Raw genomic sequence first — 144,179 nt, 5'->3', positions numbered from 1 at the left:
CTCAACTTACATAAGCTTCAACCAATCAGCCGAATGGTTCCGCTCCCAATTGTCGTTATCCGAAAGGGCCAAAGGTGCAATTAATGTGCACGGGCTGTGGATGGAAAAGAATGTGGGACTTGTAGGTATGTGCAATGATTCAATCGAGTGATAGTCATAACAGGGGCCACCATTGTGGCATATAAATCACCTCGTCACTTACATTAAACAATCTGAAATAAGAGGACGCTGATTGTCTTTAACCATGGAACGCTGTTCCTGGTCTAACTTTGTAACGTTGTGGGTCGCTGTAAGAATACAACAGAGACTACGTTGGTAGAGAGCTACATGGGAGTGCCTCCCTAGTCTAGGGCATCCAAGACTCTGTAACATACCTCCGGGATAAGAGCTAATTGGGGAGCCGATCTTCCTTTCGGCAACAGGTGTACTGTGTGATTGAAGTCGTCTCGTATGACACCAGCCCGAGGATCAAAGGAGGCAAAGGACGGACAGCCGTTCCGTCAGCCTCAGTTGCAAATGAATCCTACGGAAAACAACACGAAAAACCCACTGGTCAAAAAAAGAGATGAGATATCTCTTTTGAAATTCAACGAGATAAGGGGTTGCTCGGGGAAAGCGCGCTGCTACTTACAGACACCCTGGAGGGCCGCTGCAGTCAACGATAATCGGTGCGAACTCCGCAAGGCTGCTATGCGGAGTTGGGGGCGGGGTCAGTACTTGACTGATTCAAAGGAAATGGAAGAGTTACTCGGTAGCTGCAGTGATACGCACTAATGCAGCACTGAAAAGGGACATCTGTTACTAGAAAGAAGACGTCTACTTTGAGTGTTCAAAAATTGGATTCTGGAAGGTATAGAATTAATATTGAGACAGCAGTTTGCCGATTGAGCCTATTGCGAGACGAGCATTTCTAGGCTCAAGCAACTCTCTCACAGGAGGTTGTACACGAGTCGTTGTATTGAAAAAGTGTCAGTCAATCAAAACATTCAGAATAGCATTTCTTAGCTTGAGCAACTCTCTTGCAGGAGGTTATGCGCGAGTCGTTGTATTGAAAAAATGTCAGTCAATCAAAACATTCAGAACATCATCAATTAGGGACAGCCAGTTATTGCTGAAATTGTAATAACCCATCTTATATATTACATTACTAACAAAGGTGCAATAAAGTCCATGTAAAACAGCTCGTGCACTTCTCCAACATGAGAGTGTAAACGAGTATAATCAGATACATTTAGTGTGATAAAGTACACATATAAATGGTGAACAACCTGATCTAATCTTAGATGGTGTCATTCTTAAGCAACATGAGAGTGTGAATGAGTATAATCAGAAGCATATAGTGTGATAAGAAATACCCATGAATGACACATGAATGGTGAACAGCCTAATCAATCTTAGCTAGTGTCATACTTAGTCAACTAGGTTAACCAAGTGCTGCCAATTGTGCCAAACTACTGTCCTGCTCATTAAGACCATTTTTTATCGAGTCTAAAAGAGACATCCATTTGGATTCACGTGTATTTAAAGCTGTCAACAGATTACCCCCTCTTCTCCCTAGGGATACCTTTTCAATGACAAACCATCTTAAGTCAGACACCGTATGTCCTGCTTTTTGTCAATGTTCTACCAAAGGCACACCCAAAACTTTACATCGCAGTCTACTGCAGTGGGAAGAGATGCTGGATTTGATTTTCTGTTGGGTTTGTCCGACATATACATGATTGCATGGGCATTGAACAATGTAGATCACACTAGTCGAATTGCAGTTCGTGTAGTGTTTTAAAGTGTAAGCCCGTCCACCATGGGCAAATGTCTTTGTCTGAATGGGGGTGCCACACGCAGTACATGTACCTCATCTGTAATGTCCTACCAAGGGGGGCAGATTCCATAAGGTAGTAAGAGTTGGTTGACTCCCTGGTTCCAAGTAGGAATGGACCACCATGTCTCGTATATTTTTGGCCCTTTTGAAAGAGTGAAGGGGGAGATGCGGTTGCTTGATCTCATCTGCCACCAGAGACCAGTTCTTGTTGATGATTTGTTTGATTTCATTACTCCGTGTCGAAAAGGAAGTGACACAGATAATGCGGTCTAGCCCTGTTTGATTGGTGATTTCTGGGTTCAGCAAATTGTCACGTGGATTATACCAAGCCCGTTTCCTGGCACGTCTGACCATTCGGACTGGGTATCCACGTGAAATGATGCGCTCACTTAGGACCTCAGATTCCTGGATGTAATTAGCTCGAGTGGAGCAATTTCTCCTAATTCTGAGAAATTGCCCAACAGGCAAGTTGTCTTTAAGACCTCTAGGGTGGTGGCTCCCATATTGCAACAAGGAATTCCGCTCAGTAGGTTTCCTAAAAAGGGTAGTTTGTAAACGATCCTTATCCACATAAATTGAGATATCCAAGAACGGTATAACCTCATTGCTGGATTCCATCGTAAATTAAATATATCGGGGTTTCTTGAATTGAGCCAGTCATGAAATTCTTTCAATTGTTGTGTGTTGCCCTCCCAGATACACAGGACGTCGTCAATATATCTGACCCATTAGGTAAACCTGGTCTGGAAAGGGTTGTTAGGTGGGAAGACTTGTTGTTGTTCGAAATGGTCCATAAATATGATGGCCAGATTTGGGGCGAAGGTAGCCCCCATGGCTACCCCCTTTGTCTGCACATATCATTATGCTTGCACTTGTAAAGCGCGCTGCTTCCTGGAGGTATCCTGGCACTGTGCAACGCTGGGAAACCCGTCCTGGCTTTCCCTGTGGGATGGTGCCTGCTGGGAGTCCCCAAGGTGGAGCCAGGCATCCCCGGCATTGGGGGGGCCGTTGTGGAGATTAGGCAAGCTAATGCCCAGAGTTGTTGAGTGGGACCCCTGATTAGAGTAGGCACCGAAGCGAGAATTATTGAGTCTGCTGACCCAAGTCCACGACCCTGCCGCGTCGGGAATTGAACCCTGGTCCCGGCCGACTTCTGCTCCCGGGTCTGCCGCCTCTAACCAGTGAGCCACACCACTCCACAGTGAGCCACACCACTCCACATAGAAATCCTCTTGAAAGATAAAGAAGTTCTGCTTCATAGAGATACATAGCAACTCAATTATGAAGTCCGTTGGGACTTGTACAGGAGCCGGTCTCTTGTCTAAAACCTCTTGCATCACGTCCAAAGCATCCTGTTGAGGAATGCTAGTGTAAAGTGATACGATATCGCACATCACCAAAAGCACACTTTCTGGGTCGAAAGGTCTCTCATCTATCAGATTGATCGTTTGTGTAGTATCACGAAGATAAGCCCTGGTGTTAAGGGCGATAGGCTTTAGGAAAAAGTCAATATATTTACACAAGGGCTCTAACATAGATCCACAACCTGACATGATGGGGCGCCCAGGAGGGCTGTCCAGGTTCTTATGTACCTTCGGTAGGGTGTAAATTGTTGCCAATCTTGGAAATTTTTGATTTAGGAATTTAAATTCCTGCTCACTTAGGAACCCATCATCCAGACCTTTCTGTGTGGCTGCCAGAATTGTAAGTGCCAAATCGCGTGAAGGGTCACTTGGCAGTTGCCGATAGCTGACACCATCCGACAGTTGTCTATAGATTTCTTCCTTGTATTTAGAAAGATCTTGCACGACAATTGCCCCGCCTTTATCGGCGGGTTTGATGACGACCTCTTTGTTGGTACCCGGGTCTGTTAGTGCCTTTTTCTCTCTTTTACTTAGGTTTAATCTGACAAATTTGCTTTGGTCCAGTGCTCGGTCTACTGAGGTGGTCACAATTTCTTCAAATGCCAAAATCTTGTGGCTCATGGCGTAGGTAGGTGGGAAGAAGGTAGAAGGTTAGCGGTAAGGAGATTGTGATGCTTTATTTCTTTACCCTATTTCAGCTCTGGGGTCCCCTGACGAAGTCCTAAATTTGACGAACTATGGTAAGACTCAAAAAAGCTTTGAATTTGTAATTTCTTATTTCAACGTTAACCCGTCAACGATACGATTGGCTTAACTCTGCGCAAAGCTAGTTTCAGCTACATATGAGTCCCGGCACTTTCTACCGCGAACCCTTGGGCATTCAGTAACCATTATGTTTAAACTTAGGGGACGCTTTTTGGGTAGCAATGTTTACACGTCCCTAAGCCTTGACTAATTCATGATTGTACAGACCATCGTACACAGCCGCTGCCTAGATTCCCTTCGCCATAGCCGCTTTTTCCTCTGCCTTTCCAGGTTCCCGTCCACCATGTTAATATACATGATAATATGATGTGAATATACAGTAAACCCAGAATATTAGACTACAGCTAACTCTGGAGCCAAATCCCCCCCCCTTTCCCAAGATACATTGATATTATTCCTTGTGCAGAATGTTTATGCCTATTTCTTTTACAGGTTTAAAGAAATTGAGTGGTCAATGAATACCATTTCTTAATCAACCCATACACTACTACACAAATTGTGTGAGTAACCCATTTATGTTTTTGTCTGTTTTGTGAGTCCTGACGAAAGCCCCATAGACTCCTTCGAGCCAAAAGGGGCTGAAACATGTCAACACTTTTTTGAAAAACCACACTTATAGATCCAGTAACTCGATCTAGTATAAGTACCGATTTATTTTTAACTTTAGATATTCACCAATTTATTAAAGTTTTCTGGTTTCGATCCTATTTTATCCTTTTTTCTTTTGCACTTACCCTGTTTTCAAAGGGGGTATACTGATCTCTGGACACTGCAATCTAGACTAGAGGAGCCTCTGGATGAGACAGGCACCCAGCACATTCTATGGTTTCCTATGATAACTGCCGAAACTACAATGTAGGGGCGGATGAAAGAGATATACCGCATTACCAACACATTGAGTTTTTGAGGATACCATAGTATTTCTATCCAATGGCTTAGAATTGTTACAAGTGTCCATTTCCTCCCACTTGATTACCATTATAACAATTTACACCGAATGTCTGACATAATATCGACAGACAGAATATCGATATGCAAAAATATCGGAGCAAAAATATCGACAGCAAAAATATCGGAATCCTATCTTCATTAAGGTAAGTACAAAAATATCGAAAAAATAATATCGAAGTACAAAAATATCGGAATCAAAAATATCGTTTTTTTAAATGTATTAATAATAATGTAAAAATAAATTTAAAATACATATAATTTTACAACTATTAAATAAAAATATTTAAAATACATATACATTTAAAATAAATAAAACACTTAATAATTTAAAGTAATTTTAATTTTTTTCATGTCATTTATTTGATTTAATGAAATTTTTTTTTGTTTTTACCCTGTACGCCTGTACCCCAAAAACCCAAAACTGACCCTGAACCCTAAAAACCCTAAAAATATCCCTGTACCCCAAAAACCCAAAACTGACCCTGAAACCTAAAAATACCCCTTTACCCGTGAACTGAAAACTGACCGAGAACCCTAAAAATACCCCTTTACCCAAAAACTGAAAACTGACCCTGAACCCTAAAAATACCCCTTTACCCAAAAACTGAAAACTGGCCCTGAACCCTAAAAATACCCCTTTACCCATGAACTGAAAACTGACCCTGAACCCTAAAAATACCCCTTTACCCAAAAACTGAAAACTGACCCTGAACCCTAAAAATACTCCTTTACCCAAAATTAATTAATATTATTTAATTACCAATTAAATATTAATTAACAATAACAATAAAGTAAATATATTAGCACATTTGCTGTAATTAATTTAATTTAATAATTAATATTATTTTTCCCAATTAATTAATTAAGAATAACAATAAATTATATATAAAAAACATTACTATAATTAATGTAATTAAATAATTAATATTAATTAATTACCAACTAATTAATAATTATAAATATGTCAAAAAATATATTAATTAATTAACTAATTAATAGAAATTAATTACCACTTAATTATTAATTAAAATATGTACAAACATATATCAATTAATTAATTATTATTAAATTACTTCCCACCCTATTCCCCTATAAACCCATAACCCGCTACAGAACATGTTTATCAATTAATCAATTAATTAAAAATAATTAAAAATTATTTCTCAATTAATTGATTAATAATTCCTACTAATTAATAATTAATTTAACATAATTAAATTACTTCCCACCCTATTCCCCTATAAACCCACAACCCGCTACAGTAGTAAAAGACAATATTTAATTAAATTACATTAAAAATAAATAATAAAACATAATAAATACAATATAATATACACTAAATTTATTTAAAAATTGATATTAGTAACATCAAAGTTATTAATTTCGATATTATTGACATCGATATTTACAACTTCGATATTACTGATATCAAACCAATATCGATATTTAGACTGTCGATATTACTTACCTTCGATATTTTTTCCCATCGATATTTAAACTTCGATATTTTTGTATGTCGATATTTAAAAATCAATATTTTGTCTGTGTACCATTTACACCCTACTGAAGGTACATAAGAACCTGGACAGCCCTCCTGGGTGCCCCATCGTGTCAGGTTGTGGATCTATGTTAGAGCCCTTGTGTAAATTTATTGACTTTTTCCTAAAGCCTATCGCCCTTAACACCAGGGCTTATCTTCGTGATACTACACAAATGATCAATCTGATAGATGAGAGACCTTTCGACCCAGAAAGTGCGCTTTTGGTGACGTGCGATATCGTATCGCTTTACACTAGCATTCCTCAACAGGATGCTTTGGACGTGATGCGAGAGGTTTTAGACAAGAGACCGGCTCCTGTACAATTCCCAACGGACTTCATAATTGAGTTGCTATGTATCGCTATGAAGCAGAACTTCTTTATCTTTCAAGAGGATTTCTATGTGCAGACAAAGGGGGTAGCCATGGGGGCTACCTTCGCCCCAAATCTGGCCGTCACATTTATGTACCATTTCGAAGAACAACATGTGTTCTCACCTAACAACCCTTTCCAGACAAGGTTGACCTTATGGAGTGAAAAAAAACGATGGATTTAGGCCCAGATCCTTGTACTGTGGTGAATGTATGACATTGTTCTACATTTTGTCCATCAACTGTGTTTTTTGCAATTTTCACCCCGAGTGTGCTGGGTATACTCAGACATGAGTCCCAGGCTCTCCACACCACTGGAGTCAATCTATCCAGGCTGATGAAGACTGATAGCCAGAAACCGGTCCTTGGATGCTTGATTCCGGTCTGGGAAAGACATGGCTTGGTAGTTCGGACTGGGCTGTTCCCATGAGGTCAACAGCAATTGGACAAAGTTCCCCACAGCGGGACAACTATTGTAACTCAATAGAACCTCTCTCTTAAGGAGTGTAAAATAGCAGGGAATGTGATAATCCCTTTGCGGAATTAAGGATGCCTCACACAAGTCAAAGGTTGGATGACTGTTGTCATCCCACCCGATGATTGTCCAGTGTCATCATTGGCTTCCTGCTCCTGCGGCAGGCTGTCGATGCAATGCCCGTCGGGCAGCACAAGGTGCTGCACTTTAGCGGAGGTCTTTTATTCCTGTGCCAATGGGTGCATGTGTGTGAGGGACCTAGGAAGAAAGTGCAATGGTGAGCGTGAGTGAGAGTCCATTAGGGAAAACTTTAATGACATGGCTCACTGCCTTATTAAAATGCGTGAAACATGAGGGGTATTGTGGCGTGACGATTAGGGTAATCAAGCCTCATTCAACCCTTTACCTTTACCATACCTGGACTGAGGGTTGAATGAGGCTTGATTACCCTAATCGTCACGCCTCAATACCCCTCATTTTTCACGCATTTTAATAAGGCAGTGAGCCATGTCATTAAAGTTTTCTCTAATGGACTCTACTGACCTCTTTTAAACCTCACTCACGCTCACCATTGCTCTTTCTTCCTAGGTCCCTCACACACATGCACCCATTGGCAAAGGAATAAAAGACCTCCGCTAAAGTGCAGCACCTTGTGCTGCCCGACGGGCATTGCATCGCCAGCCTGCCGCAGGAGCAGGAAGCCAATGATGACACTGGACAATCATCGGGTGGGATGACAACAGTCATCCGACCTTTGACTTGTGTGAGGCATCCTTAATTCCGCAAAGGGATTATCACATTCCCCGCTATTTTACACTCCTTAAGAGAGAGGTTCTATTGAGTTACTTTAGTTGTCCCGCTGTGGGGAACTTTGTACAATTGTTGTTGATTTCTACGTCACAGGACATGTACATTGGACCCCCTTAAAAATTGGCCACTTCTTGTTCCCCCCTCTTGATATAACTGTTCCCATGAGGCACAGGCTCAGAGCTGATTTGCATATAGCCAGTGTCTAACCCAGGGTGGTGTGGAGTGCAAAAAAACAATGGATTTAGGCCCAGATCCTTGTACTGGGGTGAATGTATGACATTGTTCTACGTTCTGTCCATCAACTGTGTTTTTTGCAATTTTCACCCCGAGTGTGCTGGGTATACTCAAACTTGAGTCATAGGCTCTCTACACCACTGGAGTCAATCTATCCAGGCTGATGAAGGCTGATAACTAGAAACCGGTCCTTGGATGCTTGATTCCGGTCTGGGAAAGACATGGCTTGGTAGTTCAGACTGGACTGTTCCCATGAGGCACAGGGTCAGAGCTGATTTGCATATAGCCAGTGTCTAACCCAGGGTGGTATGGAGTGCAAATACACGATGGATTTAGGCCCAGATCCTTGTACTGGGGTGAATGTGTGACATTGTTCTACATTCTGTCCATCAACTGTGTTTTTTGTTTTTTTTTTATTATTTTTACACAGCATGTCTCTTAAATTGTCCGTGGTGTGTGTACTTGCTAAGACATATTCTGCAACATCCCATATTTTTCCTATTTTTGTCGATTTTCCACAGATGGGAAAGTTAAAAAAAACGAGAAAAAACAAGCAAAAATAAAGGTATATTCATGACTGTGTCAGCGTTTCCTATGGTCACTCAGGGGCTCTAGAATGCTGTTCATCAGTCATCAGTTGCCATAGCTCAAAGTCACCCTGTGTGTGACCCGACTGAAGAGCCACATACCTCCAAATTGCATCTATTGGAGGACGTCTATCTTCAAATGGTGAGGTTAGGATGTTTGCGGCTGGGTACACGCTTGTGGCAGTGGAAGGTGTGTGTTCTTGTTGTTGCTTAGGGAGCTAAGGACAAGGTGAAAAGTTCCCTGCAGCCCAATGTCCCTTTGCGGTGACACTTATCATCAGACACTGACATCAAATACTAACCCACACACGAGTGAGATTGCACAGCTGCTTTGTGTGCTATATTTGTGCATGTGTTTGTGTGTGTCTTTGTGAAAGTGAGCTGAAGCATACACAGATTCTGAGCAACAGAACCTTGCACTGCTGCTGTCATCAGCGTCCTTGAGCCTCTTATTTGAAGCTTGTATCGCCCCTGCTGTATCTGGGCTGGGCGTTTGTGAAGTTTGGCAAAACGCTTTCGACTATACAAGTGAAAATGACCGTCATTGCCAGTGCTTGTTATTTCTGAGACTGTCTAAACCTCACTTTAGATCATTGTTGTTTAGATTGCCCGTGCATTTATTTGCAGGGGACATCCCTTGGCTGCCAGCCCTGTCTTTGTACTATCAATTATCACATTTCACAGGGCTTCCAGGACACTGTTTTATACTCCATCCCTCACTCTTACATCTGTTATTTTCCCAGTACACGATGTACATAGATTGCATGGTGTTTGCTATAGCTGGTCCACCTTGATGCTGTTATTCTTCAACAACTTTAATCTTCTGATAATGTTAACTGCTTCCCATATACATATTCCTTATTTCATTGCATTGTACTTTCCCAACTGTGTTCTGTGGTTGCAACCAAAATGGTTGCTTGAAGATTTCCTAGGACCAATATCTAATTGCCTGCTTTTTTATGTCCAGTAGTTCTGTTTTCCTCGCCTTTTCTGCCTTCTCTGTTAACTGTTTGCGATTTTATTTTGGGTTTATTATTTTTGTCCCCTTACGTTCCATTTTTCTGTCTTTATATCTCTTCGACGCCACCCTCAGCCCTTGGAGACATTCCATCAATATACTTCCTGATTCCTCAGCCAATCACGTTTGTATCAATTGTTCTGCTTCCTGGTGGGAACACCTCATCACTTCTGCCTTGTCACGCATGGAATGTCCTGCAGGTAAATATACCTTTATCTATTGTTCCTGTCCCGTAGTGCTGTAGAGGGCAAGAGAGGGGTTCCTAACACATCACATATTCTCAAAACGTTGTGTGCAGAACAAAAACGATAAAGTAAAATACATAATCTTATAAGCCTGCACTGCTTGAGCAAGCTATTGACAATGCTACAGATTTCCATATTGAGTTACAGATGTTAATTGTGATACATGCACAAATACCAAGCAATGGGTCTAATTCACAAAGAGCCTTCACAGTTGCAGCGGGGGTCCAGCACTCATGACGGGACCTCTGTGCAGCAGGTTTCCATTGCATGTAGGTCCTGCCAAGGGTGTGGGTCCCCCGTCACAACTGCGAGGCCTCTGATGTGACCGTGGAGGCCGTTTGTGAGTTAGGCCCAGTATTTATATACAATATTTAATAAAAGATGGAAAAAAGGAGAAAGGGGTGAGAGGGAATAAGTTATAGAAAGAAGAAAGTAAGGAGAAGAAATGAAGGAGAGAGGATGGAGGAAAAAACAGATTAACAAACAGGGAAAATAACCTGTTTAGCAAAGTCCAGGTATAATAATACAGATGGGTGGAGAACGGTGGCACAATAATAGTGATTACGAAGACTTAAGAATCCGTGCAAATTATTGCAAATTATGGGGGCGGGGTATCTTGTAAAAATCTGGACCAAATAACAAGAAAAAATCTGCTTTGTCCATTAGGTTGCAACCAACCCTTTCTTAGGACACCATCTTACACATCTTCATGAGCCATTCCTCATGTAACCATAATTGTGGAGAATGCCAAAGCTGTAAAATACAGATTTTAGCAACTGTAAGGGCAGTGACAAGCAAGCAACGAGCACGGTGAGCCAGCTCAGGAATGTCTGGTAAGTCATGAAGAAAATTTTTTTAATGTGCTTCTGCTTAAAAATGGATTGAGTCCAACAAAAGGTGTCATTTGTGAATTGGAGTCATGGACAATATTGTAGCATCCTCCCCAGCCCGGGTACTCACCAATTACTACGCCACACAAAGTTTAGTAGAACACATCTTTATTCTTCTGTGTTTATCCTCAAACTTAACATTCTAAACCTGCATTCAATTCACTATGCTCCAATGCTCATGCCACAGTTCTATGGAGTCCATCAGGAACGACAAAGGCTGCGTCATTACAAACTCACACAACACTACAAATATGTAAAGAATAGCAGAAACTAAGAAGCTCTCACTCCCTCATTTTTTGCTGAATTGCTTTCTTATACCAGGTTCCAGGTGAGTGATGCATTAAGAAAAATACCTTTAAAATTAAATTGAAATCCTCCTTGTCAGGAGACCCGGGTTGCAGTAATATCATACCTTTAGGAGGCTTAGTTATTAGTAGGGTGATCTTAACAGGCCTTATTGTCGATAGTGCAATTTCTCGGATTAACCACAAAATTACTCATAATGATGTGTAATTGTGTGAGATGAGTAATCCAGCATCTAGCACAATTTTCCTGCGACTAAATGCAATCTTAAGGCCAAAATAGGCACAAGAATGCATGTTGTGCTAAGAAAATAGCACTATGCTACAGGACATGAACAGCAGCGGCCAGCAGCTTCTTGCTCTTTGTGGTCCTGTGGTATCATTTTTGCCCCAAATTACTCTTAATTACTCAAGATCGGTTTAATTCCACAAGAGTAATGTGTAGCTCCTGAAATTACTCCTATTACTCCGGCGTAATTAAAATTGTGCGCAGGTCAGGGGCGCTAGAGGGCGCACAGCGGCATGGCTGACTTTTGAGGCAGCTCCGCCGGGCAGATCTAAGACCTGATTCCAAACAGCGGTAAAATGGCATCTCGAATGTAACCGAACACAAAATCGGATGTCGGAAAGTATTGAGCGGCAGAAGAGCGATACTAGCAGTGCATTTGGCCGGTGTATGATGTATTAAAATGCCCCGAGGTAGCTGTGAGCTGCGATCGGTGAAAAAGAAGATGGCGGACACGGACTGAAGAACTACCGGAGCCGTGGAAACAAATACTCCAGTGAATGAGATTACGAACTGAGGCAAAACGGTCTGCAATCAACGCACAATGGCTAGCGGTGAGTGCGACTTACAGCTGTGCAGTATGGTTTTGGCAATGTAAGGCCAGAATCGTAATTACGAAGTGCAAATGCATGCAATGGCACAAGATGGCGGCGCCCATGGATCTGTCGCACTAACGAGCTAAAGATGGGACTGATAGTCTGTGACTGCGTGCTGTCTCTGCACGCTCCCATGTGACACGGCAGCTAGATGCGAATACTACTCTTCAGGCGCAAGGACAACGTTGCATGCACAGTCAGGCACAGTTTGCCTGCTTTATGAACTTAATTACGGTTCCAGTACATGCCACACGAATAAAAATGTGCGCAGGATGTTTTCAACGTGTACAGGTAAAGTGGTTCTATTTCATGTGCGCCTTATGATTCGCCTCGCCGCTAGTTATCCACAGGTGGGGTTATCAATGGTGTGGACTGGAAGTGGCCACTTTATGGAGAAGACTACATTGACGCGTGCTGACAACAGGTGACAGCGATGACCAGAGCCTTCACCGCAGTGGAAGACTTAGGGAGGGTACGCAAGCACAGAATCCTGCTACTCCTGAGCTAGGTCCCACAAATCTAATTGGAAAAACTGTTCAGGAGCACTCTCTTGCGAGAAAATGAAAGCACTTATACATGCTTCCCAGCTGCAATACTCGACCACGTCAGCGTGCCAAGTCTGCAACTACGCCGACACTTGCAAACAGGGCTTGAACGGCTCACATCGGCCTTTGATCCACCAGTGCTCTATCGGTATTGCGAGCGACCAAGCACATACAAAGACACACTTTGCGATCTACCACTGCTCCAGTCATCGCCCGTCGCAGGCCACCTTTTGAACACAATGGTGAAACCAGATAAGCAGCAACCAAAACTAACGTTTGAGGCACGAAGATCAGTTCGGGGAACAACGACACAATCTGACGCTGAGGCGGAAACAGGCGGAGCGGCGGAGCCTAACATGGAGTCCATTCTGAAAGCTATTCAAACAGGTCTCCAAGATATTATTGGTAAACTGAATCATCTCACAACCCGTGTGGACAACATGGCAGCGAAACTGGACAGACAGGGTGAAAGACTAGATGTAGCTGAAAATCGACTGTCGGCGGTAGAAGATGAGGCGCAGGCAACTACTACTAAGTGTGATGTTATGTTATGTTATGTTATATTGACAATGGTTTGTATAGCGCTCTGACACCGGTTGGTTTCCTGGCGCTGTAGAGACAGAGGGCAGTCAGAGTTGGAGGCCTACGGATTTATTAGTAGGCTTGTTGGTAAAGCCAGGTCTTTAGGGATTTCCTGAATGACATGAGATTGGGGCATAGCCGGATCTCAAGGGGAAGGGCATTCCACAGACGAGGTGCAAAAGTGCCAAATCTGCAGCCGCCCGAGCGTTTACGTTTAAAAGATGGTGTTTGTAGAAGACATTGGTGGGCCGAGCGTAGGCTTCGGGACGGGGCATACTTTATGATGAGTTTTGTGATGAAATTGGGGCTTTTGCAGTAGAGCGCTTTAAAGATCATGCAGCTGACTTTAAAGGTGCAGCGCTGGGCCACCGGGATCCAGTGAAGATTTTTCAGAAGGGGGGTGGCAGAATGCCATCTATGCTGGCTTAAAATCAGTCTTGCTGCTTGATTCTGCACCATCTGGAGTCGTTTCAAAAGGAACTGGGGAAGGCCCAGATATATCGAGTTAGCATAATCTATATGAGAGATCACAGTAGAGATCACCACCTGTGTCAGGGCTTCGCGGGTCAGAAGGCGACGAACCTTCTGGATTTTTCTCAGTTGGAAGAGACACTTGGAGACCACCTGACCTACTTGCGTTTTAAGTGAGAGGTCGCTGTTTAAGGCATGGAGAAGGTGCTGGAGGTGATAAAAAGCAAAGCAGAGGATTTGGAAGTTTATTCCCGCTAATATAACGTCTGCATCGCGGGCGTTCCGGAGTCAACAAACACGAGCTGCATGGAGACCTATGTAGAAGATCTATGCCGAGAAATCTTCCGTGCGGAACAACTATCCCCGCTTTTCAAAGTGGAGCGGGCCCACAGGTCGTTGGCCCCTCGTCCGCCTCCGTGAGCGGCACCAAGACCTATTGTGGCTCGAGTATTAAACTACCGGGACCGTGACTGTATATTACGGATGGCGAGAGAGAAGCAGCAAGTGAACCATCAAGGAAACAAGCTGGAATTCTATCCTGACTACACCAGGGCGGTACAACAGGCACGCAAAGAATTCACAAATGTGAAGGCTAAATTGCCCACCATGCAGATAGACTATTCAATGTTGTATCCTGCTGATTGAAGGTAAACTGGGATGGCAAGACAATGATTCTCTCCACACCGAAGGCTGCACAGGACTTTCTTAAGAAAATCACGAAGCAACGCAAGGAATGTAACCAAGTTGGTCAGTCACATGAGTCGGAATGAATGATTTTGAACACAGGCATGGTTGCGATGCAACTAATAGTGCATATCTGAGACTTGTTGCGCACCTGGTTGATCTACAACTCTACTGGTCGGGATGGATCGGTTCCAAATGGTCTGATAGCGGTATGCAGAGTAAAGGTAATGCAGAGCAAAGGTAACACACGATAAGCTGGGCTGTGGAATGTACTGAGGTGGGTTGTAAGATGTATTGTGCGGAGCTCAAAATCTAAATGACGATCGTGATCTTCCACTCCATGCTCATAGCTCCACGTAGGTGAACTACCTACATATTAAACTACTTCACATAGCAGTGTGCTATAAACAGCATTCAACAGGTATTGGATACGACCAGTCTGTGGGTGGTAAGATATACAGTGGTGCCATAAAAGGAGTTGTGCATTGGAATATAACGAGGTAAGCTATGATATGACCAATAATGAACATATGGTCCAAACGTAGGCTTCAGACTGCTATTCCATGCTCGTGGCTCCTCCTGGACCTACGGTTCTCATGATCGAACACCTTTCGCGGACATGAGATGTAATAAGCCTCTGAAATAAATATAGTAAAGAACCCGCTGGAGTATTTGTGTCTACAGAATGCTTCATGCACACGTCCTCTTGCTCACAAAAGACTAGCCCAGTATTGAGAACTGTATGGACCTATACATTCTCGGACATACACAGGCCTAACTAGCTATACATGCAGATTTGAGGAAGACTGAATCCTGTCATGCTATTTAGGCCAGTAACATATATGACGACATGGTCTGCACGATGTTGGTAACCCACCTTACTGCTGTATCAGGGTCTCGTACCTCGAGCAAGCTAGAGACCAATATTTTTGTCAGGACCCTTTTACACCTCCAATAAATAATAACCTGGGACTATTGAACGCATCTCAAATATGGGGAACTGTAATTTGCTGTAGAAATGTGTTGTATTCAAAGGTTGATATAAATGCAGTTGGCCGCACGATGAGATGACACTCATACCCTAACATGTGTGATATACTGGGTTTTGATTAAGACATGGAACATTTGCCTATAGTATAATGATGATCTGCCCACATCCATACACTGGATGGTGAAGTACATCCCAGGCGGACCCCTACATTGGTGCTCCCCACACGGTTTATGAAGTTTCTGAAGTTTGAGTGGGGATCATGGCTTCGGCAGAATTGGGCTGCTGATGTGGGTGGAGCGAGGGGGGATAGGGGGAATGTTGTTGTTTTTAGGCCATGGCGCTTAAGAGGCATTGCTGAGACTCAGAGAGCACTGTTTCTGTTTGATCTTTGTTTAATGTGTACACACGCATGGATCTGTAACCGACGAGAGCTGCAGTTACACCATATTCACGCTCTTACGCTTACTTATCTAGCCACATCATGACCCACGAGATAACTGGTAGATACACGTTAAATATGCTCACGTGGAACATACGAGGTTTAGCCAATCCGAAAAAGATACGACAGTTATTTGCCTGCAAGAGTAGGTGGCATTTAGATGTAGCACTGTTGCAGGAAACCCACATAGCGCCGTTCACACATACCCGAATAGGCCTGAAGTGGGCAGAGACAGCTCATCACTCTACATATTCATCATATGCATGAGGTGTCTCGATCCTGGTAAAGAAAGGTACGAACTTTAAGATTGAAACTGTCATAAATGATAGACAAGGAAGATATGTGATAGTGACTGGGGTGCTGAGGGGACACAGTGTCACCCTTATTAATACATTTGGTCCGAATGTTGATGCTCCCAAATTTTATCACAAACAATGGCAACACCTACATGATAGACTAGACAGTGTCTTGATATGGGGTGGAGATTTAAACCTAGCACTCGATGACCAAGTAGACAGATCGGGGACGACGACTGAAACACACAGAAAAGTGCAAACCAAAGTGCTAGACATGATGGCGGACTTACATCTATACGATATATGGAGGACAAGACACCCAGACGCTAGCGAAGCAACACACACCTCCATTGCCCACAATAGCTGGTCACAATTTGACTACTGGCTGGGTTCCAAAAACACGTTGGTATGGACAATGGACATTAAGCACATGCCCAAATCCCTATCTGATCACAACCCAATAGTGATAACCCTCAAAATACCACATTACACACCACCTCCATATAGCTGGAAGTTCAATGCCACTGCACTTACTGACTCATTGTACGACAACACTATAGCCACAGCATTCAAAGACTACTTTCAATTAAACGTTAGGTCGACAGAGGACCCTAGCCTACTGTGGGAGGCATTTGAAGCCACGATACGAGGAGTGTGCATCAGCACCACAGTAGAGATTCTACGTGACATTAGGGCGCAGTTAGAGCGTTGTGAGACAAAGCTGAAGTCACTTGAACACCAATATGAATTAACCCAAGACGCAGCGCTCTAGGGGGACATAAGGGCAGCACTCACTGAGTATCAAACGTTTGCAGATGATGAGGTCAAATACATACACAAACGTCCCAGAACCCGTGCGTTTGGGGAAGGGGGCAGACCAGGCAGAGTACTGGCGGCCAAAATATGTGAAGGAAGAGGGCACCAAGTGATCTTACAAATACGTGGGGAGGGGAGAGCCATAAGCACAGACCCCCAGGGTATTCTGAAAGAATTTGTTAATATATACAGCGAACTTTATAAAAATCAGATTACTGCATCACCTGATGACATATTCAAGTACCTTGAGGACGTTGCTATTGCCTGGCTCTCGGACACACAGAGGGCATATCTATCACTCCCGATTACTGTGGAGGAAGTTACTGACGTAATTAAGACCCTGCAGAATGGCAAAGCTCCCGGACCCGACGGGTTTACGTGTGAGTTTTACAAGCACTATGCCGACCTATTAGCTCCGCATCTAGTTGCAATGTTTGGGGACACATCTGATAAAAATATCCTCCCACCGACCCTTAGGGAAGCGATGATGATTGTATTGTTAAAATCATCCAAAGACCCAGAGTTATGCGACTCATATCGGCCCTTATCCCTTATAAATGTGGACTCAAAAATATTGGCTAAAATACTTGCAACACGTCTACAACCTCTTATGATCAACCAGGTCCTCCCAGACCAATCTGGTTTTATTCACAACACAAGGAGGGAGGTACCCTTAAGACCGTTAGGGGACAGGGTAAATAGTACACAACAACAAAAAAGTCCCTGGTTGGTGGAAATGTATCCTAAGGCGTAAGGTAACCTAGGCCAAATGGCTTGAGGGTTATCTACGCTAACATATTATAAATTTAAAGTTTTTATTATTTAAAAAACCAAAAGACTTTTGGTTTTTTAAATAATATGTATTTTATTGTACAATGTGTTTTCTGATGCAAATTGATTCTGTAACCGTTTTAATAAATTGTTGTTTTTACACTAGTAGAAATTATAGTCCCTTAATTGTTGTGTGACTTACAGATAGGGTACCTACACTGACTGATTATTTGCAATAGGGTGTTTCGACATATTTGTAGTCTCTGTTAGCGTAGATAACCCTCAAGCCATTTGGCCTAGGTTACCTTACGCCTTAGGATACATTTCCACCAATCTGGTTTTATACCATCAAGGGCAACCACCCATAACACTCGCACCCTGTTCGCAATGTCCCACTATCTGATACCATGTACTAAAGCGGTGGCAGTAATGTTAGATGAGGCCAAAGCATTTGACTCCATTGAATGGACTTACCTTATAACAGCACTAAACAGGATGGGCTTCCCTCCGATGTTTGTCCAGTGGGTCCAACTATTGTACAAACAACCAGTGGCTCGGATACTTAATAATGGCTACACCTCTGACTCCATAGCGATAGAACGTGGCACGAGACAGGGCTGTCCGGTGTCTCCCCTATTATTTGCCCTGACCCTTGAGCCACTAGCATGCAAAGTACGACAGAATCATCACCTGTCTGCGCTACAATTCCCCGGTAGACCCTTGCACATATCGTTATACGCAGATGACATGCTGCTGTATATTCGAGACCCTGAGATCCATCTAGCACTCTTCTTACAGGAATATATTAAATTTGGAGAGCAGTCTGGACTCCAGATAAATTGGAACAAATCATCCATTATTCCACTTACGAACACTACACTGCCACACGCCACTGATTTCCCGTTGGAATGGCAAGACGACCCCATCAAATACTTAGGTATATGGTTTCATAGGGATCCAGATAGTGTCATTCGAACTAACTATGGTAGAGCACTGCTTTCCATAGAAGATAAGGTGAATCGCTGGATAGAGCTGCCACTGTCAATGGCCGACCGTATAGCAATTGTCAAAATGGTGATTCTCCCCAAACTCCTTTACTTCTTCAATAATATCCCAATCCCCCCACCAAGGGAGGTTTTCCGGCGTATTACCTCAGCAGTGACCAGGCTGATCTGGGCAGGAAAACAAGCTTATGCTGGAATTCGCACACTAACGCTACCATATTCTAAAGAAGGACTATGTGTTCCAGACTTTCTGCTATATCACCGTTGTGCACAGGCGCAGTATGCCACATACTGGTATCCCCCAATACCATACCTCACACACATGGCTGTAGAGAAAGGGGACGCACTACCCATACCACTGACAGCAATCATCACGCACAAATGCCAGCCACTACACGATAAGGACATTAACACAATTGACGCTACAAATAACGCATGGTACAGACTTGGAAAGATGGCAAACAAACTACCGCTATACGCACCGGCCCAATCACTCCACGTTCATCCTGACATATCAGTAACCAACGAAAAGATAGGCATGGGACTATTGCAATAGATAGGACTGGACACACTAGGAGACCTATATTAAAACGGGAAGTTCATAACCATGCAAGATCTGTCATGTGTGCAGAATCAAACTCTACTGTTTCGCTTCACTCATTTTAGATTGCAGTAAGCGGTCAAGAAATGATATCCCACATACCCTGATGAGCCACCACAACTAGACGCATTGCAATTGATACTTACGTCTAAAAATACCACACATTTAGTTTCCCGGCTGTATACTGTAGCACAAAATGAGATGAACAGGAACACACACAAAGCCAGGGAGCGATGGAGCTCAGTACAAGAGGCACCTCTAACAGAAGACGATTGGCACATATCTTGTGATTTAATTAGAATGTTAACAGCGAATGGGAATTTGAGACTGATACATTTCAAGTATCTACATCAGACGTATCATACCCCTGTAAAACTGAGGTAATAGAAATTTTCAGGTAGCTAATGTGTCCCCCACTCGCACCCTATCCATGCACCCATGTACCATGTATGTCGTGTAACTTCTGTTCTGTACATGCTAGACAGACGCAAATACATTTGCGTCCATCCTTAACATGTTAGCTATCCAGTCATGCAAAGAAATCCCGTTAATTAGGCTTCTAGGCATACGGTGCCAACGTCTTTACATGGTGCACTTCTGAAATTCGCACACGTTTTCTCCATGTTTCCTGGCCCAGTCGAGCTAGGCCCTTAAACGAGGCCTCTCTGCCTCATCTCCCCTGTCTCCGAAAGCTGTGCGCATCCCTGACCCCTGCCTTACTCCCTGCCAGCGCAGCGGTGCCAGGCTCGGCCTGGACTACCTGCCAAATTCATGTTTTGCCTACAGTTATCTGCTCAGCCTCCTCGAAAACAGATTCCAGTCTAGTGAAATAGGTAAACATATTCCCGGCTGCAGAGCAAAGGGCCCGGCCTTTTCTGTCCTCCTTGCAAGTGATTTACTGAATCTGTTACCATGGTAGACCCATGGCTCCGCACGTTGCACCCAGACACGTATGCACGCACCAGCTTTCAGTATTGGATGGCCCCTGCCCGAGAGACCTTTTACTTCAGACACTACATCCTCCAAACATAAGATACTAGATATGCTATAGGTACAGGTTGCCCTGACACTCCAGACACCAGTCTCCTCCACTAGTGCTAAAGTCAAAGCCCCCAGTTACACGTCATGCTAGTTGCGCGCGCATCCAGGTTAAGGGTTTCTGCTGATTCTGCAACTTTTCCCTATGCATCCACCCACATGTGACGATTCTTGTGACGTTTCTCTGACATGTACAGTGCACGCCCATGTGTACTCCTTTTTCACGCCTCCTATTACGCACATGTGTTCTTATCTCTCTCTTTTCACCTGTTACGCCTACTGTATTGGATTCAATTTGTGTCGTTTTACTATATATAATGTGTAATGCTAATAAAACGTTGAATGTCCCTTCCTGAACCTTAGAGGTGATGGAACATGGTGCTCCATCCTTGAGGATTTGTCCATTAAAGCCCGTATGACTCAGATACCACGGACTCTGCCTCACATTTGAATGAGCTGTCTTGTATTGATAATTATACGGAAAAATGCATAGGTAAATTTATTTACCACATAATTTGGCGCCCGAACAGGAACCCCCCCTTCCCCACTCGCCGGTGAAGTCACGCGGCTTTCGACCCCTTCTACAACCCCGACGGAAACCGTGCACGTTTGCAGGTCTTCCTGCTATCTTCCCTCGGGTCCACGAGGGAGACGGAGACTGCGGTCCGGCGTCCAGACGAGGCGGTGAGGAATGTGGAGGATCCCGACCAGAGCCCTAGTTGAGAGAGCAAGGTCCGAGGTGTCCGGAGGCCCACCTGTTCCGAAGTGCATGCGTGGTAGCGTGATGCGTGCCAGTCCGATGTCGTAGCAGTCCAGTCCAGTTCCCGAGGCCTTCAGTTACTTGCTTCCCGGTGAGTACCGTTGTTGGGAACGCATCTAGACGGGTTCATTAATTTGTGCCCGGTAAAGACAGATTTGGGTACACAATTCTGGTCCTGACGTGTTCACTTAGGTGGATACGGTCCGACGTGTCTCTTTATGAGACCGGTCTGTACTGTTTTAGCAGTGCATCTAGTTATTCAGTTTTATCCCAAGAGTTTTTCTGTGTTTTCTGTGTTCCAGGTAATTTCAGTCCGACATGTTTTAATGTGTTTCAATGTTGTGGTATGAATGATTGTTTACCGTTTATTACTGTGTTTATTGTGTTCGTGTCCGAATCACTCTAGTCATGCCGCTGTTTTCAAAATTACGTCAGATAGGTACTAGGAAAGGGATACTTGAAGAAGCAGTTCCTGTCCCACCTAGGGACACTCCGGGATATTTTATGTACCACAAACATGGCTTAGATGCTGTGTTGTATTTAGACTTATGGGTGGACTACACCAAAAATCTGGAAGAGAAGTTTAGATGGCCTGTCTCAGGGACATGGGATGCCGAATGCATCATGAGAGTAGAAGAAGCGTTATGGAAAAAGAAAGCCAGACAATCTCAGAAAGATGCCATAGAATTGTGGCGCAAAGAATCGCATAGAAGAACAGAAAAAGCAATCAGAAAAACAGAGAAAAGTAGAGAAGAATCCGAAAAAGCCAGAGAAAAAGAGTTACTAGAAGAAGGAGAACAGGTCAGATTAGAACAATTAGACCGCCAAAGAAATGCACTCATTACAGGCATGTATCCAGTTCTTGCCGAGGGCCTGCCCAAGGCGGCCTCGGAAATACCCCGTAACTTGCCACCACCATTGGTTCCGACTAAACTCCGTCACAAACAGACCGCAGCAGACATTTTCCTTTCTTCCTATTTAGATGACGTAGCTCCAGCATATACCAATGTACCCGTACAACCCGCTAATAATGTACCGCAGCATGTTCCGGCTGATCAAGCCTCGACCCCTCCACGCCAAGACTCGCTTCCTACACCTGCTGTCACTTCCCCTTCTACTGCTGCTGCTACTGGTCCCCCTACTATTGGTCCCCTCAATCCTTTTGCGACAGATGCAACCCAGAGTCAGTCCCCGTTACATGTACCTTTCCCTCCCGCCATGACGTCAGGTCATGCCCACGGTTCTGCCTCAGGAGGTGCCACAGGAGGTCACTTTCACACCCCGCCACAGTTACAACGAGTGACAAAGAGAGAATTAGCAACACAGCGTACTCCGAAAGCAATGACATATGAAAAGCTTAGACAGTATCTTACGGATTGTAGATATGATCCAGTACCTGGCAAGAGAGGAGACATGATGTTAGCCTCATTACGTCTACGACGTGTTACAGATTATTTGGTGTTGTTACCAGAAATGCAAGACTATCTAGACAAGATATATCATTTTATTAGAACTGGAGAGAAACCAGAATGTATTCGTGAAGCCATGGCATATCAGAAAGTGGAGACACAAGGTTTACTATTACGATTCTTGATTAATTGTTTGATAAGGGAACAAGATCAGCCAGATGTTGTTCAAGAAGAGATGGATGTCCTGATAAAATGGGGTCAAAATATTGCAGATTGTAAACATGACAAACAGAATTGTATAGATGCCATGTCTAGAAAGATCCGTAAAGAAATAGTAGCAATACATAACAGACGGAAGGCTGAAAAAGAAGCCGAGTCAGACAAGGATGACTCCTCGGAGGAGGAGGAGGAAGAAGCAGAGACTCCAGCAGAGATTGAGGATAAAATAGCGTACGTAGGTAGAGTGAAACTCCCTAAACAGTATTCTGTTGATAGACCTTTCGACAGACCCATTCGTCTACATAACAAGAAACGTTTCCTTTCTCTGATACCAGAGCAATGTTCTCTTGAACATATATTCCAAGTTACTGTTAAAATACTGAAAGAGAGAATAGGTTATCATGAACTTAATACCTTACATGATTAGGAACTAGCCCGGTCAGCAGTCCAATGGGCCGGGGATGACAGTATATATAAAGATGATTTAGTAGTGCAAACGTTTTTGAGCCTGACTCCAGAAGAACAGCGACTAGCTGGTATATACATGACTCAACATCTCATTACACTATATGAAAATCAGCAATCTGATCCAGGTCCATCGTATAATTTATTGCAAGACTTACTCCTGAGAAGATGGAGAGGTCTAGGTACCGATTTAATCGATATCATTCTAGAACAACGTCACAAATACAGAACTTTCCTAACTCCACATCTTGTTTCCGTTCCACCCCCAGTAAGACAGCCACATCCCCTAGATAGACAGAACCCCTTACGAGAAGTACATCCAATACGGAAGCCAGATGATACGCTTAAACGCGTATTCGTATACACTCCTTTGACTAAAATGGAATTATTGGAAATGAAGAAAATTGTACCTTGTCACGATAAAGATCCTGCAGGTTTCCACCGTGAATTAAAAGACATGTTACTTATGGGAGATTACACGTATTCCGACATTCTGAAAATGCTAAAAGTATTATTGCCAGCAGGGATTTACGAAAAACTGAAAGAAAAGGAATGGGAGGTGGGAGATAAAAAGATTGTTTGGACTGAATTAGAAGACGAGGAAAATAGACGTACCCCAGGTTTAGGTCTTGGGGAGAAAACTAAAGCATTACCAGGATTATTAGTACAGGTTTTGCCTAGATTATTGACAGTTAAAAAGGAAGACTGGGATGCAATCTCAGCCTGCAAACAGAAACAAGACGAAGACACTAGTGATTTTTATTCCCGATTCGAGAAATGTTTCATTATTAATAGTGGCCTGAAAACAAGTAGCGAGTCATTTCCACATCTTTTTGTGACCAAATTAGTAGAGAATTCCTTACCACAGGTTAAGAACAGAGTATTGAAAGTCGAAAGTACATGGCAAGCTAATATGCCTTCCCAAATGTTGCAAATGTTACAGTACCACCAGAACAGAATTAGAGAGGAACACGATCATGAGCAGAGGCGTATGAAAGACACGAAAATTAAAGTACTAGTTGCCCAGTCTGTTCCAGCAGATGGTCAGAAGAGGGGTAACACGCAGAACTCACAGACTAGTCATTCTGCAGCTCCTGTTAAAGGGAATTGCAATTACTGCAAGCAGCCAGGTCACTTTATAAATGAATGTGCCGTTCTCAGACACAATATTGCTACAGGCAAAACGAAAGAAAGACCACGTCCGCCTAGAACAGAACATGTTCAACAGAATATTCCACAGAACACGCAACCTCCACAGAATGCACAGCAACAGACAGTAACTGTGCCCCAACCCCAACCCATTGCCGCAACACAACACGTCACACAGCAAATGTACCAGTATGCACAATCCGATTACCCAGATTATCAGCAGTACACATGAAACAGCCTAGAGAGGGAGGTTGGCTTGCCCCTTATAGAGGTTCCTGTAGATCAAGATGGGCCCTATGTACATAGTCAGGTATTAGGGAAAGACAGAAAATTTTTGATTGACACGGGGGCGAGCAGAACTACCATCAGTCATGACAAGGTCCCAGGGGCACCCCTCTCAGGCTCACAGAATGTTTCCCTTGGATTTTCAGGAAAGCCTATTGTTAACGAAGTATCACAGCCAGTTCCCCTTGCAGTTGGTCCATTGTCCCGTACTACAGATTTATTGCTTACGAAATCATGTCCTGAAAACCTGCTTGGTATTAAAACACTGAAAGCTCTAGGAGCTTTTATATGTTGTTGCCCGGAAGGAGTGAGATTATTCCTTTGTGATTTTAAGGGCCATTATGTGTTGAGAGATTTTGATGTCAGATTGAAAAATGTTCCACAGCATTTATGGGCGCAAGGTCCAACTGATGTAGGTTGTATGCACATTACTCCTTATCGTGTCACACTCAAGCAAGGTGTTGTACTGCCCCGAATCCGACAATACAAATTGCCCCCCGAGGCTGTAGCAGCCTTACTGAAAATTATTGACAAACTCATTGCCCAAGGAGTAGTTGTAGAAACTGACTCCAATGTATGTAATTCTCCTATCATTCCGATTCTTAAACGAACTGACCCAAATGCACCTCCGGTCTATCAACTGGTGATCGATCTTCGAGAACTCAATAAATGTATAGTACCACAGTATCCAGTGGTCCCAGATATTTCATCACTATTGACTGCCATTGATTCCGAAGCTGCGTTCTTTACTGTAATTGATCTGAAGAACGCCTTCTTTAGCGTCCCCATTCATCCTGATAGCCAATACCTTTTCGGATTCTGTTTAAATGGCCGAAGCTTTAAATTTGCACGTGCACCTCAAGGGTTCATGGAAAGTCCTAGTATTTACAGCCAAGCATTGAAAAGACAACTAGACAGTATTCACATGCCTACTGACACTGCTCTACTACAGTATGTTGATGATCTGCTGATCACAGCACGGACCGAACGTGACTGTGAGCGCGCGTCACTGACAGTCTTGTATTTTCTGGCCGAAAAGGGGCACAAAGTATCCCCTTCGAAGCTCCAATTCTGTGCCCAGCAAGTGGTATACCTTGGGCACTTGCTGTCCAAGAGGGGTAGACAGTTGACACCAGATCATATCCAGTTAATTGCACGTCTGCCACAACCCAACACACAAAAGGAAGTACGGGCCTTTATTGGCCTCACTTCGTACTGCAGACAATGGATTCCCCAGTATGCATTTCTAGCCAAGCCACTCATACAGTTGACAACACAGGAGGCAGCGACTTCGACTGTCCTCCCTTGGACTCAGGAACATACACAAGCTTTTAATGACTTGAAGAAAGCTTTATGTCAAGCACCAGTTTTAGCGACACCATGTTACAGCAAACCTTTTACACTTTTCGTCACAGAACGTGATGGCACAGCATTATCTGTTCTCACACAAGATCAAGCAGGACACCATAAGCCTTGTGCTTATTTTTCTAGTACATTGGATCCAGTTGCCCAGGCTCTGCCTGCGTGCTTGAAATCAGTTGCAGCAACAGCACTAGCTATCAGACAAAGCGATTCAATAGTGTTAGGACATCCCTTGACAGTACAGGTTCCACATTCCGTGGAAGTTCTTCTGAACCGTACCCAGACTCAGCACTTGACCATAGCACGACTGACAGGTTATGAATTGACACTGTTGCAGCCACACATAGATATCAGACGCTGCAACATACTAAATCCTGCCACACTGTTACCCTCGAGTACAACCGATCCAGCACCACATGACTGTGTAGAAGTCATTAATACAGTAACGAAGCCCCGACAAGACTTGACAGATATTGCCTTGACCGATCCAGACCTGACACTTTACGTGGATGGTTCATGTATGAGAACAAGTACAGGAGAATTAGTGGCCGCCTATGCAGTGACCACTGACACTGAAGTCATAGAAACACACCGTATTGACACCCTATCTGCTCAAGCTGCAGAGCTCATTGCTCTGACTCAAGCCTGTTACTAGCCAAAAACAAGAAAGTTAACATATACACAGACTCACAGTATGCATTCGGAGTCGTTCACGACTTCGGAGTCCTTTGGGAAGAGAGAGGTTTTTTAACTTCTCACGGTACCAAGATACAGCATTGTCCCCTTATTCAAGCCCTGTTAGAAGCAATACACTTGCCTACAGCCATAGCCATTATGAAATGCAAAGCACATACCAAAGTCACCGACACTATATCCCAGGGTAACGACCTGGCAGATCGTACAGCCAAATTCACAGCTCAGACAGACATTCCGACTGACATGACAAAGACTGATATAACTACACTGACACATTGCCTGACAGTTAAAGTTCCCACTTTAGATGTACTTGACATACAGACACATGCCACACCAGAGGAAATCAAGAAATGGACTGAACAAGGAGGGATCCAAACAGATCAGGGATGGATGACGAAACAAAGGGCCACATGGTTTCTCCCCGACTCTATGGTTCAAGTTATAATTAACACAGCACATAGTCCAGCACACTTGGGAGAGAAAGCCATGTTAGACAGTTTACAGAATCTCTGGTACAACAAACATTTACGAGCAGCAGCAAAACAGAAAGTGCGTACTTGCATGATCTGTTGTCAGTTTAATCCAGGAAAAGGTGTCCCCGTGGAACAGGGTGGATTTCATCCTCCTGACCATCCTTTTGAAGTCCTCCAGATGGATTATATCAAGATGGACCGATGTCGAGGATTCAAGTACGTCCTCGTAGTTGTATGTGCTCTTTCCCGATGGACAGAAGCATATCCAGTCCCCGATTACACTGCTGTAACCACTGCCAAACAGCTGGTACGTGAGTTTTTCCCGCGGTACGGTTTGCCCCGTGTCGTGTACTCTGATAATGGACAGCCATTCTCGTCCGAGCTTATGAAGCAGGTATCACTCCTGTTAGGTTACCAGTGGAAGTTCCATTGTGTCCGACATCCTGAAGCCGCAGGTCTCGTAGAGAGACATAATCAGGCCCTGAAAACACGCCTAGCCAAAATATGTGCCGAGAAAGGTGTAGATTGGATAGTTGCCTTACCAGTTGCACTCTTTTACATGCGAATGGTAGCTCATTCTAGGACAGGGCTATCCCCGTATGAGGTGGTCTTCGGTAGGCCTCCGAATATGTGGGGGACGCCTATGCCCCGTAGGATTACTGATGTTGACAGTTGTATGCTGACAGATTACCTGGCCTCCTTGATGTCTGCACTACAATCTTGTCGTTCACAGGTTGCGGCTGCCTTTCCGGACAACACCCAAGTAAAACCGCATGAAGTCCGCCCTGGTGATTTGGTCCTCGTGAGGAACTTCGACCGGAAGAGTCCGCTGGAACCCAGATGGAAGCAGCCGAAATTGGTTTTATTATCTACAAGGACTGCAGTTAAAGTAGAGGGGAGGAAGGGATGGCTGCATTCGAGCCATGTAAAAAAAGTTCACGGACTGTGTCCAGACTCTCCCATTAAAGACTGCCCACTTTCAGAGACTGATTCTAAACTCCCCCTGCTAGAGAAAACTCCCCAAGAGGAGTACCGTACAAAGCTAAGGTCTAGTAAGTCAGACAGCGTTTAATTGTTTAAGTCCCCCTTGGGTGAAGCGGTTAGACAGGTTTCTGATATGTATAGAATAGACCCAAGTAGTCAGAGAGATAGGCGTATCGAGAAGAGAAAATTGTACTGTAAAGTTTTGCACAGCAGATGCATAATTGCCTTGATCTCGATGTTTTTTCTGAGTCTGACGATTATATGCATTAGTCTAATGTTACACGTTTTCTTCCCTCTTGATTCACATGTACATGCTTCCTCTAATGACACTGTGGAGCACACTTTTAGTGATTTGTCCCCAACTTGAACTGTCCTATCGTTTAGCCATGCGCAACAATACATTCATCCGTATGTTACATCATTCACACCAGACCAGCAATGCCACTAATTGCTGGGTATGTGGCCGACTCCCTCCCTATCAGAAATACAAGGGAGCTCTGCCCCTCTTTCCTTATCCGTTCACACATAATGGTTCGTGTGGTGCATGGTTTACTTTAATGTCTTCCCTAGATAGTAAGTCCAAGGTTTCCCAAGGCAATTGGATATGGGGGAACCTGAATACAGTCACGAATAAAATATGTTTCCCAGACCAAGAAGGTCTTCCCCAGAGGACAGGGACCGATCTAGAAAATGAAGTGTATGGATTGGGTAATTTTACACTTAACCTCATGATTCTGAATGTGCAGTCTGAGACTAATTTGGACTTGCCGTTTATTACAGTTTTACCAGTGAAAGGTGAATTATGCGTCAGAAAGAATGGTTCAGTACATCTAGGACACAGTGATTGTAATACTGTTGTCGAATTCAGTGATAAAGGAAAGTCTACTTTCAGAGCCTCTCGCCATTCTTATTTCATATGTGGTCAGACAGCTTATGTACGTCTGCCATTGGATTGGGATGGGACGTGCTATATTGCGTTCCTATTGCCACCTGTTTTTCTAGCCCCGCCTGATTATCACAGAAATCCACATCTCGTTCATGTCAGACATAGAAGGGAGATCAAGATCCCACTTGTCGATCAGACTGAAACTACATTAGAACAATATATAGATTTCAATAAAGGAATCTTTCCATTCATAGGCACAGTCTCAAATAGTAAACTAATACGCAAGTTAACTAGAACCTTGGAAGCGGTAGTGAACGAAACTACTTCTGCTTTAGGCAACCTGACCGAGAAGCAGTCTGCTATGAGACTTGTTGTTCTTCAAAATCGCCTTGTCCTTGACGTCATCCTGGCAGATAGGGGCGGGGCTTGTAGAGTCATCGGATCCAGTTGTTGCGTGTTTATTCCAAATAACGCGCCATCCGTGTATAAGGCCATTACTCGGCTTCATGAAATAGCTCACCTGATACACCAGAATCCAGGCTCCTGGACTTGGTCCGGTTGGTTCTGGAGTGTAATATCCGCCTGGGGATGGAAGTTGTTGTCATTCCTAGGAATATTATTGGTCATAGTATTCAGTTGTTGTCTCTGTCTGCAATGTGGGCCAGCGATTTGCGGCTTGTGCGCCACAGCTTGTATTCCCCGTCCAAGTACACGTTCCCGTTCCCGAATAAAAAAAGATGAACAAATGATGCTTTATGACCAGATAGATGGTCTCATGAATATAGATATATCCTGAAGGGTGTAGTAGGGTCCAAGGAGGGAATGAGGTAATAGAAATTTTCAGGTAGCTAATGTGTCCCCCACTCGCACCCTATCCATGCACCCATGTTCCATGTATGTCGTGTAACTTCTGTTCTGTACATGCTAGACAGACGCAAATACATTTGCGTCCATCCTTAACATGTTAGCTATCCAGTCATCCAAAGAAATCCTGTTAATTAGGCTTCTAGGCATACGGTGCCAACATCTTTACATGGTGCACTTCTGAAATTCGCACACGTTTTCTCCATGTTTCCTGGCCCAGTCGAGCTAGGCCCTTAAACAAGGCCTCATCTCCCCTGTCTCCGAAAGCTGTGCGCATCCCTGACCCCTGCCTTACTCCCTGCCAGCGCAGCGGTGCCCGGCTCGGCCTGGACTACCTGCCAAATTCATGTTTTGCCTACAGTTATCTGCTCAGCCTCCTCGAAAACACATTCCAGTCTAGTGAAATAGGTAAACATATTCCCGGCTGCAGAGCAAAGGGCCCGGCCTTCTCTGTCCTCCTTGCAAGTGATTTACTGAATCCGTTACCATGGTAGACCCATGGCTCCGCACGTTGCACCCAGACACGTATGCACGCACCAGCTTGCAGTATTGGATGGCCCCTGCCCGAGAGACCTTTTACTTCAGACACTACATCCTCCAATCATAAGATACTAGATATGCTATAGGTACAGGTTGCCCTGACACTCCAGACACCAGTCTCCTCCACTAGTGCTAAAGTCAAAGCCCCCAGTTACACGTCATGCTAGTTGCGCGCGCATCCAGGTTAAGGATTTCTGCTGATTCTGCAACTTTTCCCTATGCATCCACCCACATGTGACGATTCTTGTGACGTTTCTCTGACATGTACAGTGCACGCCCATGTGTACGCCTTTTTCACGCCTCCTATTACGCACATGTGTTCTTATCTCTCTCTTTTCACCTGTTACGCCTACTGTATTGGATTCAATTTGTGTCGTTTTACTATATATAATGTGTAATGCTAATAAAACGTTGAATGTCCCTTCCTGAACCTTAGAGGTGATGGAACATGATGCTCCATCCTTGAGGATTTGTCCATTAAAGCCCGTATGACTCAGATACCACGGACTCTGCCTCTCATTTGAATGAGCTGTCTTGTATTGATAATTATACGGAAAAATGCATAGGTAAATTTATTTAACCAATGAAAAGATAGGCATGGGACTATTGCAACAGATAGGACTGGACACACTAGGAGACCTATATTAAAACGGGAAGTTCATAACCATGCAAGATCTGTCATGTGTGCAGAATCAAACTCTACTGTTTCGCTTCACTCATTTTAGATTGCAGTAAGCGGTCAAGAAATTATATCCCACATACCCTGATGAGCCACCACAACTAGACGCATTGCAATTGATACTTACGTCTAAAAATACCACACATTTAGTTTCCCGGCTGTATACTGTAGCACAAAATGAGATGAACAGGAACACACACAAAGCCAGGGAGCGATGGAGCTCAGTACAAGAGGCACCTCTAACAGAAGACGATTGGCACATATCTTGTGATTTAATTAGAATGTTAACAGCGAATGGGAATTTGAGACTGATACATTTCAAGTATCTACATCAGACGTATCATACCCCTGTAAAACTGTACAAATATGGACTTCGTACGGAAGCGTGTTGTAAGAGATGTGGTCATGACAAAGCTGACTTCATACATTTGGCATAAGATTGCTTAAAGATACACGACTACTGGGAACAAGTCACGAAGACATTGACAGAGATGGTAGGTATGCCCATTGAATGTAATGTTAAGATATGCCTCTTGGGATTGCTGAGTGGAGTCAAAGCTTTGAAACGGAAATATTGTGCTGTGGCGTTACTCCTCGCCAAACGACATGTATATATGTGTTGGGATAGTAAAGTTATTCCAACTATTAGACAATGGCTGGGTGATCTGTCTCATTGTAAGGACACTTGAAGGACTTATGAGGAAGAGCTTCCGGCCCGTTCTCGACCGAAAGACTATTGGCAATTCCTCAAGCAGTACCTAATTGCTCACCAGACCGCAGAATGATTGCAAGATTTGTGCAACTCTTGAAACTCTCTGTAACTGTTACATATATGAAATGTGTGTGTACCCGCATGTAGATACAGGACCTCCTGGGTTGAAGAATGCTGTAGTGCAATGGCCTGAGTTGTTCATTGTTTGTCTTGTTACTATGAGGTGTACCATGATTGAAAACAATGAACGGATTTAAAAAAAAAAAATTGTGCCCAGGTCTAGTTAGTAGTAAACAGCTTTCTCTCTGTGAATAGTTAGCGTATGCAGTCAATAGGAAGCCTCCCTTTGCAAAAGTCTTGGCGGATACAATGAGTGTTTGACCTTGATATCATTCTTTTGCCATATCAGAAAACATGTTTTATTCAGTATATTTGAGCTGTGGCCCCTTGTGCTCCACTGTTTTGACTGTTGACAAAGCACACAAAGTATATAAATGGCAGAGAAGTGCACAGCCAACATAGTAGCATTAATAAAAACAAGAAAGATAGTTTTTTCGAGACAAGGCCCATGAAAGGATATAAATAAAATACAGTAGCACGTGCTCAATGTAAACAAACATAAAGACTATAAAAGCAGACTTCAAATCCATAATATTCTGAAATTTAAATTAGTAAATTTACATAATAGCTTATGAAAAAGGGAAAAGATAAAAACATTACAGTCAGGTCACCTGTGTTTTATAATAATCACTCATATTTACTGCTCGTTAATTTCAGAAACCAAATAAGACCTCCGTCGCCAGGCATCATGGAGAAATCATGTTAACACAGACACCACTGTCTCCAGCTCTGCAGTTCTTCTCTAACCAGTCGGGCACATCTCAAATACAGCGTTTTACTGCTGCGCTCACGCCTGCCCGCTAACAACTTGTCTGAGAGCAGCAGGACCAAGAGTTACTTGCAGCTCCATCAACACTGACACAGGAGCACCACAATACCATCATCACACTTGCCCTCTGCACCATTGGATCCCTGCCCCCGGACCACTGAAGGTGCCCTAGAGTGGCAAGACCCCATATAAGGCCCATAGCAAAGCCCATTTTTAAACATCGGGGGGGGGCTTGAACTGTCTTTATCTACCTGTTGGGAATTAGCAGAAGAAGAGGTGGCCAGGAGGCCAAGGAACAGGAACTGCATCTGGGACAGCAAGAACTGAACACTATAAGCAAAACCCTCTCTGCCCACCCCTCGGCTGGTAGGGAGTAGAGACTCTGTGCTGGAACAGGAAGCCTGGCATCCCAGACGGTTGGCAGCAATGATTGTAATGGCCTAAGACTAGTGGCAATGATTGCAATTGCCTTGGATTAAAGTAAAGGCAGCGCTAGTGATAAAAAAGGATTGTCATCTCTGGATGGGGAGGAAAGTGGTATATCTTACCTAATTTTAATTGATTAAAGTGATTTTATCTGTATCGCTTTGTAGTAAAGAGCTTACTACTTGTCACTCATGGCTGTACCAGCCCTGCATCTATTTGTAGAGGCAAACAGTTATAGCTTGATCCTAGGTATTGAGACCGCTCCATAAGTACTCATTGTAACTGCAAACATCAGGCAATTAGATTGGTCTCCATCCCCATTTCCCAATTCTTTCACTTCATTTCAAGCCTCGGCTGCCTTGTTATTCTGAACCCTCAATTTTAACCCTTCGTTTTAGGCTCTTTTTGCTATTGCTGTCTCTGACAATGCACAGATAAGCACCACTCTCCCGCCTCCCCTTAGGAAGAAAAGGGTAGAGAGCATGTGGTAAGATTCCTACTCTGCCCTTATTCTTGATTGGATCCAGACTCTCTGGATGTATAGTGAATTGAGATTCTGAAATTGAAGATGCAAAAACTTAGCAGTCCTGCTAGGCTGGTTCTCTTTGGTCCGATCCGAACAACTGCGGAACCAAGTAACATTAAAACGCCTCAAGTGCAACTTCTGTCTTCTGACTTTTGGAAAAAAACTGAAAACAGGAGTAAAGTCTTGGTTGTCACTGTTCCTGGCAGCCTTGATGGCCTTGATTTGCCCACCAAGAAGCAATAAGTGAACCTTTGCTGCTCCTTCACACCTATGCACTCATTTGGCATCCTTCTGTCGCTCACAATATTAAAAATCGTGAACCTGGAACCTTCTCTGAAACCGTACCTAGACTCTACCATACCTCATTTAATCAACCCAAGCATAAAGGTACTACAGCATAATAGTGCATCTGTTTTTGTTCTCTCAATAGGCAACTCCAACCAAGTCCATCTAGCTGGAAGCAAGGGAAGCAATCATTCCATGCATACTGCCACCAACAATAGGTCCATCATAGTAAGAACATCCCTGTGAGCTTAGCCTAGCAGCCAAACCAAAGTCTAAACTAAGTTGGCTAGTGCAAAAAAAGCAAATGCCTTAATTACAAAAGGTGCTAAAACTAGTCTGTAGCAAGCGCAATCTCTGCCATCACCCTAACATTATGGCAATGTGTAATTGCCCTCTAAAACTACAGTCATTCAATCCTCCTGCCATAATGCACTGCAATTTCTCTAGCCCAGAGCTAAACTGCTAAAAATATTGGATCTTTGGCCATGACAATGCCTTAGGATTTCCCCACCAATCCCATCAGACCCTGGAAACCCTGATAGAACTGTATGTATGGGGTGGAGCATGCAGGTACACCTTCCAGCCCCTGACTTTCCTATCCCTAACAAAGTGAGTGCTTCATTGGGTGAAGTATATCCAAAAATCTGAAACCTAACACAGCCTGCCTTCCCTGTATTAAAAGCCATGAATGCAATAATTAAGATGCCAATTAGCATCTCACAAGTGCTCCATGTCAGAAAAGAGAAGGGATATAAAACACTTAAAGCACTTAACCTGATCATACAACACATTGATTCAGGTAATTTGAGAACTGCACTTGTTGGTAGACAAGCAGGTTTGGTGTTTGCGTCTTTAAAGCATCCTTCTTCCTTTCCCAGTTGAGACAACATAATTGAGTAAACCAGACCACTGCCCACAAAGCACATCAACTGTGTTAGCCAATCTCTAAATACAGGCTAACACATGGAATCACTGACAAAATATCAAAACTACAAAAATCGACCTACAAAATTATTGTGTTCTAAATATCGATAACAAATAAATCGACACTCTATATTTAACTATAAAACAACATAAATATTGATTAAACAATGTCGTAAAGCAAAAACATTGACCACACAAAAATCGTACACATACATATCAAATTTAAAAATATCGACAATCTTAAATAAATATAGCACATAACAAAAATATCAAAATCAAAATACAGATATCAAAATTATCGACTACACAGAAATATCGACAACTCAAAAATACAAATAAATACTTATTTTACACACTATAATTTAAAACTTTAAAATATACACTCATTTAACAATTAATACACATAACAAACACAACTAAAATTATATATTCCCAAAATAATTATTTAAAACTACTAAATAAAGGAAAACATTTTAAACAAACACACCTAAAAATTACAAAACTTCAAATAAATATTATACATTTTTTAATGACATATGCCTTCTAAATACACTTCATAAAATGAGGAAAACACTGGAAGTCTCGACATTAGAATTTCACATACAACTAACATAATTAACTAACTTTAAAAAATTCAAACTAACCAATAGAAACACATTTAAATATATCTGACCAATGAGATAGAACAACTAATTAAATACTCACTATATACAGAACTAAACTAAACACTCTAACACCATCAAAGAAAATTCAGCAAGGAGAAACTCTGCCAAATTCTTTACAACCTTAAAGACTAATCTGAAAAAAACTACTACAGATAACAAAAAGTAAGTAAATAAAACTTTTTAAATAAAATGTCAAATTAAATGTGACCTACATTTATCAAAACATAAACACTAAATTATATTTCTATCTCTTTATATTTCCACAACAGATCCAACTATAAAAAAGAAGAACATTTTCTACCTGCAAAAACAACAAACCAAAAAAGTAAGGATACTAATTTAATTTTTTAAACTCTAAGGGGCCAATTCCGATCCGGTAACATCCCCCACGAATCACAGTACGGTCCGTTTTTTCCATTCGATTCGTACACCTACACACTCCCCATATGTACAATGAAGTACAATCATAACCCAAAGCATTTTAACATACGATTCGTAGAAAACAACATACGAACCAAAAATACATACGATACATATCCGGGTCACGCTGTATGCGCCGTCCGTACGTAAATAGGCATCAGTTTCCGGCCCAGCAAGTACGATTCGTCTCAGCCACACTCCGTATGTCCCTATTGCTACGGGAGCTGAAAACTACCGTAAAAGCAGAGTCCGGTCCAAACCGCACCCGGTACGCAACAGACACGCCATGAACCCCATCGACCATGTCATCCCAGTCCTGTACGCCTATGACCTGATGCACAGAAACCGACGACGGCGCAGACGGTGAGTACAATATACCGCAATAATGGAAGTGTACATGTACGGTGTGTCACACACACGCGTATATCACCATTGCAATAGTGATACGAGCCGCACACTGTTGTGTTCTTATCTAGGACCCTAATTCGATATTCCCGATTGATGCCCTTGTGAGGTTATAATGAATAACGTCCTGACAACGGCATAAGAATCAGATTTATATTCAGTAATAGCCGATGCAATCCAAAAGCACAGCACGGCTACTCCCATCGACTCCTAGAAAGCACAACGCGTTCTTTAAACAAACCAAGCCTTCAGCAGCCCGAGAAACCCCCCCCCTGCTTTTGTTTTGATTTGAACAAGAACTCCTGAAGTCCTGCAAGAACTGTTAGTTCTTGGTGATGTCTTATGTCCAACCTTACGTCAAACCCGGCACCTTTCAGGTGTAAAATACCAACAGTTGCCTTAAGCAAAGACACAGTGGTTTGGAGCAGAGCGGCCATCTACTTGCCCGAGAGCCCAGCTGATGCGAGTGCCCGCGGAAGCCGCCCCTCCTGTTTGACGCACTGAGAGAGACTCTGTCTTTTTCTCCAGCCGAGAAAATCCAGCTCCGGTGTTTCCAGCCTACCCTTGCGGGTTGCTGGGATATCGAGTCCTGAGGAAAGAGATACCAGACCTCCCACATTCTGTTAACAAGGTACGGAGCTGACTAAACCCTTAAAAGAATTCTTGATGGAGATTCTTGGCAAAACTATCTTAACCAACTTAACTTAACATCGCTACTTTCTTGTCCCTTCCCAAGTATTAGGCTTAGGTCAGGTACACCGGAGTAGGCTTAGTTAGGAGCACCAGTTGAGCATTTTAGTCAATGTATTTGTGTATGTATATATTTTATCCATTTTAAAGTATCATATGGCTAAGAAACCGTATCAATGCTTTTACAGTATTATTTCATAATACTACTTTTACTGTATGCACTTTACTTTACTCTAAGAATTGCAATTGTGGCAATTCACTTCTCTTGTATGAGAAAGAAGACTGCTCAATAAATAACACCTTTTTATTGAAAATGCCCGTCTCTATTTCTCTGCACTCTGGTGAAACTAAGTATGCACTACTGACTGAGTGAAATATCTGTCTATTGTTTTCACACGACCCTAGAGATATACTCTTATTCTGAGGGAGCAAATTTGTCATGTTTATGCGGTTGTCGGAAACTGAATCCCTTCTTGTCTGAGCCAGGGAAGGTTATCCATCCCTCTTCATTCAAGAAAGCTTCCAGTGACCTCTGAGCTAGCTGGCGCAAACCTAAATTAAGTTTAGCATAGTCAGTAGAGACCTAGATGACCTCAGTCCTACATCTACATTGCTGTTTATGTTATTCCAATGCACAGAGCCTATTGGGAAAATAGGAACTACACTACATGGCGCCCAACGTGGGGCAAGGCGATAATCTAACGCAAGACAATAGAGTAACTCATTTGTGCTTTTTCACACAGAACCCTTTCCCCGTAAAAACTCCAATAGACGTATGGAGTGGGTGAAAGGTTAATATCCGCCGGAACTTAGTAGGATGAGAATCCTATGTATTCTTTTCTGGATTTGATCAACGTTGAAGGATACAGTGTTCCAAAATATTGTGCACCTAATGTTTGTTTCCTTGAAACTCGATCTGCAACAGAAAACTTTCAGTCAGTTAAATGGCAGAAAGTGACGAAGAAAGGGAGCGAGCAAGACTAGCAGCTCGACTCCTAGAGGAAGACACAAGTCTTCATGAAACAGAACCGAATGCAATACTCATTCCGGTCAATCTAAGAAGAACTATAACTCTAAAACTTATAGAAAATGGCCTGACACCGTGAGGTGGTACAGTCATATTCGTGATAGAGGCACACGAATATCGTCAGACAGAGGTATTCTATTCATGTATACCCTTTCCAGCAGCACACGCTACGACAAAAGACTTCCACTATTACAAAATAGAGGAACCTCCGGATGAATACACTCCTTTTGAGGAGTTTATCAAAATTCCTTAATCTTTATTCCGTTGATTCCAAACAGTTTGTCCATGTTTTTTTCTATTTTTTCACTTTCAACTCCTGCCACATTGTTGTAATGTTTTACAAAAAAGTCAAAAAATGTCAAAAAAGCTGATCAGGTAATGGATCCAGGTGCCAGTGGAGGCTGCCAAGCCTGAGTCTATATCATACCCAGAATTAACGCAAGACTTAGATCGTTTCAAGAAGCGGGCACCATCACATGGTGACTGTACATAGCTTCACGATTAGCAAAAATCAAAAAAGGACTACACACTCTCAAAGTGCGGGCGCCATATTTGACAAGTCAAAAAAGTACCTAATCGGATAGTAGATCCAAACGCCAATTGAGCCTAAAAACCATTATTTTATAACTCCCGACCTGAATTTTTTGATGCACAGTTTACATCTTTGCCAACTGGTTGTAAACTATGGCTGTCAACTACTATTTTATAGCACCTGACTTGAAACCGATTTAGTTTTCAGCCGTACATACCCTTAGGTGCGGATATTAGCCACTAAGCCTTTTTCATAAATCATATCCAAGACACGTGGAGGATGTATTGACGTTGTCATGTCCACATAGCAGCTTGTTTTTTGAGAGATCATAATGGCTTCCCAGTTGAATAAAGCGATATAGACAGACACAGCTAACTCTCTCCCCCTTCCTCTTCAAAGTTTACTGCCGGGTGATATTGACAACTGAAGATTGAATCTTCATTCCCTGGTTGCATTTCTTGCATGAACAAGAAGTTTTGAAGCAGATACCTTACTTCGTGGTATTGATTACCGTTTTTAAGTAAGTGGTCATCGCAATGACTTTTGTAGATGTCCCTATGAATTTAGATTGGCAGTTTATCTAAGTTTTTTGTTTACAGCAGACTGTGGATATGAACTTTCCTTGAGAGTCCTTCCTAAATAATGTAATATTTCACACCGTAATTTTAATACAGGTGAATTTTTTCAAATAAATAAACTCTTGGTTTTGGCAGCCATGTTCACTAGAGAGGTGGATGACGACTTTTTTCTTTCTCCCTTTCTTCTCTGGTGAGTTTGGCTTAAATCCCTTAACTAAAAAAGAGGATCCTCTTTTCTTTTCTTTTCTTCTCTTTTTCCTTTTTTCCAAGGAAGTCCAAAATAGTAATTCTGATAAATGCATTTGTAATTACAGAAATTGCTTGATGCTCAGTGAACCCTTTTGTCCTGATGATGACCGCACAACTAAACAGCCGTTGAAACATCGTCGACGCATATGTGGCAAATCAATTTCAAAGGACACATAATCCTTGTATATGTTGTATCTTTATTGTAACATAATTGTTGTTTGCCACCCTGTCTGGTCTTTCTGTGATGTATTGTTTTGTATACCAGCAAATATTTATCTGAGCGTGCTTATCTGATTCTATATATTTATAAAAAATTTGTGATATTTTTCTAAAGATTTTTTTTGCTTCATCTGATTTATGGTTCTCCTTGTTTCTTTTTCTCTTTCTTCTTTCTTTTATAAACGCAAATTTGTTTATGTGTGAATTGATTATTAGTGTTGTTTAATAATTGTCTCCTGAACTGTTGTTAGGAATACATATTGACTGCCCCTGGTTCAGGTGGTGGGTTGCCCCTGTAGTTGTTCAATTTTAAAAAAACCGTTCTTCTGCACAGAATGCCGAGTGCAGAGTGAAATAAAACAAGTTAAAATAAACGTATACTTGCAACATAAACTATTGCAGCCGTAACACAACGGGTCAGGGGGACACTGCCACCGTCCTCCTTGGCCGTTGAATACTGTATACCTGTAATAGTGATTTTATAACACACTAATTATAAGTTATTATCTATATGAATAAATAAAGTAGTTTTTTTAGTAAGTGTGTAGCTTACTAAATGTAAGTATGATCAATTGTTTACATAAGTATGTAGGATGACTGCATAAGTGAATAGGATGTGTGCTGGTGTGTAATGTATATGTAGGTGTATATGTATATTTGATAATGTTCTATTGATCTTTGTTAGCATGTATGAGTGAATCGAAAGGTAAGTGTTTAGTTGTGTGTGAAGATGTAGGAACCACTTAGTGGGTTTTTATAAACTTGTATTTGTGTGTCAATGGTTTCAAACATGGTATTCCATATTTTATAATTAATGTTTAAAGGTTTTGCTACTTTATGATGAGGTGTATCATATTGTCACATGGATGATGTCATTAGTGATGTCATCATTGATGTAATTTGATATGTCGTCAGTGATGTCATCAGTGATATCACTGACCATGTCATGAATGATGTAATATGTGGCATCATCAGCAGTGGATTGTGGGCGAGCGAGTTATAGTTCGTACAACTGACTTTAATGGGGGAATTTCAATGGTTTTGTACGAGTGAAATGTCTAGCTAAGTGTAACACCCCTAAAACCTATGATTTTTTCAGTGAATTTCTAAGGTTATTTAAATGCTAATTCTTAACTATAACATGTCTGAAACCTATAGTTTATTCAGTGAATTACAAAGGTTTTTTAAATGCTAATTCCAAACTATAACATATTTAAAACCTATGGGTTTTTTTTGTGAATTTTAAAGGTTTTTTTAAAATGATAATTTTTAAATATATTTATTGTTGTTTTTTAAATATTTTTGAACTACATATTTTTAATCTTTTTATTTTTAATTGTTATTTTTGAAAATTATATTACACATTTTTTTCTAACATTTTTAAAAAATAAAAATATATATTTTTTATTATTTTATATTGTTTGTTATATACTTGAATAATTTTTAATATTTGTTTTCCTTTTTTTGGAGTCGTGCACCTTAAGCGCACCTTGCTCTTTCACTGCGCGGAACGTGTCCGCCATTTTAGGGTTGCTGTATAGGCTCTGCACAAAAACAATCAGTAAAGGCATTTTTCTCCTTCAATATATGCTGTGCATTGTAGCATATATTGAACGTGGAAAAATGAGAAGTGAAAACAATTCTCCTTGTTGTGCTTTATTGCACCAATTGGAGGATGGTCCAGCATTACAAACATGACCAGATTTATGATTTCTGATGCATCTGGAAATGTGTCTTGTTGTATGAGTGTTCTAGGCAAACACGCACAGTTAAACCTTTTGAATCCCTTTTCAACGCAAAGTGGTGTGTATGATGAGATTATCATTACATGGAAAACAAAAAGCTAATTCTTATTATAGGAATACATTTCTTTACTGCTAACAGAAAACAAGACACATTTATAAGTACTTATGTTTTAGGAATCTTATAGCAAATATTTATATATGACTTAAAAGAAGGGATGGGGCCAACTGTCACATGTGGAAAAACACTTAGTGATGTGCTTTACGTTAAATAGTTTTATTTTTCATAATCCTAAAATTACCAAGACCTACACGACTACCTTATGTGTCTATTGTGTACTATACCATATATCTTGCAAACAGGTGTCCTGAAGCTGTCCCCTTCTTCATACCTGACTGCAGTGGAATTCTCTAGCACAAATCTAATCCATCCATCTTCCTTTTTTCAACTGTGTGTAAACACAGTCCATTGTGCATTTTAGGACCTACTTAAACTTACTGCAACAGTAATACATCTAAAAAATACTACAAATTTTATTCAGTTGTTTTTTATATTCTAAATTGTGGTAAATTCAGTATTTTAAAATTAGGATCTGTAAAAGAAAAGAAAAAACTGTTATAACATATAATAATATATTTTTAACAGCAAAGCATAATTTTAACATTTTTCAAATTATTATTTTTTTCCTTTTTTGCTGTTCTCAGAATATATTGAATTTCACTAGAAATAGTGATCTTGATCGTACTCATCAAACAGCTGGAAAAAAAAATCAATCAATTAGATTGTTAAAAAAAACAACAACAATCTAACTATAGTAAAATACAAAATAATACAAATCACACATATATAAAATGATTACTGCTAAGAAAATTTTATAAATTAAATTTATAAACACTCTAAATTATGTCAGTTAAAATTATACACTGAGACAATGTGCAACAAAAGTCCATAATTCAAAGAAATACCTTTCCTTGAGGCCAAATTGTACTTTTGCAGTCACTTTTATGTACATTTTCCAATGGTAATGCTGTTAAATCAAATAATAAATTCCTCAGAAGCTGAATTATCTTGCTAAAACGTTGGCTTTAAAAATATTAGGTAGGAATTTGGTAGTTCGAAAGGAAAACGTTGTTTGAAAAACAACTCAGCATCATTACAAAGAGTCCAGCCTTTCTCACTTTTTAACCCCTTAAGTGCTGCCTCGGTGCATTGGCCGACGGCAGCACTACCTCCCCAGTGCTGCGCACGACCATTGGACCTCCATTCAGCACTAGTTCCAATGGACAGCGCAGCACTGGGGAGGGATGTTTAATAGCATCTATGAGGTTAGATAGGCAGTGTAATGTCCAGATGTTGTTGAAGGACCATCATGGAAAATTATTGCTACTGCTACAAAAGTCCTTCCTGATACTGATAGTTGTGTCCAATTTTCTTCCGTCAGCTGTACAACGTTGCATCATTAAAAATATATATTGTCCATATCTTTGTATAAATAATGTTGATAACATTTCTAATTTGCATTGGCTACACTCCATGTTTTGATTTGCACCTTTAACTAATTTATTGAAAGACACTGATTTACAGTCCGGTAATGTCAAATATAGAAATCTTTCAGTGTCTACATTAGTGCTACATGTATACATACAATATTTACAATAATGATCCATTTTATACCAAAGGCCAATGTCTATGTCTACACCTTCATTTTCCAATACAGTAAGCATATACATTAGAAATTCCTGAGCCTCTTGTTGGATATTTTGTGTAAATTGTGTCGAACAGGTGGCCCGACATCCATGCTTGCCCGCCACCAATTTCCCCCTGCCATATTACTATCATCAAAATCAATAAAAAACAAACCAGAATATGTTCTGACTCACGACAAAGCAACATATGCCATACCCTCTTTAAACACAGTATTTCCAATGTTCACTAAAGCACTGTCAACACTTAAACCTTGAGATTTATGAATAGTCACTGCATATGCCAGAGAAACTGTAAACTTTTTTCTACTGACATATAAATCTTTAACAAGCAAAAAACGAACTGAACAACGACTAATTTGTTTAACTTCTTCAATCTGATCAAATATCATTTTTAAGAATTCAATACCATCTTTATTCTGACAATTAACAAAATCCACAACTTTGCCCATTGCTCCATTAACTAAACCTTTTTTCTACGTCCGAATTATGTCATAAAATGACTTAACAGTTTCTATATGCATATAGATTCTTTTCTAAACCAGCAGTTTTAGATAATGATTTTTCTAAAGAATCCAATTTTGCCTTCAATTTTTATGTCAAAATAATAGTGATTCCTTCATGCTCTATTTTATCGATGGCTTCGATTTTTATTATTTCTTCATTTTCCAGTTTCAAAAGTTGTTCGTTGAATGTAGAACACTAACACAGTGTTGGCATTAAGCAGATTACAGATTTGTTTTCTGCAATTTTTATGTATATTTTCTCAGGAACTACATTTTCATTTGGAAACAATTTGGAAAGTAATCGAGTCTGCAAAGCTTGTTTGCCATGTTCAGTCAGTAGTCCAATTCTTATATCTTGGAGAATAGTTCCATAATCAACATTGTTTGCTTGTCGCATATTTATAATGAGTTCTTTGTATTCAAAATATGACCAAATGTTCAAGTTTCCAACACTACCCAGAGACTTGTGGTGTCTTCATGCGCAAGTGTTTTAAATACTGGTTGTCGTTTTACAGGAGTCAGTTGCAGTAGATCTCCAAAAACTAGGACATGTTTTCCTCCAAATAACACTTCGTACTCCGTTTTCAGAATTTTCTGCATTCTTAAATGCACAAAAGCAAGCATTTGTTGTATAGACTAGCAGATGATAACCGATCTGAGCATTCACCTGCTCCAATTTCTCGAAGGGATAACATCTTCAAACTGAAACTGTATAATTTCTTACTTAAAGTCTTCTCGTGAGAAATCTCTTCCCACATTTTTTTCAATTCTGTCTTTTCTGATTTTGTAATATAGGACGTTATATATCGAGCAACAGCAATGTAATTGTCCGCAACATATTGAATATCCATATTAGCATTCCACATGGACAAAATAACTGGGTTATAGTCATTTATGTATTTTAACTCTTCATTTCTTCTTAAGTTGTAGGTATCTTTTGGCGACTTTCTTGTAATAGTATGTCGCAAAGATGACATAAAACTGTTCACTCTTCCTTTGGATATTACAGGACGTGGAAATGCAAAACAACATTTGGTGTAGAACTTGTCCTTAGATTTGTACTTTCGTCGACAGTATTTTCCACATCGGTGGCTTTGGAATCGTAAGACTTGTGCTCTTAAGTTGTTTTCTTCTGTGCTTTTTGGTACAGCACTTGTTGCATATTGTTCAAGAAAACTCAAAACAGTATCATCCGCATCCGTTCCAAATTTGGGAGCGTGCTTAATCCATAACAGCATATGTTCAATTCAATTCATCTTTATTTCGGCACTTTAGAGCCACAAAAGATACATGAATATAACAATACAATTTTTTTTTTTTAAAAAGGGTAATTCCTGTTAATTCATTACAATTTACACAATGACCACAGAATAAATTCATTTATGGAGGGGTATAAAATTCATAAGATTAATAAAAGACATAATTACTATTTACATAATGTATTCCTAAAATACAGTTACAATTTGCAGTCATTCTTTTTGCAGGATAAAATATATGGAAAGAAGGAATCTACTGACACTAAGCACAATAGTTCTACTAGTATCGGACTTAATTGTTCTCATGGCCTCTCAACAAGTTCTTACACCCAGGAGGTTACATAGGGATCAGTATGGTATCATCTGCAAAAAGTAACGCAGGAACTTTTTCACCATGCAATTTAGGGGAATCATTAATACAATTTAACAAATGTGAAGGAATATCATTCACGTATAAAGAAAATAGCGTTGGGGCCAGCACGCAGCCTTGCAGGACCCAGCATATATATATGAGGAGCACTTTCTCCAAAAGAAATCCACAACTTCTCCAAGAGGAGGATTTTTTTATTGCAGATAAAAGACATCATAGCCTCAAATCTATGATTGAAATACCTGCATACATTAACGGGATCCATGGAGCACAATTCTCCAGGTGTCTTGTATTCAATAGAAATTCTAGCAAATCATCCCAAGCGTACTCAGCACAGCTTAGGGTAAGGAACCATGTTGGAGTACCTAAGTTCCGTAACATACATTTCAGTTCTCCATGACGACGGTACCAATATTCATGGTACCACGCTGACATGCCATCAGATTAATGAGCTGAAATTCTAGATGATCATCTTTCTGGTGCACTTTATCCATAAAATCTTTTGCAGATATATTTTACAGATGAATTCCAGTTTTTAAAATGTGATTGAATGCATATGAAGGTCCAGGCAAGTCACTTTCAAACAAAAGATGAAATATATAAGAGATACATTGTCAAATTCTTGGATCTTCTGCATATAATCTTGTTGTCCGATATTCAGATGCAGGAATCTGCACAGGACGTTCATCATATCATCCTCCTTTTCCAGTTGGGAACAACTGTGGAAAACAAAGAGCTTCCAAGCTCTCTTCTGAATGAAGTGGATGCACACTGTAATGTTCATAGATTTCTTCACATCTTAACATATCCACTTTTTCAATTTGTCCACTTGACGTTTCAGTATCTTCTGCTAAAACTATTTCTTCTTCTCCTTTATAAACATTCTTATAGGTTGTATTATTTTTTATCAAATACAATGTTGCCTTTTGCACTTTCCTAACATCCACTAACTACTGCCAGATTGTATTATTCTTAGTCGGCACACCATTAACAAGAATAACTAGAGGTTAACTTTCTACACTCTCTACACCAATAGTTTCAATATTTTTCTTTAGATCTAACGGTAAATACACAACTTTTAATTTTAATCCCCTTTGTAAATCTGAAGGAAGCAATTTACCTGTTTTAGGCTCCATACAAACAATAGCCTGAAACGAGTGCACACATTGAATGAGAATAGACTCATAGGTGTTTAAATCTATCAGTTCCGGAGGAATAGCAACTAACTCTAGATTATTATGAACAGTTCTAGCGAGCATTTTATTCTCATCTAAATTGTTACAACAATATTTACAAATACTCTTATCAGAACCCAAATCAAAATAATTCTCTACCAACAAATAAGTTACACATTCTTTCCACTGATCATTATTTTCTTTTTTACTTTTTAAATACAGATCAACACTCCTGGTCTGATTTTTGTTGTGAATTCGGTGACAACAAATACAAGTAAAATGTGGCCTTTCACCTGAAATTACCTTAATTTTTTTAATTAATTTTCAAAATTTTGTGTACAACTATATTCAACATTCTCTACAACATTTTCTTTTATTAATGTCTGAGTTTCTTCATTCTCTTCTTCACCACCAAAGTAACAAAACTCAATATAATCACAAACCTTTTTCACATCTGATACTGACCTACGCAAAAGAGCACTGTTCAACTCATTTAACTTTAGTGCTGGACTTTTTGCATAATACAATCTTCCCACTAACTTCCGCCTTTGAGAATGATGTACTGCTAACATTCTGAAATGGTGAAAAACACTTTGACATACCAGTATGTTTTCTCACTCTGCGAGGGTCTAGTCCTTGCAACACCTTAATCTTTTGCTTAACACTTTTTTTACAATATGCTTGTAAGAAATTGCGTAATTTATCAATAGATTATTTTCGTACACTACAAATACTACCACAATCCCAAGTGTACACTGGGACTTTAGAACCTCTGCCTAGAACTTCATCAGCTATCACTTCTTCTGCATTTCTAGGAACCATTTGCTCTTTCTCAATTGGACAATCATTTCTAACCTCATAAGCTCGACCACTGGTGTCAACTGCATGCAACAAATCATTGCTCTGTAAATAACTCTCTTCATTAAAAAAAGGCTCAGAACTTTAACTGTGTTTCATTGCCCTAAGAAAATATCACAAAAATTACGTTTGTTAATTACTCTTTTCCTCTTACTTTTGGCCTTCATTAAATGGATAAGTTTATCTAGTGATCGAATTCTCCTGAATACTAAAATAAATAGTTTCCTCTTTACTTCAAATGCCTTTTCAACAATGGGTTAGATATGTTTCTTCTTTTTATAAAATAGTGTTCTCTTTCTCCATTTCTTTATATGTTTCAGTACATTATGGACTACTCTGTTGTAAAATATTTTTTGCGGATTTCTTTATTTTGATTTTCTCTTCTTTTACAATAATTTGTATCCATTGTATGTACATTGCCTTTTTTCTTTCTTATTCTTTACACTTTTTTGTGCTTGGAACATTTTCAGTGCTTTCTACATTTCAAGTTTTTTCTTCAATCTAGTAATCTTTTTAATAAAGTCCTTTGTGGTCTTACCAGAACTTTGTCTCTTTTTAGCCACATTATGTTAGTCTTCCAATACTTGGGGTTGAGTTTTTTTCAAGTAAGTATCCTTCTTCTGACCTTTTCTTCTTCGTTCTTTCACCAACATGATAACTTTACTTGAATGGTGATAAACAGTATCTGTAAAAAATCATCATAAATAAATATTTTTTAATAACTTTATAAATTATACTTTTTTTATTACTATACAAACACATTCCATGTAAATTCTGACTACAAAATTGTAGGCCTGAAGCACAACTACAAAGGTGGTAAGAGCACTACATACATAGTGCATAGCAATGTTGTGATCTTATCTAGGACCCTAATTAAATATTCCCGATTTATGCCCTTGTGTAGTTATAACAAATCATACCCTTATAAAGGCATAAGAATCAAATCCATATTTAGTAATAGCCAATGCAAACCAAATACGGCAAGGCTACTTCCTTAGACTCCTAGAGAGCACAATGAGTTCTTTCAACAAACCAAACCTCCAGCAACCTGGGAATTCCCCATGCTTTTGTTTTGATTTGTCCTAGAACTCCTGCGAACACTGATAGAACGGCCAGTTCTTAGTGACATCTTTTATTGACGTCTTATGTCCAACCTTACGTCAAACACGGCACCTTCCAGGTATAAATATACCAGCATTTGCCTTAAGCAACACACAGTGGTGTGGAGCAGAGCGGCTATCTACTTATCCAAAGCCCAGCTGATGCAAGTGCCGAAGGAAGCCGTCCCTCCCATTTGACGCACTGAGAAAGACGCTGTCTTTTTCTCCTGCAGAGAAAATCCAGCTCCAGTGTTTCCAGTCACCCTTGCGGGTTACTGGGAGATGGAGTCCTGAGAGCGAGATACAAGACCTCCTACATTCTAAAACCAAGGTACGGAGCTGATTAGACCCTTAGAGAATTCTTGAGTCAGATTCTTGGCTAAAACTAACTTAACTTAAACTGCAGCTCATTTACTCCCTCCCACATACTAGGCTTAGGTTAGGTACACGGGGGTAGGCGTTTTTAGAAGCACCAGTTGAGTACGTTTAGTCAAAGTATTATCATTGTATGTAACTGTATATATTTTATTTCTTTTAAGTATCATATGGCTCATAAACCATATCAATAAGTATTATTTCATAATACTCCTTTTACTGTACGCACTTTACTTTATAACAAGTATTGCAATTATGGCAATTCATTTCACTTGCATGAGACAGAAGACTGCTCAGGTCAATAAATAACACCTTTTATTGAAAATGCTGGTCTCTCTATTTCTCTGCACTCTGGTGAAACTAAATATGCACAATTGACTGAGTGATATACTCCTTATTCTGGGTGAGCAAAGTTGGCATGTTTATGCCGTTGTCAGAAGCTGAATTCCTTCTTGTCTAAACAGGGAAGTTCACTCCTCCCTGTTCATTCAAGAAAGTTTCTAGCGACCTCTGAGCTAGCTGGCAAACCTAAATTAAGTCTAACATATTCAATAGAAACCTAGTCGACCCCAGTCCTACGTCTAAACTATTGTTTATGGTATTCTAACGCGCAGAGCCTATTGGGAAAATAGGAACTACACTACAGCAATTTGAAGCTCTCCATAACACTAAAACCTGAAGCACTGTATGAGTACATGCATATTTACTAAATGATCACAATAGTATAAGGAAAGCGACAGTGGATTCATAATTGGTTCACTTTTACTTTAGTAAATAGATTACTATATGCTACATAAACAGTCACAATGGTTTTGCAACAGTACAGATTTAGAATTTAGAGTAGGGCAGTGTTGTTTGTCTAGCGTAGGGGGTCGTACTGGAGTAGTGTTCTAGGGTAGTGCAGTGGTGTTTGGGTAGTGTAGGAGGTCCTGCTGGGGTCGATTTAAAGTTTAGGGTAGTGTAATGGTGTTTGAGTAGTGTAGAGGGTCATGCTGGGGTAGTATATTAGAGTTTAGGGTGGTGCACTGGTGAATGGGTAGTGTAGGTGGTTGTACTGGAGGTAGATTTAGGGTTTAGGGTTGTGTGTTGGTCTTTGTGTAGTGTAGGGTGTTGTGCAGGGGTAGTGTTTTAGGGTTTAGGGTAGGGCAGTGGTGTTTGGGTAGTGTAGGTGATCATGCTGGAGGTAGTCTAAGGGATTAGGGTAGTGCAGTGGTGTTTGGGTAATGTAGGGGTCGTGCTGAATTACTCTTTTAGTGTAGTACAGTGCTGTTTAGATAGTGTAAGGGGTCATGCTAGGGTAAGTTTAAGGTTTAGGGTAGTAAAATGGTTTTTGGGTAATGTAGGGGGTTGTGCTGGAGTGGATTTAAGGTTTAGGGTACTGCAATGGTGTTTGGGTAGTGTAGGGGGTCGTGCAGGATAGTGTTTTAATGTTTAGGGTAGTACAGTGGTGTTTATGTAGTATAAGGGGTCGTACTAGGGGTAGATTTAGATTTTAGGGTAGTATAGTGGTGTTTGTGTAGTGTAGGAGGTCGTGCTAGAGTAGATTTAAGGTTTAGAGTACTGCAATGGTGCTTGGGTAGTGTAGGATGTTGTTCAGGGATAGTGTTTTAGTGTTTAGGGCAGCACAGTGGTGTTTGGGTAGTGTAGGAGGCCGTGCTGAGGGTAGTGTTTTAGGGTTTACGGTACAGAAGTGGTGTTTGGGTACTATAGGGGATCATGCTGGGGGTAGTGTTTTAGAGTGTAGGGTAGTGTAGTAGTGAATGGGTAGTGTAGGTGGTCGTGCTGGAGGTAGATTAAGGGTTTAGGGTAGTGCAGTTGTGTTTGTGTAGTGTAGGGGATCATGCTGAATTACTCTTTATGGGTAGTACAGTGCTGTTTAGGTAGTGTAAGGGGTCGTACTTGGATATAGTTAAGGTTTAGGGTAGTGCAATGATATTTGGGTAGTGTAGGGGGTTGTGCTAGAGTGGATTTAAGGTTTAGGGTACTGCAATGGTGTTTGGGTAGTGTAGGGGAGAGTGCAGGATAGTGTTTTAGGGTTTAGGGTAGTACAGTGATGTTTATGTAGCATAAGGGGTCGTCTTAGGGGTAGATTTAGATTTTAGGGTAGTATAGTGGTGCTTGTGTAGTGTAGGAGGTCGTGCTAGAGTAGATTTAAGGTTTAGAGTAAGTACTGCAATGGTGCTTGGGTAGTGTAGGGTGTTGTGCAGGGGTAGTGTTTTAGTGTTTTGGGCAGCACAGTGGTGTTCGGGTAGTGTAGGAGGCCGTGCTGGGGGTATTGTTTTAGGGTTTATGGTACAGAAGTGGTGTTTGGGTAATGTAGGGGATCATGCTGGGGCCGGGGTAGTGTGTTGGAGTTTAGGGTAGTGTAGTAGCAAATGGGTAGTGTAGGTAGTCGTGCTGGAGGTAGATTAAGGATTTAGGGTAGTGCAGTGGTGTTTGTGTAGTGTAGGGGATCATGCTGAATTACTCTTTTAGGGTAGTACAGTGCTCTTTAGGTAGTGTAAGGGGTCGTGCTGGGGTAAGTTACGGTTTAGGGTAGTGCGATGATATTTGGGTAGTGTAGAGGGCTGGGCTGTGGGTAGTGTTTTAGGGTTTAGAGTAGTGTAGAGGTTTTTGGGTAGTGTAGGGGGTTGTGCTGGGGTAGTGCTTTAGGGTTTGGTGTAGTGCAGTGGTATTTAGGGAGTGTAAAGGGTCATGCTAAAGGTAATCTCACTGCAAGAGCACATGTACTTTTATGTCTGCAAACACATCAACCAACCAAGTTATTCTCTCTCAGTTTCCCCAAATGGACACTGACTCACAGTATGATTCTAGATAAATAACAGTATTTCTTATAAATGGAGTATATAGATACTGACTTGGGAAATGTTGGCCTCAAACACAAGTGTGAAGGTGATTACACTACTACTTCCATAGTGCATAGGAGTTTCAAGCACTGCATGCCCTAAAGCCAGGCTCACTACAAGAGTACATGTACTTATATGACTGCAAACACATCAACTAACCAAACCATTCTCTTTCAATTTTACCAAATGAACACTAACTCACAATATGATTTTAGACAAATACCAGAATTTCTTATAAATTGAGTGTATGAATACTGACTGGGAAAATGTAGGCCTGAACACACAAGTGCGAAGATTATTAGACTACTACTTGCATAGTGCATAGGAGTTTCAAGTACTCCATACCCTAAAGCCTGGCTCACTGCAACAGTATATGCATTTATATATCTGCAAACAGATGAACCAACCAAATAATTCTCTCTCAATTTTCCCAAATAAACACTGTTAAGGTTTAGGATAGTGCAATGATATTTGGGTAGTGTAGGGGGTCATGCTGCGGGTAGTGTTTTAGGGTTTAGAGTAGTGCAGAGGTTTTTGGGTAGTATAGGGGGTTGTGCTGGGGTAGTGTTTTAGGGTTTGGTGTAGTGCAGTGGTATTTGGGTATTGTAAAGGGTCATGCTGAAGGTAATCTCACTGCAAGAGTACATGTACTTATATGTCTGCTAATACATCAACCAACCAAATTATTCTCTCTCAATTTTCACAAATAGACACTGACTCACAGTGTGATTCTAGACAAATAATAGTATTTCTTATAAATAGAGTATATAGATTATGACTGGGGAAATGTAGGCCTGAAACACAAGTGTGATATTGATTACACTACTACTTGCATAGTGCATAACAGTTTCAAGAACTGCCTGCCCTAAAGCCTAGCTCCCTGCAACAGTAGATGTACTTATGTGTCTGTAAACACATCAAACAACCAAATCATTCTCTCTCAGTTTTCTCAAATGGACATTGACTCACATTGTGACTCTAGACAAATAACAATATTTCTTATAAATGGAGTAGTAGGGAAGTACAGTGGTGTTTGTGTAGTTTGAGAGGTCGTGTTGGGGTTGGTTTAAAGCTTAGGGTAGTGCAATGGTGTTTGGGTAGTGTAGGAGGTGGTACTGGGATAGTGTTCTAAGGTAGTATAGTAGTATATGGGTAGTGTAAGAGGTTGTGCAGTGTTAGATTGAAGGTTTACGGCAGCACAATGGTGTTTGGGTAGTGTAGAGGGTTGTGCTGCAGTAGTGTTCTAGGGTAGTGCAGTGGTGTTTATGTAGTGTACGGGGTCATGCTAGGGATAGTGTTTTAGGGTTTAGGGTAGTGCGGTGGTGTTTGTGTAGTGTAGGGGGTCGTGCTGGGGTAGTTTTATAGGAAAATACAGTGGTGTTTGGGTAGTGTAGGAGGTTGTGCTGGAGTAGATTTAAGGTTTAGGGTAGTGCAATGGTGTTTGAGTAGTGTATGATGTCATGCTGGGGTAGTGTTTTAGAGTTTAAGGTAGTGCAATGGTGAATAGGTAGTGTAGGTGGTCGTGCTGGAGGTAGATGAGGGGTTTAGGGTAGTGCAGAGGTGTTTGTGTAGTGTAGGGAATCATGCTGGGGTAGTGTCACTGCAAGAGTACATGTACTTATATGTCTGCAAACACATCAACTAACCAAGTCATTCTCTCTCAATTTTCCCAAATGGACACTTACTCACAGTGTGATTCTAGACAAATAACAATATTTCATGTAAATGGAGTATAAGGGTAGTACAGTGGTGTTTGGGCAGTGTAAGGGGTCATGCTGGGGTAGGTTTAAGGTAGTGAAATGGTGTTTGGGTAGTGTAGGAGCTTGTGTTGGGCTAGTGTTCTAAGGTAGTAAAGTGCTGTTTGGGTAGTGTAAGAGGTCGTGCTGTGGTAGATTTAAGGTTTAGTGTAGTGCAATGGTGTTTGGGTAGTGTAGGGGGTCGTGCTAGGGTCCTGTTCAAGCATAGTGCAATGGTGTGTATGTAGTGTACGGGGTCATGGTAGGGATACAGTTTTAGGGTTTCAGTTAGTGTAGTGGTGTTTGTGTAGTGTAGGGGGTCGTGCTGCGGTAGGGTTCTAGGAAAGTACAGTGGTGTTTGGGTAGTGTAGGAGGTCGTGCTGGGGTATATTTAAGGTTTAGGGTAGTGCAATGGTGTTTGAGTAGTATAGGGGGTCGTGCTGGGGTAGTGTTTTAGGGTTTAGGGTAATGCAGTTGTGAATGGGTACTGTGGGTGGTCGTGCTGTAGTAGATTTAGGGGTTTGGGTAGTGCAGTGGTATTTGTGTAGTGTAGGGAATCGTGCTGGGGTAGTGTCACTGCAAGAGTACATGTACTTATATGTCTGCAAACACATCAACCAACCAAATCAATCTCTCTCAATTTTCCCAAATGGGCACTGGCTCTTAGTGTGATTCTAGACAAATAAGATCATTTCTTATAAAGGAGGTTGTGCTGGAGTAGATTTAAGGTTTAGGGTAGTGCAATGGTGTTTGAGTAGTGTATGATGTCATGCTGGGGTAGTGTTTTAGAGTTTAAGGTAGTGCAATGGTGAATAGGTAGTGTAGGTTGTCGTGCTGGAGGTAGATTAGGGGTTTAGGGTAGTGCAGAGGTGTTTGTGTAGTGTAGGGAATCATGCTGGGGTAGTGTCACTGCAAGAGTACATGTACTTATATGTCTGCAAACACATCAACTAACCAAGTCATTCTCTCTCAATTTTCCCAAATGGACACTTACTCACAGTGTGATTCTAGACAAATAACAATATTTCATGTAAATGGAGTATAAGGGTAGTACAGTGGTGTTTGGGCAGTGTAAGGGGTCATGCTGGGGTAGGTTTAAGGTAGTGAAATGGTGTTTGGGTAGTGTAGGAGCTTGTGTTGGGCTAGTGTTCTAAGGTAGTAAAGTGCTGTTTGGGTAGTGTAAGAGGTCGTGCTGTGGTAGATTTAAGGTTTAGTGTAGTGCAATGGTGTTTGGGTAGTGTAGGGGGTCGTGCTAGGGTCCTGTTCAAGCATAGTGCAATGGTGTGTATGTAGTGTACGGGGTCATGGTAGGGATACAGTTTTAGGGTTTCAGTTAGTGTAGTGGTGTTTGTGTAGTGTAGGGGGTCGTGCTGCGGTAGGGTTCTAGGAAAGTACAGTGGTGTTTGGGTAGTGTAGGAGGTCGTGCTGGGGTATATTTAAGGTTTAGGGTAGTGCAATGGTGTTTGAGTAGTATAGGGGGTCGTGCTGGGGTAGTGTTTTAGGGTTTAGGGTAATGCAGTTGTGAATGGGTACTGTGGGTGGTCGTGCTGTAGTAGATTTAGGGTTTGGGGTAGTGCAGTGGTATTTGTGTAGTGTAGGGAATCGTGCTGGGGTAGTGTCACTGCAAGAGTACATGTACTTATATGTCTGCAAACACATCAACCAACCAAATCAATCTCTCTCAATTTTCCCAAATGGGCACTGGCTCTTAGTGTGATTCTAGACAAATAAGATCATTTCTTATAAAGGAGTGTATAGATACTGACTGGGAAAATATAGGCCTGAAACACAAGTATGAAGGTGGTTAGACTACTACATGCATAGTGCATAGGAGTTTCAAGTACTGTGTACCCTGAAGCCCTGGCTCACTGCAAGAGTACATGTTATATGTCTGCAAACACATCAACCAACCAAATCATTCTCTCTCAATTTTCCCAAATGGATACTGACTCACAGTATGATTCTACACAAATAACAGTGTCACGGCAACAGTTCATGTACTTATTTGTCTGCAAACTCATGAAGCATCCATTCCATATATTTCATAACTGCATTTTACTATTAAAGCTAAACTCATTTTAGAAACACATTACCAATGACTATTTTCTAATTCTACCAAAATGTGAGAACACAAAACGTTTTTAATCAATTACATGTCAGGAAACACATGAAGTACCAAAATGCTTCTCTCAGAGGGATTCCTTAAATGCACACAGATTCACTGTGATATTCTACACAAACAACTCTATCCCTTGCATTTTACCAAAGCACATTTACTAGTCTACAAGACTTTAGGTGACTCTACACATTGCACAACATTTTGTACTACACATTCGTATAGAGTGCTTCTATCAGACTGATTCCTAAATGCACACAAGACTCACTGTGGGATTCTAGACAAACAACACTATCCATTGCATTTGACCAAAACACATTTCATAGTCTAGAAGGAGTACTGCATTTTAATGTAGAAACTTGATTCATTTTGCAAATACATAAAAAAATGACTGGTTTCTAATTCTACCAAAACATGAGAACAGCATAGTTATCTGTCTGCAAACACATAAAATACACAAATGCTTATCTCAGAATGGTTTCTAAATGCACACACACTCACAATAAAATTCTAGGGAAAAAATATTCCCTGTACTTTAGAAAGAAAAACACATCAGTCTCATTAAAATCAAAATGCACCACATACATCCCCTTACAAATTAATAACTCACCTTTCAAATTGTTTTGTACAATAAGAAGTATGTCAGTCAGGCACCAGATTTTCTTATACAGAATCTCTGTTATGTACACCTCTCACCAGAACCAAAGAATGGCACAGTTTCCCTCTCATTTTGAACATATATACACCTAAACATCAAATCACATTGCTTCCCACATTAATTCAAAAGCAAACACACATTTCTAATGGTTACACATTGCAACCCTTTCCAAATGACATAAATTTCAACTCTACCCCCAATCTGCCTTCTGCGTGTTACCATGGAAACAGTTCATGGAACACTTAACTGAGCACACAGGTCAAAAGTTCATCACACAATGTTGTAACGGTTCAACTTATCAGCTTATATTATGTAATGTTCCTTTCATTCAGTGTTTATTAACCAATAAGAATAATGCTTTTAAAAAACAGAAACATGCACCCTAGTTTTCAGTGTCGAATGTTGTCAAACAACCAATCATTTCTATTCTTTTTTAAAAACTTCATCTTATCCACCATTTTAGAAAAGTCTTACTTTTCAAACTGCCATTTCTTTCACAGAGACCATCTGACTGCATCCAGACCTCCCTTCAAGATGCTTAGAGAGGGGATTGTGGGACACAGCTACATTTTCTGGAGCCAAAGGTATTCAGAAAACAAAGGAATTCACAAAGACCTAGGTTTACCAAATGTAGACATTAAATGGATTGGACAGAGAGGGTTAAAGTGGCACTAATTGATGCCATTGGTGAAATTCTTTTTGCATCTCCAACACCATGACCTCATAATTGTGCACTGTTGTGGCAATGACCTAGGCACTTTGACTGGGGTAGGTTTGGAAATGCTTATGAAGGACACCTTTGCAGAATTTATGTCACTTTTACCCCACACTGCCTTTGTTTATTCTAACATATGCTAAAGGCAGAAATGGAACTGGTCCAATCAATTTTGTCCACAGATTGAGAAAGTTAGGAAACATATGAATAAATCTGTTTCTGCTTTTCTCTGAGACTATAGAATCTGGTCCATTTACCACAACAATCTGCGTTACAATATGATTGGGAACTATAGGAGAGATGGTGTACATTTAACAGATGAGGGGAACAGCGTCTTCCTCTTGAACGTTAGACTCTGCATCAGCACTTACTTGTAAGTACTAAAATCTCTCGATAATATAAGGGCTCTTTTTCTAGCCACCTAAGAACTAAACACATAAGCCTGATTTATATCTGGAATATATTATTTGTTTTTGGGCTTGAAGTCGTGCACCCAACGCACCAAAGTTGTGCAAGTCGTGCACCACACGTGCTGGAGTCTCGCACCCTATGGGTGAGAAGCCGTGCATCTAACGCGTTCACATCAGGGGCTGCACTGAGTGCCGCATTGAGTGAGCGACTCCTGATTTTACAGTAAAAAAATAGCCCCTATCACTAATTTTTATTATCCCCAGGGACCCTATCATCCGGGTCTTATATACAACGTTGGGGACCGTGGGGGGAGCCCCAATGCCCCGACAGTCCCAGCCGGCTCCCCACTTCCTTCGGGAGCTGGCATAGCTTTTCCACATGGAGAGCTGCTAACATGTAGCTCCCCATGTGGAAAAGCAATATGGTTTGCATTTTGAAAGAGAGAGCAGGATTCCCTGCTCTCTCTTTCAAAATCCAAACTACGTTTGCTAAGGGAGGGCGGAAGCTGCAAGACTCACGCCCTCTCATAGCAAACAGCAGTGTCCCGGGGGCGGGCACCCCAAGACACTGTAGGAGCCGGCCCTGGGGGTGGTGGCCCCAGGGCCCTCGATAGATCCAGGATGGGGGCCACCCAGCCGACCTCCCACAATTCATAAAGCCCCGGGGTTGGTGGTCTCTGGGGCTTGGGGGGGCCGTTGAGCACCCCCACAAATTATACTGGAAGGGGCTTTTGAGCCCCTCCCAGCAATTTATTTTGTAGCCCCGGGAGGTGGTGGTCCCAGAGGGCTGGGGGGCCCCACTGGGACCCCTTTAAATTGATTAATTTTGCCCTCATGATTTGGCCCCCCTGGGACTAATTATAAAAGAAGCTTTGTTCTACTTTTTTTTTACGGCAGGATCAGCGCACCCTGCTTGAACTTAGTGATTTAAAAACAAAATTGGAGGGGGCCTGGGAGTCCTTGTGGGACCCCCTAAGCAGGTCTACAGGGTCAGGGTGTTTCTACCCCTTTATACGTTTTGCACACATATTTCACAGACTTCTTCAGCCTCGCTTCTACCGAGGCATAAAATGGCTGCCAACAGTTCCTAGTTTGATATATTGACAACCACTTGACAGCAAATTAGCATTTAGTGCATGATCGGAATGGCACGCTCAGGCTGCGCTCACAGTGCAAGCAGGGTCCACGGATCCACCGCGCCCATAGATATATAAATGGTTTTAACTGTAATTTTCCCAGTAACTACTGAAAAGATTGACATCATTTAAGCAAAGGGCACGAGTCTGAAGTAAAGGCTTCCTCTTTGCCAAATTTGGCGTAATTCTGTTCAGCAGTTCGAGTTGTAGATGCGGCTAAAGGTCCTATGGGAAATTGCATGGAGAAAACAAGTTTTGGGACCCCCTTTTTTCTCGGCCCCCACTTGACAAATCATCTCAATACTTTCAGGATAGGAGCGGACCAGAGCTGGCCAAAAATTTTGGAAAATTTCACAAAGATTTATCAAACGGCGCCAAAGGTATATGGAATAGAATGTTGTGGATTTCCAATGGATAATAGGTCCTAACTATAACTACCTACTGGTGACCGCCAGTAGGTGGGAGGAAGTGGGAGGAGCTGGTTCTCCGGGTAGAACATCAGGAGGCCATGACTAACAATGTGGTAACCTAGTTCAGGTTTATTGATGACTTTTTTGTTATCTGAAATGGTGATATGCAGACTGCAAATGAATTTGTGCACTGTATTAACACAAATGAATTAAATCTACATTTCACAGCAAACATTAGTCCAACATCAATACCATTTCTAGACACAGAGGTTTATATAGAACGGAATAAAATAGAAACCAAATTACATTGTAAAACCGCAGCAGGAAACTCGACACTTCATGCCACAAGTTCACATGTACACCACCTAATTACCAGCATCCCCTAAGGGGAGATGCTCAGGTTAAGGCGGATACATAGCAAAGATGAGGACTTACTTAAAGCACAACTAGAGAGTAAAACTAGATTTCTAGAACAAGGCTATAGTGACAAACTCATTGATATTGCCATCAGGAAGTCCATGGTTAAAGAGCGTTCCACTCTGCTCTTAACAGGCAGGAACAATCAGGGCAACTTGGAAATATCCAACAGCAATGAAATTACTGTGAACATAGTATCTAAAAAGGACAATTCTTTTAGACTAGTGATCCAATAGAGCCAACAGCATAGGAAGATTGAATCTATAATAAAAAACATTGGCCACTGGTATTGAGTGACCCAGTAATAGGCCGCTCAATGAGAGACGAGCTAATAAAAACTAGCACTGAGGTAATTAAATCTACAGATTGGCTAAAAACTCACAGTGGATTCTTTAATTGCAAAGTATGCAAAGCCTGTAAACAAGGTGTGAACACTGAAACTTATAGTTCACCCTTTGATCAAAAGGAACACAAAATCAAACAGCTGTTAACCTGTAAGACTGAATTAGCTGTTTATGTGTTGTCCTCTCCTTGCAATCTTCTGTACGTTGGAAGTACAAAACTCCAGGTACATAAACGTATACTACAACATCTAAGAGCAATCTCTAATCAGGACAACACATATCCAGTGGCCAGGCATTTTAAATCCACAAACAAATCCAACAGCTGGGAACTCAGTTTCTATGTAATTGACTCAGTACTAGCAAGTAGAAGGGGAGGCAATCGAGAAGAAAAGCTACGTCAATTAGAAACTAGATATATCTTGGAGCTGAATACCAAACAGCCAGCCGGCTTGAATATGACAGAGGTTTTGTCCACATGCCTCTAGTTCCCCCCTATCATAGGTCTTCAGGTTACACCATTTTTACTGTTTTTTTCAGATTTGTTCTGATTTTTATTGCTCCAAACAAAATTGTACACCTCTGATAGTGACAGCTCTCGAAAACAGATGTATTTTAAACATGTACTTTTATCTATGTGGCAATGATCCCAACCGGTATTTATGACATATTTATGGTTATTTATATAATATGTATACATTTTTATCCTATCCATTTATATTTATATTTATATCTATATGAATTTTAGGATGTATAACATTAATTTTATCTGTCATTTGATATTTTTTTAGAAATATTATATTATTATATTATTGTTTGAACAAACATATATACTTCTGTTGACATCTTAGTATTTAATATTTAATATGTATGATGTTTGAAAATAACCACATATACCGATGCAAGTTGGATATGTCACTACATGGTATTATTACATGCACAACAACTGATCTGGTTGAGTCACTAGGGGCACTGTATCTAACATCCAATTACTAATTGTGCCCTGTTCCCCAGGTACTATTCCATTGTTATGGCTGATCACTCCTCATTTGATATATAATGTTAATTGTATTGGGGCCCCAATCAATTATGTGAACATATAGGTCCCACAAGAAATATTTAATTTTCGGGTATTTAGACCGTCATTCTTCCTGTATTGTATTATACACCAAATGAACACCTCAACGAAGTCATAAGATTGGGACCAATCTTCCCTGACAGTTACGCTGCACAAAAAGTAATGTTTTTGCACTTTGCACTTACACCTTATTTTAGATTATTTATTTATTTATTACACTACACTAAATACTTTTTAAGCATTGGTTTTATTCTAAAATGTGAATTATGAATTATTTATTAATTGTCAATAGGTGTCAGTTTATTTAAATGAGCCTATTGCTATGATGTGGTTAAAAGGAACTCTTCCATGTCTATGAATGTCTTCGAATCATAATTTATTGACGTCATCAATCCACGTAAAGTACTTAAACCAAGGTATTCGGTTTCACTGTGTCATGTGATCAAGGTCCAAGGCGGGACCGAAACGCGTTATGATGTCCATGCCCTGAATTAAACAAGAAGCACCAGAATTGTGGTCCGTGTCTTTGAATACTGGGATTGTATTTTAGTTTGGATACGGAAACTATGCGATATATATATATATATTCACTGAAAAAACCATAGGTTATAGACCATATATAGTTAGGAATTAGCATTTACAAAACCTTGAAAATTCACTGAAAAAAACATAGGTTATAGACCATATATAGTTAGGGATTAGCATTTACAAAACCTTATTTTACTCACACAAAACCATTGAAATTCGCATATATAGTTAGTTGCACTAACTATATATCGCGCACCCGCAATCCACTGCTGATGATGTCACATATTACATAATTCATGACATGGTCACTTTAACGAAAAGGGAGGAGCAAGGTGCGGCCTGCTCCCTGACCATTTATTGGGCCAGGGGACCCCATCCCCCAAACCAGTTCACTTACTGCATCCTGGGGAACCCACCCCATGACACATTTGTTTCCTTGCCCTACAGTTGGCAGGAAAACATGTGTTTGCTCCCATCTTACAGAAGCATTTTTAAATCACCTGCCAAGCGGGAGCAGGCACTAAGCCTGTTCCAAGCGGATGGGAGATTTCAAAATGCAGCCCCCCATTTGGGTAGTTGGCTTGTATTTTCTTTCCCTGCCCGCACTGATGCAGGCAGGGAAACAACAACATAAATTACTCCCACACAGAGGGAGCAAGCAAATCACAGCTCCTGCCTTCTTGCCAGAACAATGACGGCTCCTGCACTATGCAGGGAGCTGGCTTGGGGCAACTGGAGCTTCGCCACAGCCCCCTAGTGTGCATGGTGGGTGCCAATTTGGGTACCCTGGGGGTCAAATGGCACCCGCCTATTTATTATGCAGGCCCTGGGGGATGGGGTCCAGGTGGCCTAAATAAGCTCAGGGAGGGATGCCATGTGGCCCACACTTTAAAAAAAAGGTATGGGCCCAGGAGATTGTGTCTCCAGGGCCTGAGAAGGCTCGAGTAGGTGGGCTTGGGGAGGGGGCTATGCATAGTGTATTATGTCACTACAAATACACTGACTTCCAGTGAGATGGGATGTGATCAAGACATCCATGAGATCAAAAAGCATCATGTTTTCCTCCACTGGCTATTGGAATATAATGAAGTTAATTGCATTTGTGGACTGGCCTGATGGCTTTCTTCAAGAGTTGAAATACAATGTATTGATGGGAGCGAGTGATAGGTAACTCCACGCACAGATCAGGTCCCCTTGCAATTCTGCTTCAATATTAGGTTAGTCTAACAAGATAGAAAGCAGAAAGAAGACAACCTGAAAAAATAGGAGAAACATCCAAAAAAACACCTAGAAAAACATAAATGCCTTTCAATACCTTTAATTACAAAAAGGTAAAGATGGGGCCCACCATGAAACCTATTTCATCCATGTATATTTTAGTTTTAGTCACAAAAGTGGCAATTAATAATAATAATAAGCTGCTTTCATAGAGCACACTTCTACCTCTGGTGGAGGTGTCCTGGCGCTAAATGCAGATTATCAGAGAGGAATGATGGGATAAGCTGCGGGAGGCTAAAGAGCCAGGTTTTTAGGGTTTTCTTAAATGCCAGTTCAGACTACCAGCCGAAGATAGGTAAACAGAGAGTTCCAGAGTGAAGCTGTTCTCACTGAGAAAGTTCTGCTGCCCATCCTGGCCTTAGAGAAGCGGGGAATTCTAAGCAGTTTCAGGTGCTTGGATCACAGAACCCTGTCATGATGATAGTTTTGGGGTCTTCGTTTTAGGTAATGTGGGCCCCGATCTCTAGAGGCTCTGTAGGCAAAGGTGAGTGCCTTAAAATCAATCCTCCTTTTGACGGCAGCCAGTGGAGGCTCCGCAGATGAGGGGATATATGGTGGCAGAACAGCACCTTCCATATGTTTCGGGCCGCAGAATTTTGAACAGTTTTCAACCGGCATATCAAATATGCCGGTAACCCAATACAAAGGTTATTGGAGTAGACCAGCTGGGACGTACCCAATGCATGGACTTCAGTTTTCCTGCAATCCGTTGGGAGGAGGTAGAGGAATCTCCTTAAAGCTCTCAGTTTCCAGATACAGGATGAGGATACCTGGCAGATCTGGGCTTTGCTGGAGAGGTCAGAGTCAAATCTAAACCCCAGGTTTCTAGCTTATTCTCCTCGAATTGACGGGGGTCTAACTCAAATGGCCACCAGAGCTCCGGTACCAAGAAGAAAGATTGAATAATAAAACCTCTGTTTTCTCGGTGTTCAGTTTGAAGCAGCTTTCCGAAATCCAGGCCCCGATGTTATTCAACCATTGTGTGAAGTTGGCAAAGGCATCCTCAGTGTGCTGTCTGAAAGAGAACACCAGCTGAGTATCATCAGCATAGGATACCACTTTCACTCTCCATTGCTTGGCAACCGTTGCGATGGGGGTAAGATAGACATTGAATAGTAATTGGCTCAGAGCCCATCCCTGGGGAACACCACAGACAAGGGGTTTCTGTGAGGACGCGTGGAGGCAATTGTTTTTCGGCATTAATAACATAAATGAAAAGCTTTATTATTGTACTTATGTTTTTTACAGTGTTTTTCTGTGAAGTGTTTTATTATACTGAAAGCATTAAAATATACCTGTAACTTGAAGGTAAAAAAATCTGGAATTGTGGATTGGTGGACAATGCATTCAACTGGTATATTGAAAGAAGCTATTATAGAAAAGGAAGACCTTGTTTTTTGCACTTAAGGAAAAAAAGAACACGAAGAATATACAGAGCTGTTTTTCATGTGACACAAGGGATTTTCAGTGAAGATAAGGGAGGATAAGCAAGGAGATCGAAACAAACAAAAGGTTATATAACAGGAGAAGCCACTAAAAGCTGAGGGGAATATTGATTGAAAACAACTCATGTGCTCGTCTACAGTTACCTGCGGGTTTAAGGTACATTTATGATACTTTGGAAGTTTGCAACGAATTACAGGAGAACTTACTTGCATAAGAGTTTCAACATGAAAAAATGTTATGTAAATAATTCTGGAGGTGAAGACGGATGCAAAAATAGCATTCCTGTTGTAAAGTTTGTTTTCCGTTTTTCTCCAGAATGAAAATAGTGTTTTCCTGTGAAGAAACCACTTCCTCAATTGTGGTAGGAACCCCTCTTCTTGGCTTGGAAAGCATTTAACAGAAATGTGTTATGTTTTGTATGACATTATGTTTTAATTGGTTAAGCTTGGGTTCTCAGCTTGTTAGCACACACTCTTATGATTCTGGAATTTAGAATTGTTTTTTTTGGATGGTTAGAATCCTGTGGGAATTGCCCCACATAATTCTAACCATCTGGCCTGGGGATGTCAAGCAGCTAGCAGTGTTATGCTAGCAGGTGTTTCAGGACAAATAAACCTGCTCAAAAATACAAGAACTCTAGTGGATTTATTTACTTGGAAAATTAATCTTTGAGCATATCCATGATAGCTTGATAACCACAATTTGTTGGTGATTTTCGACAGATCAATATGTTTATGGGCATTTTTCATCCTTTTTAAGGGGCCTCTCCCAAGGACACCTACAATTACCAACTACTAGTAGCTTTATGAATGAGGAAAGGAGGCTGCTGTGGTTCAATTTCTGTTGTAAATAGAAGCCTGGAGCCTGGTATTATTTAGGTTGTTTTATTCAGGATAGATTGTAAGATCAAGTCTTCAAGATGGTAAGATAATAAGATATAGCGAAGACCCACCAGGAGTGACCAGGTTGCCACTCAGCCTGCCTGGTTCCAACTGCCAGTTGTCACCAGGCTAAGCCCCAAACACTCCATGATGTCACCAAAGGTTCTAGTGGGGACATCATGTGAATGGCAATGAAATCCCACAGGCAGAAAAGAGACAGGCTAAATACAACAATTTCATTGTGTGCAAATCACATTAAAGAGATAACTTCACATCCCAAAGAACACTTTTTGCATGTTCAGGTACTGATTCTGTGCACAGCTAAATATGGATGGGGTATTTACCACACCAGTAAATAACAATAATCCAGGCTGGAATATTTACCAGGAGCTGTCAATAACTCCTATTTGGAGTTCCCCACCTCTGAATGGGGCATACATTGTGGGTTCGGTATTTATCACTCTGAAATCTGTATGTTTCACCTTTTTACCAAACATTTTCTCCAAAATATCTCAGCAGGTATTACCTAGGGGGATCTGTCTGGAGAGCTGGAGAAAACTGTTGGGAAAGCGGCTTGAGTGAGATAATTATCACAATACTGAGATACTTGATCCCTGTATGTATTCTCTCTTGACATTAGACAGAAGTGGAAAGTATGTGTTCAGAAATTTTTTTTTTATTGATCTTCTGAGTGGGTGAATATGCAGTACCCCTCCAGTTTCCTACATCCCAAAAGTTTACCTCAACAGAAACGACCACAGTTTGATGTATTGGAGATTGTGCTAAACCTCAGTTTCATGAGTCCCTGTAATGAACAATTCCCAACACATACAAAAAATAAATTCAGTCAATTTAGTAAATGGCCCACTCAATAACTGAGTTTTAGATTAGCAAAAAGTAAAGGGTTTCATTAGATACAGAACTGTTCCCATGAAGGCTTACTACAAAATACAGCATGACCTAGAAGTGTAAAATCACAAAATGATTTAAAGTCCCAAATGGGCAGCAAAATCATAAAAGAAATGTACAGCATCCTTCACTGCATCAGGAAGAATCTAAAGATATGGTTCACAGGCAAAATCAAGGGGTTTTATCACTATTTTCACTTGTTAAATCACTAAAACTGCAAAATCATTGTGGTATGATTAAAAAATGTAACATTCTCAGCAAATCAGGGCACACTTTTATTAGGCTTCATATTGCCTTGCATCTAAACACTATCAAACTGTATGACTATTGATTCTGCCCACTCTATGCTCATGTCACATTTAGAGGACAGGAGAAACTAGTTACATGAATAACAGCAAGGTGTTATGAATGTATAGGGAACAGTGAGTCAGCGCTAGGACCTTGAAGTAATGCTCATGTAAATAAACAAACATGATCCACCTTGACTGTGTGCTGCAGAAATAATAGTAAATGTGCAGAGGAGAAAGACGAGAGACAGTGGTTGCATGTGACTTTGTAGAAAAACAATATCATGGAATACACTTACTGGGACACCATTTCACCTAAACTTTTTAATGGAAATTTTCAGGATGTTTGGCATTTACCATCCCATAGAAACCAATTCATTCACTTTGCATGCTTTTTGTTTAAGATGCAATGCAATAGTTTCGAGTCATACTTTAAGCAAGCTTTTTGTTGGAGGCATTTATTTCTCCTCTTCCTCATTATGCCTCATTTCAGAAGGCATCAGGATTTGGATCTTCCTCAGGTTTACATGATTTTGTAAATCTGGTACAGCATTAGAATCCATGGGAGTTGTGTGGAAACACCCACCGCAATGCCCATGGAACTCCTTAAGAGCACAGAGAAAGGCGATGGAGCAATTTGTGGTACCGTCACCTTAACCAATATGTATGAGACCACTCACAGCCTTTTATGGTGGCTTCTCATGGCTTCATACATATGATTCAGGGCCCTGTGTCACACATATACCACTTTGCATGGTGGAAAAGTGAAGCAGACGCAGGGCTCTCATAAATAACACCCTTAGTTAATGAGAAAATATCGAAATTGTGTATACTGTAGATCAGACATTCCACATACAGTTTATATTTATATTCTACATTTTGTAAATCAACCATGAACAAATATTCATTATTTTCCCATTGTTTTCATTATGCCTAAATACTGTTTTTAAACCTCAGTAATCATAAATTTTTTTAATCCTTTAGAATTTAATACATTTTTGTATAATATTTATTCCAATTTGTGATGGACTCAAATCAATAACTGTAATTTCTGTAGTTTATTTGACGGTCGTTCCAAGTATGTTTAGCAGGGACCCAAAATGCCATTTGCGGTTTAGAAATGCCAGTGATTTTTTCAATAGAAAAAATGATGGTTGAAATGCTGCAATGAATTTGAATAACTAGTAAGTAGCATGAGAGCGCTGCATTTTCTGAATGTAAAGCTCTCCTACGAAAAGTCATCACTCTGCCCAAGGAATATAGGGTGTGACTGCTGCCTCCTCTCTCCCACAAAGATTGTTCCCTCCACTTTGAAGTAGGGCAAATAATTCTCTGGTAGGCTTCCATACTAGTTTTGGAACCAATCTCAAAGAAAGTAAAAGAGATAGAGACACACACAGGGAGAGAGGTAGAGCAGAATTGAGGGAGAGAGAGAAAAACACGAAAGGAGGGAGGAAATAAGGACAGTGAGGAGAGGGAAGGTAAGGTAGAGAGAGAGCAACAGAAGAAAGATGGCAACATTGAGTGCAAACTTTACCTGAACATTGATCCAGGCACATTCCTTGAAGGATATGTGGAAATATGTTCCCATTATTCTGGTGCATATTTTTTTACTTTCGTGGTCCCAGTGTGTTTTTGCTCTACACCATTCCATTATTTTTTAGCTTGCTTTATTTTTTACAGAAGGAAAACAACGTGATTAAAATCAGCCTTGATCCATCATTTGTTAAATTTCTCTGACAAAGCACGCTAAATGTGATCACTATACCTAGACAAGAGCCACATAGCTTGCGGTGCTTTGGAATTCAAGCTGCTCCTTGGTGACAAGCTGTTTCAAAAGCATAACTTAATTTTAGTTATTTCTTTGTGCTGACTATTAAGGAATACAGTATTTTTTATACTGACCACGTCTGATCAGTCTTACTTGTCTACTTCTTCACTGCTTGCCCAAAAATTGACAAGAATGCACACAAATGTGATTACCTGAGGCTGAAACTAATTTAACTGGGAATCTGTTACTTTGGTTTTGCCTTAAATGTGCAAATTTGCCTAGAAACCTGGGCACATATTTATCATACTATTGCAATAACCAGTAAAGTCTGATTCATCAAGCGTCGCAATTCCATCTTGCATGGCCATGCACTTCTTGATAAATCTGGAGAAAATCTAGGCAAAACGCTGCCCTGAGTTACGCCGTCCCAGGGAGATGTTCCATGAGTGTAGCTGGGTTTTCCCACGCATCTACACATGGATATTGGCACATTCCCATATTTACCATTGGTAGTACCTAGGAATGGGTTGAAATGCTATGCCTCCCCTGGTGAGGTGCAATTAGGAAAAATATCTTTCTTTCTCCTTGTTTATCTCTTGTAAAAAGAGAAAAATGCCTCTGAAACTTATTTTTGTGTAGGAAAGTATCCCTTCCTGCACAAAAACATTCCTGCCTACAACACAGACAACATGATGCAAGGGTGCCTGCATTGGTGCAAGGCAGCACATTGTACGCCAGAGCGAGGAAAGGATAGGAATGTGCTGAATAATGTTAAATACGGAACATATCTACTGTCACGTAGGAAAGCAAGTTGGTTTGGTGAGTTGTGCTGGGTGAAAGTATGATAAACATGCACCTAATCTTCTATCTTGCTGTGCAATAACATTCTAGCTCCATTACACAGATGAGGTCCAATAATGCTGAACCAACTTGAAATTGCATGGATTTTTTTACAAAGGGGACAAGGTTCGGAAGCTTCGGTTGGAAAGTCAATACTGGGGCAGGAGAAAAGCTGATTTGTATTTTTTGCCCACTACATTGGTCTATGAGTAAGGCAGAGTATAACAGTACTGCACTGTACTTTATTTTTGTCATTTTTTTAAAGGATTTTGACCTTGAAAATGTGAATGCGCATCAGTACATTTGCGATATTGAACAGGATGTAATATGTTACTACTCTGTGTTTAAAAATATGCCTGATGTTATAATGGGTGTACGGCTTTGGTGGACTTATGTTTAAGTAAATACAACAGGTTCTAAGTAAAGGTCTTCATTTCATTTGTAAATTTCATGTTTTAAAGTTTTGTGTTGTGAGAGTGTATACTTTTCCAAGTTTCTGGAGATGTTTATTTGCTCTCTGCCTTAACCATGACTCAGTGTGTGTGGATTTAATAACTTTTAACTTAGCATTACTCATGAAAGTGAATATTATGGGGCCGATTTCAATACAGCCTCTGAAGGTTCTGACCTGTGGTTGGAGCCTTTAGGGCTTCATCATAATGGCTTGCTCGGTTTACTTACCAACCACCTCATTATGTTGGAGGCAATCAGAAGGTAAACCCGCTGATCATTCCGGCTGGTTTCCGATGGGCTTCGAGAGCCCGCCTGCCAGGCTGAAGCTTGCAAGTAATCTTAAGGCCGGGTCTTTCCGCTCTCGAGATTATGATCACGGTTTCCGACATGGTTTCCATGCCGGTCTGTCCGACATGGAAACCATGTGGGAAAGCGCGTTTGGGTGCCCCCAGTAAGGAACCCCTTTGGTGCACAGCATCCAGTTGGAGGCCGAGGCGGCACCTTTGGAAAGTCAGGAGGGGAGCTGCTATGGTGCCCCACAATTGATCTCTGCACCTCCCTTTTCTTGATGGGAGCTTGAGTTACGGCTGGTTTATGGCTGTAACATGAGTTCCCATTGAGAAAAGTTGAATGCATCATAATAGGCTGGTCAGGACCGCTGTCAGGGTGTCGGTCAGTCCCATGACTGAGTCAGTGTTGGGCGGAAGGAATTCTGTCCGCCATCAAAATAACCCCCATAGTGTTTTCCATCACTGTGTTGACCAAGGGGGTGAGAGATGTGTTTGACTCTGCCTTGCAAAAGGGTGGGGAGAATGGATATTTTATCACCCCTAACTTACGCATAAGCAGGACTGGGATGAGTAATATTTCCCAGCTACCATTCCATAATGTGAAGGGGGTTTTCTTTACCCTCAGCCACTCACATTTTAGCTTAATGATGAGGGTGGGTATTGCATTTTTTTTTGCTCTTACAGTATTTTCCAGCTGTTGGGGCGATGAATACCATGGTTTCAGGGCGATGCAGATATTATCAGTGAAATGGCAACTATGTTTGTAAAAATTAACGTTTTCAATTACAATATAATATAATTGAAAATTAAACTCTTGGTCGTGTGCCAAATTACATCAGACAATGCTACAAGAAAATCACCAAAAAGCTGAGAATATAATGTTATTTATTCATTAAAATTATTACTGTCTAACATTAGCCCGTGTTACCTCACCTGAAAACTCTTTCCTAGTATTCTTTATCCATGTGGATTCCCTATAGCTTTAGTCTTTGTTCAGCCAACACTTTAGCCAGATAATTAGGGGTCACAAAGCAAGAGCATCACTTAGATGGGGACCCCTAATTCCTAGTGGACCACTAAATTAGAGGTTCCACGGGGCACACTTGATTGTGAGCATTGAAGACAAAATCCAAACCATGGGCACAATCCACTCCAGCTCGCCGTCTGACCCTTTTCCACACGCAACATCCTCAACCTCTCCTTCGAGACTGCTACCTTCCCCGAAAGCTGGAAACACGCCGAGATCAACACCCTACTGAAGAAACCCAAGGTGGACCCGAGCTAACTGAAAAACTTCCGGCCCATTGAAGATAGTCAACATCCAGCTCACCCGCTACCTCGAAGACAACAGCCTCCTGCACCCCTCCCAGTCAGGCTTCCGCAGCAACCACAGCACCGAGACTGCCCTCACCAGACGACATCAGGATACTACAGGACAGCGGTGAGACGGCACATCCTCCTGGACCTCTCCGCCGCCTTCAACACCGTCTGCCACCGCACACTATGCACATGACTCCACGACACAGGGATCCAAGACAAGGCCCTGGACTGGACCTCCACCTTCCTCTCCGGCAGAACTCAGAGAGTCCGCCTCCCCCTGTTCCGATCAGAAGCTTCCGAGATCATCTGTAGCATCCCACAGGGATCCTCCCTTAGCCTGACGCTGTTCAACGTCTACATGGCGGCGCTCACACGCATCGCCCGAAATCACGACCTCAAGATAATCTCCTACACCGATGACATGCAACTGATCCTCTCCCTCACCAATGACCCCTCCACCGACAAATCCAACCTCGACCAGGGAATGAAGGCCATCGCCAACTGGATGGAGGATAGCCGCCTTAAACTAAACACAGACAAGATGGAGATCCTCATCCTCGGGCCCAACCCCTCAGCTTGGGGTGACTCCTGGTAGCCCGCATCACTGGGGACACCCCCGCACCCACCAACTATGCACGCAAACTGGGAGTCATCCTCGACTCAAAACTCACCATGACCAAACAAGTCAACAATGTCTACTCCTCCTGCTTCAACACCCTCTGTATGCTCCGCAAAATATACAGATGGATCCCAACAGACACTAGGAAAACAGTCACCCATGCCCTAGTCAGCAGCAAACTCGAATACGGCAACACCCTCTACACCGGAGCCCCGACTAAGCTCATCTACAGACTGCAAAGAATCCAGAATGCCTCTGTAAGCCTGACCAAATTTGGTCCTGGATGTAAAGACGAAGTCATCCACGTGTAACAAGACGGGGATGCCACGCTGTCCTACACAGGGATCATTGATTCCAGTTGCCCTTAATACACTATCTAGTTCATTTATATAAAAATTAAATAAAAAAGGCTCCAAGAAGTCCCTCGTGACCTGCAAATCCTTTGAAAACCTGACATTGGCTTTAGTTGATGTATGCAGGTCTTCGGGAAAATTAACAATACTGTTCTCCACCCCCATTGCCCTCATGGACTGCCACAGCTTGTCAAACGCAGATGACAAGTCCATGAAGGCAAGATGGATTGTTCTGGGGTGAGCAACAGTATATTTGCTCAGTATCATAGAAAGGTTAAGACACTGAGCAATGGTAGAGCGTCCTGGCCGGAATCCATCCTGGACGTCCGACAAGATGTTATGCTCCTCGGCCCATGATGATAATCTCTGTAAGAGGATACGTCCTACCACTTTAACCACTGAATCAATGAGCGAGATCGGTCTGTAACATTGTGTACTGTTTCTGTTGCCCTTCTTGAAGACAGGGACTATGGTAGCAGAGGCCCAGGAGTGGGGACAGCCATTCTTTGCAGCTGCATTAAAAACGGACTCTAGTATCGGAGCCCAGAATGAGGGGTCTGACTTGAATAGGTCTGGGGAGATCACATAAAAGAAAAGAAACAATACAAAAAACTAGTACTGGAATTAGGCACATTTTACATTTTACGGCTAATACTCAGTTTACAAAATGGTTCAGTCCCACTTGGTTGTTTACTTCTTCTACAGTAGAAGAAAGTAATACCTTTTGCTTTCCAAATGAAATTATAATCACACTGCAGGTATAATTAAGCATGGGCGAATTTTGAGAATTTGCGATTCGTGAATTTGCGTATTCACGAATTCGCAATCTGCAAAATCCGCGAACTTTCGCGAATTTGCGGATTTTTTCTTTTTTTGGTGTTTGCAAGGGTTTCCGCCAGTTCGCGAGGGTTTTTTACCAGTTCGCAAACGTGAACTTACTTGTCCGGTTGCAACGGTCGCGACCATGTTGTTTCTACGTCTGGTTCATCACAGCACCCTCTGTTTCACCACTGCCACTCTCTGGTTCACCCATGCCACCCTCTGGTACATCACTGCCACCCTCTGGTTCATCACTGTAGATTATGGGGGGAAAAGCACACCTGCCCTGCCTCAACTGACATGAATTAATTTGGGGCTGAATAATGTGTCACTGAATTTGAGCTGGCACCTGCTTCCTTAGCTGTAAGTGCTTCCTGATTATTATTATTATTATTATGTTTCTTATATAGCGCCAGAATCGACCCCCGAAGGGGTATTTCCGCGCTTGCCTTGGGAACCCGTCCTGGCTTTTCCTTGTGAGATAGCCCCTACAGGGCATCTCCAAGGTGAAAGCCAGGCATCCCGCTGCGGGGGGGCCGTTGTGGAGATTAAGCAAGCTTAATGCCCTGAGTTGCAGAGTGTGAACCCATGATTAGGTCAGGCACCGAAGCGAGAATTATCAAGTCCATGGACATTTGAGCTCAAGACCCTGCCGCGTCGGGAATTGAACCCTGGTCCTGGGTCTGACCTCTGCTTCAGGGTTTGCCTGCTCTAACCAGTGAGCCACACTTCGCCACTGATTAATGATGAGCTTGAACTTTTGCACCTGCTAAGTGCTTTCAGTTTTGCAAAATTCGTTAGCACACCTGCCCTGCCTCAACTGACATGAATGAATAAGGGGTTGATTAAATTTGAACTTCCAGTCTGGCACCTGCTTCCTTATCTGTAATTGCTTTCTGTTGCAGTGTAATTTTTTTAACAGGACCTTTGTGGCATACTTGTAGCTATTCTCTGAGCCTGCTGTGAGGGTCAGAGCAGGGTCATAGAATAGTTGCAAGTAGGCAACTGAACTCTGGAGGGGCCCTTCAGGAAGCACTACAGGGAATGGTTCTAATGATGAGCTTGAACGTTTGCACCCGCTGAGTGCTTTCAGTTTTGCAAAAATCGTTTTTCTGCAATTTCGCAGGATTCGCGGGGCGCGAATTTGCGCAAGATCGAATTCGGAAGCCGCAAATTTGTGCGAACATGCGATTTGTTTTTTGCAGCGTGTTACTTTGCGTGTTTTTTTGCGTTTTCGCAAACCGCTGGTAGCGCAATGACGCAAAGTTACCCTAGCAGTCGTACATGGACAGACGTATTTCCGTTTCCGGGGGCTATGTGTAATCTCGCAAAGTGTGCGGCTCGCTAGTACAAGTTTGCGTGTGATCGCGGGGGAAATCTCGCGTGAACTTACCTACACGGTCATGAACGGGCGCGGCCATCTTGTTTTTCGTTCATTGCTATGGTTCTCGGCATGCTTTCTGTATCCTCTCTCCATCTCTGCCATCCTTTGCTTGTTTGAAGTTTTTTTAAATCTATTTTACCTATTATCTATCCCTCTATTATTCTAGCTCTATATTTTTGTGTTTTCTGCTACTTTTGGTTAATTTAAAACTACTTTTTTAAACTCTTTTCTTTTCTTCTTCCCTATTCTATTTCTTATTTCTTATTTACCTTCCTTTCTGCCCAGACCATGGTAAAGGGAGCCAGGAAGCAGCCCGAGAAGGGGAAGGGTCCCGCACCCCGTGCCCGACTCCTGTGCAGGTGTTTGAGGGGGGAGCTAGTGATGCCATGGGAGATCTTTAGCACGGAGGAGGTGGCCGCCCTAGTGTTCTATGTACAGCGCCGCCTCCCCAGGACCATCATGGTAGGTGGCAAGATCGCAAGCGGCTCCGGGCTCCGGGAGTGCCGGAGCGGTAGGAGAAGGTGTGCCAGGCCATGTATTCTCACTCTCGGGTCCGGCACACCTACAACCAGGCCACCCACCATTGCACGGATCTCCTGGACCGGGAACGCGACCTGCTTGACCTGCTCTGCATCGAGATCCCCGGGCTTTGTGAGTAGTGGTAGCTATTTCATCACTACTCTATTTTCTCCTGCTCTGTGTGTTATTATATTGCAAATTTTTGTTTTTTGCCAAGAGCAATAATGCTGCCGATTACATTGTAGGTAAATTATATTTCAAAATCTTCTGTGCATTTCAGGTGCACTGCTATCCTTCTCAGTAACGTTGCTACTATGCCTATTTGTTTTTGATTTTGTGTTCATTTCATTGGCCTGAGTGTAGTTTACAGAACTGCGTAATGCTAGACACTAAGGGGCAGATTTGCAATTACCGGCACATCCCTGCAAAGTAGCAGGCCACGCCACCACCACCCATGCTGCGCGTATTTACAATGCGCGCACCATGGGCCCAAAACGTCACCGAAGCGTTACGCATCTGTGCCGTAAAGGCGGCACATTGCTGGAGTTGCGTCGCAACAATGGCGCAGCTCCAGCAATGCTCTGGGGTGCCATATCCCCCCAATGCTGCGTCAAGCCGTACATCTGCTTCAAGCAGGCGCAGGGTTTGAATGACGCATCATTGTCCTAAAAGTGATTGATTGAAATCTTGTATATTTCCCTCAGCCACTTTTGGGATGCGTTCCTGCGCAGCAACGCCCTCCCTTGCGCCGGAAACGCCCCCTGATGGCTCAGGGCTTTACAAAGTGATGCATCTCCCATATGCGTCACATTGTTAATATACGCCGCACCATGGCGCCTCTTTTGTTCTGTCGCTGCATCACAAAAGTCACGCAACAATGGAGCAAAAGAGCAGCAAGTGGCTTGTAAATCTGCCCCTACAGACTCTAGTCCAGTCCTTCCTTTGTACACCTGGCAATAAGAAAAAATAGTGGTGGTGGATTGATAGTTTGAGTATTTTAATGACTGGTTAATGTAGTAGGAAACTTTTTAGTGCTGTCACTGATCTGCAATCACGATGGAGTTTGTCTGTCACTTTGCGTGCTGCGGACTGCTGCCTGCCTGTCCTAGAGCAACCTTTTTAGTAGTTTGTTCAGTGAGTTACATAACTTTCCAAGTTGATGGTCCGCCAATCAAGCAATACTAATATCGCAGTAGACTACATGAGATAGGTGAATATATCCCATGGAATAGTTGTCTATTTGCTATTTTGCCAAAATATTTTGCTATTGTTCTTTTGAAATGTTTGATTTGGTTGACAACAATCATCCATGTTTTCGGGTCTTTCTTTCTTTCATGTTGTACATCAGCTCCCCCCACGGGCAAGAGGACAGAGGAGGAGGTGGTATTGGCTGCTGCTGCTGTAGAAGGCCAGGATCGGTCAGGCGAGGGCTCCTTTGCTGGCCCCGGTAAGGTTTCCTTTTAATATAGAGTACCTATTTTTTCCTAGCGTTCCTCATTCGATTTTTTCTAAATCATCTTTGATCTTCTTGTAGACTGAATCTAAATTCTTATCCTGCCTCTACTATGACTCCCTGAGGTATTACTAGATTATTCATATTAGTCTGTCTGTGTAGCTAACTAAGATTGCACATTTGGCAAAAGGTGTTAAGCGAAACTCCCATTCTAGTCAGCAATAGCTCTGCACTGAGTGCAGTCCTCTGGTATTGTCCATAATGTCTTTCCAAGTCTTCTAAACGTTTATGCTTTGACAATTCCCCAACAATAAAATGTGAATGATCACCAAGAAAGAATAAGATACTACTTTACTTTTGGTTTGGATAGGAGGACAATCCATACTACTACTGTTGCAGGGACAAATCTACACAAACAGAACTATGGACACTAAATAGTGCATTGTTTATCAATTATAACAGGCGCAGTAAACTTTCCACTTACCTCAGTGATATCAGACTTTGAAGAACCCCCAATCTCCTTACGGACTAGATAGTGTGGCAGAGTCATTTAGCTCCCAAATTCATCGATGATTGATCCCCTATGATGATTATCCAACGCAGGACAAGAGTACGGAGTCAGAGTCCAGAAGTGTCAGAGGCACGGACTCATGCTTGCAAATTGCAAAACCTTTTGCTCAGTCACTCTTGACCAAAAACCACAGAGTCTATTTAAATGTTAAAGCTTTATTAAAAGTAAAAACATTTATTAAAATCAAGCTTCTCATAAAACATAAACGGTTGATTAAAAATGGAAAAGTGCTTAGTGATTTATTTCACACATTTATTGCCCTCACCTGGTTTGAACTTTAATTTTTCTTTTTGGTGCTGAATCGTTGTCACTCCATTCTAGTGATGTTGATCTGATCTTGCTCTTGTTCTTAGAAGTAAAGCTTCTGTCTGTTATGAGAAAAATGGTGCGTGTTAAAAAGCAAGCATTCATCAGTTGTGCCAAAAAGTGCAGCAAGACAACACCCTTCCCTGGAAAAAGGGACATTTTTACTTTAGAGTAGACAGTCGCAAATTATTAGATTGGTTTCTGTATTCACATTTCTTCATTCCTAAACAAAATACTAGTGAGTGGTGTATGTCTATGACATCTAACATTCTTAAAAGTACTTTGTAGGTGGAACATCTGGTGCCGGGGCCAGTGCGGAGGTGGAGGAGGACACTTCTGGGGAGGAGGCGGTGCAAGTGCCGGAGGAAACTGCTGTGAGGGTTTCCACGGTAGTGGCGGGCAGTGGTAAGCTCTTATATTCCTTACTTATTGAGATTGCAGACTGCAGAGTGTGCTCTCTTCACGGGTGTAGTATATATGTTCTACAGTTAAGTTACTATACTGTTAAGAAGACATTCAAATTTAGAACAAAGTTTTTATCAACCAGGTAGTAGCCTCCTCTAAATTTACTTCAACTCAGCGGTGAATTTTATTTGGAGAATCCAAATCAGACCTGAGATGAACTTGATGGATGGGATGAACGAAAAGCGAAAGAAGGGTGTAAGTAAGTGTGAAAGGACGAGGAAGTTAAAAGTAATGATGACTGACAAAGAAGAATGATACGTGTTTGATTGTTGTCCGAGGAGGCTGGTATGGAATATGATGCATGGCTGGGTGAAGGATGAAGCAAGGATGGGTGGAAGGAGAACAGCCTGGGTGGGTGAAACAGAAACTGTATGTGTGCGCAATATATCCTTTGGTTGAAATTCAAATTCAAGTCAAGCACGGATGTATGGCTTGCGGTTTCCCAAATAAAATGAAAAGGTTGTTTTCCCGTGAGAAAACGTGAGGTTTGTCCAGATGAGAGACATGAAGAAGAATGATTCACATATAGTTTGAATGGATGGATGCCTGGATCATGGTACTATCTGACTCTTAGATAGCACATGTGTATCTAGAGAGAGTAGACGGTCACTGGATGAACTAAGTGTTACTTTGAAGAGCATGTAACACCGCACCCGCACGTCCGTCCCAGTGTAGGAAAGGCTAGGAAAATAAGTTTTAATTTTGTCCGGGGACACCCCCGCGCCGCACGGCCACCAGCTGCTGCGTGTGCCCCCTGCCTGCCCTCTGCCTCGCTGCCGCCTCGTTTGCCGGTTGCCGGCTGCCTCCGCTGCGGGGATTGTTTTGCCTGGTTTCGACGATCATTTGTGCCTGTTTTTGTTTTACTTCGTTTAACTTCTTTTTTTCCTTGTTTTGTCGTTTATTTGTGCCTGTTCAGCATTATTCTTTTTGCCCGTGTTTTAGGCTCTCCTTCCTTGTTGTCCGCCTACCTCGCCGCCCTCCGCCCTCCCTTCCCGCCACCGCCGCTTGTCCCCGCCCCTTTTTCTCTTCTGTAACCCTCCCCGCTCCCGCCTCCCAGCTGCTCCGCCCACCCGCGCACTTCGCCTTAAATGGCGACCGTGCGAACGCGCAGCGGTCACGCGCAGCGGGAGCGCCGATTGTGCGCCGAAGGCGCGCCAAAGGTAAGCCCGTCTGCGCCCGTCCGCGACCGGATCGCGACCAGCGCCAGGACCCCTGGTCCTCGAAGACCCCGACCGACCCGCAGGACGTACTCAGCCGCCACCCTCAACGCACTCAACACCGGCCGACGCCCAGAGTGCCACCAAGCCACACCACGTCACACCCACGGACCCTTCAGCTGCCACGCCTGCAAGTTCTCCTGCATCCGGACCTGCCTCGCACCAACACCCGCCAAGTCAAACACCAGCAGCACCCACCTCAAGTGCATCCTGCTCAACACCCGCTCCGTCCACAGACACGCCATCGAACTCTGGAACCTCCTAGACGCCACAGCCCCAGACGTTGCCTTCCTCACAGAGACCTGGATGAACGCCTCTTCAGCTCCCGACATCCCCATCACTATCCCAGAGGGCTACAAGATCGTCCGGAGGGACCGAAACGCCAACCAGATGGGAGGAGGCATCGCCATCGTCCACAGGAGCACCATCCGTCTCACGACCAGCACCGACAACACCCTGACCAGCGCCGAACACCTGCATTTCCAGATCCACACCAACCCGAGGACCACCCTCAGAGGCACCCTGATCTACCGACCCCCTGGACCACGCACACAATTCAGCGAGGACATCGCCGACTTCGTCAGCCCGCATGCCCTCCCCTCCGCTGACTACATCCTCCTGGGGGACCTCAACTTCCACCTGGAGAACAACAACGACCGCAACACCAGCACCCTGCTCGACAACCTCGCCAACCTGGGACTCAAGCAACTGGTGTCCACCCCCACCCACCTCGCCGGACACACACTCGACGCAGTCTTCTCTTCCAGCACAGACATCGACTTCAGCCACGCCACTGAGCTTCAATGGACGGACCACAGCTGCGTCCACTTCACCTTCAAGAGAACGACGACCCACCACCACCAGCAACAGGCCGCCCGCAGAAGCTGGAACAAGATCACAGCAGACCAGCTCGCCACCTCCCTGAGCCAGCACCCTCCTGCCAGCTCAGCGAACCCCAGCCAGGCCGCCGACAACCTCACGAAGTGGATCAGCAACTGCGCGGACGAACTCGCCCCACTGAGGACCCCGCCTAGCAGACCTGGCAGCAAGAAGGCCCCATGGTTCACCGACGAACTCAAGAGCTCCAAGAAGAACTGCCGAGCCCTCGAGAAAGTCTGGAGAAGGGAACCGACACCGGACAACAGGACCTCCTTCAAACTCGCCACCCGGAAACACCACCAGCTGATCCGCGCCGCCAAGAAAACAGCATTCAAGGACCGGTTGGACAACAACGCACACAACTGCAAGGAACTCTTCAACATCGTGAAAGAGCTTTCCAACCCCAGCGCAGGAAACAACGACATCACCCCATCGCAAGACCTCTGCAACTCCCTCGCTTCATACTTCCACAACAAGATCGCGGACATACACAGCAGCTTCAACAACCAACCAACGCACACCATGACCGAACAACCGCCCCCCACCACCACCCTCCACGCCTGGACCCCGATCAGCACCGAAGACACCATCCGCACGATGAACTCCATCCACTCCGGATCACCGACCGACCCCTGCCCTCACCACGTCTTCAACAAGGCCGACGCTGTCATCGCACCCCACCTGCGAGACATCATCAACACATCCTTCGACACCGCCACCTTCCCTGAGAGCTGGAAGCACGCCGAACTCAGCGCTCTACTCAAGAAACCCACAGCGGACCCCACCGAACTCAAGAACTACCGCCCCATCTCGCTCCTTCTGTTTCCAGCCAAAGTCATCGAGAAGACCGTCAACAAGCAGATGGCCGCCTTCCTCGAGACGAACAGATCCCTCGACCCCTCACAGTCCGGCTTCCGAGCCAACCACAGCACCGAGACCGCCCTCATCGCCGCCACCGATGACATCCGAGCCCTGATGGACAAGGGAGAAACAGCGGCCCTCATCCTCCTAGACCTCTCCGCGGCATTCGACACGGTCTGCCACCACACCCTAGTACGGCGCCTCAGCAACATCGGCATCCAGGACAAGGCACTGGAATGGATCATCTCCTTCCTCGACGGAAGAACACAGAGAGTCCGCCTTCCACCGTACAAGTCAGAGGCCTCCGAAGTCATCTGCGGCGTCCCCCAAGGATCATCTCTGAGCCCCACCCTCTTCAACGTCTACATGAGCCCCCTCGCGGCCATCGTACGCAAACACAACCTCAGCATAATCTCCTACGCCGACGACACCCAGCTGATCCTCTCCCTGACCAACGACCCCGCCGCCGCCAGAGCCAACCTGCACGAAGGGATGAAAGAGGTAGCCGAGTGGATGACAACCAGCCGCCTGAAACTGAACTCGGACAAGACGGAGGTCCTCATCCTGGGCTCCTCACCCTCCGCCTGGGACGACTCCTGGTGGCCTCCCGCCCTGGGCACCGCACCCAAACCGACAGACCATGCACGAAACCTGGGCTTCATCCTGGACTCCTCCCTCTCCATGACCAGGCAAGTCAACAACGTCTCCTCGGCGTGCTTCAACATCCTACGCATGCTACGGAAGATCTTCTGGTGGATCCCCACCGAGACCAGGAAGACCGTCACCCAGGCCCTCGTCACCAGCCGACTGGACTACGGCAACGCCCTCTACGCTGGTACCACCGCCAAGCTCCAGAAGAGACTCCAGCGGATCCAGAACACCTCAGCCAGACTCATCCTCGACATCCCACGAACCAGCCACATCTCCGGACATCTGAGAGACCTTCACTGGCTCCACGTCAACAAAAGAATCACCTTCCGCCTCCTCACCCACGCACACAAGGCCCTACACGACCAAGGCCCGAGCTACCTCAACAGCCGAGTCAACTTCTACGCTCCCAAACGCCACCTCCGATCAGCCAACCACGCCCTCGCCGCCGTCCCCCGCATCCGAAGAGCGACTACAGGAGGAAGGTCCTTCTCCTACCTGGCCGCCAAGACCTGGAACTCCCTCCCGACCGATCTGCGCCTGACCCAAGACCACCTCTCCTTCAGGAAGAAGCTGAAGACCTGGCTGTTCGAGCAGTAGCGGCACCCCCCCCCCCCCCCCAGCGCCTTGAGACCCTACGGGTATGTAGCGCGCTTTACAAGTGTCACTGATTGATTGATTGGTCCGAATACTACCATGAATAATAGCAGTAGTTTGTATTGCAAGCACAGCATATATCCGGCTATTACAATGGCCACTCACTGCCTCTGTTAATAAGTTTAGTAGAACTCGGTCTTTCATGTGTGGATGTATCACAATTCACTCAATAAAAAGCAAAGCACCTAAAGTCATCCCATATCTAAACAAATACATACCATGTGCAGTGATAGACAATCAGATTGTTTATCTTTTTCATTTTCCTTTTCTAGTATTCATTGGCACTGTAGGGTGAAAGTTAAATTAATTAAGCAGTAGCCCTTGTAGCAGAGTATTCTCAGTGCCACCCGTAATAGAAAAGTAAGAGCATCACCACCTGCATGTACTGGACTGGCACAGAAACGCAAGTCTGTCTCACTCATCATGGCGGGCGTCTGTTTTTCTCGGGTGCAAGTTGACTGCGCTGGCATTAACTTACCAATTTTGGTAAACAAGAGAGAAGAATAAGAATAAGACTGGTGTACTGTCATAGTCGACTCTAATGGAGTGAGTCCATAGTGCTCGTAGAATTGATTCCTTAAACTCCCACTAATGTTAGAGCAAGGATGAAGAAGTGGGAGGTTAGATAGATACTGGCCACAATAGTTATGTACTGTGCTTGCAAGTTGCTAGTTCTACTGTGACACAACTTACTGCTGAATCATTTTGTGTTAATCTTAAAGAGCATTGGTTACAGACTATGTCTTTCTTTCTTTATATAGATGCTCCTTCCAAACCAACACCGAAGGAGCTGGCTAAAAGGGCCCGGCAAAGGAGGCTGGAGGCGACTGTCACTGATATCGGCGGCTGGTGGCCCAGGCGGAGGGGGACACGCAGTCGACCAAAACATCGACCGGGACAGCTGCATCCTCCTCCACGCTCCCTGGGTCAGCCAGTCAGAGAAGCAGGTCTCCAGCGGTATGAAGCCGGGGTACCGCAGTCACCCGCCACCGCCGAGCAGCAAACAAATCAGCTGCCTCCCACAGCAGTGCCAAAAAAAGGTTGCACCGCCTTTCACTCAGGGTGTCCTACCTCAAGCTGGAGCTGTTAAACACAAAAACACTGCTCGGGACCCTCCGCAAGGAGCATGCCGGCCTGGCCCAAAAAGTGAACAGCAGCCAGCAGTAGGAGAAGACTGTCCCTTGCCCCTTTTTTAAAGACTTTTGGGGGTGGGAATTGGGAGTTGGGTTTTTTGTACTTTTCACGGACATTCGTTGGGTTTCAGGGCGGGGGGGTGGGTTGGGTCTTGCGGGAGATTATTCACGTTAGGGATATAAATATACTTTAAACTTTATCTTAGCATACGTGTTTTTTACTGCTTTTGAGGCTGGTGGGTGGGGGTTTAACAGTAAGTTTATTTTCCCGAAACTTAAGTGGCATCTTGATTCAAGTTGTGTAAGTAATTACTAATTGCCCAAATGTTTTCAAAACTAAGTGCCTCTCACAGAGTAAGTGAATTCAATAGTCCTAGGACTTTACTAGTACTATCGTCAGTCTCTCGTCTCTCCTAATACTCCAATATACTACCTCCCCCCAAACGCTTATCATACCTGTAATTTGTGTTTGGAAATAGGGCTAGGCACAGGGCTGGCTGCACGGGAAATGGCGATTAAGGTTGGCAATCCTGGGCGGATGAAATGTCATCATTGCGGTGGTACTAGTGGTGTTACACGGTGGCGGTTGCAGCATATGAAAAAAAGATATACCTTGTTTGTCCTTACCGTAGCATTAGAACGGTATGATAGAGAATATAGCAGGTGACAGTACACTAGAACAGTGCCACAATGTAGCCTAACAAATGGTAAAGTATTGAAAGTATAACTAGTAGTTGCATTGAATTTCTTTGACATTGGCTACTACTACAAGAAATAGTACTGAAGGTGAAGGACACGGCAGCGTAATAATTTGCCACGTCTAGGAGGAGGATGTTCTTGATGATCAATCAAGTTGATGGCGCACATGAAAATCTGCTTTCATTTGCTAATAGGGAACTCTGTGTCAAGCTGAGTAAGAATATATCCTCGGATTCCTTCACCAGCCTGTTGCTATGACCTTATCCTTCCCAGCAAGTGTGTGGAATTATTGCTGTCATTTAGTCACACATCAATCAAAACCACACAGCCCGGGGGAAGAGGGTTAGGGTTTGGAAAATGGATGGGAATGGGGGTTTTCGGGAAAGTTTTGTTGAGAGAAGAAAAAAAAAGCACAGCATGGACAAACAATAATTGAAGATAAACAAATCTTTGGGTACAAAGCTATCCATGAATCTTTTAAGTGACATAAAGGAAGTGCATGCACTACTGCATGCATGGTTACTGAAAAGTAAGTAGTACTTTCGATAACCGTGAATGAAAGAATGCGACAGTACAGGGCTGCAGTGATAAATATGCGTTTTCACTTGCCTATCTCTGTACTCAGAGAAACACTTTGTACGTTAAATTAGGTTTGAAAAATAGTAGAAGTAAAACCTATACAATGGCTGTAGGGATGAATTTAGAAGCAGAGATCAAAGAAATGCAGAGTCACACTCATAGAAGTTCACAGCAATAACATTACTTAACTCTTTCCATGCTGATGACGGAACCGCTCTGTCATCAGCTGCGGTTGGGCTGTGCTGTGCTGATGACGGAGCGGTTCCGTCATGGCCCGGCTGCTGCGCCTGCACGGCGCGTTCTATTGAGCGGGGCGGGCCATGACGGAACCGCTCCGTCACGAGCACAGCTCAACCGCGGCTGGTGACGGAGCGGTTCTGTCACCAGCATGCGGCAGCCGGGCGGCCGCCCCGCCCTGTTAGCACTGTGGCAGAATAGCCGCCGCAGCGAAAGAGTTAAAAGATAATTAGAAAAGAACGGATACTGTATCTGTATGTTGTTGTAGTTGTCCTGTTGAATTTGGGAAGTTGCATGCATCTAACCATTCCTCTTATTAGCGGGACTCCTCCATTCCATCTGACGCTCCGTCCATCAATGTTGGTGACCAGAAGACACCCTGTCCACTGCCTGCCTTGCGAATGCTTAATTGCGGCTCGCTAATGTGAAGCCTGACTTCATCCTTTTTTTCCCATTGCACAGGCTGAAACCCGGCCTGTAATTATTGATGAAAAAACAGGAAGTGATATTAGAACACCACTGACAAATAAATATAAGGTATGTACGCTGTGTAGTGCAAAAAGTCACACTTTGAGTTTCATTAATAGACAGTACAATATTTTTGAAAGTGTGTACTCTGTCTGAGTCTCCTTTTGAAGGATAGATAAGTATGGGCGAATTAATTTAGCGGATCTTTCCCCTCAAGCTAGGTGTACTATAAACTGTGTTTTAGAACAAAATTAGACCTTCCCAGCAGTGCTCCTAGACCCTTACTAAACCCAGTCGTAAAAATGTAGAAGACCCTCAATCAGATCGCCAAAAAAAAGGCCTAGTAGAAAATGGTGACAAAACGTACTTTGAAAGTAAAGTAGGCCCAAATCCCCCCTTACCCACCATGGATTGTATTCAAACCACTTGCAAGCAAGCAAAAGTATCCATACCCAGCATTGCTCCAAGACTCGCAAATCCCCCCACAAACACCAGGAACCCCCACAAACAGCCCCCCCGAAAACGGTAGAGTGAGCGAAATCTCAGAAAATGCAAAAACTTTTTCCCCAGGGATTGTCTCCAAAACACTTTCTTTCGGGTATTAGACCTTCCCAGCAATGGCCCCAGAACTGTCAACCCGGGCGAAAACAAGTTTAACACCCCCAACAAGCCAAAAAGCAAAACCCAGGAAAAGCCACACTTAGAAAACTACCTGGAATTTATTTTATTTTATTTTTTATTTATATTCTTGTATAGCGCCAGAATTCGACCCCTGAAGGGGTATCTCCGCGCTTCCGCTTTACCAAAGGAGCTAAGACGTAGTTCTGAGCTGTGAGAGAGATTGGGAGAAATTCTTAGCAGGCAACAAATAGAAAAGTTTTTAAGGTCTTCTTGAAAGATTGGAAGTTAGCGGTATTTTTAAGAGTTGGGGGCATTGAGTTCCAAAGAATGGGGCCTTTGTAGGACAATGCTCGCCCTCCCTGCCTAGCCTTTTTTATCCTTGGAACCTGGAGCTGTTGCTGACTGCCAGAGCGCAGGGTGCGAATAAGTTTATAGAGAGGGAATTTTACTTTTAAGTATTTAGGTCCACTGCCAAACAGACATCTGTGAATTTTGCAGCAAATTTTGAATTTTACACGCTGCCTAATTGGCAACCAGTGAAGTTTGACCCAGAGGGGGAGCGAGGCAGACCTTGGCTGGGCGTTGAGAACTAGTCTCGCAGTGGTGTTCTGGACCACCTGTAGTCTCTGTAGTTGTTCCTCATTGGCCGAGAGTAACAGGCCGTTACAGTAGTACAGTCTACTGACTACCAGGGCCTGGACGAGAGTTTTCCTGTAAGAGTCTGATAGGAACTGGAAGACGCGTCGTAGCAGTCCAATGACCCAGAAGCAAGATCCTGCTACTTGATTTGTATGCTCTTTAAGCAGAAGTGTTTTGTCTAACCGCACACCGAGGTTTTTTACGGTCTGTTTGGGGATTGGTGTTGGTCCCAAATCCGGGGACCACCATTCAGGGGACCACAAAAGTGTGGCCTCCCCGAACAGCATGACTTCTGTCTTGCCTACATTAGACTGGTGGCAGTTTATGGCCATCCAGTCTGATACTGCCCTCATTCCGCCCGCAAAAGATTTTTGTATTGCGGGCGTTAGGTTTTTAAAGGGGAACAAAAGCTGAGTGTCGTCAGCATACGACACAGGGGTGAACCCATAAGTTCTTACAATGTCCGCCAAGGGGGCCACATAGACGTTGAAAAGTGTGGCGCTTAGGCAGGAGCCCTGTGGCACTCCCTTGGTGAGCTCCCTTGAGATGGAATGATGGGAGCCCAGTCTGACCCCTTGTTGTCGATCTGAAAGGAAGCTTTCCAACCAGGACAGAGCCACACCTTTTATGCCTATCTCCCTCAAACGACGAGAAGTATCTCATGAGACATTCAGTCCAAATGTGCTCTGCAGCTGGGCCCCAACTCTCCTTTTCCACCATGGATTTCCTGTAAAACAAATGCAATCAACATTAGAATGTGCCAGCAGTGCTCCCAGACCCCAAAACCCACCCACAAAAACCTGGAAGCCCCCCAAACAGCACCCCAAAGACAGGCAAGTGAGCAAATACGCAAAAACTTTTTCACCATGGATTTGGTCTAAAACACTTGATTCCGATATTAGACCTTCCAAGCTATGCCCCCAGACCGCTGCAGCCACCCGCAAAAAAGCAGAACACCCCCAAACAGGCAAAAAGCAAAAATGGGCCTTCCTTCAATTCTTTCCAAATGTGCTGTGCAGCTAGGCTCAAAATCCCCTTTTTGCACCAGTGAAGACTTGAAACTACGCACTTCACCGACGGTGTTCCCCGAAGTGGAAGCGCGGTCAGAGTCTGAGAGAATTTGAGTCGTGGAATCAGAGTTTAGAGCGACGGAGTATCAGCCCGTATTTGAGTCTGTTCCTTAACGTGTCCTTAGTTTCCCAATTCCCGAATTCATTTCAGTTGTGAAACGAAAGTTCCCAATTTCATTTCCCTATCCGTTAGTTGCGTCACAAGTCGTATACTACCCTGCAACTGTGTCAATGTGAACCTTGAGGAGGAAAAGGTTTGAAGATTTCCAGCGCCTCTGTCAGCTTAGGAAAGAGGCAAGAAGTGTGTTCACCGGCGAGGGCTCAGCAGCGCCGGAAACTTTGTCAAGAAGAAAGAAGGCTAGAGATAAGTGAATGAATCTTATGCGTGTGAAAATTAATAAGAATTAAAGACTGAATGGATGCTAACCATGTTATAGTGGATATAACCGCACTAATGACAAGCTAGTATCAGGAACTGTAAATAATCAAAAAACAGGAGAGAGAATTCACGAAGAACAATTAGGAAAGAAAGAGAAAAAGGTTACAGAGAGAATAATTAAGTCAGGATATAACACAAAAAATATCACAGAGTAGTAGTAGAGTTGAGAAATTCATGAATAACCATTACCTTAAATGTGTTACAGATAACAAGACAGAAATATACGAAGATAGGAAAAGGCATACAGGATAACAGAATAAAAGAATGAATAGAAAGTAAGTAGAGAGACCTAAAAGAAGAGAGGGCAAGATTCTAGGCAGAAATGGTAGGTGGGAACCTAGGAGAGCTATAGGAAAGAGAAGCGAGGGGGTCAGAGGTACAGAGTTAAGATATTGTAATATCTTCCCCTACAGGTTTCCAAGCCAGTGAAGGTCTGCCGGTTGGACATACAGGCGAAGCCACCCAAGAGGATCTCTTCTTGTTCTTTATTATTTCATCCAATTTCCCCTTACCCCAGAGGTAATGGTTTGGAGTCTTACGTACACATGTTGAGCTCTAAATCATTGCTTTAGGTGAATTCGGAAGACAGCATCTCTGTTCCTGTGCAGCTACCAAGAGAATCCTTTTAAGATCTGACAAAGCCCCCCCAAACAGCACTCCAAAGACAGGCATGTGAGCAAAAACGCAAAAAAAAATTCACCATGGATTTGGTCCAAAACACTTCAATTCAGTCCAGATACGCTGTGCAGCTAGGCCCTAACTCCCCTTTTCCACCATGGATTTCCTGAAAAACAAATGCAATCAACATTAGACTGTGCCAGCAGTGCTCCCAGACCCCAAAACCCACCCAAAAAATCCTGGAAGCCCCCAAACAGCACCCTAAAGACAGGCAAGTGAGCAAAACGCAAAAACTTTTTCACTATGGATTTGGTCCAAAACACATGATTCCGATATTAGGCCTTCCGAGCTATGCCCCCAGACACCTGCAGCCACCCGCAAAAAAAACAGAACACCCCCAAACAGACAAAAAGCAAAAATAGGCCTACCTTCAATTCAGTCCAAATATGCTGTGCAGCTAGGCCCTAACTCCCCTTTTTCACTATGGATTTCCCGAAAAACAAATGCAATCAACATTAGACTGTGCCAGCCGTGCTCCCAGACCTCAAAACTCACCCACAAAAACCTGGAAGCCCCCCAAACAGCACCCCAAAGACTGGCAAGTGAGCAAAAACGCAAAAACTTTTTCACCATGGATTTAGTCCAAAACACTTGATTCCGATATAAGACCTTCTGAGCTATGCCCTCAGACCCCTGCAGCCACCCGCAAAAAGGCAGAACACCCCCAAAGAGGCAAAAAGCAAAAATGGGCCTACCTTCAATTCGGTCCAAATACGCTGTGCAGCTAGGCCCTAACTCCCCTTTTCCACCATGGATTTCCTGAAAAACAAAATGCAATCAACATTAGACTGTGCCAGCAGTACTCCGAGACCCCAAAACCCACGCCAAGAACCTAAAAGCCCCTCAAACAGCACCCCAAAGACAGGCAAGTGATCAAAAGCACAAAAACGTTTTCTTCTCCGATTTTCTCCAAACCACTTTTATCCGGTATTAGACCTTTACAGCAATGCCCCAGACCCGTAAACTCACCCACAAAGAAGTAGAACACCCCCACAAGTGCAAAGTCTTTCTTCATTTGGCATAATCCACCCATCTGCTATGAGGGAAAAAAGAGTCTGGAGGAGGAGGAGGATAGAGGAGCATGTTCTTGTGAACTTGTGAACCTGAGGAATGCAGACTGCGGCACCTTCAAATCAATAAGCAAATAAGTGAAGACAGTTCTGTTGATGGGCTTGTTTTTGGGATTAGGTGATTAAAGTTCTTTTTTATATAGATTTTGCAAAACAAAGAAAGACAGATACACAGGAATAAAAGTGAATAAGGACGAAAAAGAAAGTTAGTGATTCATTGACTCATTTTCAGGGCTCGGTGTCAGGGAAGAAGAGCTCATTCTCAAACTCTGCAAATTCAGACGGGAGTAGGTCAGTTAACAAGAAGAACTTCCCTCATCTAAGTTGGTATCCTCCTCGTCTTCTTCCTGCGTGCATTCTTGTATTTTGTAATCTGGTGGTATGAGGTGCTGATTCATCCTGATCATTGTTAATCTCTCCACATTTTTGGGCGAGAGGCGGGTCCCTTTAGAAGTTACAATGCCACCAGCAGCACTGAAAACACATTCAGAAGACACACTTGCGAGTGGGCAAGACAAGTAATGTATACCCAGGTTAGTGATCTCTGGCAACACATCTCTTTTCCCATGCCAATACGCCAATGGGTCATGATGACCATAGACCTCTGTTGAGTCATTGAGATAGTCCTGCACCATCAACTCAAGGTTATCCAGGGTTCCTCCACTTCGCTTACTTTTTTCTGGGACCTTTTGAGAAGCAAACCCAAGGTGAGTTAGCCAATCCTCTTCTTCACACAATGTTACTGTTGTGTCTGGTGCAGATGATTCGGTTTCTGGTGTTGTTAACGGCTAGGAGGGAAAATCACTCACTTCTGCCACAGCCACAGATGCAGAAATTGATTTTTTTTACTCCAGATGGCCTGCTGATGCTGATGTACTGCCTTTTCCTTCAATTTCCTGCCGTTCTCTTTCAAACCGACTGGCTGACACAACTAGCCAATGTTTGTACTTTGTAACATCTGCGACATCAAAAGGAAAGAATACTCTGCCTGCCACTGCCTTTTTGTACCGTGGATTAAGAATAGTAGCAGAAATGTAATGCTGTTCTGTGTGGATCTTTTCAAGACGTTCATCGCAAAGTAGGCGCTGTAATATCTTCTCCGCCAACTCAAATGCTTCTTGCTTTCCATCTTTTGAAATGTAGAAGACACCGCCTTCAGTTGGTGCTCTAGCATGCGCAACAATGGGATAGCTTTTCCCAAATTACAGTCCTCCCTGCTGACTGCACGCGTGAAGACCTCAAAAGGACAAAGCATGTCTGTCAGGCTTTTAACTAGCTTCCATGGCTCCATCTGTATCCTCAGGTCTATCATAGGTGTACTCAGTTTAAAGAAATACTGATCGACTACCGCATACTGCTCATACCGACGCTCAAGCATGTAGAAGGTTGAGTTCCAACCTGTTACCACCTCCTGCATGAGTGCTTTCATTGGCACTTTACGTTCATGTTGCAGGCAGCTCAGCTGCTTCCGGGCCTTAAAAGAATGATTGAAATGTGTGCACATTCTTCGGCAGGTGGTCAGTAACTCGTACACTGGACTTTCTTCACTCAAAAATTTTTTAACAACCAGGTTTATACAGTGCGCCAAACACGGCATTCTGAAATAGTTACCCTTATCCATGGCCTTAACTACTTTGGCGCCATTATCCGTGGAAACATAACCAATCAAGCATTTTCTTGGGGGCAGCCATTGAAAGACCTTTGTGTTAAACTCATGCAAAATGTTTTCTCCTGTATGATTTTTCTTCATGGCAAACATGGCTAGTGTTGCAAGTTACCGAGCAGCTTTATAAACTTTGTCTGTGTCAACACCTGCGGTTACCTTTGCTTTAACCCCTGAAAAAGAGACCCAGTGTGCAGTTATGCACATGTAATCAAGGGCTTGGCAACTGGTCCACATGTCTGTTGTCAGATGTATAGTGTGAACAGCACTTTTCTTCAAAGCTGCCCCAATCACCACCAGCACATATTTATGTAGTGCTGGAACCGCAACTCTGGCAAAATGGAACCGACTAGGAACCTTCCATTTAGGGCAGAGCGTTGCCACTAATTCAAGAAAACCCACCCCTTCCACAAAAGAAAAAGGGAGAAGGTCCAGCACTAGCATTTTAGCCAGCTTAGTGTTATACAGATGCACCGTTGGGTGGTTGCGTTCAAATGGCACATCTGAAAACAACATGCTTCTAATGGTGGGCTGGACCATTTTACGGGATGATGATGATTTGTTCGACCCAGTTACGCTCAGTGATGATGAACTTCTTCGCATTGGTGTCTCACTCTCTCCCACACTCTTAGTGTGGCTCATATATCTTGCAGGGGGTGTGCTGCTGACAGGGGTACTGGGTGTAACTGAAGAAATGTTTGACGCTTCTTCCTGCTCGTCATCATCAGATGAAACATCAACGGATACAATTTGTTGACTTGCAATTTGGGTTGCCTTGATCTCCCTTTCGTGCGCATGCCTTTGACAGTGTGCTGTCTCTCAATATTACCTCCCTGGCCTCCGGTGCCATAGTTGGTACCAAGCTCACCACGACTAAGTCGAACCTTACAAATGGTACAAATGGCTATGTTTTCCTTTGTTTGGCTTACACTAAAGAAGTCCCAAACTGCGGACTTCAAATGTCTGTGGGGGGCGGAGGAGGCGATACTGGGAATGCTAATGCCAGATGAAGTGGAAGATGTGTGTTGCTGAAATTTACTACGTTGAGCACTTACAGCACCACCAATTGAGGAAACGGAGGTCGAGGAGGATGGAGGTCCCTTCTGGCGAGAAAATATGGAAGCGGTAGGTGGTGGTGTACTAGTTAACTGCTTTGGTGGTGGTCCCATTGCCACGTCGCCAACATCACGCTCAGCAGCATTTCGGGATAGGGTAAAAATGTCTGTTTGCTGCATGCCTGCTGAGGCTGGAGTGACATCTATGATGACTGCGTCGTCGTCGTGAGTGTCTTCATCAGCAGGAGTATACGCCACTTCTTGTTCAGCGTCATCATCACACTCCATAACTATGAGACTTTCAGGGACCTTCCTTTTACGCTTAGCTACCTTTGTTAGATCATGGTGTGCCTCACTCTCAGACGGCAGTGGTGGTTCCCAATTTTCATCCATATCATCAGAAGGAAGGGGGCTTGAAGAAGATGTAGACACCATTCTTGATCTTTTCCTTGCTAGGGATCTGGAAGACAATGAATAATCAGGAGGAGTGGCTTCCTAAAATGATACCTCAGCTTGAATATCGATTTACTGATGTGCCCCTACTTGGGGAGGAACAACTATTGGGGGCACTTGTGCCGCTCCATGCGCCTCTGCTTGAGCCTTACCTTGCGCCGCTTCTCCTTCTACATGTACTAGGGCTTGTACTTGCACATGTGGTTGTTGTTGTGGCTGTGGTTGTTGAACACTCGTCAGATGAGTTACAACAACCTGTGTTGATTGAGGGATGCTGCTACTTTCTTGCGATGAGCCAACATCACTGGTTGATGGCTGATTGAACAACTATACTGGCTGCCTCTGCAGCACTCAAGGGCTTGGACCTAAGTTGGCGTGGTGATGGTGACACTGAGCCCAATGGAGCAGAGGTGCTGCTCCCAGCTTGGTCCCCAGCAGACTCCGCTGCTGCTGCAGGTGTACTTTTTTTCCCAAAAAATGCGGCGGTCGGAACACCAGCCTCCTTGGTAAGTGGCGCCACTTGTTTCTTCTGCTCCTTACTGGCAACTTTCTTGCTAGAGGAGCTACGCGCAACTTTTTTTGGGCCATCTTCTTCAGATGTCATAACAGCAGGCCGCAGTTGCACAAGTTGCAGAGTTGTCTGTGGCCACACGTGACATTGTGCTGCACACACCGCAGCAGGACTTGTTCCTGGCACTGATGAGGCTGATGATTCATCTTTCTGCACCTAAAAGCAAACAAAGCCAGAGGAACATCAGTTAAATAAATGTTGCATATGTAGCGCTTCAATTAATAGTTTGCAAGTAAGCATTTTTATTATACCCACCCCCTAAAATGGAAAGACCAATAAAATGCACCATGGACAGAGTACCCCTGGGCATAATGGGTGAAAGCATTGCAGACTGGGTGCAGGCCTATGGCACAACAAAGCACACTGCCTGGCTTCAAAATGGCCCCTAGACCCCCACCCACATGGCCAGGCCCTGCCTGGACCAGGCCTCAAAATGGCCCCCACCCACATGGCCATGCCCCATCAACACCCCAAAAAATCGAAAAACACACAAAAATCACCACAATCCAATGCAATCCATGCCCTCCATGATGTTTACATTAAAGAGACCCCACAGGAAGACCCAGGCCATGCACCACTGAGTGCCCCTGGGCAACAGGCCCCACCAACAGCCAAAAAATTGAAAAACACACACAAATCACCACAATCCAATGCCATCCATGCCCTCAATCATGTTCAAATTCAAGACACCCCACAGAAAGACTAGTCGCATGCACCACTGAGTAACCCTGGGCATAATGGATGAAAGCAAGGCACATTGGATGCAGGCCTATGGCACAAAGCACACTGCCTGGCTTCAAAATGGCCCCTTGACCCCCACCACATGGCCAGGCCCTGCCTGTACCAGTCCTCAAAATGGCCCCCACCCAAATGGCCATGCCCCATCAACACCCCAAAAAATCGAAAAACACATGAAAATCACCACAATCCAATGCCATCCATGCCCTCAATGATGTTTACATTCACGACACCCCACAGAAAGACTAGGCCCATGCACCACTGAGTACCCCTGGGCATAATGGATGAAAGCATGGCAGACTGCGAGCAGGCCTATGACACAACAAAGCACACTGCCTGGCTTCAAAATGGCATCTAGACCCCCACCACATGGTCAGGCCCTGCCTGTACCAGTCCTCAAAATGGGTCCCACCCACATGGCCATGCCCCATCAACACCCCAAAAAATAAAAAAACACATAAAAATCACCACAATCCAATGCTATCCATGCCCTCAATGATGTTTACATTCACGACACCCCCAGAAAGACTAGGCCCATGCACCACTGAGTACCCCTGGGCATAATGGATGAAAGCATGGCAGACTGGGTGCAGGCCTATGGCACAACAAAGCACACTGCCTGGCTTCAAAATGGCACCTATACCCCCACCACATGGTCAGGCCCTGCCTGTACCAGTCCTCAAAATGGCCCCCACCCACATGGCCTTGCCCCATCAACGCCCCCAAAAAATCGAAAAACACACACAAATCACCACAATCCCATGCCATCCATGCCATCAATAATGTTCAAATTCAAGACACCCCACAGAAAGACTAGGCCCATGCACCACTGAGTAACCCTGGGCATAATGGATGAAAGCAAGGCACATTGGATGCAGGCCTATGGCACAAAGCACACTGCCTGGCTTCAAAATGGCTCTTTGACCCCCACCACATGGCCAGGCCCTGCCTGTACCAGTCCTCAAAATGGCCCCTACCCACATGGCCATGCCCCATAAACACCCCAAAAAATAAAAAAACACACAAAAATCACCACAATCCAATGCCATCCATGCCCTCCATGATGTTTACATTAAAGAGACCCCACAGAACGACTCAGTCCATGCACCACTGAGTACCCCTTGGCAAAAGGCCCCAACAACAGCCAAAAAATCAAAAAACACACAACAATCACCACAATCCAATGCCATTTATGCCCTCAATCATGTTGTAATTCAACAAAACAGTTGTATCATGAACCCATAACTAACCCTTGTCCTACTGGATACTGTGGCTACCCACAATATATTTTATTTAATGTTCAGAAAAAGTTCCAAAATTGTAGTTGCAGCAACTGTAATGCCCCAAACAAACTTAATTGTGAAATTTCTAATTTAAAAGTGATCCAAAGAAAGTCAAAAAGGCCTCAAATCCAAATATCCAACAGCATCCACAACAAGTAATCCTTCCAGGTCAAGATCCAAATCAAAGTGACCAGGACATGAACAAAGCACTGAGAGGAGCCTGCTGGACAGGAAGAGGAAGTTGGAGACTGTGGGGCACTTCCTTCCCCCCACCCCCCCCCAAATGGACTCCTTGCAAAAAAAAGTGCAGGCAAATGTCAACCTGAGGAGTTATTCTGATAAATCATCATTTTCAGAAGCTTAATGCTGCCTGCTGGTGGATTTCTTGTGCAGAATTGCAAACGCGAGATTGTTGCTGCCCGCCGTATCTACGTTTTAACAATTGTTTACACCCGCGATGCGTGATCACGGGCTTTATGACGTACTCGCGTTGACAAACTCTCGCTGTGCAAGGTGGCAAGCCACGATGACGTAATCGCGGTCGGCACGCAAACATGGAGAAAAACAACTCTTCAAATGTTGAATGACGGTAAGTGAATGCCACGCGCCGCAATATTGTTTTACCAAGCAAAAAAATCCACTACGTGCGAATTTGCAATTTTGGGCAAATTCGCGAGAATTCGTGGTTGGATCGCGAATTTGCCAAAAATCCGCAAATTGCGCGAGCGGAACGGATTTTACGCCCATACTTATTACAGAGTCCTGTAGGCAACTAGCTATAACGTCCCTAAAACTTACATGATATCCTTTTAGTATCCTTGCTTCATGAACTTGTTTTATATCAGATATATCTGTACTACGATGACCATATTCATCTTGCAAGTCCAAACGAACACTGAATGAATGTCTACACTGCGGACAGCAGAGCTCACAATCTGAATTATAACGTCATTGAAACCTACATACTTTGACAATGTATTCCATACATATTTCATGTTTTCTTCCATACACCTACACAGCGGTCAGTTGAGCTCACAATTTGAATACAGTCTTGTTTTATTAATTGCAGAGAGAATAGTGCTCTATGTCCTCTGATTTTGTTAAGTGGATGTGAAAAAAACCATTCCTCGATGTCTGTGCGGAGGGAGGGCGCGATCCTCGCGGGTTTCTGGGGTGCTGGGAACAGGAAAGGAGCCATTCTTGCGGGTCTCTCGGGTGTTGAAGCTGGTCTCTCGAGTCGGGTCCGTAACGGTCGTGGTGACGCTGTGCTGAAAAGCGAAGCGCCGTCACACTCCAAAGTGCGCCCTTTATAGCTTCAGTGTGGCGTGCCCTGGAGTTTTACATGCGCCTCACGTGGAGTTACCCAAGCCGTTGAGCGGTTTACTCATGTGAGGCATAGGAAGTAAATTTGATAAAGGCAGACTCGAACTTTAACAACAAGAATTGCTAACCACAAGCATTGTTAACCATTGGATAACCATAGGACAAACCACTACAATTGCATAAGGTGCCAATAATTTAACTTGTTGGACAGAATAACGATAGTCCCTGCATCACAAATACACTATAACTCTTGTAAGGAAGGATCACTAAGAAGATGACTGCTGCATATGAACCCTTAACAGTTCCTCCCCCCCAAAGGCGGTCTCACAGTGCGAGGTTTTTCTGGATGAAGTGCATGAAATTATTTAACTAACCTTGGAGCGTGCACGTTACCTTCTCGTTCCCAAGATCTTTCAGATGGATCATACCCTTTCCAATCTATTAAGTAGTAGAGACGACAACAAATGCGTTTTGCATCCAAAATCTGTTGGACCTCGTATTCGAGATGATCTCCAACCACAATTGGTGGAGGGGGATTATCAGGTCGTGTGGATGGGTTATGGGGTTTTAGAAGAGAGACGTGAAAAACTGGGTGGATTGAATAATCTTTGGGTAGAACCAATTTGACAGAGACAGGGTTCAAAATCTTTTCATAGGGAATGGTCCTATGTATCTTGGATTTAGCTTTTTAGGGCCTTCGATGTGAATGTTTTTGGTTGATAACCAGACTAAATCCCATTCTTTATATTTGTTAGTAATTTCGTCAATCTTTCAGTAATAGCAGGCATAATTTGTTCATTTTCAGGAAATATTACTGGAATGGAGCGTGGGTGTTGACCTGTTAAGAATAGAAGGGTGAACAACCCAGAGCTGCATGTAAGGTGTTATTGTATGAAAACTCTGCCCAAGGCAATACTTCATCCCAATTAGTTGACATGGTAGAAGTCAGACATCGCAAACCTTGTTCTAGATATTGGTTCACGTTTTCTGTTTGACCATCGGTCTGAGGATGAAAAGCAGATGATAAAGCTAATTCAATTCCTAATTGTTTACTAAGCTGATTCCAAAATTTTGAAATGAATTGGGGACCTCTGTCCGAAAATATTTTACTTAAGAGGCCACGAAGCTGAACAATATTAGGTAAAAATATATCACTTAACTCTGTTGCTGATGGTAATTTAGGCAATGGAATGAAGTGTCCCATCTTAGATAGTAGGTCTACAACTACCAAAATTGTAGTTAAACCATTAGATTTTGGTAAATCAGTAACAAAATTTAAACTAATTGTGTGCCAGGGAGAAGGAGGAATAGCCATTCGTTGCAGTAGTCCCATTGGTGCAGTGTGTAAAGCTTTTTGTTGTGCGCACACATGACAAGCTTTGATGTATTGTTGTACATCAGTAATGATGTTATACCACCAAAAATGTCTTTGACAAAGTTCGAGAGATTTGAACGGGCTGCTGTGGCCAGGTTGTGATTCCAATTTAGTACTTGCAAACGCTATTCTCTTTCAGGAACAAATATTTTATCCTTATGAAAGAAAAAACCCTCACAAATAGAATTGTATTTCTGAGAAAGACATTGTTTTTGATCCAGGGTTTTTACTTTTCTTTGAATCTGATTTAGAAAGTCATCCGAATGAATTACTAGCATTATTCTTGCTGCAGGAATGATGGTTTGTGTTTCATTAACTTGATCATTATGCTTTTCACAAACTAGGCGTGAAAGAGTATCAGACAAAAGCTGTTTTGATCCTGGGCGATATGTAATCAAAAAATCAAATTCACTAAAAAACTGCAACCAGCACATTTGTCTGGGAGTGAAGAATTTTACAGTAGAATAGATTTGTAAATTTTTATGATCAGAAAAGTTGGTGATGGTATGTTTAGCTCCCAGGAGATGATGTCTCCATTCCTGAAAAACTGCCTTTATTGCCAATAGTTCACATTTTGAAATGGTGTAGTTTTGTTCTGCAGATAAAAGCTTACGGGAATAAAAGGCTATTGGATTTAAATGTCCAGTGTTTGAATCTTTTTGCAATAGCACACCTCCCAGGGCTGTTTGTGAGGCGTCCACTTCAACAAAGAACGGTCTGTCTGTGTCAGGGTGAATTAAAATGGGAGCAGAGGTAAAAGCCTTTTTTAGACTTGAGAAGGCTTGCTCAGCTTCCGAAGTCCATTGGAACCTTTTTCCATATTTCAGTAACTGTGTGATTGGTGCTACGATTTCTGAACATTTGAGATAAACCGTCTGTAGAAATTATCAAATCAAAGGATTCTATGTGTGTGTTTGACTGACGTCGGAGCAGGCCAATTTAAGATAACTTCCACCTTTTTTAGGTCCATTACAAACCCCTCAGGAGACAGCCAGTACACCAAAAACTCCAATTTCGAGGTATTGAAAACACATTTTTATTATTCCACAAAGAAGGAATTGTCTCCTAATCTTTGTAGGACTGATCGGACAAGTTGTACATGGTATTCTGGATTTTTTAAATAGATTGAAATGTCATCTATGTACAATATGATACAGATGTCCAAAGGTCGTGCAATACTTCATTTATGAAGTATTGAAATGCAGCTGAGGCGTTACAAAGACCAAGAGGCATAACTGTATATTCAAAGAGCCCACATTTGGTGGGAAAGGCTGTTTTCCGCTCATCACCTTCCTTAATGCGGATACGGTGATAAGCTCCTTGAAATCCAACTTAGGATAGATACAGGAGCCTTTGACTTGATTAAGAAGCACTGGAATCAATGGTAGTGGGTACCCATTTTTTTATTGTTGCCTTTTTACAGCGCGGTACTCGATGCACGATCTCAAATCGCCTGACTTCTTGGCCACAAAGAAGAGCGGCGATGAGACTGGCAATGTTGAGTGATGAATAAACCCATTTTCCAGCAGTTCGTCCAGGTATGATCTTAAATACTGATTTTCTGTCTTGGTTAGCGCGTATATCTTACTACAAGGTAGCACTTCTCCGGGAATTAAATAAATTCTAAAATTGTAGACCATGTGACGTGGTAACTTGGTAGCCTTAACAGTGTCAAACACATAATCAAAGTCTTGATATTTACAAGTGATGTTAGAATTTTTTTGACTCAAGGCGAAGAGAGGCATGACCAGGTATTTAGTTTCTTGGTTACAATGAAGTTTACAATGAGATGAATCAAGAGTGACTGTGCATTTGACCCAATCGATTTTTGGGTTATGTAGTTCAAGCCAAGGGATTCCAAGAATTTCCCCAAAAGTTGGCGTTTCAATGAGATCAAACACGGTATTCTCAGTATGGCCATTTTCAGGGACTTCGGTCAAAGGTGTAGTGTTAAACCTGAAGATAAAGCTGACCCATCCACTGCCCACACTGGCTCTTGTTCTTTTTTAGGTACTTGAGTTAAGTGTCATTTTTGAGCTAATTCTAAGTCAAAAAAGTTGCCAGTGTCTCCTGAATCGATTAGAACGGGTATGCTATGTCTTTGTTGTGTGGATAAAATTAAAATCACTCTCACAGTAAAATGTCTGGGAGTACGATTGATTACATTGGTTGCATACTGAGAGATCTCTGAAACATTACATCCTGGAGAAACGATTAGTTTTCCCACACCTAAGGTAAATCTATCACAATTGCTAACGCCTTCTTTTTAGCAGGTTTTACAGGACAATCTCTAGCGAAATGGTCGGATTTTCCAGAATAAAGACATAAATTCCCCTTACGTCTTCGATCTTTTTCTTTGAGTGACAGAGGTCCTTTTACTCCTCCAATCTGCATAGGTTCTACAACTGAACTCTTATACTCGGTCTCCTTTCTGTCTGCTTTAAATTATAAATTCATAATGTCTCCTCTGTGTCTTTCACTTTTTCGTTGCCCCAGTCTATGATCTAACTTGACTACTAAGTCTTGGAATTCTGCAAAACCTTCAGGCAAATTGACAATTTGAGCTAAAGAATCCTTCAAGTCATCCCTAAAGCCTCTGTAAAACAAAGATACCCTTTTTTCTTCAGGCCAATGGGTTTCAGCCAATAACCTATTAAAATTAGTGACATAGGATATCAGGTCTTTTGATCCCTGATGCAGACTTAGGAGCTCATTATCTGATGCTTGTATGAACAAGTGTTTAGCGAAGAGGCTGGACATGGCTGTTTTAAAATTGTGCAAGTTATGTATAATAGGATTGTCACTATCTACTAAGGGCATGGCCGAGTTAGCTGCCACCCCTTTTAAGTAGGAAATAATAAAGGCCACCTTGGAGGTATCGGAGGTAAAAATCTGTGGTTTACACATAAATTTCAATTCACACTGGCTCATGAACGTTGTGTAACGATTACGGTCTCCTGTAAATCTCTCTGGGTTTGCTACGGGAATAGGACTAGGGCTAACGACAGTGACTTGTACATGTTGTTCAGTGGATTGGCCTGACGTATTCCGGGATTGAAAGGCAGTGGTGCCAAATTTGCAAGGAGTTAAAATGGGTCTTCCTTCCTCTGAGGATTCCATCCAAGTGGTAAACCCTGTCCTAGTCTTATCTAATTCTTGTCTAAGGAATTTGTTCTCTACACGCAAGGCCTGCATTTCTTCATTCAGTTTTTGCACAAGTTGAGTCAACTGGGTGATATCCATTTTGGTTAACTAGATGGGTACAAAATCAAGAGGAAACAAGGAAGTGAGGCATCGATTTCTGTCACGCATCACTCACGGCATTCTGGTTGTTTACTTCTAGATGTTGTAAGGTCCCAATTCCTCCATGAACCAACCTGCTCAGCAAGGAAGAGAACACTTGGCGAAAAGATTAATCCTCGAGGGAAAGGGGAAGTGGTGAGAGAAACAAGACAAACACTGGGTCTTCATCTTGAGGGATCCAGGAGAAGTTTCACTTACTGAAGTGCTCTGGGCCTTTCATGCTTGATCTACCAGCAGGTAAAATCTTCTTCTATTGAGACAACAACACCCAGATAAAAATGAGTATGTCAATTTTTCTCAAAGTTTAACAATATTCATTTGGTTTTCCTCTTTAATCAATAACATACCATTTATCTTAAGGCCCATGCAATCACTTCTACAGTTTTCTAGACGATTCAGATTCTTGAAATAGTCTTTATCACCTTAAATTGACACAAAACAATTGTAAACTCAAAAAACACACTCAAGTGTTGAACTGGTTAATGAGGTTAGACTAGAGGTGGTTTAACACACCCACATGAGGATTCGTACCTTTTAACTGGAAGTAGATTCCTCAAAGAATGGGGTTCTGCAATGATATAAAAGAAAAGAAAAGAAACAATACAAAAAACTAGTACTGTAATTAGGCACACTTTACATTTTACGCCTAATACTCAGTTTACAATATGGTTCAGTCCCACTTGGTTGCTTACCTATTCTAAAGTGGAAGAAAATAATACCTTCTGCTTTCGAACTGCAACTATAATCACACTGCAGCTATAATCACCAAATTGTCTTTTTAACTGCAGCTATATTCACTAAACAGTCTTTGAACTGCAGTAAAAATCACCTAAAAGTAAAACAATGAATACATTTATGCGTCCAAGATGCCAACATAGTCTTTCATTAATAAACAATTAAGGCGCATATTCTTCTTTAAATAATAAGTCTTACCGGTCTTTTCCCGATTAAATTGGTGCCCCCGGTTGTCTAGTAACAAAGAAACTCTTACTTTCTTTTTAGGGATTCAGGAAGCCTTCTGCTGTTAACCGGTACTTCCGGAAGAAGAGGTAAACGGAAGAGAAGTCCCAAAACATCTGAAGATCGGGGACCGGAGTCGGGAGTATCGGAAATCAGGTAGATGGGGGTTTGAAATCAGGAGGAGGGAGGTCGCCATCCTTGCGGGTCTCTGGGGTACTGGGAACAGGAACAGAGCGGTTCTTGCGGGTCTCTCGGGTGTTGAAGCTGGTCTCTTGAGTCGGGTCCGTAACGCTCGTGGTGACACTGTGCTGAAAAGCGAAGCTCCGTGACACTCAAAAGCGCGCCCTTTATAGCTTCAGGGTGGCGTGCCCTGGAGTTTGTCATGCGCCTCACGTGGAGTTAGCCAAGCTGTTGAGCGGTTTACTCAAGTGAGGCATAGGAAGTCAATTTGATGAAGGCAGACTCAAACTTTAACAACAAGCATTGCTAAACACAAGCATTGTTAACCATAGGATAACCATTGGACAAACCACTACAATTGCATAAGGTGCAAAGAATTCAACTTATTGGACAGAATAATGATAGTCCTTGCATCACAAATATGTATTAAAAAGGGGACTAATTTAAAACTATAACTCTTGTAAGGAAGGACCACAAATTAGATGACTGCTGCATATGAACCTTTAACAGTTCTTCCACCAAAAGGCGTTTCACATGGCGAGATTTTTCTGGATGAAGGGCATGAAATGATTTAACCAACCTTGGAGCGTGCACGTTACCTTTTGGTTCCCAAGATCTCTCAGATGGATCATACTCTTTCCAATCTATTAAGTAATAAAGACGACCACGAATGCGTTTTGCATCCAAAATCAGTTTGACCTCATATTCAAGATGATCTCCAACCCCAATTGGTGGAGGGGGTTACCAGGTCGTGCAGATGTGTCATGGGGTTTTAGAGGAGAGACGTGAAAAACTGGGTGGATTGAATAATCTTTGGGAAGAAACAATTTGACAGAGACTGGGTTAAAAATCTTTTCAATAGTGAATGGCCCTACGTATCTTGGTTTTAGCTTTTAAGGCCTTCGATTTGAATGTTTCTGGTTGACAACTAGACAAAATTCCCTTCTTTAAATGGTGGGGTTGGTAACCTATGTTTGTCTGCTGAGTCTTTCATTCTTACTTTATTCTTGGCTAAGTTCCTTTTAATTTGTTCCTGGAACATTAGTAATTTAGTAAATCTTTCAGCAACAGAGGGCATAATTTGTTTGTTTTCAGGAAACATTACTTGATTGGAGCATGGGTGTTGACCTGTCAAGAAATAGAAGGGTGAACAACCCAAAGCTGCATGTAAGGTGTTAATTTATGAAAACTCAGCCCAAGGCAATATTTTATCCCCATTAGTTGACATGGTAGAGGTCAGACATCGCAAACCTTGTTCTCGATATTGGTTCACCTTTTCCGTTTGACCATCGGTCTCCGGATGAAAAGCAGATGATAAAGCTAATTCAGTTCCTAACTGTTTACTAAGCTGATTACAACATTTTGAAAAGAATTGGGGATATTTGTCTGAAATAATTTTACTTGTGAGGCCATGAAGCTTAACAATATTAGCTAATAATATATCACTGAACTCTGTTGCTGATGGTAATTTAGGCAATGGAATGAAGAGTCCCATCTTAGATAGTAGGTCTACAATTAACAAAATTGTAGTTAAACCATTAGATTTGGGTAAATCAGAAACAAAATCTAAGATAATTGTGTGCCAGGGATAAGGAGGAATGGCCGTTGGTTGCAGTAGTCCTATTGGTGCAGTGTGTAAAGCTGTTTGTCGTGCACACACAGGACAAGCTTTGATGTATTTTTGTTCATCAGTAATGATGTTATTTCACCAAAATGTCTTTGACAAAGAGTTTTGTTAACCCCTGAATGGGCTGCTGTGGCCAGGTCGTGATTCCAATTTAGCACTTGCAAACGCAATTCCTTTTCAGGAACAAATATTTTATCTTTATGAAAGAAAAAACCCTCAAGAATAGAATTGTGTTTTTGAGAAAGCCATTGTTTTTGATCCAGGGTTTTTACTTTTCTTTGAATCTGATTTAGAAAGTCATACAAATGAATTACTGCCAATATTCTTTCTGCAGGAATGATACTTTGTGTTTCATTAACTTGATCATTATGCTTTTCGCAAACTAGGAGTGAAAGAGTATCAGACAAAAGCTGTTTAGATCCTGGGCAATATGTAATCAAAAAATCAATTTCACTAAAAAAGTTCAACCAGTGCATTTGACTGGGAGTGAAGGATTTTACAGTAGAATAGAATTGTACATTTTTATGATCAGAAAAGATGGTGATGGTATGTTTAGCTTCCAGGAGATGATGTCTCAATTCCCTAAAAACTGCCTTTATTGCCAATAGTTTGCATTCTGCAATGGTGTTGTTTTGTTCTGCAGATAAAAGCTCACAGGAATAAAAGGCTTTTAGATGTACATGTCCTGTGTTAGAATCTTTTTGCTTTAGCACACCTCCCACGGCTGTTTGTGAGGACTCAACAAAGAACGGTCTGTCTGGGTGAGGGTGAATTAAAATGGGTGCCGAGGTAAAAGTATTTTTTAGACTTGAGAAGGCTTGCTCAGCCTCCGAAGTCCATTGGAACTTTTTTCCTTTTTTCAGTAACTGTGTTATTGGTGCTACAATTTCGGAAATTCTTTAGATAAACCGTCTGTAGAAATTAGAAAATCCAAAGATTCTTTGTCTGTCTTTTACTGATGTCTGAGCGGGCCAATTTAAGATGGCTTCCACCTTTTTTGGGTCCATGACAATCCCCTCAGGAGACAGACAGTACACCAAAAACTCCACTTTGGAAGTATTGAAAACACATTTTTCTTATTCCATAAAACAAGAAATTGTCTCTTAATCTTTGTAGGACTGATCAGACATATTATACATGGCCTTCTGGATGTTTTGAATAGATTAAAATGTCATCTATGTACGCTATGACACAGATGTCACTTCACTGGTTGCCTGTGCGGCAACGCACTAAATTTAAAATTTTGTGTACGATTCACAAATGCTTGATAGGGAAGGGCCCCAAATATCTCCCTAATGCTTTTCAACCCTACATCCCTGGCCGCTCCTTACGATCTAGCAGCCTCCACCTACTACAGGTCCCTAAAATAAGAAAGTCTTGTCAGGGATACCGGTCCTTGGCACACACTGGACCAGTGCTCTGGAATTCCCTTCCCCCTACATTAAAAACCATTACCAATCACCTTCTTTTCCGTAAAACCCTCAAGGCCCATCTTTTTAGTAGCCGCTAATTCTTCCACTTGTCTCAGTTACTGAAACGATCGTGCACAGGACAGTCTCCTCCACTGGCAAAAGCGCAGAGATACCCCTTCGGGGGTTTATTCAGGCGCTATAAAAGCACATAAATATATAAATGTATATAAATATATGTCCGAAAGGTCGGGCAATACTTCATTTATAAAATATTGAAACGCAGCTGGGGTGTTACAAAGACCAAAAGGCATAACTGTATATTCAAATAGCCAAAATTTGGTGGGAAAGGCTTGTTTCCGCTCATCACCTTCCTTAATGCGGATAAGGTGATAAGCTCCTTGCAAATCCAACTTAGGATAGATACTGGAGCCTTTTACTTGATTAAGAAGCACTGGAATCAATGGTAGTGGGTACCTATTTTTTATTGTTGCCTTTTTACAGCGCGGTACTTGATGCACGATCTCAAATCGCCTGACTTCTTGGCCACAAAGAAGAGTGGAGATGAGACTGGCAATGTTGAGTGACGGATAAACCTAATTTCCAGCAGTTCGTCCAGGTATGATCTTAAATACTGATTTTCTGGCTCGGTTAGCGCGTTTTATCCTACCACAAGGTAGCACTGCTACAGGAATTATACCAATTCTACAACCATAGACCCTGTGAGGTGGTAACTTGGTAGCCTTAACAGGGTCAAACACATCAGAAAAGTCTTGATATTCACTAGGGATGTTAGAATTTTCTTGACTCAAGGCGCCACAGAAGAGAGGCATGACCGGGTATTTAGTTTCTTGGTAACAATGACGTTTACAATGAGATGAATCAAGGGTGACTGTGCGTTTGACCCAATCGATTTTGGGGTTATGGAGTTCAAGCCAAGGGATTCCAAGAATTACCCCAAAAGTTGGCGTATCAATGACATCAAAAACGGTATTCTCAGTATGGCCATTATCAGCGACTAAGGTCAAAGGTGTAGTGTGAAACCTTATTAAACCAGAAGATAAAGCTGACCCATCCACTGTCCGCACTGGCCCTGGTTCTTTTTTAGGTACTTGAATTAACTGTAATTTTTGAGCTAATTATAAGTCAAAAAAGTTGCCAGTGCCTCTTGAGTCGATTAGAATGGGTATACTATGTTTTTGTTTTGTGGATAAAATTAAAATCACTCTCACAGTATAATGTCTGGGAGTACGATTGATTACATTGGTTGCATACAGAGATATTTGAAACATTACATAACAGAGAAACAATCTCCTTTTTCCCTGAGGAAATTAGTTCTCCGACACCTGAGTTAAATCTTTCCCAATTGCTAACGCCTTTTTTTTTAGCAGGTTTTACAGTACAAACTCTAGCGAAATGGCTGGATTTTCTACAAAAAAGACATACATTTTCCTTACGTCTTTGTTCTTTTTCTTCGAGTGACAGAGGTACTTTTACTCCTCCAATCTTCATAGGTTCTACAACTAAACTCTTATCCTCGGTCTCCTGTCTGTCTGTTTTAAAGTGTAAATTCATAATGTCTCCTCTGTGTCTTTCACTTTTTTGTTCCCCCAGTCCATGATCTAACTTGACTACTAAGTCTTGGAATTCTGCAAAATCTTCAGACAAATTGACAATATGAGCTAAAGAATCCTTCAAGTCATCCCTAAGGCCTCTGTAAAACAAAGAGACCCTTTTTTCTTCAGGTCAATGGGTTTCAGCCAATAACCTATTAAAATTAGTGACATAGGATATCAGGTCTTTTGATCCCTGACGCAGACTTAGGAGCTCATTATCTGATGCTTGTATGAACAAGTGTTTAGCGAAGAGACTGGACATGGCTGTTTTAAAATTGGGCAAGTTATGTAGAATAGGATTTTCACTATCTACTAAGGGCATGGCCCAGTTAACTGTCACCCCTTTTAAGTAGGAAATAATAAAGGCCACTTTGGAGGTATCGGAGGTAAAAATCTGTGGTTTACACATACATTTCTATTGACACTGGCTCTTGAACGTTGTGTAACGATTACGGTCTCCTGTAAATCTCTCTGGGTTTGCAAGGGGAATAGGACTAGGGCTAATGACAGTGACCTGTACAAGCTGTTCAGTGGATTGGCCTGACGTATTCCGGGATTGAAAGGCAGTGGTGCCAAATTTGCAAGGAGTTAAAATGGGTCTTCCTTCCTCTGAGGATTCCATTCAAGTGGTAAACCCTGCTCTAGTCTTATCTAATTTTTGTCTAAGGGATTGGTTCTCTACACGCAAGGCCTGCATTTCTTCATTCAGTTTGTGCACAAGTTGAGTCAACTGGGTGATATCCATTTTGGTTAACTAGATGGGTACAAAATCAAGAGGAAACAAGGGAGTGAGGCATCGATTTCTGTCGCGCATAACTCACGGCGTTCTGGTTGTTTCCTTCTTGGTGTTGTAAGGTACTAATTCCTCCATGAACCAACCTGCTCAGCAAGGAAGAGAACACTTGGCGAAATGATTAATCCTCGAGGGAAAGGGGAAGTGGAGAGAGAAACAAGACAAACACTGGGTCTTCGTCTTGAGAGATCCAGGTAAAGTTTCACTTACTGAAGTGCTATGGTCCTTTCGTGCTTGATCTACCAGCAGGTAAAATCTACTCCTATTGAGACAACAACACTCAGATAAAAATGAGTATGTCAATTTATCTCAAAGTTTAACAATATTAATTTGGTATTCCTCTTTAATCAATAACATACCATTTATCTTAAGGCCCATGCAATCACTTCTACAGTTTTCTAGATTATTCCAATTCTTGAAATAGTCTTTATCACCTTAAATTGACATAAAACAATTTTAAACTCAAAATACACACTCAACTGTTGAACTAGTTAATGAGGTTAGACTAGAGGTGGTTTAACACACTCACACAAGTATTCGTACCTTTTAACTGGAAGTAGATTCCTCAAAGAATGGGGTTCTGCAATGATATAAAGGAAAAGAAAAGAAACAATACAAAAAACTAGTACTGGAATTAGGCACACTTTACATTTTACGCCTAATACTCAGTTTACAAAATGGTTCAGTTCCACTTGGGTGTTTACTTAGTCTAAAGTGGAAGAAAATAATACCTTTTGCTTTCGAACTGCAACTATAATCACACTGCAGCTATAATCACCAAATTGTCTTTTTAACTGCAGCTATATTCACCAAACAGTCTTTGAACTGCAGTAAAAATCACCTAAAAGTAAAACAATGAATGAGTCAATGTAAATGCGTCCAAGATGCCAAAATAGTCTTTCATTAATAAACAATTAAGGTGCATAGTCTTCTTTATATAATAAGTCTTACCGGTCTTTTCCCGATTAAATTGGTGCGCCCGGTTGTCTAGTAACAAAGAAACTCTTACGTTCTTTTTAGGGATTCAGGAAGCCTTCTGCTGTCAACCGGAACTTCCGGAAGAAGAGGTAACCGGTAGAGAATTCCCGGAACATCTGAAGATCGGGGACCGGAGTCGGGAGTATCGGAAATCAGGTAGATGGGGGTTTGAAATCAGGTGGAGGGAGGTCGCCATCCTTGCGGGTCTCGGTGGAGCTGGGAACAGGAACGGAGCGGTTCTTGTGGGTCTCCCGGGTGTTGAAGCTGGTCTCTTAAGTCAGGTCCGTAACGCTTGTGGTGACGCTGTGCTGAAAAGCGAAGCTCCGTGACACTCCAAAGTGCACCCTTTATAGCTTCAGGGTGGCGTGCCCTGGAGTTTGTCATGCGCCTCACGTGTAGTTAGCCAAGCCGTTGAGCGGTTTACTCACGTGAGGCATAGGAAGTGAATTTGATGAAGGCAGACTCAAACTTTAACAACAAGCATTGCTAAACACAAGCATTTTTAACCATAGGATAACCATAGGACAAACCACTACATTTGCATAAGGCGCAAAAAATTCAACTTGTTGGACAGAATAACGATAGTCCTTGCATCACAAATATGTAATAAAAAGGGGACTAAGTTAAAACTATAACTCTTGTAAGGAAGGACCACAAATTAGATGGCTGCTGCATATGAACCTTTAACAGTTCTTCCACCCAAAGGCCGTCTCACATGGCGAGCTTTTTCTGGATGAAGGGCATGAAAGGATTTAACCAACCTTGGAGCGTGCACGTTACCTTCTGGTTCCCAAGATCTTTCAGATGGATCATACCCTTTCCAATCTATTAAGTAGTAAAGACGACCACAAATGCGTTTTGCATCCAAAATCTGTTTGACCTCGTATTTAAGATGATCTCCAACCACAATTGGTGGAGGGGGGTTATCAGGTCATGCAGATGCGTCATGGGGTTTTAGAGGAGAGACGTGAAAAACTGGGTGGATTGAATAATCTTTGGGAAGAACCAATTTGACAGGGACTGGGTTAAAAATCTTTTCAATAGTGAATGGTCCTATATATCTTGGTTTTAGCTTTTTAAGGCCTTCGATTTGAATGTTTCTGGTTGACAAGTAGACTAAATTCCCTTCTTTAAATGGTGGTGTTGGTAACCTATGTTTGTCTGCTGAGTCTTTTATTCTTAGTTTATTCTTGGCTAAGCTCCTTTTAACTTGTTCCTGGAACGTTAGTAATTTAGTCAATCTTTCAGCAACAGCGGGCATAATTTGTATGTTTTCAGGAAACATTACTGGAATAGAGCGTGGGTGTTGACCTGTTAAGAAATAGAAGGGTGAACAACCCAAAGCAGCATGTAAGGTGTTATTTTATGAAAACTCAGCCCAAGGCAATATTTTATCTCCATTAGTTGACATGGTAGATGTCAGACATCGCAAACCTTGTTCTCGATATTGGTTCACCTTTTCCGTTTGACCATCGGTCTCAGGATGAAAAGCAGGTGATAAAGCTAATTCAGTTCCTAATTGTTTACTAAGCTGATTGGATAGGCAGAAGTCCGTGGGCCACTCGAATTTTGAATGACCGACTGTGGAACCAGGGCTAGACGCAGGTGGCGTTTGCAAGACAGAAGCTCAGACGGTAAATGATGCGCAACAGTGCCAGTGGCAGTGATCCCAAGAGATGCAGCATTCATCCACAGTACAGTTCCATGTGACAGGGGTTGTCCATGTGCCTGGGATGGGCGGCAATTGAGTTTGTTGGTCTCGTGGCCCCGGCACTCCTCTGACCGGCGGCATTTTTGTGGATGATATGCCACAGCTTGGAGCAATGAGTCGTATTTGTGTGAAACGTTTGAACGTATGGGTTGTTTTTTACTTATGTGGCAAGGCCATCCCATGCAGGTGTACCTCAAGCAGGGACAAGTGTGCGTGGGGTGTGGACATGTTGTTCTTTCATTAGCGCAGTGTGTGGTGTGGGTGTCATCTAAATCTGATATGGTATCACACTCAGTGGGTGCCAGGCACATTCAAGATGAAGGTCTGAGCTTCAGATGTCCTTCCGCCTTGTGTATTGAGACAAAGGAGCTTTCATTCCTAATGTTTGTCAGACTACTGCTTGCATTTCTGAAATGTGTTGTGGCCTTCGTGCTGGAATTGATGCCAGTCCTTAGCCTTAATGTGCACCCATTGCGATACACACGCAACAGTTGGCATGTATGAGCCAAGAGCCCAATTGGCCTTGCGCACCTTGTTCAATCTCTCTCTCTCTCTCTCTCTCTCTCTCTCTCTCTCCTTCTCTCTCTCTCTCTCTCTCCTCTCTCTTGCTCTCTCTCCCTCTATCCCTCTCTCTCGCCCTCTCTTTCTCTCTTTCCCTCTACCCTCCTCTCTCTCCCTCTCCCCCCTCTCTCTCCCTCTCTCTCTCTCTCACTATCTCTCCCTCTCTCTCTCTCTCTTTCTCTCTCTGTCTGTCCTTTGATGAGTGCCTGACACACCTTCTTATCCTGGATTTTGTCCTGCAGGCTGTGACTTACAGATTGTCCAGGGATGACCCACCATGTCTCTTCCAAATAGTTGTTTAGAGTCAAATTTGATTGTGTTTTTTGGGGGGACTTTCAATGGTGAATGAATGAATGATTCTCCTTTTTCTCTCCACACATGAATGTTAATTGTTGTAATTGTGTAACATCAGACAAATGAGTTTGTACATGATTTTGGGAACTTGATGTGCAATATCTTTGTCAGGGGGGGGTGCCCGGGGTAGGGCCCCGGTCTGGGCGGTGGGAGGGGTGTCCTGGGGGTGGTGGCGGTGGGTGTCGTGGCTCTCTTGGGTGTCCGAGCTGCATGTTCGTTGGCTCTATGGCATCTGTTGTTCTTCAGGTGTGGCTCTGGGCTGGGTTCCCTTTTCTGGTGCAGGTTGTCATCCGACTTTACACCAGGAAAGAGCAGATGTTAAATTCCTGCTGCTAACGTGCCTTATCACCTGTTTTGTGATCTGGCTGGTCATCAAGAATATTGTGACGTGGTGTTGTCCTGGCTTTTAGCACAGGAATGCCTACTCTGAATATCATTAGCGTTAGTTGCTGGTGTCATCTGTGGCGATGTTTTTTGCTGCTGCTATCGCAGGTAAACTGGTGATATGGGCTGTTAGCACCAGCATGTAAATGGGGCAATACATTTATAATGTCTTTGGCTGTGATAAAGTGCTGATAACTCAGCCATACATCCTTGAAAATATGCCCCTATGTATCCTATGTTCTCACTTGTGAACCTTAACTCCAAAGATTTTACTGCAGCCCTGCAATCTCGAACATTAAAAGTTAGAGAGTTCAGTCTGGTTACTCTGGATTTGACCCCTCTCTTCTTATTATTACAGGTTGATTCAAACGCAGGAACCTACCTAATATTGTCTCTTTTACTCTGAATCATTTGTTATGAGCCTTTAAATTACTGATCAGTGCGAGTTCCAAACATTATAGCATTATTTTAAAATATCAGTTAGACAATGCAAAGGAGTGGCAGAAACAGAAAATAATTTATTTCAAGAAACCGCAATATTTGGACAAATGGCCACAAGAGTGAAAAAAAGCGTTGGAGAATAAAAGCCAGCCACAATGGAGAAGAAATGAACGTAAATGACTGCTAACATCACGACCTTAGATGAGCGCTGTGGTAAGTAAATGCCCCTGTATGTTGCATTCACTGTGTAACTGAAATGCTACAAAGCTCTGAAATCAATAACTTTGCGATGATAAATGAGACGGTCAAAACAAAACTAAATTTCTTCTAGGCCCAGAGACAGTTGAACGAGGCAGGCGTAGCCTCGTACTTCCTTATTACATATGATCTTTTGCAGTGGATGATGGATGGTGGTGTTGAACAAGAGGGTGAAAATAGAAGCAATTTGGCCCATGATGTAGACCTGGAAATAGCATGAGCAGAAGCCCCATTAAAGCTGTTTTTCCCGTGTGCCTCTGCAGAGTTTACACCATTTCCTTTTATAGTCAGGCATCATATATAAATGCCAAGAAAGCCTGGCTTCATTATAAGATGAGCTAGACAGTTTTGCACGCGCCACCTGCTGCATCTTTCCTTGCACATGCAGGTGTCATCTTGTTGCAGGCACCAGTGTAACTCCTCAGTTTTGTTAAGAGGAAGTTAATGTGACGGATATAAGAAAATGTGTGGTCTGAATACAGAATCAAGCCTTTCTATAAAGGGACAAGAAGTAATAATGTCTTTCATTTTGTAACTGCTTAGCTCAGCTTGTTTTATGAGCTGTTGCTTCATGTACTCAATTACAGTCTTTTTAACTTACACTTTTTCTTCTGCAAATAAGGCTCCACTGGAAGTTCGAAGTAGTCGTAGAAAATGATTAAATTCCAGGCGCATTTTGTAGCACTTGAGCAAGTGAACTATCCATGAGAAGGAATGGGGACGTTCACACCACTTTTTTTAACCTACGAATCCAAATCTTTCATTGTCCAGGGGAATTTTTTCAAACATATTGGCTTAAAGGCACAGGTCTAAAGGCAATTGTTAAGAACATTGTATTGAATATGCCAATGCTTTAACCGCCTGATTCATCATTCATATTTGCGCTCGCAAAGGGCCAGATTCTGAGAATCTGGCCCTTTGCGAGTGCGATTTTTGCATTTGGGATTCAACATCCCAAATGCAAAAATCACTATTTGCTAATTCACATATTTGCGAGGATTTACATTTAAGGAATCTCTATTTGAGATTCCTTAAATGTAATTCATCATCCATTTTACAATTGCGAAATCGCAATTTCGGGCCGCAATTTACCGCAAAGTCAAACCTCGTGGTAAATTGCGAAAACTCAGAAAAATGCATTTAAATGCATTTTTTTGAGTTGCACGTTACACACACACATGTCCTTTGGACATGTGTGTGTGCAACACCTGTGTTAATTTCCATTGCAGGGGTGCTACAGGGTGTCCTTTGGACACCCCTGGCACCCTTGTACTCGCAATCTCATTTGCGATTAGCTAATTGCTAATCGCAAATGAGGAATGACTCCCCATGCATTCCTATGAGCCTTTTGGCCCATAGGAATGCATGGGGAGTTATTCCTTATTTGCGATTAGCAATTAGCTAATCGCAAATAAGGAATCAGTGGGAATCGCAATTAATATTGCGATTCCTACATGATTACCGTTTTGCGAGTCTCAAATAGCGATTCCTTATGATTCGCTATTTGAGTCTCGCAAAACGGCCCGTTCATGAATCAGGCTGTAAGTTCCCTACCAGTAAAGGCAGGCGTTGTTTCTCTCCACAAGCAAATTCTGTATTGGGCTATAAGAAACACTTTACATGGAAAAATAAGAGAAGGAACACACCAAAAGGAGCAGTGGACTGGAGGTGGATTTTGGGTGAGGGTAAGAGTGGCGCTATGTGTGGGATATAAGGTAAGACTAGGTTTTTTACCTATCCAAGCTTTGCATGGAAGACATCTGTCTACATTGTAAGACTGTCCCAAGTATCACTCAATAAGTTATTTTACTAATTTAACCATTTAAATAGACATGACTGCATAGTTTCCCAGCTCCATATGGGAAGCGGTGCTCCACTCCAAATGTTTTCATTTTAATTCAGGGACTTGCATTCCTGTTTCATAATGAAATAGGCAAGACTACAAGTCCCAGAATTCAGTGAAAACCCTGCAGTGGAGGAGTACAGCACGCATGTACCTGGGAAACTTGTCAGGGCTTAATAGAATATATAATATGTTTTTATCTCTACCCAAAGTAACACTTTTTTAGCATCCTTAGAATAACAAAAGGTTGAGGAAATAGCAGTCATGTTCTAAATCTATACTTTGAAGTTTGCATGTGATGCAGCTCCTTGATGCTGGGTCATAATTACAAATGCAACAATAATAGCAACTGTTGCAAAGTCAATTTGTGCCCTGAGCAACCACCAACCTTTTGCAGACTAGTACTGGTGGTAACTGACTCTGACTGAACCTGGGCTCTGCCTAACCCGGCCCAGGGCCAGTGCTATGCTGAGGACACACATTTATAATACAGTGAAAACACCTACACACCATAGGGTACACTATGGGTCATGGTACCCCTATGATTGGCACGACCTCCCCTATAAGGCTCTAATACATAATAGGGCAGGAAATTTAAACTACCTTTAAGTCCCTAGTATATAATAGAGCAGGGTAGTTTATAGGCCAACAGCCTTTTCAGCACTTGCATGTGTGCACTGCTGGAGCCTGAGGCAAGTTTAAAAGCAGCCCTGTGTTGCAGACATTGTGCACAAACTTCACTTTGGTATTTGGGGCACTTATAAATAAATAAACTACAATTTGTGGGCATATTAGATAACCCCAGAGTCTCCCCTAGGAGTCCAAGGGGTGGGAGGTCAGGTGTTTATAAGGAAGACCCTTATAAAATGAGCTTTATATGCCTTGGGTTAAGTGAAATTACACATTTTACTCCGCACTTTGTGATAAAGTGCTTCAGAAAATTGACATTTGTGCTAAGAGCACTGTGAAGGGAGGATCTTCAACATGCTTACATTTTAAGAACCCCTAAAGTCTCCCCTAGGTGTTTAAGGAGTGGGGGTATCCTTTAGATATAGGCAGGGATCTTATACATTATGTTTTTATAAGCCCTGATGTTGGAACAATGGCCCAAGTAATTTTTCGATTGCAAGTCCCCTGACACAAAGGTTCACATGGCAAGACGTTATGAACTAATAATTCCCACTAGGAGAATCATAACAATGGCATTAAACAGCTTCCTAAAATGGTATTGATAAATTCAACAATATGGTATTTTTGGATTTCTCCTAAAATGTACAGACAAGCAGGTGTGAGACGTTCTTGTCTGTAAATCCAAAGTTAGCATTCCAGTGGTCTTTCCTGATTGCTTAGAGTTAAGTGGATTAGCCAGGCTCCTTTGATGAGGTGTGAAAGAGCCCCTTTTGTTAGCCAGCTCTTCTGGGAGGGCAATGTTCTGCTACAAAGGAATGCCAGAGCAGGGGGATGGTTTGTAAACAATATCCTTCAATGGAAGGAGGAGACAGGCCAAAGACACAGTTTCCTTTACATCTCTCCTCTAGAACCCAGCCAGATGCTCGGCTTAAGGAAGGAATGAGCGGATGCAAGGGGGCGAAACTATAAAGATTATAAATCCTAGAGGTGTATTCAACCAGCTGTTCTCTCTCGGCTGAAAATTCTGACATATTGACTTTTGGAGAAATAGTGCTTTCTGGGAGATCATTGTGCCACACTTTGGAGGAAGTAGTCATGCTCTGTGGTGTTGCCCTGCACCTTATTGGACAGGAGTGTCCTCCTCCTTGACCCCAGCGAACACTGAATAAGTATTTGAGAGGGGCAATGCCTCTCAGATCTGCTGCACAAACCTTAAGAAAGAAGAAGGGTCACTGCTGGAAGTTTTATTTTTGCACAAACCAGGCCCTGCACTCTGACTGTCTGTGCCTGCTGCACAATCTGAACCTACAGCCCAATGGATCAAACCTGCTTCAAAAAGACTAAATAGTAAACTCTCTGCAAGCTACAGGTTAACACAGCTAACCTGGACCATCACCACAAATAATCTGCAGCCTTGAGTACAACCAGTGGATTTGTAAGGGTTTTGTCCAAGTTAATTGTGGGAACGGAAGTCCCAAACTTTCAAGGAGCTTCTTTGAGATTCGAGCCCCCTAGACGTTGTTTTTAACACCTTGAATCCGCAAGAGGAAATTTAGGAAGGAGCCTCTCACTGAATCCAACCTGCTGGAGGAGGTTGCACAATGGTTGGTGAGAAAGTGGCTAAGTGTGAATTTTAAAAAACACACAAAAGAGCAGACCAGGTCTGGGAGTGGTGTGTAGCTAAACCGGTAAAAGTGAAACTGCTGGGTGCATGTGTGACCGTATGCTGTTGAGTCACAAAGGCCAGAACAATTCCCCTCAGCCCACCCTCGTAGTGGAATATCATCATGCGGGGATTGTTGATCACTTTATATCAAAACCGACTTCATCATGCCAGGAATAGATATCGGTGCTCAGGCCATAATGTTCCTCAAAAGAGAAATGTGAGTAAAGTGCAGTGCTTGAGTGATCGTGGTAAGTAAAATTAGCTACCAAGACTCAGGAGATAATTAAACTGAAATCTCGGTGCCAAAAGTTAAAAAGCGCCTAGTAGTTATACATTAGGACTACCTTCCTGCGCTGTGCATAGCGGTCGACATGTTTCAGCCTTGAGGGAAGTTATCCCGGCTTTCTTCAGGACCTCAAAAAATGATAGCTACTGCAAACAAAAAACAAAAAGTACTATGTGAAGTGAGGAACAACATAAGATGTACTATGGAGAAGTTACATAACTACCGGGAACTTTGTGCTCCGAATGTCTGTTGGAGGAAGAGGGACATGTCTTCTTCCTATTAAGAGATAAAGCAATACACAACAACACAGGATTACCCACATACCACCAAATGAATGCACAAAAACCGTAAAGCAAAACACACCTGCGTGAATAATTTACATTCCGCAATACAAAGAAAGCATAATAGCTTTGACCACTAAGAGGCATTTCCTCACAGTGATACTCACCCAGCTTTATGTGGGTGAAGACCTCACCTCACCCGGCAACCGCTCGGGAGAATGAGGCCCCGCTCTATAGTGTAGAAAAAGGGGAAGCAGTTAGCACACAACTCAACTGTGCCCAGCCAAATAGCTCTACACATTTAAACCTAACCCACGTGTGCTAGTGCCCATCTGCCAAACCCGTAACTGACCACAATATTAACTAATATTAGACACTCAGACTGCGATTTTACACATGTCCCCTGTATATTCCGGACATTAAAATGCGTCTATGCAAAAGACTATATTAGTCGCCATTTTATCCTCATTGAAGTTTTTAAGGTCTAAACAAAGACGACATACTGCCTATGAACCACAGCAAGTGTAATGTGTGGAACATCTTGAATAACGCCCCTTAACTGCTTTCATCATTACTTACTATGAAGATCTTTTTCTATCCCTCAATACGGATAAAACACCACACAAAACCGGGATCCAGATAAAGACATCGTGTCTAGGAACCGGGGACTATTCAGGCTAGTGCCAGTCATGCCGACTCAGTAAATACAGGATAAAAATAGTGAAACCAGCCCACACCCCAGGCATCTTACCTGTCCGTCGGTGCCCCAGTTTTTTTGCCAAGCGGAAGTGGAGGTAATTTGCAGCACCGCCCATCTCCCTTTTATGTAGGACGGGCATTGGATAATTGAGCGTACCTCCGTGATGTAACTAGCGCCGGGCTACGTTTCCACCAAGCGGATTCTGGGGGTCAAGTATCACAAAGTTTAAAGTATAACTGAAAATGATGTTTAGGGAGTTTGTAGAGTGAAAAAAGAACCGAAAACCGGCGCGTATGGTAAAACGCCGGTATTCCGATGCGCATGCGCGGTCGTGACCGAGGCGGAACACTGTTCCCTCGAGCATGCGTTAGGATAGTCACTAACAAGAATATGTAAAATCCCATGTCCTAAGGCTAAGGATTATATCCACAATAAAGGTCAATGTGACCCTCTTGACAATGTTCTTCCACACTTCACAGCGTCTACTGGTCGTTTCTATAGGGTGCCACCATATTGAATGTAGGAGAGGGGTCGTTCATAATCTTCATGATTTTCATGAAGTGTGCTTTTTTAATAGCCACAAAAAATAGTTAGAAACATATTCCAAGAGAGGCATAACTATGGCTGTGCGCCATCAGAAAAACAGTTAATGTTAGAAAAAAGATCCATCCATACAGTTGATGAGTCCAGAAAAATGTCTGCGTGTGGTACATATTATCGCCATATACGTCCTACAGTTGAGTGAATCATTGTTATTTATAAAGAGTGTTTAAATAAGATGGAAGGTGTCAGGTCAGGTCAGCAGACAGGACAGCATACACAATTGGGTTGGGTGAGCTTATAGGGTATAAACAATGATTCACTCAACTCTAGGACGTATATCTTGGAACATTGTCAAGAGGGTCACATTGACCTTTATTGTGGATATAATCCTTAGCCTTAGGACATGGGATTTTACATGTTCTTGTTAGTGACTATCCTAACGCATGCTCGAGCGAACAGTGTTCCGCCTCGGTCACGACCGCGCATGCGCATCGGAATACCGGCGTTTTACCATACGCGCCGGTTTTCGGTTCTTTTTTCACTCTACAAACTCCCTAAACATCATTTTCAGTTATACTTTAAACTTTGTGATACTTGACCCCCAGAATCCGCTTGGTGGAAACGTAGCCCGGCGCTAGTTACATCACGGAGGTACGCTCAATTATCCAATGCCCGTCCTACATAAAAGGGAGATGGGCGGTGCTGCAAATTACCTCCACTTCCGCTTGGCAAAAAAACTGGGGCACCGACGGACAGGTAAGATGCCTGGGGTGTGGGCTGGTTTCACTATTTTTATCCTGTATTTACTGAGTCGGCATGACTGGCACTAGCCTGAATAGTCCCCGGTTCCTAGACACGATGTCTTTATCTGGATCCCGGTTTTGTGTGGTGTTTTATCCGTATTGAGGGATAGAAAAAGATCTTCATAGTAAGTAATGATGAAAGCAGTTAAGGGGCGTTATTCAAGATGTTCCACACATTACACTTGCTGTGGTTCATAGGCAGTATGTCGTCTTTGTTTAGACCTTAAAAACTTCAATGAGGATAAAATGGCGACTAATATAGTCTTTTGCATAGACGCATTTTAATGTCCGGAATATACAGGGGACATGTGTAAAATCGCAGTCTGAGTGTCTAATATTAGTTAATATTGTGGTCAGTTACGGGTTTGGCAGATGGGCACTAGCACACGTGGGTTAGGTTTAAATGTGTAGAGCTATTTGGCTGGGCACAGTTGAGTTGTGTGCTAACTGCTTCCCCTTTTTCTACACTATAGAGCGGGGCCTCATTCTCCCGAGCGGTTGCCGGGTGAGGTGAGGTCTTCACCCACATAAAGCTGGGTGAGTATCACTGTGAGGAAATGCCTCTTAGTGGTCAAAGCTATTATGCTTTCTTTGTATTGCGGAATGTAAATTATTCACGCAGGTGTGTTTTGCTTTACGGTTTTTGTGCATTCATTTGGTGGTATGTGGGTAATCCTGTGTTGTTGTGTATTGCTTTATCTCTTGATAGGAAGAAGACATGTCCCTCTTCCTCCAACAGACATTCGGAGCACAAAGTTCCCGGTAGTTATGTAACTTCTCCATAGTACATCTTATGTTGTTCCTCACTTCACATAGTACTTTTTGTTTTTTGTTTGCAGTAGCTATCATTTTTTGAGGTCCTGAAGAAAGCCGGGATAACTTCCCTCAAGGCTGAAACATGTCGACCGCTATGCACAGCGCAGGAAGGTAGTCCTAATGTATAACTACTAGGCGCTTTTTAACTTTTGGCACCGAGATTTCAGTTTAAATATCTCCTGAGTCTTGGTAGCTAATTTTACTTACCACGATCACGCAAGCACTGCACTTTACTCACATTTCTCTTTTGAGGAACATTATGGCCTGAGCACCGATATCTATTCCCGGCATGATGAAGTCGGTTTTGATATATAGTGATCAACAATCCCCGCATGATGATATTCCACCACGAGGGTGGGCTGAGGGGAATTGTTCTGGCCTTTGTGACTCAACAGCATACGGTCACACATGCACCCAGCGGTTTCACTTTTACCGGTTTAGCTACACACCACTCCCAGACCTGGTCTGCTCTTTTGTGTGTTTTGTATCCTTGTAGTAGGGGCGCGAGCAGTCAGGTCGCTAAATATTCCCCCTTGACCCTCTTGTGTTTTGTAAGTGTGAATTTTGCCCTGTCAGAGGCAACCACATGTCCTAAAGTGGCACTATTGGTTTTAAAGCACTAGAAAGTCTTTAATCTGTCATCTTTAACCTTTAATAATTCATATCTCTGGTTACCTACAGTGAATTATTTCTGTGTTGGTGTCACTTTAATTTTTCCTACTTTTATACTTGGTGTTGGATTTTTATTGTGTGTTGCATCTTAATTATTTACTGAATAGGTGTTTTTAAATGCTTTACATATCTGTTTTTGAAATTAAGCTTTCCGGCTTACAGTCAAGCTACGAAGGATTGAGCATGGAAATTATTTTCTAAGACCTATTCTGAGCCCTATATTTGGTTAGGGGTATTGTTGCCAGTGCTAAAAGCATATCTGCCATTATTAATGATCCACTTTCCAAAAGCAACGAGCTCAGCTATCTACATGAAAATAAAGCTGTATTCTGCATATTGCATGCTGTGCTTTACAGCAGGTAAATTGACACTCCATGTAATTTTATTTGAAGTTGAACCTGTGACTACAATGCACACAGACCTTTCCAGCATATGCATTATTAACCAATGTTATTCAAATGCCATTGTTACCTGGAACTTGCTAGGTATGCAAAGAACTCTGTAGCAGATGATATTTTAAAATGTAGTTTGTTGTGATCAAGTAAGTAAGCCAGAACAGTGTTACTGTCATGTTTTTCTTGGCAGATTCTTTGAGACAGAGTTAAACAAAAGAATAAGGGGCTTATTTACTAACATTTCTTGTCACAAGTGCAGCAAGTGAAGGTGCTGCACTTCTTTGCGTAAAAGGTAGAAAGTAGAACAGTGGTTCAAAGTTATGACTCAGTATTGCTCTTTCCTATTGCTGGCAAACTTATGGATGGCTAGCACCAATTAGGGCACCCGTGCATCATGGTGCAAGGGTGTCTGCATTGTGGTCAGGTTAGTTTTAAAACAGGAAGGGAAATCTTCATGCAAAACAAACTATCCTTTGAAGGTATTTCCTTTTTGTATGTAGAATGTAGCAGACATAAAATGAGAAAAAAACAAGGAAGAAAAATGTCTTTCTCTTTGTTACACGAGACTCAGATAGGAGCAATATTCGGGTGCACCTATCTGAGAAACCCATTTACAAAGCTTTGGTAGATACACATAAACGTCCCCACACCACCTACTTAATGACGTCCTGATGCAAGGAAAAGCAAGGAAGAGCAAGTTTTTTTTAAATCCCCGCAAAGCCACGCTAAACGGGATTTGATTGGCTTTTTAAATTTCAAGTTGGATTTTGCATAGGGGCTGCGCCAATAAGTGACGCAACCCAGACACAAAATCTTACTAAATGTGGGCCCAGATTTGTAAGATCACTAAAATAATTCTGATGCATCATTTGCTCGCAAAGTTGGTGATATTTTCTTAAAGAAATTGATAATTCTGCAACAGTCAATTCAATGCCATCAGCCGGGAAATAAAAAATCACTTCCTGCACAGAGGCTCCTAAATTTTTGTAATCTGAAGTACTGCTGCTCACATCTCATTTCCAAACCACTTTGCCAAGGTGGCAGGTATAATTACTTCGTCCAAGTACAAAATGATTATAACTTGGCTGGTCTGGTAATGAAGGAGATGGACTGTTAACCCATGCACAATCTACACACTAAAAAATGGCTATATACATCCTTTCCCTTTCTCATACACTCAACCACCTATGCAGCCTACGCAGCCTCTATGTGCGAAACAAGAGCCCCTGTGAAATTGCAAGCAGATGGCCAACTGGGCATTCAAACATTTACTTCTTTTCCATTGACTCTAACTCGTAGACCCCTGGATCACTCAAAAGGGGATTCGAGGCATCCGAGAGATGGACAGCCATTTGCATTCTTGGTAGACACTATGACTGCAGCAATAAGCAAAAACCGGGCACAACCGGCTTCAGAGGAGTTGGGTGGAATCCTGCATTAAGACACCGGAGCCAGTTTTCAATGTGACATCAAATCTATGCTGATCCTCATCTTGGATGAGATACATGAGATGAAAGCAACACAAGCAAATAAGATTGCGGCCTTACATCTTCGCCTGTCAAAATTTGAAGAAGCAGTTGCTATCTACCCGGTAAGACTACAAGAGGCTAGTCCAGAATATCTCGTCTTAAGGATCAGATAACTGAGATGCAACATCAGGCAACTTCGGATGAGAAACAAAACCTTTTTTTGGAAAGTAAGCTTGAAGAATGAGAAAAGCATTCCAGACGTTCCAATTTGCGATTGGTTGGGGCTCTTGAAGGTTGTGAGGGGTCTCAAATGATCCATTGGGTTGATTCTTTCATCAAAGATAATGTGCTGCCCGGGTTTACCAGAGATCTCACCATCACAAGAGCACCTAGGGTCCCAGCTCAACCATTTCTGAACTCAAAGCTACCCAGAACAATCCTTTTCAACTTTGCAGACTTTCGGATTAAAGAAAAAATATTCACTCAGGCTATTCAAAAGAAGCATATCTCAACTTGTGAAGTCCCTAGTTGTTGAATCTTTTCCGATATGTCTGCAGCAGCGGCCTGCCATCGGAAATAATTTGTCAAACTTCTATATCTGTTCAAGGCGCAGGGGGCCCAGGCTTCTATAGCCCAGCAATCTAAATTACATGTATTGGAACAAGGAAAGTTCCATATGTTTACAAGCCTTGATAAAGCACAGGAGCTTTGTCAAAAAATTACTGTGGGAAAAAGGAGAATTAAGTTTTGGTCCATGTTGTTTTTTTTTGTGGTGAGGAGAGAAGCAGTAGGGGGGAAGTGGGGGAATTAGAAAGCACATTTCTTTTTTCTCGTTAAGATTATGGGAGGGGCCTGGTCACTGAGGGTGCAATTCCATGGCACCCAGCATGGGGGGTAGTCAGTGGGAGAGGGCAAGGGGTATGGTGGGCTATTGCCCATCTGCCAGGGTCTACGGGAAAGAGGGTAAGGTGAGGGGGTGGGGTGGGGCTAGAAAGGGGAAAAATGAACAGGATCAATGTGAAGTTCACAGGATTTGTTCCCAGGCGAGTAGTAAATCGCAGAGACCCATTTGGAGGGACTATGCTGTGAAATATAGGCTTAGAAGAGCAGATAAATACTTAGGAAGGAATAAGACTGAGGGAGGCCAATCAGGATGGAGATAAGGATGCAGAATATAAAAATACTTACTTGCATTGTTAATGGGTTATTGAACCCGCGTCAAAGTTTTGCATTCCTAAATTGGCTAACCTCCCTCTCTCCTGAAGGTATATTCTTACAAGAAACTCACTTCAGGTCCAATACCCCTAAGATATCTCTCCCCAAGAAATATGAACAGACATATTTTTCATCCCCTAATTTAGCAGTTAGGGGGGTAGGGTTTTTACTATCTAGCACACTAGATTGTCAGGTTAAGGAGGTCCGGTGAGATGTAAAAGGCTGATGGATTTGGGTAAAAGTGAAGCTCGAGGAAACAGTGCTGAATCTGGTGAATTGTTATGGTCCTATTGATTACAATACCATAGCACTGAAGGAAATGTATCAGTTAATAATAGAGATGGAAGGGATAGTAATACTGGGTGGTGATTTTAACTTTATTTAGAGTCTAGCATTAGATACATCAAATAAGGCAATACGACAGCTAACACCTAAAACCGCTAATTTAATAAATAGCTTGTCAGAAGATTTTTCCTTAAAAGACCCCTGGAGACTATGGCATCCTGGCGTTTTGCAATATACCTGCTATTCAGCAAGATATAGATCAGCTTCTCTACTTGATTTTTTTAGTGGATAATTTGTTTGCCAACGGTCCAGCTGAAATAATTGCCAATTCATTTTCTGATCACTCACTAGTTCTATTTACATTAAAGCTGGGCATTACTCCAGAAAAAATGCCAAGACGGCAGTTTGACAAATCTCTTCTACAAGATACCACTTGGGTGGCAGAAACTAGGGAGTTTATCATGCAATTTTCCAGCCTAATGAAAATACTGCCCCAATGTTTATGGTTTGGGAGGCATTTAAAGCTACTTTTAGAGGCCAGATGATATCTTACAAGGCAAGAACTAGGAATGTGCGTAAATCTAAGATTCTGGAACTACAGACTGCCATTGAGAAGGCGAGACAAAATATAACCCTAACAAATACTCCAGAGCTTATTATAAGATCACAACAGCAAGAACTGGCTAAAGCCAAGGAGGAACTGAAGGGTTTTTCTTGTTAGAGGAGATTGCAGGAAGTAGGGCCTACCAACAAAAGCTTTATAAGGAAAGCCATCAGATTGGTAGATTGTTGGCATGGTCCACAAAAAATCGGAAAAAGGCTCCATTAATCAGTCAAATTAAAAACCCATCTACTGGCCTACCTAGAAGATGATAAGCAGGCAATTACTGAGATGTTTCTCTCACATTTTGATCGAATACATGTAGAAACACAGATGGTGGATGAGGCAGAATTGACAGCATATTTTGAAACATTGGAGCTACCACAGATATCTCAGCAGCTTACTGACACATTGCATAGCCCAATAGGAAAATCTGGGCAAGAAGGATCGCTTCATACGCACAACAGGTGGTTCATACCAACCAAAATGATTTTATTCCAGGACGGTTAATGGCATCTAACACATATTTCCTAAGGCAAGCTATTGATTATTTTTCCACTGATAAGCTTAATACTGTGATTATGATGATGGATGCTGGGAAGGCTTTTAATTTAGTAGATTGGAGTGCTCTGTTTTTTATTTTGGAAAAGTTTGGCTTCGCGCCACAATTAATACGAATGCTAAAAGAGCTATATGGTCATGCGGAAGCCAAAATTATTATTAACGGTTCAGAAGTCGGCAAGGTAAATATTAAAAGAGGCACATGGCAAGGCTGTCCGTTATCTCCCATTTTATTTTCTTAATTTATTGAACCCCTAGCTGTGAAAATTTGAAATAGTTGAATGATTTTGCCCCCCACAGTTGAGATGGCAAAAATTAAGGTGTACACAGATGATATTATTTTATATCTGAGGATTCTAATGTACACAATGCACTTGATGAAATCCCCAAATTTACACAGATTAGGGGATATAAAGTGAATCAAGCGAAAACCAAGATTCTTACATTTAATTCGGGGCCATCCGATATTCCAGCTTCCATCTAGTTAAGGCCACCGCACCCAGTTAGATATCTGTGGATATTTGTTACAAACGAGTTTGGGCAATTATTTTCTTTGATATATACTAGCATGCTCATAAAAGTTGAAAAAACTATTAGATAAATGGTCTCTACTTCACTTATCAATAATAGGATGGATTTCTATGGGTAAAATGTCAGTGCTCCTGTTGTTATTGTTTCTTTTTATGAATCCCCCTTGAAAATTCTAAGCCCTTATTTTAAAGAGCTAGATCAAATGATTCAGAAATTTGTCTGGAATAATAAACATCCCCGGGTGAAGTTATCAAGACTACAATTGTATGTTGTGTCAGGAGGGTTAGCACTTCCACATTTCTTATCTTACTCCCAGGCTTCCTTGACTAATTTACTTTCCAAATTAGGCGGGGAAAATTCAGTTTTTGATAATTTCTTGTTAATAAAAATTCTGAAGGAAAGTTTTAATAAACTTCCCTTTTTGTTACGATTAGCGAAACTTCCTAAGAAGACCAGATATAAGGTGATAATGGCACTAGCAGAAAGAACCCAGCTTTTTTTTTACTCACAAGATATTTCTGCATTTCATGCCTATACCCCCATTCAAGACTGTGCAGTAGGAGTTATTATTTCGCTATGGGGAGTTTACCAAGCATGGCAAGAACTAGGCTATGATCCGCTCGGGATTTTTATAACCATGAAACTCTAACCACTTGGGAGACAGTCCAATTGCAATCCTGTATATTGATCACAGCCCCCCCTCTGAGTTTTCTTCAGCTAATTTTCTTAAAAATAATTATATTATGATGGGTGAGGCAACACTTCAAATTGCAAGGCAAATGGTAAATAAAATGGTGGGGGTAGGTATCGCTTATTACATCAAAATGCTCATACCGAAGAGATTTCGAGAAAATAACTCCAGAAAATGTATATGGAAATGGGGTGTAAATTTATTATGAAAGAATGGCAACAGTTAAGTGAGCTAGCAAATAGAGCTCTCAGAGGTGCACATTTTAAGAGAATGATTTTTTATCTAGGTGGTTGGCATATATACCCCCCCCCCCTGGGATTGCACAAGATGTATCTAATTAACTCGAACCAATGTTTTAGATGTAATAAACAGAGAGATGGAGTATGGGTGAACATATTTTATGAATGTAACAACCTACAACAATTCTGGGAAGAGGTCTTTACCAGGATCTCTCTTTGTATGTCTGTGAGAATCAATCCATCATCTATGTTGGTTTTATTTTGTACCTCGGGGAGGTGAAATGGTTAACAAAATATCAACAGTGTTTTATATTAATCTCCGTAGCAGTCGCTAGGTCTCTCATCCTTCAAAATTGGAGAATGGATAAGCTACCTAGCATTGCTAATTGGCTCAACAAAATGCCCAGGACACTTAGATTTGAGGTGGCCTATGCTAAATGGGTAGGAGCTACTTTAAGATTTAGAGCTATCTGGCAGAAATTCTCTACCTATTGTGTCACGGAGGAGAGGGAATTATGATGGGCCGGTGTTCTTCAGAGCCAATTTTTGTATTTCATTTTATCAGCCATTGCTGGTTATTATATCTGCACCTTTAATGATTTCCGATATTGATTGGTGAGATTTGATAAAGGTATAGTTAGGATAACGGTTAAATTTAGCACTTTATTGAAAAATAGCGCTGCTATCAACACAACTCTCTTTGAATAAGCTTTTAAGCTTCTTTATTTGGTAGGATATCAGCACATTGCACACTGCACTTTCTATAGGCTCTGATCTAAATGCCTGGCTGGGATACTCATTTGATAGCTAATATATTTCTCTTCTTTTGCTGCTAGTCCTATATGTATTGTAAATAAATTAAACGCTAATTTGATGTAGCTATTGTAGAGCGTAGTCATGGGATTATACAGGAATAATCATGTATGCATATCTGTGTGTGTGGAGAATTACTGGGAAGTAAGCATAAGCACAGATCATTGGTTAATATAGGCCACTGAGAAATAGGGTATTTATTTATTTTCCACTGAATCTAGGGATGTTATCAATTGAGCACTTCAGCCGTGAAGGGAAAGACACGCCAATGGCACGCTAAGCAGCACATCCACCCTCCTGACCTGCTGTGTCGGAAATGGCTTAGACACTTGTCTGCATTCACCCGGAGCCACACGCAGCTGGGGAACTACATCACCCAGCTGCCCCGGGGCTCGACGCGGCGGCTCTGATGACGTAGACGCGCCTGGAGGCGCCTTATCAGGAGGGAGTGTCAAAGCGCTCTGGGGACCCGCACTTCAGCCGTGAGGGGAACGGCACGCCAACGGCACGCTAAGCAGCACATCCACCCTCCTGACCTACTGTGAGGGAAACGGCTTAGACACTTGCCTACATTCACCCGGAGCCACACGCAGCTGGGGAACTACATCATCCATCTGCCCCGGGGCTCGACGCGGCGGCACTGATGACGTAGACGCGTCTGGAAGCACCTTATCAGGAGGGAACACCTCTCGCCCCACGAGTCGCGCGCCGGAGCATCCGGGAGAAGCCCGGGCAAAGGGCGGGCCGTCTGTGGCCGTCCGTGGCAGGACAAGGCAGGGCAGGGCCCCCTCCCTAAGAACTGGACAAGGACATCCCAATTGCAGGGAGCAAGGTACTCTGGGACTTTTAAGGGGGAGTGGGCATAAAAATTGGTGCTTTATCACTGTAGTGATATTTTGCTGTGGAGTGAATTTATAGCGAATTATGGGCAAGAGGAAGGCAACTGAAGGGGCCTTTCCCAAGTGCAGGCAAAAAAGGGGAAAAAATCAAAAAAATCTGCTCTTGCAACAACTAATTGTGCCCTTGTCAGAATTGAAAATATTGTAAGTGAATGTGAGGAGGTTTTGGCTAGGGACCCAAGCACGAATTTGGCCGGAACCCGTGATCCTCTTTCTGATGCCTTACTTTTACACCGTAAAAAAGTGATTCCTGCAATCTTCAATAAAAAAGCCCCCTACATGCCCCCCATTTGTGAAGTTAATAACCCCCTTGAAGGGCCACCAAATCCCCCGGTCATTCAAACAATTGAGAACACATTACCAGAGTCCCGGCTCGAAGGGGAGAAGGCTGAGTTATCTCTCCGTTTGGGTATCGACTGTTCCAACATATTTGCTGTCTTAGAAGGTCTTTCGGGTGACCAACTTGATAACCCAGGAGTTGGTACAAGGATTTGAGCGAACTGTTTCAATCTAAGCAGAAATTAGAGAAATTAGAGAATGAATTGGATTTTATTAAAAATATTTTAAAGGGGTTTGTTGACAAACAGAAACCGGACACGTTTAATGACTTTTTGGTTAAAGCACCCTCACCTCCCAGTAGGGTTGTTAAAAAGGTGTTAACTGCTCCCAATATCCAACCACATAAGGGGGATGGCAGAGTGGGAGGGAGCCTAGGGCATAAGCTTTTAAATGAAAATAGGGTAATAGGGCAACCCAAACTGAGCACTTACGCGGGAATGGTGAAATCTAGATTAGAAGAAGGCAAGCGCAGGGGTTCCTATTTAAAGAAAGAAAGCACTCCAGGAGGAATGAATGTAGGAACCAGGCAGGTTACTCCATCTAATCACCATCCCCCCTCCAGAAACAACCCATTAGTTGTTTATATGACTAAAGTCCCAAAGTTACGCACAAGTGCTATCAAAGAGGATAGGGAAGCTGTTCATAACAAAGCCATACACTGGCTGCGTCACGTAAGCATGGGCTGAAAATTCGTTCCGCTCGCGGAATTTGCGGATTTTCTGCGATTTCGCGGTCCGCAAATCTCGTGAAATCGCGGTAAAATTCGCGAATCAGCGGGAACGAATTTTCAGCCAAGCACTTACAGGGTTACAGCAGCAGGTGCAAAAGTTGAAGCCAAAGTTTTGTAACCTTTTACAAAAGGGTTACAAAGAAATTAACTTCAACTTGGGCACCTGCTGCTGTAAGCCTGTAAGTGCTTCCTGGCGCCTCGTTGCCTACTTGCAACTATTCTCTGACCCTCCTCTGACCCTTGAAGCAGGGTCAGAGAATAGTTACAAGTAGGCAATAAGGCGCCTGTCACGAAAATTAAACCTCAACCGGAAGCACTGACAGATATAAAAACAAGCATTTGCAATGCAATAGGTCTCGCATTAGGATAGTTTGAGCTATTGGTCTTGTAAATGACAATTTTTTTTATTTACGTGTTGGTTTTGAAAATAGCTAAATTAATAGCTTTGTCATTTACAATGCCAATAGTTATAACTTTCGCAAATGTGACACCTATAGCATTTGTAATGCAACATGTTTTGTATTCACGTGAATTAGCTGTATTGATATTACAAATTACAATGGCTTTTAATTTTTTAAAATAATTAATACTTAAATAAAAGTGATTTTAATTTATAATGGCAATAGCTTAAAGTTTTGTAAATAACTTCTGTGAAGATTATGTTCAGTGTATTTTATTGTGACGAAAATCCAAGAACAGAAGTGAAATATTAACATCTTTTTGTGACATTTGTAATAAAGTTTGAAACATTGAAAGAACATATTTGAACAAGTTGTTGTTGAATGGTTGCACAGATTGATGCTGGGGTGGCGCTGAGTGGTGCTGTAGTGGTGATGAGTGGTGCTGTGGTGATGCTGAGTGGTGCTGTGGTGGTGCTGAGTGATACTGGGATGTTGCTGAGTGATGCTGGGGTGGTGCTGAGTGGTGCTGTGGTGGTGCTGAGTGATGCTGTGGTGGTGCTTAGTGAAGCTGTGGGGGTGCTGAGTGGTGCTGTGGTGGTGCTGAGTGATAATGTGGTGGTGCTGAGTGATGCTGTGGTGGTGCTGATTGGTGCTGTGGTGGTGCTGAGTGATGCTGTGGTGGTGCTGAGTGAAGCTGTTGTGGTGCTGAGTGGTGCTGTGGTGGTACTGAGTGATAATGTGGTGGCACTGAGTGATGCTGTGGTGGCGCTGAGTGGTGCTCTGGTGGTGCTGAGTGATAATGTGGTGGTGCTGAGTGATAATGTGGTGGTGCTGAGTGATGCTGGGGTAGCGCTGACTGATGATGTGGTGATGCAGAGGGCAGAAAGGCACAAAAAGCAGTCTAACAAAAGGCAGAAGGGCAGAAAAACAAGGGAAACTGAGTCTAACGGGGCAGAAAGGCACAAAAACTAGTCTAACAGGGAGCAGAATGAATCCCGCCCTGCGTGTTTGTCCACGAAGATGCCACCTTTTTGTGCAATACCTCTACTCAACTGGAGTACGTTCTACTGTCTAATCTGTAAGTGCTCCCTCGTTGGCTAAATGTATAGGGGAAGATTTACAATAACTGGTGCATCCCTAGGGATGCGCCAGTTATTGTGCGCCGCAGCTCCGCCACCCATGGTGCGCCGCATTTACAATGCGACGCACCATGTGGCAAAAACGGCACAGATGAGTCACGCATCTGTGCCGTAAAAGCAGTGTATTGCTGGAGCTGCGTAGCTCCAGCAATGCTCTGGGGGGCCCTATCTCCCCAATGCTGCATCAAGCCTTGCACCTGCTTCAAGCAGGCGCAGGGTTTTGACGCAGCATTGGCCTAAAAGTGACTGCACCGGAACGCCCCCTTATGGCGCAGGGCTTTACAACGTGCCGCATCTCGCAGATGCGTCACGTTGTTAATACCCAGCACCATGGCGCATCTTTTGTGCTGCCGCTGCGTCACAAAAGGTCTCGGTAGAGGGTGGGAGTGGTGAACCAGAGGGTGGCAGTGATGAACCAGAGGGTGACAGTGATGAACCAGAGGGTGGAAGGGGTGAACCAGAGGGTGGCAGGGGTGAACCAGAGGGTGACAGTGCTGAACCAGAGGGTGGCATTGCTGAACCAGAGGGTGGCAGGGGTGAACCAGAGGGTGGCAGTGATGAACCAGTTGGTGGCAGGGGTGAACCACAGGGTGACAGTGGTAAACCAGAGGGTGGCATTGGTGAACCAGAGGGTGGCATTGGTGAACCAGAGAGTCGCAGTGGTGAACCAGAGGGTGGCAGTGATGAACCAGAGGATGACAGTAGTTAACCAGAGGGTGGCAGTGGTAAACCAGAGGTGCTGTGATGAACCAGATGGTGGCAGGGGTGAACCAGAGGGTGGCAGTGGTAAACCAGAGGGTGGCATGGGTGAACCAGAGGGAGGCATTGGTGAACCAGAGAGTCGCAGTGGTGAACCGGAGGGTGGCAGTGCTGAACCAGAGGGTGACAGTGGTTAACCAGAGGGTGGCAGTGGTGAACCAGAGGTGCAGTGATGAACCAGATGGTGGCAGTCATGAACCAGATGGTGGCAGTGGTGAATCAGAGGGTGACAGCGCTGTACCAGAGGGTGGCAGGGGTGAACCAGAGGGTGCTGTGATGAACCAGAGGGTGGCAGTGGTGAACCAGAGGGTGGCAGGGGTGAACCAGAGGGTGGCAGCGGTGAACCAGAGGGTGGCAGTGCTGAACCAGAGGGTGACAGTGGTTAACCAGAGGGTGGCAGTGGTGAACCAGAGGTGCTGTGATGACTCAGAGGGTGGCAGTTGTGAACCAGAGGGTGGCAGTGGTGAACCAGAGGGGGACAGTGCTGTACCAGAGGGTGGCAGGGGTGAACCAGAGGTGCTGTGATGAACCAGAGGGTGGCAGTCATGAACCAGAGGGTGGCAGTGGTGAACCAGAGGGTGACAGTGCTGTACCAGCGGGTGGCAGGGGTGAACCAGAGGGTGCTGTGATGAACCAGAGGGTGGCAGTGGTGAACCAGAGGGTGGCAGGGGTGAACCAGAGGGTGGCAGTGGTGAACCAGAGGGTGGCAGTGCTGAACCAGAGGGTGACAGTGGTTAACCAGAGGGTGGCAGTGGTGAACCAGAGGTGCTGTGATGAACCTTAGGGGGGCAGTCGTGAACCAGAGGGTGGCTGTGGTGAACCAGAGGGTGACAGTGCTGAACCAGAAGGTGGCAGGGGTGAACCAGAGAGTGGCAGTGCTGAACCAGAGGGTGGCAGTGGTGAACCAGAGGGTGGCAGGGGTGAACCAGAGGGTTGCAGATGTGAACCAGAGGGTGGAATGATGAACAAGAGGGTGGCAGTGGTGAACCAGAGGGTGCTGTGCCCATACATGACCGCATGGGAAACTTCGCCATGCAAGTGACCCGCCAACACGCAAAAAGCGCCGCGAACACACAAAAAACCCGCAAATACGCAAAAAAACCCACGAACACGCAAAAAAACAAAAATCGGCAAATTCGCATGAATTTGCGGATTTTGCAGATTGCGAATTCGATTTAGCGCGAATTCGCAAATTTCGCCCATACTTAGCGTCACGTGAGGGGGTGTCGTTCCATCATTAGAGAAGATATGGCCAAGGTGGAAAGAATGACCCTGTTCAGTTCTCAGACTGATTGTATTAAAATTGAGTTATACAATAGGGAACTTGCGGAGAATTTGCTGGCCCTTGAATTTTGGTCCTGCCCACCCAAACACTCAAATATCCCAACTAGGCATATGCCACTCTTGTCTTTTATAGGGGAACAGGTCGACTCTGAGCTTAATAGTATAGATTGACTAGCCAGCGATAGCGACATTACCCTGCCCCCCCTGCAGAAACACCTGCACTTGAGAGGCAAGAGATCTTGCCACCCATTGTGCAGTTGACCTCAGGTCTCCCCGGTGGGGCATCTAACGGCCAGGCAGTTCAGGGCACCCCTCTTGTGGAGAGTAGGACTGCAAAAGTAATTAAGCTCCTTTCCTGGAACATTGCAGGCCTTGGGGAAAAAAAGGTAATCCCAGAATGGAATGGATTTGTTTCCAATTATGATGTTTGCATGTTCCAGGAAACGTGGAGTATGACCCCCCTATATAAGTCAGGGTGCATTACCTTTTTGATATCGGCAACGTGCTCAGGTAATGGCCGGCCAGCAGGTGGCCTTATTATTTGGGTTAATGTGGCCCTAAATTGGTCCAATAAAATGAATGACACAGGTTCGGAAGACATTCTACACTTAACAATCAAAGGGTCCCAGAATAATTATAAGGTGGAGCTCTTTAATATGTATGCTTGAGGCACTCCTGGGGCCCAAATATCGGGCACTATATCGCTCTTAGAATCAGTCCCGGCAGGTATCCATTCACAGACTAAAGTATTGGTGGGAGGAGATTTAAATAGTACTTTTGAGCCCCTTAGTGAGGATGATTTGTTGGGAACCAGCGAGGAGGACGCAAAACACTCTATACCCCTGCTGAGCTTGCCCCCAATTAACCTCATCAGTGCTGCCACGATTTACCGCCGGTGCTGGGGCCCAATGTTAATGGGTGTGGTCATGATGGAACGGTTCCATCATGAGCACAGCCCAACCGATGCTCATGACGGAACCGTTCCGTCATGAGCATCGAAAGGGTTAAAAGGTGGTCACCCAGGGCGATTCAAATTAATGCCCTGACTGTGGAGTTCAATTTGCGTGCTCTCAATGGAAGAACACTATCTGACCCAGAAGGTGCCAATACTTTTATAAATTGGCTGCCCATCGCGGATTGATTATTTATTGTTGGATATTCTCTCATGGGGGGACCTTGTGGATATGAAGATTAAGCAGCACAGGATAGTGACCACAACCCATTATGTATGGAAATTGGACGGGGAGCTAAAGTGGATGTTCCCAAAGTCCCACTTTTTTCAGAAAAAGAAGTAGTCCCTTCCAACTGCAACCGCAGGCTTAAATGGAATAGGATTGTAAGCCAAAAATACATACTAGATAGCATTAAAGACACCGTGGACCTAGAAAATATAGATCTCGATACTCTTAATGTATCCCTGGGCATTAAACAGAGTTCCGAGGCATGTTACCTGTACAGAGAAATGGTGGAAAAGTTGGGGTTGTTTTTCTCCACAAATGTGGCAAAAAGTCATAATAGCAAAGGTTTAAAGCAGGGAAATTTATGGTATACTCCCTTGTGTAGGTTAAAGAGACAGGCAATATCCTTAGCACTACGGTCAAAAATCAGGGAAGCAGTAAGAGAGGCTAGGAAGGATTAAAATAACATCTTAAGGGTGGCAAAGAGGGAATGGGAGTAAGACCTTTGGCAAAACTTAAAACTTGCAGTCCAAGCAAAAGATTCAACTAAGTTTTGGGACTTAATTAACGTTTCTAATCGGAGAGGCTCGGATCCTGTTGTAAACCACATCACCGCACAACAATAGCATGCACATTTCTCGAACCTATATTGTGGTGATGTGGCTTTGGAGTTGGCTCCGGAGCCTATAGCTATGTCCCATCTGGAATCTAGCTTGGAAAGCCCTCTTGACCCTGACCCCTTTACCCCTAAAGAGGTTGAGCGAGCCATTAAAAACATGGCCCCAGGCAAGGCTTCCGGCCCGGATGGCCTGCCTGGCGACCTACTCTTACATGACCCTGCGACCTGGGCTGCCTACATTAGTCTCTTGTTGAACCTAATTATTCAAGGCCAGGATGACCCGGAGTCGTGGCAGGTGGCCGAGGTGGTGACAATATACAAGAAAGGGGACAGATAGGACCCTGCCAACTACAGGCCAATTAGTTTAATCGACGTGGTGCAGAAGGTAGTTGGCAGGGTCATTGTCTCGAGAATGGGAGCATGGCTGGAAGAAGGAAATATCTTGTCACACTTCCAGGCAGGTTTTAGGCGGGGAGTGGGTATGATGGACCAGGTTTTCAGATTGTTTGCGGTTTTCTGGAAATCTGTGTCCATCGGGAGGGGTTCCCTTTACCTGGTCTTCATCGACCTGAAAACCGCTTTTGATCTGGTGCCCCATAACAAACTGTGGCAGGTGCTACATGACATGGGTTTCCCGATCAATCTCCTTGAACTAATAAAGAAACTACATGAGGGCAATTATGCCAAGATTAGATGGGGGAGCCAGGGAGAGCTGACAGAGGGGGTAACTGTGAACAGGGGGGTGCGCCAGGGCTGTGTGATGGCACCGACCCTGTTCTCCCTCTTTGTGAATGGGGTGGATGACCATTTGAGGGAGGACCCGGCCGATGCCCCATCCCTCGCGGGGGAAAAAGCACCAACCCTCCTCTTCGCAGACGATACCCTCTTGCTCTCTAAGACCCCAATGGGCCTTCAGAAACTCCTGGAGAAATTCTGCTTGTTTTGTGATGAGTGTGGCTTAACCATCAACACCTCCAAAACAAAGCTGATGGTATTGTTCTCATCTAAAAAAGCAAAAAGGATGAACATCTCACTCAATGTGGCGCTCTAGAGGTAGTCGAGGCATTTGATTACTTGGGAATAAGAATTAACAATAAAATAACCTGGAATTCCCACATCTCGAAAATGCTCCTGAACCTTAAAAGAGTGTCAGGATCTATCGCAAGAGACCAGCAAGGCTCAACCAGCAGACCCATAGCCCCGGCCCTGGCAGTTTTTGAAGGTAAGGCATTGGCTTCAGCGGTTTATGGCTTTGAACTCCGGGGGTTCGAGAACATCCTGGAACTGGTTAGGGCAGAGAATACGTTTTTGCGAGATCTAGTCTCGCTCCCAGTTTCAACCCATCTAAAGCCACCTTTTCTTGATTTGGGCAGACGCTTAATCAAGGATATAGTCCGCCTGCGCCCATCATTGTTCTGGGTGCGCCTACGAAGAGCAACAGATCTAGCAAACTACGCCGCAGCATTTGACGAACTCATCAGCTTGGGCGGCTGTGTCAAGATCCGATGACTGAGCAAGCTGAAGGAGTTGGTCCCACGGTTAGGATTGGGTGAGCTCTGGCGGACTCAATCCCCCCCACTAAAAAATTTTGTTAAGAAAATGTATTGGGATTGGGTCCAGAAGGAGGAATTAGAGGGGCAAAGGTGGGGACCTCTGACCGACCAATTTCTGAACAATAAGTCTGTCAGAAAGCTCAAACCATTTCTGGATTTTATCCAATCACCCAGCGACAGAACTCTCTTCCTAAAATTCAGTTTTGGAAGCTTACCACTAAACTCATTTACTGAGAAGTGGAGATCTTCCCTGCCCAACCATACTTCATGTCCATGTTGCCCATGCCCTAAAGAGTCTTTAGCCCATTTCATGTTCGCTTTTAGAGCCTATGGGGGGCAAGAAGACGGTGGCTTAGGCCGATCTGTAAGGAGTTGGGCTTCAGACGGCATCTTAACGCCATAAGCATTCTTACAACAGATGTAACATCTTTGGCTTTGGTGTGTGGGGTTGCAAAATATTTGGGAAGAGCCTGGCAGATACGATCAAACCAGATATAGATGATATCAAACGAGGGTACCAAAAGATAACTTGGGCTGTGTTTGACCCTGCTGCTATTCTGTTTTTTAATGGCCCTCCTGGTTCGTTCAGTTTTAATTGTATATATGTCTTTTTATTGCTTTTAAGATCTGTATACTGTTTTGTATGAACTTTTAAGGGTTTTTTGTACTTGAAATTGTTTTTTACTTTTATGATAAATGCTTTTATCGAATAATGTACTAAAACAATAAATGCTATTAGTTTCTCTTGTTATTTACTCTTTAATAACATGTATTCTGTTTGATTGCTTTCGCTTCTTTGTTTTTCCTGTTCTAATAAAAAAACAATTTAAAAAAAAAACTTCCTGCACTTAGGCTCCTAAGTTTTTGGAATCTGAAATACTGCTGCTCACATCTCATTTCCAACCCACATTGCCAAGGTGGCAGGCATAATTACTTCCTCCAAAAACAAAATGAATATAACTTGGCTGGTCTGTAAATGAAGGAGATGGACTGTTAACACATGCCTACTTTACACACTCAAAAATTGCTAAATACATACTCTCCCTTTCTCACACACTCTCACCCCTGACACACTTAAATAACTCCTTCATGCCATCTGAAACCCATTCAGTTTCACACATGCACAGGTCTACCACTTTTCATTCTCACAATCATATCTGTTCTAGCAATCGCTCACATACTTTTTGGTTTTATTTTCCACCCCTCACACGTTCATTTTCACACATACAACCGAACAGTGGTGGTTTTAAACAAATTTAACAGGTGCCACACAACCTGGGGATCCATTTTGCATGGTGTGTGTGCAGTTTGCATGCATGTCATAAGTGTGTTTCATTGGAGCAGAGTAAGTAAAGCTTGGCTGCACCAAGTGACCTAATAAGTTGACAGTTCCAGAAGGCTGTTAAATCAAATCAATATATGGCATTCAAGAAATCAATATTCGCTCTGTAAGTTTTTTAAAAATAATCAATGCATTGATTTACGTTTATATTCTTGTATATTATGTCCACTTCAGACATCAAGAGGGCCTCTTTTCAATACTGCTGCACTGTAAAACATATTTAAACCAGCGGATTGTGCAACATTTACCCTCACCTGCAGCTTAAGGAGCTGCCGTGTTTGTTAGTCCGTGCATATGTGCTTATGTGGGTGTCCGTGGAAGTGAGAGAATAACATGATGTGAGACTCAGGGTTAATTGAGGGGGAAAGAGACTAGGTTGTATGAGGTTGAGTAAGTGGAGGGTTCTGCGAAAGGGGATGTTAGAGTGCAGGATGCATGAGGGAAGAGTCTGAGTGACAGGTTTCTGCGAGTGAGTGTGGGAAAGGAGGAGTAGGTAAGAGGAGAAAGGAGGAAAGGAATATTAAGGAGAGAAGGGTCTGAGAATAAAGTGAAGCTAGACTTTTAACTAAACGTTATGAGAAAAAGATATAGGAGAATGGAAGAGTAAGGTATTTAGGAAATGCATTAAAGAAAAATGATGGGGAGAGAAGGAGACTCAGAGAGCAAGGAGTTGGATGACGAAGTGGCATGAGGAGAGTGAAAGAGGAGGGTGCAAAAGGATATTTTACGTTAAAAATATCTTTCGGTGCCAGAAATTTGTTTTAAAACAGGTGATACAAAATTAGTTTGCCCCTTATGTGCGTTTGTGTGATCCCCATTTTGGTTGGGGGTATTCTACTTAGGCTTTTATTTATGATAGTTCTTTAAGCAATATATAAATGTACCAGGTTCAATTTATTTGAACATTTACCCACCTAAAACACCTAGGGCCTTATTTATGAAGGCCTTGCGCCGCCGGTGCGTCACTTTTAACATGGGAAAAAGTGACGCACTGGTGGCGCAAGCCCTTCATAAATAAGGCCCCTAATTTAATATGTGTAGGGTAAAAAACGCGTTGCAATGAAAATGTATGGATGGATTGTAGTTGCACATTACACAGAGATATATTATAATTAAGGCTCCCTGATTTCCGTTATTGCGGATTTTTACAGATAAATACAGACAGAAAACAATGTGTTTTCTGTCTGCATTTATTTTTTGAAGTGGATAAATACAGAAAAATTTGCTTTTTTTAAGTAGTTCTCTGTGCTGTCTTTGATAAATTATAGTCAAGCAGTTGAGAATATTGCCAGCATGGTAAATTAAAAAACAGGAAGAAATTTCTTAAAATAATGGCTTGTCAACATATATTTATGGTATAATGCTAGTATTACCAGTGGATGTTCTGGTATGTAATATTTGACAGCATAAACAGCTAAAACACAACAAACATCAAATTATGAGTGCGTGCCTATCAGTTAAATACTTCATTTATATGCAAACCACAAAATAAATATGGCTAAATACATATAAAATGGCCGAAAAATAAATATGGAGAAATACAAACGGAAATGTTAAAAAAATAAAATGGTAATATTCAAAATTTTAAGTATCACAATGTGATCTACCATAAAGTACCAACTGACGTTCACTGTCAGTTAAGAATGACCTAGCCCAAATCTAGGTTATATGTGTTGTACCTGCTGAGACATCATCATTGTTTACAAGTTTCAGAGGCCCTGTTTGTTGTTCAGCAGTGCATACATATGCATACGAATGCCCAGGCTCTTCTGCCTTCCATGGGAACGGTATTGCACAGATCAGGTCCCCTTGCAATTCTGCTTCAAATATTCAGTTAGTCTAACCTGAAAAAAATAGGAATGCATCCAATAGAACACCTAAAAATACATTTAAGCCTTTTAATACCTTTAATTAGAAAAAGGTAACGATGGGGCCCTTCATGAAACCTATTTTACCCATGTGTACTTTCATTTTAGTCACAAAAGTGGCTATTGGTTAACAGTATTAAAAGCACACATGAAACGTTTTATCATTATTGTACTTAGGGGCCGATTATGATAGCGGTTTTTCCGCATCCTCCGGGCCGGCGGAAGCGGAAGCCACCCCCGGCCCGGAGGATGCGGAAAAACCGCTGCAGAGCCTCCAAAGACCCACCGCCATATTAGGATGGCTGGTCGGTCTGGAATTCCTATCAGACACCGCCAGCCATATTAGGATGGTGGTAAATACATGCTTTTCCACTGCGGCTTTTCCGCCGTGGAAAAGCATACGGACTTTCACTTTGGGGGCCCGTTGCGGGCCCCCTTGGTGAAGGGGAGGTGGGGGGTGCACATGGGGGGTACCTATGGTACCCCCCTGCATTTGCATGCACAAAGCGGCAGGCACTGCGCAGTGCCTGCTGCTTTGTGCATGCAAATGGGATGCATGCATTTTTAACCTTGCGGCAGGTGCAGCTTGAAGCTGCACCCGCCACAATGTTAAAGATAGAGGATGTGACTGCCACCCTGGCGGTCACATCCTAATCTACTCGGAGGGAACGCCGCCTCAGGGGTCGCGGACGGACTCAAGTCCGTCCGCGATCCTAATGACCCCCTCTCTTTTTACAGTGTTTTATTATGCTGAAGGCATAAAAGTATATCCTTAAATGGAAGGTAAAAAGTTTGGAATTGTTGATTGGTGGACAATGCATTCAACTAGTATATTGAAAGAAGCTATTATAGAGAAGGCAGAATTTGTTTTTGACACTTCAGGAAAAGAACACGAAGAACGTAGAGAGTTGGGTTTCATGAGACATGGAATTTTCAGTAAAGATAAGGGAGGATATGCAGGGAGATCGAAATCAAAAGAAAGGTTATATAACAGGAGAAGCCACTAAGAGCTGACGGGGAAAAGGATGGAAAACATCTAAAAATGTCCTACTCCACAGTTACCTCCAGGACTCATGTACATTTATGATACTTTGGAAGTTTGCAAAGAATTTCAGGAGAAGTCAAATGCATAACAATTCTAACATGAAAAATTGTCATGTGAAGAATTCTGCAGGTGAAAACTGATGCAAAAGTAGCATTTTGTAAACTTTGTTTTTCGTTTTTCTCCATAATGAAAATATTGTTTTCCTGTAAAGAAACCACTTACTCAATTGTGGTGGAAAACTCTGTTCCTGACTTGGAAAACATCTGATAGAAATGTGTTATGTTTTGCATGTAGAGCTGGCTGCTCCCTTAGAGCAGAGTAGTGCTGCCCCCTATACCATCAAATAAAACAATAATAAAGTGGATTTTAAAACTATTTTATTTTAATCCCTTGACCTGCCCCTAGGACTCTGCAGAGTCTTGGGGGGCGGGTCCAGGGGTGACACTGCTGGTGGGGAAGTGGTGAGCGCTCTCTTCACTGTTATCTGTTATCACTGTTATCACTCTTATCTCCTTGTTGTGTTATGTTGCTCCGTGTCTCTGCGCCGGGATGCTCCTTCGCTGGAGTCGCTGTGCGCATAATAAATTGTTATAACATAACATAACATAACACTGTGCATTAGGTGTTTGGACAGCTGTCTGAGGCTGGCCAAACACCTCATGCACAGTGAAGCTCTCTCCAGCCCAAGCTGCTTTGCTAGAGATAGCAGGCACAGGCTACCAGTCTGCCTGGGATGGCAAGTTGCCAGCGCTCAGGCCAATCCTGATGGTGCTTTCCTGCAGTGTCAGAATTTTACCGAAGTGCATTTTAGGAAGAGCACAATGGAGAGACGGCAACCTGAAGGTTAGTTTTTTTCATTTATTTATTTTTGTTCCCTGATACCTCAATTCCTCCCCTCCCCACCTCCCTCTTCCCTCCTCTGGCCTGCCCAACACTTTGGCAGGGGATAGGCCGCTACTGTTTGCATGCCATTATGTTTTAATTGGTTAAGCTTGGGTTCTCAGTTTGTTAGCACAAACTCTTTTGATTTGGGAAATTAGACTTGCATGAGTGAGACAATTATCACAATACAGATCTTTGTGCAAATTCTCTCCGACATGACAGAAGTTGAAAGTCGGTGTTCAGAATATTTTTTTTTTTATTGGCAATCTGGGTATGGAGTACCCCTCAATTCTCCACACCCCAAAAGTTTACCACAACAGAAATTACCACAATTTGATAAATTGGAGACAGTGCTAAACCCCAGTTTCATGAGGCAATGTGTCCCCATAGTGAACACCTCCCAACGCATCAAAAAATGCAGTCAATTTAGTAAATGGCCCAATCAATACCTGAGTTCTAGATCAGCGGAAAGTGAAGGTTTTCCAAAGATACAGAATTGTTCCAATGAAGTCTATCTACAAAATACATATGACCAGGAAAGAGAAGGAAGCACTTGAGAAACTAAAGAACAACTAAGAAATGATAATTAAGGCCGCTGACAAGGGTGGGGCAATTGTCATTATGGAGACAGCACAGTACGAAGCGGAAATCAACAGACAACTTGCCTATAAGGGCCACTATCGAAAATTGGACCAGGACATCACACAGATGGTCAAAAATAAACTGATACATCTAATACAAAAGGGTGTCCCAAAAAGAGGCAACATATCTACTCAATGAGAACACTCGTATCCCTCTAATGTATATCCTCCCAAAGACACATAAAGATCCACAGAACCTCCCCGGAAGACCAATAATCTTGGGAGTAAACTCGATATTGGAAAGACCAGCAAAATACATAGATATTTTCTTAAAACCACTTGTCAGCTCCACAGCGAGCTACCTTTGAGACACAATGCAGGCGATCAACATCCTGGGAGGGCACCCCTTCGATGAACAAAATGAATTCCTGGTAACCTTGGATATTGTCAGCCTTCATACCAATATCCCGCAAGAAGACGGCCTAGAACTATTTTCTGGAGAAGAGGACCAGACCACACTACATCCTGACTGAATACCTGGTGGACTTAGCTGCAATCTGTCTGAAGTTCAATTTCTTTCAATTTAATGATTCTCAATATTTACAAATGAAAGGTACTGTGGTGGGGCAGTCCTTTCGCTCCATAAATGGCAGTCATGTTCATGTCATTATACGAAGATCAATGGATTTACAACCACAACCCCTACAATGGCCACATAATTCTATGGGGCAGATATATAGATGATCTGGTTATGTTGTGGCTTGGCCAACAAGAAACACTTGAGTGAGTGCCAGCATAGAAAAAAATCAACTTGCCAGACCTGATGATAGTTGTCAACTACGGAAATAAGAGCATCCATCATAATGAGTTCACCAATTGTAACACATCGAATGTTACCAACCAGTCAAGAAACGCATCACACAGCACAGATCTCGAATAAGATGCCAAGTCCAAAACGCTCCCATGGTTGATCATTTCATCCAGAAAGAACATGGTCCTAACGACATCAAATGGACAATCTTGAAACAGGTTAAAGGAAGAGACGTTGAGAGTGTGCTAGCCAGGTTTGAAGCTAAACTTATAATGAGGCTAGGACAAAGGATCACAGACTAAATGAAATGTCGGAAATCCTAAACTGTTATTAAATTCACTGTACTACTGGAGAATACCACAATTTGGGACACATATAGACCATGACATTAGGAAGAACATAACAACTATCCCCCACACACCTGCATGAAGCACGTAAGCCCCTTCTGGTCAAGTCAACAACAGAACAACATGGTGTGAAGTTGCAATGTGCAGAATGGGGCAAAGATGTCACAACACCATGACGCAACACAAAAATTGCAGGGTCAACAACACCTCCAAATATCAATCCCTCCAAACCAGAACACACACCTGTCCACATCAAACCCTCGCCCTCCAATGCCCCTGCACTCAGGAGCAATGGGAAATCAAGTGACAGACACATCACCCTGAAATTTCACACATTCGGCGATATGTACCCCAGGGAGGAATTGGACATGGTAGGTTCTTGGTGCTTTGCACTGGTCGCTGCACAGGGTTGGGTGCAGGTGCCCCGACGTCATCATGGAGGAGGTGGATGTCATTGCGAGAAATGCCCTTGGCGATCTGAAAAACGAAAGACGGTGGATACAGATTAGGAAAACTGGAAATCAGGCACGTCTCAATCCAGACATTAGACACGCCTCCATGCAATAGCTTGCCCACGTCATGATACGAGAGTCGTCAAGATGTGATTCAGGAAGCGGCCAACAACACTAGCTCAGCCACGGAGGACAAAGGAGAGCGTGAGAACGTGGAGAGGCAACAGGGGACCCTGGATACATTGCCAGCATTGAACGCCGCAAGGTAACGCGTCGTGCACGCACTCTTAGAGAACTTAAGACACCACGCCTCCATGTATGCCGGTCGGACACAATGGGTGACATGGGGTGGAGGCATTTAACACAGAGGCTAAGCATAGGAAAAACAAAGAATTATGCCAGCTTCCGAAATCGCAGGGACACTAAAGAAATAATTGACACCATGGAGAGGCAGCATGCAATGTAGATGCACAGGAGTAGAAAAACCAAAAACTTAGATGGCACCCACAACCACGGGGACACTAAGTAATAACCATCACCAGCGCATGTACCCTGCAGAACCCTTTTAGCAAGTATCTCAAAGCAGTCCCCCTCTTTAACTCACCCATGGCTAAGTAAAATGTGAAAGAGATACACACAACGCCCAGAACTGGCCGGCCACTCCAACTGACCATCACCAATCACCTCTTTCCCATTCTTAAATTAAGCACCTGTCGCATGTATCTCACCTT

Source organism: Lissotriton vulgaris, chromosome 9 (genome assembly GCF_964263255.1).
Source record: "Lissotriton vulgaris chromosome 9, aLisVul1.2, whole genome shotgun sequence".
NCBI lineage: Eukaryota > Metazoa > Chordata > Amphibia > Caudata > Salamandridae > Lissotriton > Lissotriton vulgaris.
Note: the sequence above shows the minus strand (reverse complement) of the source record.